Source organism: Macaca fascicularis, chromosome 7 (assembly GCF_037993035.2).
Source record: "Macaca fascicularis isolate 582-1 chromosome 7, T2T-MFA8v1.1".
NCBI lineage: Eukaryota > Metazoa > Chordata > Mammalia > Primates > Cercopithecidae > Macaca > Macaca fascicularis.
This window is the reverse complement of record NC_088381.1, coordinates 153,035,099-153,179,277: the sequence shown is the minus strand read 5'-3', so window position 1 is coordinate 153,179,277 and position 144,179 is coordinate 153,035,099.

Here is a 144,179-nt window from a genome sequence, read left to right as displayed (position 1 = left end):
CACACACACACACACACACACATACACCTCATTTAAACTTTAATAATAGAAATACAATTAGTTAACATTTGTTAGGCTCTTAAAATGGGACAATAAATACGTGAAACATTTAGTATGCATTATAAGTTTTAATCCTAGCAACAACTGCTTGGCTGTTATCTTTTGTACTTCATAGGTAAGGAAACTGAAGCTCAGAAAGTTTAAATTTGTCCAAATTTATGTAATTAATAAAGAACTACCTGTCTCATTCCTAACTAATAAAATTAGCCACTATAGGCCGGGTGCTGTGGCTCACGCTTATAATCCTAGCACTTTGGGAGGCCGAGGAGGGTGGATCACCTGAGGTCAGGAGTTTGAGACCAGCCTGGTCAACATGGCAAAACTCCATCTCTACTAAAAATACGAAAATTAGCCGGGCATGGTGGCTCATACCTGTAATATCAGCTACTCGGGAGGCTGAGGCAGGAGAATCGCTTGAACCTGGGAGGCGGAGGTTGCAGTGAGCTGCTGAGATCATGCCATTGCACTACGGCCTGGGCAACAAGAGAGAAACTCCATCTCAAAAAAAAAAGAAAAAAAAAATTAACCACTATTCTATGATTCCATGGTATTTCTCCATAGGAAAGCCCTGCACATTCTTGATATATTTAAATCTATAATAGAGTCTTTCATATCGACCCTGAAGGAAACTTCAGAATGAGGTTCTAGTACAATAGTTGGCTACTTTCCTTGGGGCAACAAGGAGATCAACAAACAAAAGTACTAAATGACAATAAAAACAAATGGATGTTCTCTCAATTGAGCTGTGAAATTCTATTCTACTTTGCGCTAAGCACTTTGGAGATGCAAATATTGCTTTGATGAGAATTCTGTGGTCAATGAGTTTCAGTTTTGCTCATGGGGTTGAAGATGTAACAGGTGTGGTCACGAGCCACCTATATTCTCTTTATGTGGGTATGTTCCAGTTTACCACGCTTGGAAATTCAGAGGATAGTGTTTATAGCTTAAGGCTCATGGAGATTTTTGTGTTTGTCAAGGTCATGCTGTTTCAGAAAACAGTAATTATAAATGCACTGAAATAAGTGCATTGTTTCATTTTTAGTATCTTTAATAACAAACATTTATCTTCAGACCAGTCTTTGGTTTTCATTTTTATGTCTTTAAACCCCACTGCACTTCCCTCATTTCCTTCCACATTCTTCTATGCATTTTACTGTGAGAAAGTTGAATCAGAGACAGGCAAGTTTAGCTTTACATGAAACTTCTCACTTAATAGAGGTCAGGACAAAACAAGACATTCTTCTCTAGGGTTTCAGGAGTGGACTGCAAGACTTTCTGGGGAATATCTCCTGAAATGCCAAACCAGATGTAGTAAAATGTCTTCTATCCAGAGCTAAAACCTTTTCTCCTAAAGCCTCTTAAAATTTAATAGCAGAAATATATCATATTAACACGCAAACTACTACATTAAAGTAACATTACGGTTCTTGACTTACATCCACCATGATTTAGTAAATTCTGGGAAGGAGTTTCTATTCTTGGTTTGAGCATCAGCTTTGTAATATGTAGGGTTTACTGAAGTGGACATTCCTCATGGTAAATAATTTATATTCACCAATAGGCACTGACAGGTTAGGTCCAACAAGGTTATGTATTATATATTTCAACAATTGTCAAAAATATTTATTGAGACCCCACTGTGTGCAGATCTGTGAACTTCATGCTCTGTGGGGGCACACAAAACAAAATAAATGATGGGGACCTTTACCCTCAACAAACTTTAGAGTCCTTAGAAGGGACTCATAAATCAAGTTGAAGATTATATTAGAGGACTTTTAACATTTTTTCCAGCCCCAAATCTCTAATAATCTTCTATAGTTTCCTCCATTTATGTTTTCTAATTTAATTTCACCTAGCCAAAAAAAAAAAAAAAATGCTTTGATATGGTTTGTCCTAAGAACTTAGTCTAGCAGACTAAAAAGTAGGTAATTGTAACAGGAAGTTGAACAAGATAGTTACCTCAATTGAGCATTACATTAGATGTACTTTTATTTATGGCAGCAATACCTGAAAGTCTTAACATTCTCTACACTGAGGGCAGGAGGAAGAAACAAAAAAGGAGCTTTCTGAGACTTTCTCACCAAAGTTCAACGTCGTTATTGTTTTGAGAAATACGGTTGAGAAACTTATGCCATTCTGTGCAATATGATTGTGACTTAAATCAGGAAAGAAAAATGTTTTCTCCAAGTACAAAAATTCCGTAAGCATGTTAATACTGGAGGCAAGAATAGGAACATGATTATATTGACTTGTGACCCTAGATTTTTGTCATTTGTGGGATAAGATGCAGAACTACAGTCGGGTTAAACAGCAAAGGTTAGACCGGAGAATATTTCTTTTTAAAAGTTTTAAAATTGGTATTATTTTTAATTATTATGGGTACATAATAGTTGTATATACTTAGGGTGTACCTGTAATATTTTGCTACAAGCATGCAATGTGTAAGGATCAAATTAGGGTAATTGGAGTATCCATAACCTCAAGCATTTGTCATTTCTTTGTGTTAGGAACATTTCAATTTCACTGTTTGAGCTATTTTGAAATATAAAATAAACTATATTGTTATAGATCTATAGATCGATAGATAGATAGAGAGATAGATAGATGGATAGACTTAACTCTTAACCATATAGTCACTCTATCGTGCTGCGAAAAACTAGATTTTTTTTTTTTTTTTTTAAGACAGAGTCTCACTGTTGCCACCCAGGCTGGAATGTAGAGTGTAGTGCACGATCTCAGCTCACTGCAACCTCCACCTCCAGGGTCCAAGTGATTCTCCTGTCTCAGCCTCTTGAGTAACTGGGATTACAGGTGCCCACCACCACACCCGGCTAATTTTTTTTTTTTTTTTTTTTTTGTACTTTTACTAGAGACTGGGTTTTGCCGTGTTGGCCGGGCTGATCTCGAACACCTGACCTCAGGTGATCTGCCTGCCTCAGCCTCCCAAAGTGCTGAGATTACAGGTGTGAGCCACTGTGCCTGGACAAGATTTCATTCTTTTTTTGTGGCTGAATAATGTTCCATTGTATATATGTATCATGTTTTATTTATCCATCTATCTAGGTGCTGCAATCAACATGGAAATGCGTGTGTCTCTTTGATATCCTGATTTTCTTTCTTTGTGTGTATACCTAGATGTAGAATTGCGGGATCTTTTGGTAGTTCTATTTTTAGTTATTTTAAGGAACCTCTATATTGTTCTCCATAGTGGCTGTTCTAATTCATATTCTCAACAACAGGGTATGAGGGTTCCCCTTTATCCACCTCTTTGCCAACATCCATTATTACATCTCTTGGATAAAATCCATCTTAAGTGGGGTGAGATTATATCTCGTTATGGCATTGATTTGCATTTCTTTGATGATTAGTGATGATAAACCTTTTTTTCATATACCTGTTGGACATTTGTGTGTCATCTTTTGAGGAGCACCTCTGGATATGCCAAACCAGAAGTAATAAAATGTCTTTTACCCAATGTTAAAACCTTGCCTTAGAAATTGCATTTGCCTAGGAAATACACTGCTTTACCTCAATTGTTTATTACACATCAATATGCTGAGCAAGATTTATAAAAGACACTTTTTTTAGTTTTTGACTAATGTTGAGAAAACAAACATTTTCCATATTAAGAACTATCATCATAATTTTTTTATGGAGTTGGTTTTCTGAGGGGAAGATAGAGGTTCTTGCAGGGGGAGTAGGAGGTAAAGATACTCACTGTCCACCCCTTGTGACATCATCTCCTTTAGGTCATTCTCTTGATAGATAAAGAGAAGTATTTCAATCCTTCACAGTAGACACTTTCTTGGCATTGAATTCTACACACATTAACTAAAGGTAATGATGGACATTAACTAAAGGTACTTCGAGAGACATAATAGAAAATGTCTTCAACAGAGATTTTGCAGAAGACGTAAATGTATTTTTCGTATGGTTGCTTTTGTGTTTTGGTGAGCCTCAAAAAGTGCTAAAGCTGAGATAGCAAATTGCAGTTCAGCTAAAGATTATCTGTGCATTGCTTTTAAGTCTGGAAGAAAGTTCAGAAAGCCCAGATAAATGATTCCTATTAAGTCCAATAATCTGCAAGCATATGTTCAGTCAATTTTTTTAATTGTAAAAGAAAGAAAAATACAGATTTTGCGAGCAGAGTACTGCTAGGTATCCTGGATAATGGGTAAGGTATTTTCTAATCCATCTTATTTGATGTCATTTCAACAACAGATCAATCTGAGGAAAGTTACACACTTTCCTTCTTTCAGACACAGTTACAGGTTCAGAGAAAATAAGTGACTCAGCCAAGATCATATCATGTATGATACCTATGTCAGAGTTTGAACTCAAATCCACATGACTTTAAAATCCAGATACTTCCTGCTACAGAGTGTTGATTTCATGATGACAAAGTTTTTTTTTTTTTTCTTTTAATTTCAGCTCTCCTATAATATCTGCCTTTAGACAAAATACGGGTTATATTTATTTTACTCCCTCATCATAAATTGTAATCCCCTTTGAGAATAGATTGTATGTTATTCTCGTGTTTCCTTCCTTTACAATTTCTGCCCCAGTAATGTGCATATATAATAAAGCCCCTCTTCATTTGAAGAATTTGCCTTCTTTGCCAACTTAAGAAAACCTAGATGTGATTTTTCCAAGATAGACTTGTTAACATTTATTTGTTGGAAGCAATTTTACACAGAAATTGTACAGGAGCAATTATAAATCAATATGTCAACTAGTTTAAATTTAAAGCAGTTGAAATTAGTTACTTTAGTGCTGAAGGAAGGACTTCATGAAATAAATACAGTACATGGCAGGTTTTGGATAAGTAGATGAGAATGAATTACTGGGGAATGTGGGAATTCAATGTGTTTACTTCAGATTCAACTCTGAAATTATGGGAGGACTGATTTATGTTTTTTAAAAAAGCAGGAACCATCTATGAAGCTCACTTTGACAATTAGGAGAGATGTACCACTATTAAAGATGGTAACAACAGTTACTACTTACTGAATAGAATACCTGCTGTGTTTCAGAGGCTATGGTGTGCCCTTTGAAAATCCATTTTCACTTATCCCTCAAGACAACACAAGAGGTTGATACTTCGTCCTCATTTACAGAAAAAAATTAGGGTTAAAGGTTACATTTTTTCTGTCAAGAGTGTACTCATTAATAAACGGCAGAACATAATTTAGAACTAGGTCTGTGTGACTTCAAGCTTTTATCTTAGAAGGCAATGAACGCTGTGAATGAGAATCCTGGTTCTGTAGCAGAGTGCCTGGAGTTGAATTTCAGCACCATTTGTACAAGAGATGTGACCTTGTCCAAGTTACTCCAACTGTCCAAGTTTTAGCTTTCTTGTTTTGGGAAGATAAAATGTGATTTAATGTATGTTACACGCTACTTAACACAAATTAAATGATCAATAAATACTACCTGTTTTAACAATGATGTCGACGATAAAATTGATGATGATTGTGGTGAATTTATAAGCTATATATTTGTATTTATTTTCCTAGCATAAAGTTCCCTTTGCATAGAACAAGGTTAAGTGCACGGTGTATACTCAATAGATGTTTTGCTAAATGAGTGCTGAGAAGGTTTAAGAAAGTTATGAATCTTATTTGTATTTTATTCTCACCTCTCTAGACAATCATGCCTGTAATCTGCTTATAAACTAATTTTGGGTAGAAGTCCCATAAATCCTATTGTCTGTGTTTTGAAGAAAACATATCCAGATAGTGTAAAATTTGGACAATTTCAAATCTTGAATATTGTGCCTCACTTTAGCTGGGAGCACAGAATTTTCTTTAATTTATATAAGAAAAAAATGAAAGTAGTTTATTAGGTTTTATGGATAAACTTTTCCTTCAGACGTTTAGTTGGAAAAAAGAGAAGGGTACTGGGGAGGTGAGATACAGAGAAAAGTGAAATCATTTATAGAATTTTGTCAGAAAGTTCATTTGGCACATCCATGCAGAAGAAATGTTGTCTTTTTTATTCATTCTTGAGCATTGGCAATAAGTTTTCTTAATTCATGTAACCTCATTAAAAACACCAGCTTCATAATTCTTTTCAGTAGACCTTGAATTTTGTTTTGACAAAAGCAATGAAGAAGTTCAAGGTAAAGTCAGAGCATTTTTGCCAAGTCCACTTACATGTTTAAGATTAAACATTCTCCTTCTAATGCTGAAGGGATTTTAAAAGGACCCCACAGACTGACCCTTGACTAATTGCAGTGCTAACAGGGAACTCTTATAAAGTAGATAACAACTGGCTGTTTGCTGGGAATAAGGACAGATTTTTAAATATGTGGGTTGCTCTTGGTATCATTCCTTGTTTCCCTGAAGAGTTCTCCAGATGTCTAAATGCTGTGTAAATTTGCTTAATGACAATTTTAGTAGACAAACCTATGTTTTTCTTATTTCCTTCTTTTCTTCCCCTATTATCTCCTCTCACTTTCTCATCTTACCCCTCCCATCTATCTCCCTTCTTCCCTCTTTCTAAAAATAATAAACACTAATGAGTCCTTACTTTTTCCAAGACATCACAGGTTTTGAGTAAATAAAGATGAAGATCGTGTCGTGCTGTTCTCATTGCCCTTATTCCCTGGACAAGAAGGCAGACAATTAAGCAAGAGGAAGAAAGGAAATACTCTTCTCTCCCTAAAAGAAGAGGAAAAAAAAGGTGATTCTAGAGGAAAACAGCATTCCAGGGAGAGACATGAGACAAGAAAAATCAGCTTACCTGTTGACAGAAATGCAAGACACTTTGCCATGGGAAATTGCAGAAACCTGAAAAGTCAAGCAAAATTACTATTTCTTTACATTGTGTTTTATAGTTTTATCTTGTTTCTGTGATCATGTGGTGACTCAAGTGGTACATCACACAACTGCAGTATGTTCTCGTTTTTAACCTCTGTCCTCCTAGTATTTAACCTCTCCATGTTTTTTTGACATAGAGATCACCACCTCCTTTAGATACTTTCAAAATTGACTTACAGGGCTGCACACTCTCCTGTTTCCATGCTACCTTACTGTGTTCATCAAGGTTCTCCAGGGAAACAAAACTAATATAGATTTATTCTAGGAATTGTTTCTGACAATTATGGAAACTGAGAAGTTGTGTGATCTGCCATCCACAAGCTGGAGAACCAGAAAAAGTTCAGTGGTATAAATTCAATCCAAGTTAGAAAACTTGAGATACTGGGGTGACATGTGATATAAGTCTTAGTCCATGTCCAGCATCCAAATGCCTGAGAATCACAGGCATTGAGGTGTGATGGCAGGAGAAGATGGATGTCCCACTCAAATAGAGATAGGAAATTCACTCTTTCTTCATCATTTTGTTATAATAGGGTCCTCAACAGATACAGTGATAATCACCCACACTGGAGAGGGTTGATCTTCTTTACTCAGTCTACTGATACAAATGCTAATCTCTTCCAAAGACAGCCTCACAACGGCAACCAGAATGTTTCACCAGCTATCTGGGCACCCCTTAGCCCAGTCAACTTGACATGAAAATTCAACCATCACTCTTACTCTTTTCCAATCTCTTTTGCTGGATCCTCCTTATGAATTTTACATCTTAAATTTTTAAAACCTTACAGAACATTTTTCAGGCCTTTTTGTCTATCTACCTTCCATTGCTTCTACACCTTCTTGGTGGTCTTATCCAGATTCAAGTTTAAAGATACTCTGATTGGTATACCCAGTACAGACTTTTTTCTAAAATCTCTCATACCTGTTTCATTTTTTCCACTAAACTTAATACTTTATAATACACTATAGAATAATTACTTTATTTCAATCTTCTCTTATTAAATGTAAACTTTATAGAAGTAATTACTTATGGCAACTACTCACTGCTTATCCTAAGACTTGGAATATTGTTTGTTCAGGGCCGATACTCAATAAAGGTTTTGTTTTGTTTTCAGCAGCACGGGAAGAGTCAGGACTCTGTAAAACACACAAAGACAATTTCATCATAGTCTCAGAAGTCCAAGAGTTATTCAAACACATTTCAAGGGCAGTCAGTATAATTCATATTCACAACTGCCACTAAGTCCATGATAAACTTGAAAGTCAATAACTTCCTTTCTTAGATTTTTAAAAAATGACTGTATTGTCTAATTCAAAGTTGCTTTTGGGGAGGGCTCCCTCTGCTCTTACAAGCATCTGCTAGAATTGAGAAACTGGTCCTCCATTTCCTTTTTGCATGTTCATTTATTTCACATTTAGGAGTCACCATATGTTTAATCCACGATAACATTCTAGAATGTGAACTAAGACAGCAGATGTGTAGGCACCTCGGAGTGGCAAAGCTTTATTTTTTTATCCTTTATGTTGCTTGGCTACTGTCATTGTATATGATGTATAAGGTGGCAATTTATATACAGACTCAGGATGGTATGTGTGAACATGAGTAATGCCCTCTCTAATTGATGCAGAATCCTTTCATTTGCTTTTGCTTTAAGGAGTGTTGTTAACTAGGAGGGAGCCCATTGTGTCCACAGTGAGTAGAGCAGAGCTGCCTCCAGCAGTTCAGAGTTTAGCCAGTAGGATTCCAGACTATTGATTCTCAACCAGCAGTCAAACGAGACAGAGTAGCTCCGTAGGACCAGATGTGTGAGCTGTGCTTGTTTTCCTGCTTATTTTTCTTTTTTCTTTCTCTTCCTTTTTACATGTATTGCTATCATGAGTCATTCACCTAAAGTCTAGAGAGAATTAGCAACCAGTTCTTATACTCAATAATAACAATAAGAAAATAAGACTGGTAAAGTGGTTCAAATACTCATACCCAGAATGCTTGGGTTTAAACTGTCACCTGAGTACCCACCCCTCCACATCACACCAAAAGCAAAAGCAGAAGAAACAAGAAAATAAATGGAAAACTTAAACGAATAAAGAGGTACATTACTCTTGTGGTGTTTTACTTTCTTGCTTATAATGACCAGTCTGTAACCCCTCATAGCATTTTCTATACCCTTTACTTAGAAGGAAATTATTTTTAATGTTGCATATTAAAAATAGTTGTAAATGTACTCCACTGTTGATAAGTTTTAAAACCACATTTCATACTAACTACCACAGAGTTATCTATTTGTAAATGATGGTTAAAAAAGCAAAACCTTGAATAATACTCTTTTGAAAACTAGAAATTAATTGTCACACTATTACTAGTTAAATGGAAATGAAGTAAATAAGAATAGAGAAATAATTGCTACCTTTGAGTGATTTCCTGCCAGCAACCCACCCTGAGACTAAACATTTTCTCTCAAATTGCCTTTTAAAGTTGTATCACATTGTGAAGTGTGTCTTTTAAAACAGCTAACAACATAACTTAATATGCAAAATCTTTGATCATATTCTCTTGTGTATATTTCAATGGATCCTTAGATTCTGTTTTACCAAGCATAATTACTCATCAAATTGTAATTTTTTTTATTGCTATTGAATACTTTTTTGGATACTCAAAATTTTGAGACAAGTGTCTCACTCTTAAAAAGACAGTTTGAATGTCTTTGGTTTACTGTTGAAGTGCTTTTGGGGGGTTATTACATTCAATCCTTGCTCAGCATCCTGTGTGTTACTTTGAGGATCTGACTTTAATTCCCTTGTAACAAAACCAACACCAACTGGGAATCACAATTGGAGCTATCTCTGTCAATTACAGCTCTGAGGCAAGGGAACAAAAAGCTTTCAAGAATAAAATACATCCATCCTCCTACTCAGGGAGACATTTCCTCAGCAGAGTTATACCACTTTTTGTTATTGTTGTTTGAGACAGAGTCTCACTCTGCCACCCAGGCTGGAGTGCAGTGGCGTGAACTTGGCTCACGGCAATCTCTGCCTCCCAGGTTCAAGTGATTCCCATGCCTCAGCCTCCTGAGTAGCTGGGGTTACAGGTGTGCACCACCATACCTGGTTAATTTTAGTATTTCTAGTGAAGACGGATTTCACCATGTTGGCCAGGCTGGTCTCAAACCCCTGACCTCAGGTGATCTGCCTGCCTTGGCCTCCCAAAGTGCTAGGATTACACGTGTGAGCCACCAAGCCCGGCCTATTTTTGGTGTTAGTTCCATTTAGAGGTTCTTTCTCTATCCTCCATCCCCCAGGTTGGGATTTATCACATTTACTTATTTGTTCAATGTTTCCTTCCTAGATTATAAGGTTCCTAGTTTAATGCCATGAGCTATTATAAATACTGAATTCAGCTTTTCAGGCTTATAAGACAAGCATTAATATTCCACCTGTTGCACTTGGTGGCCAAGTCTAGGGAAAAAAATAGAACTTACATACATCATTTTTTCTATATTAAGACACTGTCTATTAGTTATCTTCCTCTCAATAAGAAAAAATAAAATACTGGCTCATTTAAAGTACACATTGATTTAAGATGTATTCTGATTTCATAAATGTAAAGATAAAAAATGTATTCAATAAGAAAAAATATGATACTTGTTGATAAATCTTGATTCTTCATGCAACCTGGGGAGAGTTGATGAGATATATTTTTTCTTGCTTTCTCCTTTTTTCCTCACTATATGAATCATTCCTTCTTTCACTATAACTAAAACTCTGTCACTGGGTGTGGGGTGGGGGAAACCTAAAGGTATTTAGAAAGTAAAGCTTGGATAGAGCTCACTCTCCACAATGCTTCTATTTTAGAGAAAAATTGAAAATGGCAAGATTTGTTGCTCTCCATCAAATACAATTCTCCGACACTAAGAAATCATTTACGATGAAAAATAAAAGAAGAAAGATAAAATGAACTTTGAGAGCTTGAGGTGAAGGCTATCCACCTTAGAATTTACAGACTGGAACATACCTTAAGAAGAAACACTTTTATGGCCTCTAAGATTTATGATCTACTGGTACATTGAAAATAATCGGCCGTGAGAATTCACAGGAAGCTACTTGTATAGCACCCATTGGGTGAGCTAATTTTATTCAAACCATAAATTTCATTGAAAAAAATGAATGAAGGTTGATGAAAAACTTCATGCTCTCAAAGAAAAGCAAAATCAAATAAAACAAAATTTGCCCAGAAAACGCAGTCATCTCAGAGAAAGGTAATGTTTCAGGATCACACAGACAAATGCCCTCATGCAGATATCAAGAAACGGACACTGAAGGAACAACTGGTTTTTCAAAGTCAAATCTTCAAGCCCAGGAAATTGACATAGAAAAAATACAAAGGAGTCCAAAGAGATATAGGTTTATATGGGATTTCTTCAAGTGGATTTTGAAGTTCTTTGAAAAAAAAAAAATGGCGTAACTGCCAGGAAAAATACTTGTCTATCTGTACAGATTATACTTGCAATAACTCACTTTAAAGTATTCTATTACTAAATGATTGATTATTACTTGACTTTATTTCATGATAGGTATAGGTCAAAGTGCAGAGGTACATATAGATGCATGTGTAATGCTATAGAAACTGTTCTGTAAGCCTTTTGTTTGTTCCTCTGCGTCACAACGTATCCAAATTTCCCGTATTGTAAGGGGACATCATGCCCAGGGATACTTTGACTATGAATTAAGTATCAATCTTTTTAAACCTTGAAGATGAATGTCAATGTATATGTTTAGCAGCATACCTGTTTCTAGCCATTGAGAGCAGATCTCATAGGTGAATAAAAAGAAAAAAAAAAAAACAACTAGTTTTACCTTATCGTAGTCAAAATCTAAACCTGGTGTTTATGAAGATTCAGTTTGTGAAGGTTGCTGACTCTTAGGCATGGGTATTCCGCTTTAACTATATTTGTTAGTTTTAGGTCACTCGGCCTGGAAAAGGAATCTCCGGAAACATGTTTATTTCTTCATTTCTCTCTGCACTTCAGAAAACGTATCATTTGTGCCATTTCAGAGAGAGGGAAGAGAGTCAGACTCCTTATCTAATGAACTTTCTTACCCTGGTTACAAGCAATGAATAGGATCAGGTGATGTGTTCATAGCACAGAGTGTATGCTAATAGAAAATTTTGTATTATATCTACTGCGTTTTGTCTTCTCAAATTTAGTCGCCATTAGGATAAAAATAAGCTATACTGAATATTTAAAAAGAAATTAGATTTTTGAATGTTTAGGTAGCCTTTAAGCATCTTCTACAATAGAGATCCAGATCTATTCTAATTAAGAAGAAGTTTTAATAAATTTTTTTAAAGAGAGAAAAGGGTGGGGGAAGCATAGTTCCATGGGTTTTTAATGACTCTCCCTGCAAAGCAGTCTCTAAGTCTACCAAATGGCATGTCCTTGGGAAAGAGAAAGGAAACACTTAAAAAGAGAATGTGGTTAAAGAGCAATAGAAGTAAGCATCACATCAGAGGAAAAATGAACTGATGAAACCTTCAGGCAGGAACACTGAATGAGAACATGGACTGTTTATGCAGATGTGCTCTCCTTTATGGAAGTCTCCTGTGCCTCAGATGTGAATCCTCTTCCTTAGAAATAGCTTCTGGAGTTCAAAGATCATAAAGCACAGAACTGGTGTTTATAATCGGCATCTCTCTCCATTTCCTCCGTTTTTCTATGTAGACTAGCTAACAGATGGGACACTCTGCTGATCAAACAGACAGTGTTAACCTGAGTTAAAACCAGAGAGCAATACAATTTTTTTAAATAGCAAAATAATTCAAAAGAGAGCTTTATTTCAAAGTAGTTGACTTGCGATGTTCCAACTTACTCTACTGAGCAAAATACCTTTCCGAATTTCCATATATATGAACACTGTTTGCTGACTATTATCCTTGATACTGAATTATGCTAAAATTAAAGGAATGGAGACACAGTGTTTTACCTGGAGTTAATTGTCAATGTATTTAAGATGCTCTAATAATTACACATATGCCGGACATGGTGGCTCACTCCTGTAATCCCAGCACTTTGGGAGGCAGAGGTGAGTGGATCCCCTGAAGTCAGGAGTTCGAGACCAGCCTGGCAAACATGGTGAAAACCCATCTCTATGAAAAACACAAAAATTAGCGGGGTGTGGTGGCACGTGCCTGTAATCCCAGATACTTGGGAGGCTGAGGCAGGAGAATCACTTAAACCCAGGAGGCAGAGGTTGCAATGAGCCGAGATTGTGACACTGGACTCCAGCCTGGGTGACAGAGCAAGACTCCATCTAAAAAGATAAATAAATAAAATAAAAATAATTACACATGTAAAAACATAGGTTTAAATAAATGTTATGTTTTAATGAAAAAAGGATCAGGGTTTAGAGTTAGAAGGTCAGGGTGGGAAAAATATTTTTGTCACAGTAAGACCAATTACAGAGAGATGATACAGATAAGTTGTCGTGAACTATTTATTAACATGGTTGGTATTAGGATATGATGTTGGAGAAGCATATTGTCACCACATTGTGAAAGAACTTTTTATGTAATATTTTCTAATCTATAAAATGAAAGTATCACTTCTCTATCTGTACTTTATTAGAATATCTTGAGACCTTAAAGAAAAAAAATATGGGTAAATACTTTACAAAATTAGAGTTATACCAAGAGATCTAATACATGAAAAAAATGTAAAAACAATATGCAATCGATTGTAAAGAGAAATAGTCATAGAAATTCAATGTAGTGTAAGTTAAAGGCTTCATGAATGTGGGGAAGCTTGGATCAGGAGTTGGAAATGTGGAGGGGGGATGATTGTAGAAGCTGAACGAAGAGGATGGATTGGCTAGGATAGTGGTATGTGAGGAGCCTCCCAGGACCATGACACTTGTTCATTTACTTGAATATCTGTCAGCAGCTTGTGTGGTGTGGTGCAGATATGTTCTAGCAATTTTCCTCCTAGACACACATAAGCGTTGAAATGCTAATTTCCTCTCTAGTTTATACTGTAGAATGTAATTTCCTGTAACCTTTTAACCATTTGACTCTCAGTAGGGAAGTGTAAACCCTATGTACTCACTAATGGATCAGCTTTGCTCATAATTGGCCATTGACATCTATATTTTGGTCTATCATCATTTACCATCTATTTCAGAGTCTAAAAGAGGTACATAAGTTGCTTTGTCCAATGCATATTTGATTCTTACTGTGCTATTTGCCAGCTATTGAACCATAGACAGAATGAACTCCCTATGCCTTTTCTTTTCTGTGAAAAATGGAGTTAATGATAACTCCTTCCTTTTTAATTACTGTAAGGATTGAGACAATTCTTTTAAATTTCTTAGTATAGTGCCTAGATCATAGCAATCACTCAGAAAATGGTATCTGTTAGTACATATGATGGTAATTCTAGTGACATTTGCTCTAGCTCTACTGTAGGTAGTAATATTTTTTACAAACTCTCATATATAACTGGTACATGTGAATGTGATACTAATAAACCAAGTCTCCCTGAAGCAACATCTCATCGAAGATATTCTCAATAGGCTGTCATATTGAAGGTGGATTCTTGCCAGAATGAACAACTGGAAAATTGTGAAAGTGGCTAAAAATATTGTAGTGAATAGCATCTCACAGTGTCTTGTGGGTTTGTTGGACTATCAAGTTTCTATGCTTACTGACCTTTAAATTTGGACTGGCTACTGTCTACTCACTATCTATGACAAAATTAATTCTGATAAAATGATTCTGAGTGTGAAAAGTCAACCAGAGGCACTAACGAACTTTGTGTGATTTAACATAACTTTTCTTACCTTATTAATTGTGACTTCAAAGTAAAGATATTCAGGAAGAGAATATAAACAAATACAATTCATAATGTTGGAAAGGGAGAAAGTTTTTATAAGCAGGACAGGAAAAACAGAAATCTAATAGAAAATACTGACAGGTTATTACACCCGAAAATGAAACTTCAAATTATATATATAATTATTCTATGTAATATATAAATAGTTCCTGTAATTACATATATTTATTATATGTAATTATATATAAAATATATAATATGTATTAAAAATCAGTTATGTATATAATTATACATATATTATTAAAGAAAAAAAGACTAGTTTTACCTTACCTTGATCAAAATCTAAACCTAGTGTTTATGAAGATTCAGTTTGTGAAGGTTGCTGACTCTTATGCATGGGTATTCTGCTTTAATTATATTGATTTTTTTTTTTTTTTTTGAGACGGAGTCTCGCTCTGTCTCCCAGACTGGAGTGCGGTGGCCGGATCTCAGCTCACTGCAAGCTCCGCCTCCCGGGTTCACGCCATTCTCCTGCCTCAGCCTCCCGAGTAGCTGGGACTACAGGCGCCCGCCAACTCGCCCGGCTAGTTTTTTGTAGTTTTTAGTAGAGACGGGGTTTCACCGTGTTAGCCAGGATGGTCTCGATCTGCTGACCTCGTGATCCGCCCGTCTCGGCCTCCCAAAGTGCTGGGATTACAGGCTTGAGCCACTGCGCCCGGCCTATATTGATTATGTTTAGGTCGCTCAGCCTGGAAAAGGAATCTCCAGGAACATGTTTATTATATGACATATAATTATAAATTATATAATATATAAATTATAGAATTATTTATATAATTATAAATTATACATTATATATTATATAATTATAAATTATACATTATATATTATATAATTATAAATTATACATTATATATTATATAATTATAAATTATACATTATATATTATATAATTATAAATTATATAATATAATTAAATGCAAATTATACATTATACAATACATATAAATATATAAATATATTTATAGGAACTATTTATTTATTACATGAAATAATCCTGGCCTTGTGATATAAATATATATATATATATAAAACATAAAATAATCCTGGTTTTGAGATACATATATTTTATATAAATCAGGATTATTTTATGAAAATATATAGTTTCTATAAATGGGTAAAAAATACAAAAATGAACTATAGGTAATTCATAGAAAAAATTTAAAGTGATTAACATAAGAAAATACTTTTAATGTTACTAATAACAAAAACTCAAAATATGATGAGATACACTACTTTTTAAATTGGTAAGACTTAAAAAGAATAATACAATCCAGTGCTATAGGAAACGGCCTTTCACAATCTTGTCTGTTTTCCTCTATTCTTTCCTACGCTAAAGGTCTTGCATTTGCTACAGTGTAGCAGTAAGCGTAGGAATGGCACAATATAAAATAAACAAATTGTGTTATTTTTTAAAAGTAGTATCTGATTGAGGATTTTTTAAGCCTGATAAAGATGCTACCTCACAATGCTCTGAAGTCATAGACTGAGTAAAGGGATAATGGAAGTTATTAAAAACTTTCTAATAAAAATTTTTAAAAAGCATACTTTTTTGGGGGCAAATTGAACATTTTTTTTTCTCATTAAAAGGTTGTTTTTTATTTTGTTTTGTTTTTTGTTTTTTGTGTTTTTTTTTTTTAGATGGAGTTTCCCTCTGTCACCCAGGCTGTCTATTGTTTAACAAACAAAAATCAAACACTACAGAAAAATTTGGAGAAAAAAATCATCTTCACTCCCAACATCCAGAGATAAACTTCAATCTTTCTCACCTTTTATCTTTTCAAATATAACGTACTTATGTCTCTAAATAAATAAAATTAACTTGGCCCGGTGCAGTGACTCCCGCCTGTAATCCCAGCACTTTGGGAGGCCAAGGCGGGAGGATAATGAGGTCAGGAGATGGAGACAGTTTTGGTCAACATGGTGAAACCCCGTCACTACTAAAACACAAAAAATTAGCTAGGCATGGTGGCGCATGCCTGTAATCCCAGCTACTTGGGAGGCTGAGGCGAGGGAATCACTTGAACCCAGGAGGCAGAGGTTGCAGTGAGCTGAGATTATGCCACTGCACTCCAGCCTGGTGACAGAGCAAGACTTTGTCTCAAAAAAAAAAAATACTAATAATTTAAAAAATAAAATAAAATTAGCTCATTTCATATTATTTTATAACCAGTCTTTTATTTAACAATTCATCGTGATAGTTTTATATGTCAATAACTATGGGTCTTCATAATTTTTGATAGTTGAATAGCATCCCATTATATGATCATAGCTCAAACTATTTACCTAAACTCCTATTGATGGATATTTCAGTTTATTCTCTAAAAATTGGACCTGACACCCTTTCAAGGAAGTGAGCATGCCTTTATTGAAAGATATTCAAGGAAGTGAGCACGACTTTAATGAAAGATATTCAAGAGAGAACAAATGAAAGTAATGGTAAGACAGCAGTGTGACTTGTTCAACTCTGAGATTATTTTTGACCACAAGATTCTATATTCTATGTGTATCGGGTTAAAATAGTGTCCCACCCACCCACTACCACCACCACCACCACCACCACAAAAAAAAAAAAGAAAAAAGAAAAAAGAAAAAAATCATGCCCTAGAATCTGAGAATGTGACTACATTTGGAAATAGGAGTTTTGCAAAAGTAAATAGTTAAGATTTGATCATTCTGGCATAGGGGGAGTTCTTAATGCACCATGACTGATGTCCTTATAAGAAGAGGATAACACCCACACACAGACACATGAGGGCAGAACACCACATAAGGACAGAGGCAAACGGTAGAGCAACTCATCTACAAACCATGCAAAATCGGATTACCAGCGACACCAGAAATCAGGAGAAAGGCTTGGAACTGATTCCACCCCAGAGCCTTTGGAGAGAGCATGGCCTCGCCAAAACCTGGATTCAGGTGTCTATCCTCCAGAACTGAGCCAACAGATTCCTGTTGCTTTAGGTCATCTGTTTTGTGGTAAGCTATTACAGTAGCCTTAAGAAACCAGAACACTAAGTAAATTTTTTGTAGATTGACTATGAAATGTGTGTGTACAGATATCTCCCAGAATGACACACTTGGAAAATTCATGTCCGGGTGAGGTCAACTGTGGCAACTGAATTCTAAGCAGAAAGGAATAAAATAAGGTTTTAGCTATACAATTCTTTTATTTTATTTTATTTTATTTTATTTTATTTTTTTTTTTTTTAGACGGAGTCACGCTCCTTCGCCCAAGCTGTAGTGCAGTGGCGCTATCCCAGCTCACCACTGTCTCTGCTTCTGGGGTTCAAGAGATTCTCCTACCTCAGCCTCCCACGTAGCTGGGACTACAGGCACCTGCCACCATGCCCGGCTAATTTTTTGAATTTTTAATACAGATGAGGTTTCACCGTGTTAGCCAGGATGTTCTCAATCTCTGACCTCGTGATCCGCCCGCCTTGGCCTCCCAAAGTGTTGGGATTACAGCCGTGAGCCACGGTGCCTGGCCTTAGCTATACAATTCTATTTGTTTGTGGACATTGAAAATCTGGAGAAGAGTGGATAATGGAAAAGAGGAGTGCAAAATGGGGATAGGAGCTACAGCGTAGTCAATTCATGGGCATCCTTGACTTGAAGCGTCCTGGTAGGTATTTCACAAACTTTTCCTTCAGGTGGAACACTGAACCAGGTAAACACAATGTAGGATTACTCTTGTTTAAGCTCTTTAAAAATTACATTTTTCTCTTCTTTAAATTAATTAGGTTGGACCTCAGTTAGGGTATCATTCTAGTTGCTAGTTTCTTGGAACTGCTCGCTACAGAGGGGTGGAACTCTAAAAGCCAATAAGCCATGCCATTAGATGAAGTAGGGTCAGGTAAAACACTTTAGGCTAATCACATTAACTCTTAAAAAGATATACTTTATTGAGATATGATTGTCATGTAAAAAGTTATACATATTTAATGTATACAGCTTGAATTTGGGGATAAGTATACACCTGTGAAACCATCACCATCATTAAGGTCATAGACCTATCCATCACATCCCAAAGTTTTCCCTTACTCCCTTTATTACAATTATTATCATCATCATTGGTAAGAACACTTAACATAAGATCTATGTTCTTGGCAAATTTTAAGTATACAATACAGTATTGCCTTCCGTAACTGAAACTTTATACTCCTTGACCACCATCTCTCCATTTCCTCATGTCCCTGGAGCCTGGTTACCACTATTCTACTCTCTGCTTCTAAGAGTTAGAATATTTTAGATTTCATATATAAGTGAGATCACGCAGTATTTGTCTTTCTGTATCCGATTTATTTCATTTAGAGTAATATCCTTCAAGTCCATCCATGTGGTTGCAAATGGAAAGACTTCCTTCTTTTAGGGACTGAATAATATTTCATTGTGTGTATATACTACATTTCTTTACCATTCATCCACTGATAAACATTTAGGTTTTTTTCATATCCTGACTATTTGTGTCATGCTGCAATGAACATGGGAGTACTGGTATCTCTTTGAGATTCTGACTTCAATTCCTCTGGATAAATACTCAGAAGTGGGGTCACTGGATTGTATAGTAGTTCTATTTTTACTTTTTAAAAAAACTTAAAAAAAAATCTCCACACCTGCATTTATAACTTTTTGAGAAGGCTTTGTACTGTTTTTTGTAAAGACTGTGCCAATTAAAATGATCACTAACAGTGTGCCCGGGTTTCCTTTTCTCCACATTCTCACCAACACTTGTTACCTTTTGTTTTTTCAATCTTAGCCATTCCAACAGATGTGAGGTGATATGTCATAGTGACTTTGATTTGCATTTAACTGATGATTAATGTTGTTGAGAACCTGTTTATAAACCTATTGTCCATTTGTATGTCTTCTATGAAGAAACATCTATTCTGGTACTTTGTCCATTTTTTATTTAGATTTTTTTTTTTTGCTATTGAGATATAGGATTTCTTCACGTATTTTTGGATATGTTAAAATTTTATTAGATATATAAATTGGAAATATTTACTCTCAGTACGTCGGTTGCCTTTTGATTTTGTTGATTGTTTCATTTCATGTTTAGAAGATTTTTATTTTAATATAATCTCTCTTATTTATTTTTGTTTTTACTGCCTGTGCTTTTGACCTCATGTCCAAAAAATTCATTGTCAAAATCAAAGTCAAGGAGCTTTTTCTCTATGTCTTCTCCTAGGAGTTTTGTGGTTTCAGGTTTTACATTTAAGTCTTTAATCCATTTTAGGGTAATTTCTGTATTTGATGTAAGATAAGAGTCCATTTTCATTTCTTTACATGTAGATATCCAGTTCTCCCAGCATCATTTATTGAGGACTATATGTATCCATGTAGCATTTTTTGGTGCTCTTGTTGAAGATTAATTGACTGTTTATGTGTAGGTTTATTTCTGGATAGGCATTTCTATTCCATTGTTCTGTGTGTCTGTTTTCATGTCAATACCATACAATTTTGATTATTACAACTTTGTAATATAATTTGAAATATAGACGTGTGATGTCTCTAGCTAGCTTTGTTCTTTTTTCTCAAGACTGCTTTGGCTAGTTTGGGGCTTTTGTGGTCTCATACAAATTTTTTGTTTTTGTTTTCTATTTCTGTGGAAAATGCCATTGGACTTTTGGTAGAGATTGTACTGACTGTGTAGAGTACATTGGTTAGTATGTCTATTTTAACAATATCAATCCTTTTAATTCATTGTTGTAGGATATCTTTTCATATATTTATATCTTCAACTCTTTAGCCAATGTTTTACAGTTTTCAGTGTACAAATCTTAAATCTCGTTTGTTAAATTTATTCCTAAGTATTTTATTCTTCTTGATGCATTATAAATGGAATTGCTTTCTCAATTTTTTTAGATACTTTGTTGTTAGTGCATAGAAAGGCAACTGATTTTTCTATGTTGATTTTATATCTTACAACTTCCCTGAATTCATTTCTTAGTTCTAACAAGTTTTGTTCCTGTGGAGTTTTTAGAGTTTTCTGTGTATAAGACGATGCCACCTGCAAACAGATATAATTTTACTTATTTTTTTTATTTTAATGTTGATGTTTTAATTTTTTTCCTGACAATTGCTCTGACTAGGTATTTCAGTACTATGTTAAATAGAAGTGGCAAGAGTTGACATTCTTATCTTTTTTTTTTTTCTTTTTTGAGATGGAGTCTCACTTTGTCACCCAGGCTGGAGTGCAATGACACAACCTTGGCTCACTGCAACCTCTGCCTCCTGGGTTCAAGCGATTCTCCTGCTAAAGCCTCTCAAATAGCTGGAATTAGGCACCTGCCACCTTGCCTGGCAAATTTTTGTATTTTTAGTTTAGACTGGGTTTCACTATGTTGACCAGGCTGGTCTCAAACTCCTGACCTCAGGTGATCTGCCTGCCTTGGCCTCTGAAAGTGCTGGGTTTTCAGGCATGACTCACTGTGTCTGGTCTTATTCCTCAACTTAGAGGAAGAGTTTTCAACTTTTTAGCATTGAGTAAGATGTTAGCTGTAGGCTTTGGACATATGGTTTTTATTATATTGAGGTATATTTTCTCTATAAATACTTTGCTGAAAATACTTTTGTGAAATACTTTTTTCCCACCTGTTGGGATCATTATATAATTTTTATCCTTCATTCTGTTAATGTGGTACATCATAATGATGAATTTATATATGCTGAACCATCCTTGAATTCCAGGGATAATTCTCATTGATTATGTTATGGGATCCTTTTATTGTGCTATTGAGTTCAGTTTGCTAGAACAGTTGGCCATCCATATCCATGGGCTCATCATCCATGGATTCAACCAACCACAGATGAAAAAAGTTGGAAAAAAATTGCTTTTATACTAAACATGTTTAGACTTTCATTTCTCATCATTATTACCTAAACAATATAGTATAACAACTAATTAATGGCATTTACATTGTATTAGATATTATAAACGAGCCTCAGCTGACAAAATATACAGGAAGGTATACATATGTTTTTATGCAAATGCAGTTTTATGTCAGGGACTTGAGCATCGATGGATTATGATATTTGTGGGAGGTCCTGGAAAAAATACCCCAAGGATATTGATGAATGGCTGTATTTTGTTGAGGATTTTTGCATCTATGTTCATCAGGGATATTGGCCTGCAATGTTCTTTTCTTATGGTATCCTGGCCTGGCTTGGTATTAGGATAATGCTGGCTTCATGAAATGAGTTTGGAAGTATTCCCTCATCTCCAGTTTCTTGGAAGAGGTTAAGAAGAATTGACATTTATTCTTTCTAAAATGGTAGAATTCACCAGTGAAGCCATCTGACCTTGAGTTTTTCTTTGTTGGGAAATTTTTGGTGATTGATTAAATCTGCTTATTCATTATTAATTTGTTTATATATTTTATTATTTCATGGTTCAGTCTTGGTAGGTTGTATGTTTCTAGGACTGCATCCATTTTTTCTAGGTTATCCACTTTTGTGGCATACAATTGTTATAGTAGTTTCTGATGGTCCTTTTTTCTTTTTTTTTTTTTTTAACTGTGGTGTCACTTGTAATGTCCCCCCTTTCATTTACAATTTTATTCATTTGAATCTTCACTCGTTTTTTTTTCTTAATTAGTCTAACTAAGGCATTGTCAATTTTATCTTTACAAAAAACAATTCTCAGTTTTTTGGATCTTGTCTGTTTTTTTTACATTTTTATTTCATTTATTTCTGTTTTAATTTTTATTCGTTTTTCTCTTCTGGTAACTTTGGGCTTACTTTGCCCTATTTCTAGTTCCTTGTGATGTAATGTTAGGTTGTTTATTTGAGATCTTTCTTCTTTCTTAATGTAGGCATTTACTGCTTTAAACTATCCTCTTAAAACTGCTTTTGCTATATTCCATCAGTTTTGGTATGATGTGTTTCCATTTTCATTTGTTTCAAAATTAAAGAATATTGTTTATAAAAATTTTTCATTGACCCATTGGTTGTTTAGAACTATTTTATTTAATTTTCATATATTTGTAAATTTTCTAAAATTCTTTCTATTATTTATTTCTACATTGATAATACTGTTGGAGGAAAAATGCTTGATATAATTTTAATCTTAAATTTGTTAAGGCTTGTTTTGTGCCCTAACACATGATCTATCCTATAGGATGTTTTGCATGCACTCGAAAATAATGTGTATTCTGTTGAGATTGTATGGAATGTTCCATATTTATCCATTAGATCCATTTGGTCTAAAGTCCAATGTCTAAAGTACAATGTCTCCAGAGTGAATCAGCGTTTAATTACCTCGGAGTATGCAAGTTAGCCAAAGGTGAGATAATCTAAGTTGGACTTGACTATGGGGAGTTCATGTTTTTTCATGCTTCTTGATCCCCTCCTGGGCTGAGCAAGCTAGCCGGGGCATATTCTTCTCATGAAAAATGCAGAGGAACAAGAAAACAAATGGAATAAGCAAGGCTTCTTGAAGTTTAGGCTGTGAGCCAGCATGCTGGCACTTCCTAGTTTTATCAGCCAATGGAAGTCTCTATGAGCAATGCAGATGTAGGAAAGTACACCCTGTACATAGTAAGAGGTTGTTACTTTATTATATGACAGAGAACATAGATACTGTGAAGAATGAAGAATTGTGGTCAATAACACAATTAAAACAGTTAACTTCCTATTACTCCAACTAAAGGGTTTCTTAATTAATAGAGACACAAGTCACCTTCCGTTGTAACTTTGGCCTATTTTACAGTTCCAGCTATCCAATATCTAAATAAATCTTGAAAATTTTGAGAAAAACTATGGGGTTTTTACACCAATATATCTTGGTTGAGTGATGATTTGCCTTTCTCTCTTCTCCACTGAAATGAGGAGCTGAATCTTGTTTTTCTACAAGATGTTTATTTTTAATAAAAGAAAAAAGATTGTATTACCAGTTAATCTTAGTTCTTCCCATAATTTCTTTTCAAACATTTGGAATTGGTTTGGCTAAAAGGAAAAATGAAGTTTTAAAATGTTAGCTGGCAGTGTTCTAACATGTTGTAAAACAAACAAAACCAAAGTCCATGGCCACCCATGCTGGGAGTTACTGTTTAGCCTACGTGAGTGGTCAAACTCTTCTCCCAGGCATTCTGTATATTTCATTGGAAAATCTGAGCAGGGGACAGTAAAGAAGCTGCACGTTGATATTTGGGCTTTGGGCACATCTGTATGGTGACTTCTTGTATCTATACAAGCTTTAACTTTAGGATACTTATTATTATTATTATTATTATTATTATTATTTATCATTATTATTTTGAGATGGAGTCTTGTTCTGTTGACCAGGCTAGAGTACAGTGTCATGATCTTAGCTCACTGCAAACCTTCACCTCCGGGGTTCAAGCCTCCCAAGTCTGGAACAACAGGCATGTGCCACCTTGCCTAGCTGAGTTTTTTGTATTTTTTAGCAGAGACGGGGTTTCACCATGTTTTCCACGCTGCTCTTGAACTCCTGACCTCAGGTGATCTGCCCTTCTTGGCCTCCTAAAGTGCTGGAATTACAGGCATGAGCCACTGTGCCCAGCCAAGATATGTATTATTTTTTAAAACATTAACATTAAATGTTAGGGGAAAAGACTAATGCTTATGTCTGAGAATCAGATAACATTTGGATCAAATTTTGGTTCTGTAATTTTCTGGCTGTGTAGCTTTAGAAAACTTGACCTCCCTGAACTGAAGTTTCCTGGGAAATATAATTTATCATATCTACTTTATAGAGTTGTTGTGAAAATCAAGAAAATATTGTGAGCCAAACTCCTGGCGCATAGGAAGCATTCAAGAAATGAACTTATTAGTAGGAAGTTTTATGTAGTCTATTAGTCAACTTTTGCTGACAACTGTCAAGGTTTATTTCTTACTCACATTTCATGTTGTTCAAGGGCTAACATGGGCTGTGTTCCATATCTTTTTCATGCTGGCATCTAGGGGCAAAAGAGAAGCACGTATATTTTTGCCCATTGGCATTACTGTAGCCAGGGAAAAATGAGAGATGGTGAAACCACATCATAACCTTTAAAACTTGTGCTTGGAAATGACAAGAGTGACTCTCATCACTTCCATTCACATTACATTGTCCAAAGCTAGTTATGTGCCTGAACATACCTCCAGTTAAATAGGAAGTACAAGAATCTGCCATAGAGATAGGCTCAGTAGGGAGAAACTGGATGTGAATATTTTATAAATATGCAACATGCGTTTGTGGGTTTGTCTGTTTGTGAGATATCCAACATTTGTGTGTGAGTGGGAAAATGCACAAGAAATGGAGATTGGAAATCTGCCTTCCGATTGTGCCACTGAACTAACATTGTGTTCTTTGGAAATTAGTGTCTTCATCTCAAACATCAAGTTGTTTACTGCTCTAAAATGTAAATGTTAAAGTGAATTTATTTATTTTTGTGGATGGAAGATAGAATTAATTTTAACATATGAATATAGGGCATAAATTTCATTTAAAACTACATGTTATGGCAAGGCACTATCACTGAATGAGTTTGCGCATAAGGAGCAAACATAAAGAGTGTCTGCACTCTTTACGTGCAGTGTTATAGCCTGCTATACACCCAGGGCATATGGTATAGCCTATTGCTCCAAGGCTACAAAACTGTAAAAACCTGTACCATGTTATTGTACTGAATACTGTAGGCAATTGTAACACAATGGCAAGTATTTGTGTATCTAAGCATAGAAAAGATGCAGTAAAAATATGGTACATGGTACACCTGTATAGGAGGGCCTGTCCCTGAATGGAGTTTGCAAGAGAAGAAGTTGCTCTGGGTGAGTCAGTCAGTAGAGTAGAGAGTACACTGGGTACTACTCTTTGCTCCCTTGATGCATCAAATAATAAAGCTGGCCCAAATCCCTACCCTCCTAGAACTAACGTTCTAGTTGGAAACATAGACAATAAAGTCTAATAAGTAAATAGAGAGAATAACAAGCTTAGTGGTCTGGAGAAAAGAATTAGGGGCTCAGGAGTATAAGAATGGAGAGGCAAAGACCAAGGGCTTTCTATGTAACTAGAATGATCAGTCAGAGTGAGCTGCATTGTAAAAACAGCTTTTGAGCACAGATTTTAAGGAGATGAGGAGAGAGCACATTCCGCATAACAAGAATAGCCAGAGAAAACACTGTGTGCCTACTGTATTTGAAGAAAACCAGGAGGGCCAACATGGATTAAAGTAAATGCCCAACAGGACAAATATAGCCATGAACTACATAATACTATTTGATCAATGACAAGCCAGTCTACCATGGTGGTCGCATAAGATATAATGAAGCTGAAAAATTCCTATCTCTTGGTGACCTAGTAGCTGTTGTAACATCATGGTGCAATTATGATTTTGTAAAACAAATTTAGTGTATATCCATATACACTAGGCATGCAAATTTACTCTCTACTGACTGACTCACCCAGAGCAACTTCTTCTCTTGCAAACTCCATTCAGGGACAGGCCCTCCTATACAGGTGTACCATGTACCATATTTTTACTGCATCTTTTCTATGTTTAGATACACAAATTCTTACCATTGTGTTACAATTGCCTACAGTCTTCAGTACAACAACATGGTACAGGTTTTTACAGTTTTGTAGCCTTGGAACAATAGGCTATACCATATGCCCTGGGTGTATAGCAGGCTATAACATCTAGGATTGTGTAAGCACACTGGTTCCTCAGTGTGGGGGATTGCTTCCGGGACTTCCCATGTATACCAAAATCCACAGAAGTTCAAGTTCCTGATATAAAATGGTATAATATTTGCATTTAATTGCATGTAACGTATGCACATTGTCCTGTACACTTTAAATCATCTCTAGATTACTTATAATGCCTAATACAATGTCAATGCTATGCACATAGTTATATTGTATTGTTTAGAGAATAATTACAAGAAAAAAATTAGTACATGTTCAGTACAGAGATAACACTCTTTAAAAAAATTATGATCTATGATTTTTTGAATCCATGGGTATGGAATCAATGGTACAGAGGGCGGACTGTATGCACTGTGATGTTCGCACAAAGTCACCTAAAGACACGTTTCTCAGAATTATCCCCCCTTTGTTAAGCAATGCGTAACTGTAGGAGGAGATGAGTTCTGATAGATAAGGAGAGGAGGTGGTGTAGGCAAAAGGCCCAAAGGGCCATTAAAGGCATTTAGCTTTTACCTCAGTGAAGTAATACCTAAGTCTATGGAAGATGTTTGAAAAGACCAGTGATGTGATTTCACTTGCTCTTTAGATGGTCAGTTTAACTACTGTGATGGGAATATACTGTAGGCAGGACAACTGGGAGTAGAAATACCATTTATGACACTATTGTGTGTTCCATACAGTGGATAGTGGGAGCTTGGACCAGGGTACTAGCGGGAAAGGTGGTAAGAAATGGATGGAATCTGGAGGTATTTTCATGGTAAAGCCAGTAGTATTTGCTTCAAGAGTACTTTAGTAGGGTTGCTAGAAGACCAAAATTAGGGAGAAAGATGAAGAATGAAATTGTGGTCACCTAACATTTGAACTATTTATTGCACATGCAACTAGAAATTCTGAGTAGGCAGTTGGATTTCAGAAGAGAGTTCTGCCCCAAAGATACACATTTGGGAGTCATTCAAACATAGTTTAAAATGATGAGACTAGTTATGTTACCAAGGGAGTGATTGACAGAAAAGAAGAACAGAGTTTGAGTCCTAGGTCCTGTACAGATGATTCCCAACTTAAGGTAGTTCAACTCATAATTTCTTGACTATATGAGGGTGTGGAAGCAATATACATTCAATAAAAACCATACATCGAGTACCTATACAATCATTCTTTATTTTTTATGTTCAGTACACTATTCAATAAATTACATGAAATATTCAACATTTTAGTGTAAAATAGGCTTTGTGTTAGATGATTTCACTCAACCCTAGGCCAATATAAGTGCTCTGAGTGCATTTAAGATAGGCTAGGCTAAGTTATGTTGTTTTGTAGATTAGGTGGATTAAATGCATTCTTTTTCTTAAGATACTTTCAACTTACAAGGGTTGTAGTGAGAGGTAATCCCATTGTTAGTCAATACACATCTGCATTGATTTTTCAGGCTGCCATAACAATGTGCCACAAACTGGGTGACTTAAAACAACCGAAGTTTGTTATCACAGTTGTGGAAGCTGGAAGTCTAAAATCAAGGTATTGGCAGGACCACACTCCCTCTAAAACCTGTAGTGGTCCACATGGCATTTCTCCCTCTTGTGTCCCTCTGTGTCTTTTCTTTGCTTTAAGAGCACCAGTCATATTGGATTAAGGGAACTCCCTACCCCAGTATGACCTTATCTTAATTAATTACCTCTTCAGTGACCCTGTTTTCAAACGAGGTCACTTCACCGTATCTTTTTAGAGGACATAATTTAACCTATAACAGGGACTTTACATTTTAAGAGAAATAAGATGTGCACTATTTAAAAATTATAAAGATACAGACATCTTTACATAGTTCTTTATCCACATTTACTTTCTTTATTATTTTGACCAATACTCGAGTTTCATTGTGCTATACACGGTATCATATGCATAGTCGGCACTCAGTACATATTATTCATTTGACCTTTTAATATTTGTTTCATCTTCCAAAGGACTCCATAAATAGACCTTTGAATAGGAAAGGGAAAACAAAGTCCAAGTTTGTAACACTTGGAAGAAAAAAAAGAGAGAGAGAAAAGCCACATTGGAAAAACTGTTAGCCTGTGATTGGAAAACCACTGAACTTTCAAACAAGCCTTCAAACTGAAGAGATGAAGACATGTCATCTTAACAATGGATGAGCAGCTTAAGGATATTACACATGGCCTCCATGCTCCTCCAGGAAGATAAAAGAAGCAATTGCTCAAGTTGCCTCAGATAACTTTTCTGCATCTAATGAGCATCCCTCCTCCTCTTGAGTCAGTCTAGACAGCTGATGTGGAGTAATCAGGTCAGAGCCATGGTTTAGGGGGCACATCTTGTAGTAGACGCTACTTGCAGGCCTGGCATGATCTGCCTCTTGACTGGGAGTCCAACACATGGCTGTTCTCACATTTACATATTGCTAGTCCCTATTGTCACTTCACCCTGTCAGGATGAAGAAAAAAAGGACATTATGCTTTTTGTGGTTTTTTTGGTTTGTTTTTTCTGTTGCATATGCCTGAATCAGGATCTTTTTTTTTTAATCGAGGAACAGAAATTCTTAGAACATGAATATTTCTAAGTAGAGGTCAGTTTTAACAGGCTTTATCTGTGATCTGTACTTGTTTTTCCCTCCTCCTCTGCCTAGCTGGCCACACTGCTCTTTGTAAGAAAGGAGAATAGCTGTGGTTTGGGTTCTGGTGTCATGGCTCCAGTCTACGTGTTCAGCGATGTAGGCATGAACTGGCCTCTTTCTGTCTGAACTGGGATTTGTTGCCTTCTTTTTATTCCTCTTTCTGTGTGGGGGGTGTGTGTGTGTGTATGTTTGTGTGTGTGCCTGTGTGTGTGCACTGTTTAATGAGGTTTTGTCACCAAGGGAGGCATGTGATGTTTCCGTTCTGCAGCGCTGGCAGTTCTAATATCTGGAGCTTCTCATTTAGAAGCCTTAATAAGTTACTTCAATTACCTTGTCATGCTTAAGTCTGCAGCAAAGGGGGGAATTTTTTTTTCTTCTAAGGTGAGATTACATTTAAATGATAATAGTAAGTGCCAAAGTAATGTGAATGCACACACCAAAAGGGGTGATGCCCTTCTTGGCTCGCTGGGTTTCCAGTGGGTGCTTGTCATAACTTATCAGCTGTAATCCCCTCTGTGGATTAGAGCAAAAGGACTCCCAAGTCGATAAGAGAACTCAGGAGGCCTTCCTGAAGTAGGCCCTGGGTAATGAGCTGACTCGCATGTGTAGTTTTGAGGGCTTCATTCTGTTAGGTACTACTGAGGTCCAGTTCAGTCCCATCAGGTTTTTTGTAAATGGCATTAACTTCTGTCTATTTTTACCTTTCTTCTCTCTATGACCTCCCTTGTTTTCATTGTTTAAAGACTATTACCTCTTCAGGGCGGCTCCAAAGATGTTGAGATTCCTTCCCCTAAAAACAGGACGTCTGTTTTATATAAAATCCCTTTCCACATAGCCTCACCCACATTTGCTTGTTTTCTTTAGCAAAGGCCAGATCTTAAAATAATTAGTCTTGGATAAGAAAAAAGGAATGGCTAGGAATGTCAGGGAGACTGTAGGAAAAAAAAATCTCACCACTTGGTGTTAGTATTTCTCATGTTTTAAATTACAAAATGAGCTAAGAGTCAAAGGTAGTATACACACGATTCACTCCAATCTTACCTGCCTGCTATCTGCACATGCAGATATTTTTTTGAAATTCTTAGGTTATTTCATGTATGTACACATACTGAGATGTATATTTGGATGTTTAAAATATTGAAGTGGAACATCAGTTGTGAACACATTTTCTCCATTTCTGAGTATTGGAAAGGAACAGTGGAGATGTGTCTTGTGTATGCTAGCTTTAAAAGAAAGTCAAAGTGTATTTATTATTTTATATGGCCAATGTGTTTGCATTTTATTTTTAAAAACACTTTCCATTTACATCTTTATGAGCTTTAAAATTGTATTTTTTAATTGATCACTCTTAGTGAGTTCTAAAATTTCTCTCTTAGATGATATTAGAAACACCTCTTTGAATTGGACATCAAGGCAGCCTACAAATGGCAACATCGGGCTTCTCAGAAAAGGATGGGGCTGGGTGTGGTGGCTCATGCCCGTTTTTCCAACACTTTGGGAGGTTGAGGCAAGAGAGTTGCTTGATCCCAAGAATTCAAGGCTGCAGTGAGCTATGATCACACCATTGTATTCTGGCCTGGGCAGCAGAGCCAGACGCTGTCTCTAAAAAGGAAAAAAAGAGGATGAGCATCTGGCAATAGGTAAGGGTCGTGAAATGTGGGTACTCATCTTCTTTGCTTTTGAATTTAAAAGTACCTTACTTTTAGAAAGGTTGTATGTCTATGTGATTCCAGTAATGTCAGAGGAGTCAAATTTCTATTGGTCTAATTTGCAAGAGAAAATACAAAAATTAGCATTTTAGATCATCTTTAAAATCCAGTTTGAAACAGACTGTCTATCATACAAAGTGATACAATGACTGCAAACTTCTTTGCAGTACAATTGTTTATATTTTGTATCTTAAAGCAAAAACAAAACAAAACAAAAAACGCCTGTACAAAATTAGTTGAAACCTCATGACGAAAGCCATCAAAGTTCAAGATAGATCTTTGGGAGTAATTTAAGACTGTCATATTTGGGTTCAGCAAACAAGAAGAATCAGTCCATACTAGGAGTGTTTGCTTTCACCTTACTGATAAATAAACTCAGTCATAGAGCAAATAGATTCACTACTGGTTTTATGGAAATTGGATTAATGACGAGCAAGCATTAAAATTGTTTATATTTCAAACTTGCTTCAAATCATCTGGGATGTTTCCAGACCACATTTGAAACAAATGAGCAGAGTTATCCTATAAAATAATGCAACCTCTGGAGGTTTTTCTTTTCAAAAGCAACTGATACTTCTCATTCAGACCACCAATTTTTTTTCCTGTGGCATTTGATCTCTGTGGTTTTGCCTTCAGAAGCACATGAAAACCAGAAACTTTAGAGATAGTTCCAAATCCTCAAAGTTTCTGATCTGGTTGGCCAGGGAACAAGCTCAGAGCAAGAAATTTGTGTGTGGAAGATTTGTTGGATACTGCTCTTAGGAAAAGCACCTGTGAAAGGAAGAGAAGAGAGCAGGATTGGACAGCAGACCTGAGACGATCCTTCAAAATTGTCTAGAATTGAGGTAAGGAGTCTGGATGTTTGTATTCTGACAAAGGGGATCCCCAGTCATTAGAGGCTGGTTGGTCCCCAAGGAAGAGTTTCCTTAGACTGAGACAAGTCCCAGGGAAAAAGGAAGGGTTCACCAAGAGAGCCATTAACAGCTTAAGGAATAAGTGACTCAGTCATAATGGGTGATGTAAGGCATGTCACATCATACATTTCAGCCCTCTTTTCCAAAAAGAGTGAGGTTTCCTGAGATGTCAGATATTTAATTTAGAAAAGTCTAACCTTAGAAATTGAGGTGAGGAGAATTCAGGCAAAAAGGAAAACTTTAGGAGAAATTAAATTTTATTTTCACATTTTAGAAATAATATCTTCTCGTAAAAGCAAGAATTTTGGCTTGATAGAACTAGTATTCCTAGGTAAGATAAGGCGTAGCCTAAAGAATATAGACCAAGGAATCCTAATGGCCAAACTGGAATTAAATTAGACATCCTCTTCCCAAAATGCATCCATCCAAGTTGGCATCAATACAGGAAAAGTAAAATAGGTTTAAGGAAAAAGAGAAATAGTAGAAACCAAGCCAGAGTAAGAGGAAGGAAATGAAGTGGAAAATTTTATTTGAATAGATCTCCAAAGTCAAAAGAGATAAACATAATAATGACACTGACGTCTTATCTTATTTCCTTTGTTTTTCCTAAGGGCTTTTGTTTATTGCTTAGTTTGGTTTTTAACTTTCTCCCTTCTCTACTCAAATTCAGAAATAAGATAAAGTAGGGGACACAGAGAGTTTTTGGATGATTAATGATATTGTGGACACTGTATACGCTGGTATTGAATCAAGAGACACAGGAATGTATTTTTTAATCATCTTAATTTATAATCTTACAATCAGTTCACAAATGATAAATAATTTTAGCTGAATGGAAAGTAAGAGGTGATCTAATTTAATTCTATCATTTTCAAATGGAGAAACAAATTCTAGAGGGTTCATGTAAATCAACCATTATTGAGGTGATAATTAGTAATGGGCTAGATTGAGCTAATACAGATACAGTGCATTGTCTACTCTGTCAGCTTCTATGCAAGGGCTTATGCCAGTTACAAGCTGAGTGACTTTAAGCACCTTTCAGAAGGTAAATTTCCCTCCCTGAGAAGTGAAGATTTTAATAATATCTAACTCATAGGGTTGTTGTGAGGATTAGCTGAGTCCAGTGCAACTAATATGCAGGAAAAAGCACATAGTGAGCACACAATAAACATCTTTTACCCTCATCCAGTCTCTACCTTTTAATTCACAGATACCTAGACTTTCCTTCCAAGGACAACTAAGTATGCTCGGACCTTTTCTGATCACTTATATAAAGTGAAAGCAACGAACTGACTATCTCATTCTCCCAGAGCTTTTTCGATAACTAACTTTCTCCTTCATCACATAAAAATTGTAGGTTTGTGTCTACCACCTTTCTTCTCTCTTCACATTTTACACATTGTTCTCAGATGAATTTCTCTAACTTAAAGTGCTAATTATGAAATATCCCTGCTAAGAAATGTTTCAGGGACACCTGTACTATCTATAGATAAAATCTGCACTCTGTAGGCTGGCATTCAGAGCTTTTTACAACATGGTCCAATCTATTTTTCCTATCTTGTTATTTATTTATTCTTCCTTCCTTCATTAAATGAGTTATTCACAAGATACTATACGGCCAGGCACAAAGATACACTGAAAACCAGGATCTACTTTTCTAAAATTTTTCAAACTAGTGAAAGACCTAATCCTTCTCCAGAAACATATAATAATTGCTTACCTACCTACTTTAAATTATGTGACTTTCTCTGTCTAGAATGCCCTGCCTTCTATATACACGTGACTGAATCTTGTAATCTCGTCTACAATATATCTTTCAATTAGGATTCTGTGATTCCTTGCAGCTAGTGGACTTCCTTTTTACTTTTTCATATAGCACATAAAAATTATTTTTTAAAATTATAGTTAACCATGTGCATTTACTAGTCTTTGCTAAACCTTTGCTAAAGGTATGTGCCTGAATGATCTGTATGTATTCCATAATGCCTGCCATCATTGCTCTGCAAATAGAAGAACAAAAAAAGAGAAAAAGAAAGAAAAGACTGTTGAATGAGTATTTGCATGGATTGCCTCCATTATTGGTATTGCCATTCAAAGATATCTTACCAGAGAATTAACTTAATGGCATAAAGATAAAACAGGCCTGGTAAGTATTGGTGAGTGGGGAATGAAGTGGGAATTTTGAGAATGTGTATAGGAGTACTTTGTATTAACAAAAATTCTCTACTTGACCGAACTCTAGTCAGTCTTTCCTGATCTCTCTTCTCAACTAAACCCTGACTTGGACTTCTATGTTCATCTCTGCATTACTCTGTTTTTGCAAGAATCCTGCAGAGTCAGTTTAGTGAAAATCCCCCCCACCCCACCTTTGGTCTGACCACTCTTGATATCTGATCGCTCAGACCTGCCTTCAGCAAAAGTTTTACTAAGTCAGTTTAACAAAGAATTACTCTACCTCTTAGTAATTTTCCATCTACTAACTCCTCACCTTGCTCCTTGGCTACAAACTGCCTTTTCCTTACTGTACTTGGTGTTGAGCTCAACCTCTCTCTCTTACCATAAGACCCCATTGCAACAGCCCTCTTTGAATAAAATCTTCCTTACTATTTTTGACAAGTGCCATTAACAATTTTTCATTTAACAGTAAATTAAACTTTGTATTTGATCTGATAAATGTTCTATTGCAAGAATCTGAGTAAAATTTGATATCACCATTAACATAATAAATATACTATTTACACATTTTACAAATATTATTTAATATTATCTGTTCTCTCATTCAAAAACATCTCAAAAAATGACTTCCAATGCCTTTGCATTAGGGTAATATCTAGGAAGAATGACATGATTATGAGGTCAGAAAAAGAAAGTCTACTTCATAAATATAGTGTAGCCACCATATTTTGAAAATTAAAGCTAAACCATAAATCCAAAAGCACAAGTGATAAAAACCTAAGGGCAGCTGAAAATTCAACCTTGCCAACTCCTTATGAGATTAGTTATGCCACCACATACAATAGCCAAAGCCCTTAGTTGGCAAATAATTAATGAGAAAATCTTTCGGTTCAATAACAATCACGACGATAGACTTAAAAAGAATCAAGAGAAAAACCATGTTTATCTGACTTAACTGTAAACTCAATACTGTAAAATGGAATTTAGATAAAAACATATGACTGAATGTGTAATCATAACTTTAGGTGCTGTATATGTAGGTTTAAGATTGGAAGGAGTTGTTTTGGTTTTGATTAGATCTTAATTATTTTGAAGTTATTTTAAGTCATTTCAAATAATTTTATTTTTAAATTCTGTGCTTATTCTACCTTGTGTAGTTCCTGGGAACCACGTGAGACACTCTTAGCAGTTAATGGGAAAAACATCTGTGTTGCTTGAGTCTTTATTGTCTTTTTTTTTTCTTTCTTATCACTATTCAATAATTCTGTAGTAAATGTTTTTGCTTATCTTTAAAGCCAGAGACTTGTTGGTACTACCACACAGCTGCAAAGGCAAACACTATCGGATACTTGTCAAAGCATTTCAGTCTTAAACACAGTAAGAAAATTGTAAAGACAAGCCATTCCAAACACTAAAAAAATCAAACCTTTCCTTTAAAGGGTTTCTTAAGAGTGGGGAAAAAAGCAACTTTATAGTGTTTATAATTAATTAGCTGATTGCTTAAGAGACAATTGGATTTTTTAACTCTAGGAAATAGTTGGGTTACATTTTAAATTCCTCCAATATGCAACTTCACTATAAAAAAGTTTCTAAAGGAAACTAGAAAAAAAATGTGTTGGTCTAAATTCCAAGAACTATCTGAATTTGTGCAGAGAGAAGGTTTGGCCTTTTTTTTTTTTTTTTTTAAGGCCATGTGGTAATAGCATTACAGCTTGCAAAGGCAGACGTTGGGATGCTTGGAGAAAAAGAAAACATTTGCTGTATCATTAGAGGAAACCATGCAGTCTGCTGTGGACAGGAGGGTCAAAAGGCTTCTCCAGAATTGTTTGACCTTTAGAATGTCAATAAACTCCTCAGGATAAAAGGTGTACATAAACATAAGACTTACTATCGTGACTTCCAATTCCCAGTCTTCTATAGCTCAGAAGATTATTGTGAAAAGTGAAAGAACCAAGTGAAGGACAAAGCCTCTCTAAATTTCAAGACTCTGGAGAAGGGATGAATTTACTGTCAGAGATTTCAACATAACAAAGATTGTGTCTGACTACACTGAGGAAATGACACGAGAAAAGAGTATGGTGAACACAGATGGGTCTCCTTTAGTCGACTTTTGTATCAAGTGAATCTGTTGGATGTGCATTTTTTGACCCTCTAAACTTGGAAAAGTATGGTTTAGTGCCACTGTGCAAGTTCATTTTTTTCAAACCATTAATGTAGAAATTGAACTAAGAGAATCAAGTGACATTATTTCAACACTGATTGTTTTTCCCCAACACCATAAGGGAGCTTAGTTCAATTTAGAGAAGATGAAATTGAAGAGCACTTAAGGAAACTGCTAATAAATGGAGGTAGCAGAATTCAAACCAAGTTCACTTGACTTCAGACAGGGTACTTTTCAAAGAGCATTCTGGAGAGTGGATCTAGAAAAATACACTTCACTATAGATAAACAACTGACTGTGATAGAATATTTGTTGAAGTGTCAGAAATTCAACACAAACAAAGAAAAAGTGGGACTGTGTAAGAATTTTAGGGGTAAATTTGACTTTAGGTAAGTCTGGATCCAGGGGCTTCTATGATATTATTAAGGCGTTGCTTCTGTGTTTCTCACAGAGTCTGTGATTGTGCTGTTATTTTTTCAAGGAAGTTTTTTTCTGTATGGCAAGGAATATGCCATCTGGCAGACTAGATTCACATCCCCCAGTTACAGTACCACAAAGAAAAAAGAAATTTCTCTCCCCCAATGTCCGTACATCAATACAATACACAATGCTTCAATTCCACCAGCTCACTCCTTTGGCTCTGGAAGGAATGTGTAAGAAAACATCGTGGACAACCAGGCTAGATATCAATTTATCCAAATCCAACATATTTCATTACCTGCTCTTTGAAAATGGAGTTAGGCCCTTTCAATACATTTCCTTTGCCAGCTGGTTTTGTCAGTAGAGAGCATGGAATAAACAGTGCAGGTGAAGGAGGCTATCCTTTCTTGTTCTGTTGCTAGCTCAGCAGGCTTCCGCAGCGTGCAGCTTTTCTAGCACCCAGATCTTGCAACACATGTAGTTCCACCAGTCCTCAGCTCTTTCAGCACAGATAACTTTTCCAGCACCCAGCTCTGGAGTACTCAGTGGCTGGGCATTTCCATGAGTATTTTTCTTGGTAAATTTCTCTTTGTTTCTTTAGGCCTCAGATTCGCTAGTTGTAAAATGGTGTAATGATATGACCCATCTTGTAGCTTTGAGAGGATCAACTTAATTTACACAGGCAAAGGACTTAGAACACCTGGAAACCTTATTTGTGTTTGCTACTTTTGGAAAGTATTTCTCATAGAAGAGAAAGACTTGAACTAAAATGAGGATCAAAGTCATATTAATCTGATTATTAGAAGAGGTAACATTTTTCTTGTTGTTCCTCAAAGTGGTAAAATGAAATATATCAGTTATCACTTTATCTAAATAAAACATACTTCATTACCTGCTTATGTGTAAAATAATTTAGCCAAGTGGTGACCCACATAGAAGCCTCCGTTTGACTAAGGAAACACAGCCAAGAATTCAAAATACAAGCTAGAGGTAGTAGGAAATAAGTGAGAAAAGTGCCATTTCGTTCTTCTTCTGCCCATTGTGTCTAAGGTGATATTTGCTTTTCCTTTTGTGTGAAAAATGAATTCCAATATTTAAAACGAAAAGTCAATCAATATTTTATCATGTGTTTTACCAGAGAATATCTCTGTCTAAGTGTGTTTTAAATTTTGTCAGTGTTTGGTGTTTAGTTCAACTTCTAAGTAAATTTGTCATTCAACTTGTCATCTTGGAAAGAAGTAGCTCATTTATTTTCTGTAACTTAAGTCTTTTTTTTTTATTTTAATATCAGAGATTACTGCTGCCTAAAGACAAAAATGACAGGCTAAAATGATGAAAACTTAATGCTATTCAAAAGAAATAACTTCTGTTTTCTGAAGACAAAATAAATTTTCTTCCACAGCTTTGGCTGGAGAAGGTGTAAGAAGATTAAATCACCCTTTATGGACACAAGGAAGCCTTGCTAGATACATAGCTGTACAGTAATGTAACTTCATACCTCATAAATCATAATATAAAACATCCACTATTTTAAATTGCCCCATTAAATAATTAAGTTTGACTTAAGGAGCAAGTCACACCTCATCCTGGAGGAACTCCAGCATAGACAGGCTAAACGTTTGTTTAGTGAATACCTATCTTTACTGAGATAACAACTTTCAACAGTTAAGACTGTGTGCTAGTGAGTATTTTTATTCACTTGAAGTAGTTCAGACAATGATTTAAATAAAATTACTTAGGGGCTTATAATTTCCCTTAATTAATTACTACTTAAGAAGAAAGCATTTTTCCATAGAACTAAAAATTTACAAAAAGATTGGTCAAATGTTTTGCTGCTTCTCTTTGCAGATTCATCATCAAAATGACAGACTTAGATGACGATGAAAACTTAGAATCATCTAGGTTTGCAGACTTCATTTTTTTAAACTATAGAGATGTTTGTTTTTGCAAATAAAAAATCTTATTCACAGAAGATATTCATATATGACATAAAACTGTGGCTTTATTGCAAACTGCTGAGAAATCCATTGTGGAAACCATTGACATCCCACTACCTTACTCATTTTTAGTTCTGGACAACAGGGTTTGATGAGTTCCAGAGTTTTTCTCATTAATTTTCTTAAATATTTCATTTCATTTCATCCATCTTAACTGCTGATGTTGAAGCAAGGTAACTGCCTATCCAATGAACTCTCTAAGAGCTAAAAAAACAGGTTGACAACAGGCTTTTCTTGCAATTGAGGTTCAGTGTTTATGTTCATGACAAACATATGTGTTACTCACTGAATCTTAAAATGTGCAAAAGCTCTTGACCTTTCTTAGTCAACCTTTGCATTATCTTTCAAGGGAGGACCTGGATTTACTTTGGATGCACTTCTGTGGGAATCACCACACCAACATTGATGTCACCAACTGAAGCAACCACTTCAAATAATGGAGACCTTAATGCCTCCCTCTCTATTCCAATATTCAGGAGGACATTCCAGAGGGAGTGGTTAAAATGATATAACTTTTCACTCTTTCAATACTTTAATTAGTATTTGTTTCACCACTTATTTTTCATTGATCAGCAGGCATTTATAATACATCTTATTTGGTTGAGAATATTAAGCCAGCAGTTCTATGGATAAACTTGTATGCAAACTCCACAAGAAAGAGACCAGATCTATTTCTGACAACAACTATTTTATCAGGCACAGAGTCTGAAATGTGAGGAGCACTTAATAACTATTTATTAAACAAATAAACACATGTTTCAAGGAGGTAGAGCCTAGGGGAGTAGTAGCAAACACACACAAAAATTTATGGGTTTTTTTTTGTCCCAAAGGAAAGTTTGTGCATTCAAATCCTATGGAATCCCCCAGGAACCCTATGAACTTTATTAAACTTTATTACCACTTTACCCATGAAGGAACTAAAGTTCTTTACGTTTATGTGACTTATCCACATTCACATACTAGGACAAGAACCCAAGTGGGTCTGAGCAGAGAGATACGGTCCATCTTGCTTTAGCGCAGTTGTTCCTCAAATACTTTGAAGGAAATATACCATTTATAATTGAAACAAACCAATATGTAATAGGACATAAATTAACTAACCATTTTTAGCATACGGCAGAAGACTTTAAACATATTTGGTATGCATTAGTTTCCTCCAGGCTATATTCATAGTTCTCCACCACTTAGTTTCTTTCTGTGGAACAACCTGAGGAGCGCTGACCATACTTCATTGTCTCTTGCTAAGGTAAAATGTGAAAATGTACCCTCTCAGGATTAAAAGCAAGGTATTCAGATCATGGAGCTGAAGTGCTGCATATGTGCACAATTTGCACTCCCATCAATAGCTAGTCCTTCAGAGTCTCTTTAGGGAACACTTGGGGAAGATTAGCCAGAGATTATGCTTTCTACTCTCCAGGATCTCACATATTCAGGTCAGGGCATGAGGAAAGACGCTGAAATTAGGTTATCCCAATTCCTTCCTTCTAAACCTACTTTGGATCCTGTAGTTCTGGTTATGTTGACTGCTTCTACAACATTTTGTTTACCAGAGTTCCTAGGGACTAGAGGATGAGACATGTAAACAGAAACGAAAGGCCATTTGTAAAACTTATGCATAATGGTATGCAACACATACTTAGATGTTTCTATAACTACAATGATGGATTGAAGCCATTTCCGAACAGTGTTCCGTAATGAGTCATTTTTCTGTGAGAAAATCAACAACACAGTGAGAATGATACGGTTTGACTGTGTCCACACCCAAATCTCTTTTGAATTGCACCTCTCATAATTCCCATGTGTGGTGGGAGGGACCCAGTGGGATATAATTGAATCACAGGGGAGGTTTCCCCATACTGTTCTCATGGTAGTGAATAAGTCTCACGAGATCTGATGGTTTTATAAGGTGAATCCCCTTTCATTTTTTTCTCATTCTCTCTCTTGCTTGCTGCCAATGTAAGACGTGCCTTTCACCTTCTGCCATGATCGTGAGGCCTCCCTAGTCATGTGGAACTGTGAGTCCATTTACCCTCTTTTTCTTTATGAATTACCCAGTCTCAGGTATGTCTTTATCAGCAGTGTGAAAACAAACTAATACAGTAAATCAGTTATCAGTAAGGTGGGGTGCTGCTGTAAAGATACCTGAAAATGTGGAAGTGACTTTGGAACTGGGTAACAGGCAGAGGTTGGAACACTTTGGAGGGCTCAGAGAACAGGAAGATATGTGCAAGTTTAGAACTTCCTAGAGACTTTTTGAATGGCTTTGACAAAAATGGTGACAGTGATATGAACAATAAGGTCCAGGATGAGGTGGTCTCAGATGGAGATAAGGAACTTCTTGAGAACTAGAGTAAAGGTCACTCTTGCTATGCAAAGAGACTGGCAACATTTTGCCCCCGTCCTAAAGATCTGTGGAACTTTGAACTTGAGAAAGATGATTTTAGGTGTCTAAGGGAAGAAATTTCTAAGCAGAGAAGCATTTAAGAGAAAGAAAAGCATAAAAGTTTGAAAATGTTGCAGCTTGATGATTCAGTAGAAAGGAAAAGTCCATTTTCTGGGGAGAAATTCAAGCCAGCTGCAGAAACTTGCATAAGTGAAAAGGAGTCAAATGTTAATTGCCAAGACAATAAGAAAAATGTCTACAGGGAATGTTAGAGGTCTTTATGGCAGCCTCTCCCATCACAGGCCCAGAGGGAGAGGAGGAAAAAAATGTTTCATGGGCTAGGCCCAGGACCCTCCCTGCTGTGTGCAGCCTAGGGACTACACTGCATCCCAGCTGCTCCAGCCATGACTAAAAGGGGCCAAGGTACAGCTCAGGCTGTTGCTTCAATGGTGCAAGCCCCAAGCCTTGGCAGCTTCCATGTGGTGTCAAACCTGTGGGTACAGAGAAGTCAAGAATGGAGGATTGGGAACCTCTGCCTAGGTTTAAGAAGATGTAGGGAAATGCCTGGATGTCCAGGCAGAAGTTTGTTGCAGTGATGGGGACTTCATGGAGAAACTCTGCTAGGGCAGTGCAGAAGGGAGCTGTGGGGTGCAAGTCCCCACACTGAGTCCCCACTAGAGCACTGCCTAGTGCAGGTATGAGAAGAGGGTCACCATCATCCAGATCTCAGAACAGTAGATCCACTGACTGCTTGCACTGTGTACCTAGAAAAGCTATAGGCACTTAACACCAGCCCATGAAAGCAGCCAGGAGGGAGGATGTACCCTGCAAAGCCACAGAAGCAGAGCTGGCCAAGACCATGAGAACCCACCTCTTGCATCTGCGTGACCTGGTTGTGAGACATGGAGTCAAAGGAGATCATTTTGGAGCTTTAAGTTTTGATGGCCCTGCTGGATTTCAGACTTGCATGAGGCCTTTAGCCCCCTTTGTTTTGGCCAATTTCTCTCATTTGGAATGGGTATATTTGTCCAATACCTGTACTCTCATTTTACCTAGGAAGTAACTAGCTTAGTTTTGATTTTACAGGCGGATAGGCGGAAGGGACTTGCCTTGTCTCAAATGAGACTGGACTGTGGACTTTTGGGCTAATACTGAAATGAGTTAAGACTTTGGGGGATTGTTGGGACGGCATGATTGATTTTGAAATATGAGACATGAGATTTGGGAGGGACCACGGGCGAAATGATATGGCTTGTCTGTGCCCCCACCCAAATCTCTTCTTGAATTGTAGCTCCAATAATTCCCATGTGTGTGGGAGAAGGCCAGTGGGAGATAACTAAATCATGGGGGTGGGTCCCACACACGTTCTCATAGTAGAACAAGTCTCATGTGATCTGATGGTTTTATAGGGGAAACCCCTTTCACTTGGCTCTCATTCTCTCTCTTGCTTACCCCCAATGTAAGCTTTGCCTTTCACCTTCTGCCATGATTGTGAGGCCTCCCCAGCCACGTGGAACTGTGAGTCCATTAAGCCTCTTTTTCTAGATGAATTACCCAGTCTCAGGTATGTCTTTATCAACAGCATGAAAACAGACTAATACAGAGAAGATCCATGACCACTACTCTCAGTTTGTGAACCTCCATCAACTCAGCAGACCATCAAAGCCTCATCTACTTCAATGGCAAACAATGCGTATCTCATGTTGAACAGGATGGAAGCCTGCCTCATAAAAGAAGGCATTACATTAGGATCTGGTTTGTGCTGTAGGAGCTTATATAGAGCCTCAAAATGGAAACACACTGAACTCAGCCATGGAAAGCCTCGTGGAACAGGCTTTGTATCGGTTGAAGACAAGTGATAAGAGAAGATTAATGTTTCTACTCATGTGCAAAGGTACTTTTGTGTTGATATTGCTTATATACAGGTGGATGCCATGGCAGGAAAGCAAAGATTTTGACCTGTGCTTCCCAATATGGCAGCCATTAGCCACATATGTCTACTGAGCACCTGAAGTATGATTAGTACAACATATCAAAAAGGAAAATATATCAGATATACTAGGTTAAATACAACATATTACGGCAATTTATTTTACCTATTTCTTTTCACTTTTTAAACTGTGGTTTCTAGTGAATTTAAAATTGCACTGTGATTCACAGTATATCTCTAGTAAACAGGGATGCTCTAAATTATAAAGTATGTGTATGCAATTGTGGCATTTGCTAAGTTAGAAACTTAAGCCATCACTGGAGAACTGAGCCAGGCATGTAATATACTTTCCAAATTTTGAGCGTAAAAAGGGGACTATTAGAAACTATGACAGAAGAACAGGCATAAATTAGGATCTGGGGTTCCATTCTGTTCCACATAAGATAAAAATTTTGACATTCGAATCATTCAGACAGTCCCTAGCAATCTGGGGCATTTGCTTCCTGTCAATAAGTCAGGCTTACAATAAATGTTAACTTTCCCAACCAAGAGAACTAATTAACAACAGGGTATGATCAATTCTATTTTTTTCACCATTGTAAACTTAGCACACTGCTGAATGAATATTTGTTAACTGAATGAGTGATTGAATGGACACAATTACTTCATTTTCCAGGCATTTGATGATGCGAGTTTGTATTGTTATGTTCTCATTATTTTTGCATTTAGAACAGGTGATTCAAGGGTTTACTTCATTTTTAAAATTATTATGTGACTTAACATAGCTTTTTTTTAAAGAAGAGTTCTTTCTAAAATGTTTATGTTCAGTTTAATTTTTTGTTTTGCATTTTATTTCTCAGTCTAACGAGTAATAGCAATTACTTGGAAAAAAAATCTAAACCTTATTAATTTGTAAATATTGTGATTCTTATATGCTTTTAAATGTTTTAATATTGGGCATGAAATTAACGCAATGATGTCAAGCCTGAATTAATTTTTTAACTAAAATCATAAGGCTGTCTTTGAACTCTCACAGGTGAAATTCTCTTGAATATTATACATATTTAAATTATCCAGTATGCAAGTTGCTTTACTTTTTCATCATCTTAGAAATTTCTGTACTTGTTTCTAATCTTCCCAGGCCTGAAAGTTACTTACTGTTAGGGAAATTATTATGTCATTGTAAAGGATTTTGAGGAATACCTTTTCAAACTGATTTTGTAATGAAGATATCAGCTGGGTTGCTGACTGATTTCTTTCAATCAGCATTGATGGGACACATCAGCCTTATGAAGAGTCAGTGCAGTGAATCCTTCTGTGCCAATGGGTGTTGATACCATTGTCTTTATAGCTGTGTAGTTCATTCTTAGGATTGGTTACAAAATTGTGAAACCCAGTCCAAAATAAAAATATAGGATTTCTTTTCAAAACTTCTTAAAAATGTCAAGACCATGACAACAGAACGTTATCTTATTTTATGTATGTATGTATGTATGTATGTATGTATGTATGAATGTATGTATGTATGTATGTATTTTGAGATGGAGTATTACACCCAGGTCTGAGTGTTGTGGCACTATCTAAACTCCCTGCAACCTCTACCTCCCAGGCTCAAGCGATCCTGTCTCCTCAGCCTCCCGAGTAGCTGGGACCACAAGCACATGCCACCATGACTGGCTACACTTTTGTACTTTTGGTAGAGATGGGGTTTTGCCATGTTCCCCAGGCTAGTCTTGAGCTCCTGAGCTCAAGCAATCAGCCTGCCTCGGCATCCCAAAGTTTTGGGATTACAGATGTGAGCCATGGTGCCTAGCCAACAGCAGAACTTTAAATCAATGCAATGCCCTACCAAGTATGGGGCAATGCTCTACTAAATGAGGGATCTTGCGTACATGCATAGGTTGCAGGTTCTGTTCATGTTCTTGTCCAGATTAAAATTCTGCAGCTAACACGTTAGCTGCTTGATTAAGTTTCTTATTTAATTGCCTCCTAAGTGACTCAAGTGTATTTTCACTGATCTCTAAAATCCTCTGATTATGAGAGAATATTGATTTTGTTTGGGTAACCTTGTCTGTGGTTGACCACACATGATTTCCAACTATAAAGCTGTCTAACTATTATGTGTTTTTGTATTTTTTTTTTCTCACTATATGGTCACAGTTTTAATGCCATTCTTTTCATAGGACTGACATCTCTCCTTGTTTCAGGCTTTCATTGTGGCAAACGTTCTGAAGAAAGTCTGAGAATGGTTGATCTAGTTCCTGGCTTTAATGGCCTCTTTTCTTCACCTCCTTCCCTTATTGTCTCTGTTCTTTTCCTGTTTTCCTTCATGCCTTTCTGCAAATGTGCGTTGAATATACCCTACCTTACAAGTACCATGCAAGGTACTCAACGGAAATTCTTACTTTTGAGAGCTGATTCAAATATTTAGTACATGAAATTTTAAGGCTATTTCTTTACATTTTAACTATAACATATATAAAATTCTCAATTAAAAAAAAAAAAAACACCTTTCTAATCCCCCAAAGTGGAATTTAGAATACATTGTATTCTCTCTTGATGAGTCGAACTTAATACAAAAACCTAGACATGAAAAATATTTAAAAAAATAAGTAAATGTTTTAATGCTACCTCCTATGTTTGCAAAACTAACTTTGGGAGAAATGGGCTACCATTTTTTAAAGAATGGAGTTGGACACTGTGGTATCTCCCAAGTCCAGGGAAGGAATAGCATCTCATGGTTGGGAAGAAGAAATGATAGAAGAGAATCACGAATATCTTACTGATAGTCTGCAGCAACTTGTGGAACTTTGCAACAGTCACATCAGGTAAGGAGATAGACAGTCATTTTACAAATATCAAGACAACAAACTAGAGTCAAATCAAATTCTCCAGAGCAGGAGTCTTCAAGCCATCCAACAGGGCTGGTAGGTGGTATCTGACCTAACTGGAGAGATTGTGTTCTTAAATACTTTGATGTGCATCAGGAAAATAACTAGCTTCCTAGGAAAAAAAAAATGTAGAGCTAAAAGCCAGACACTTTCTTCCATTCCAAATATAGCACTGGGACCTACAGTATCATCAGATATTAGAATCACCTAGCTTTCACTGAAAAGCTTTAATTTCAAGTGGCCAAAGAAAGAAATTCTTATTTCATTGTAATATTTGCTAGGAGAGACCTAAGCCCTATCCCAACTTGATTTTACAGGGATTTTTCCAGAGAACTTTTATTTTCTAACACATTTTATGTACACATGGTATGTGATTTGGACATTGAACTTAAAACCAAGTAATGGAATTAGATCTGTTTTTCTGTCATTGTTATGTTTATTATTATTTATATGACGATGAACTCTTGGCATTGATTTTTTTTTTTTTTATTTGAAACAGAGTCTCACTCTGTTACCTAGGCTGGAGTGCAATGGTGCAATCTCGGCTCACTGTAACCTCCATCTCCTGGATTCAAGCTATTCTCCTGCCTCAGCCTCCTTAGTAGCTGGGATTACAGGTGTGTGCCACCACACCCAGTTAATTTTTGTATTTTTAGTAGAGACTGGGTTTTGCCATGTTGGCCAGGCTGGTCTCGAACTCCTAACCTCAGTGATCTGCTGCCTCGGCCTGCCAAAGTGCTGGGATTACAGGTATGAGTCACCACTCCTGGACAGTATTGATATTTTTAACTTTCAAATTCTACTACAATAGGATACTATCAGGCAAGTTTATGCAGCATATCTAGGTTAATTCCTAATTCTTCTTAGTAATTAGTAAATAACTATTGTCACATGCATAATTATAGAGAGATAAAGGGCTCGTTATACTATGCAAGGAGGTGAAGTGAATTGACAATCTCTATTCTTTATATATAATCTTAATCCTCATTGGAGTTTTTAATTTTGCTATTAAACTGAGAATACACCTATTATTACTTAAAGAACAGTTACTTGAATTAAAAACAAAACTAAAATAATGATTACTTTTTAAAAGTCAATTTTAAAAATTAGACTCAAACATCTCCAAAGCTTTACCATTCTCACATTTAACTTGTGACAGAATTACTACCAGATGACTTATGGTATCAGGTGGTTTCTTCAGTAGAATCTCATCCAAGCACTGGTGTGATTCAAGGGATGGGATCAGATTTGATCTACAAGATCATTTTAGTGACCTCAGTAACCGAGAAGAATGTACAAATTCATATGCAAAATGTTGGTGGGAAATGGTGATGAGAGTTGTTACAGTTATATGCGTTTACCAATATTTTGTCCCATATAGTCCCACTGATCTGCTCTCACATTGTTTTTAAAACATGAAAGAATTTGGATTATTAGTTAAATAATGTAATTAATCATACTGGTCTGCATCATCCTGTAAGGTTGGAAGTATAATTTATCGTATCTTTCACTAATTTGAAATTAAATATTTTTTCTAACTCATGTTTATGTTAAAAACCAATTTAGGGAAGACATGGTGCTTTCCAAATATGTCATCAGGCTGTAGCATGGTAAGTTGAGTCCACCTGTCACAGATTGTCTGGAATACAATTGGGTGAGATCTTGTAGCAAGAATGAAATTCATCTTGTCGCCATTGGAGAAGTCTATCAAAGTCTCCATTTGTTTCACTATATCCTCGTCTGATCAAATCTACTTAAATCTAAAATTTTCTAATTCCAAGGAATGACATGATGACAGGAAACAGCTGGTAAGGCCCCAAGACACCTTATGCTCTTTCATGTAATTACAGGCAGTTTTCTAAGAATATTCAAAGGGATTACTTACAATTATAGTTCATTATGATATCATAGATTTTCCTCCCAGAGTGGATAGTCAAAATTTATAACATTCTTATTGTGGAGATATTAATACTAAATTTTTCTGCAGAAACAAATTACAAAAACATCTAAAGCAGCATAAATTTAACTCTTAGACACATTTTTTCATGTATTCAGTAAAAAATTATTATAAAGCTGAGATTGCATGTATGAAAATTGAAAAACTCAGAGCCAACCACCATAACACACACCCAATCAGTCAAAAGTATTTTTCTTTTCTACAAATGGCCTTGCATGTTACGTATTACCTCCGGTGATTTTTACATCGTCCATATAAGGTGGCACTGATTGATATTTTACTTGATAAAACTCAAACATAGCCTTTTAAATTTATTTTCCCATGGTAACAGGTATAGTCAGTAGAAATGAAGCCAGATTTTCTCAAATGAAATTCAATTTCTTATTTTCTTGTCCTTTAATAAGGAATAGAAAAATAACAGTTTTTTCAAAAGTCATCTTTGTAGTAATAGAATGCCCTTTAGTGCTCTGCATGGAATGGCTTAGTAGGTGTTTCTATTGAATGGATTTTGTAAATAATTTTATTAAAATGTAGTCTTATTGTTATCTTTACAAACCATGACAACCTTATATAAAATTCAGTGAGGAAGAAAAGGCTTATCTTAATTCAATTTTATCTAAGACTAAATGTAGATGGACCAAATAGAATAGACCTTTGCCTAATTGTTGTTAAGTATTTCATACTCTAATAAGATTCAATGTTGCTTTCTGAAGGCAAAACTATATCTTCTATTGATATACAAGTTGCATTTTGTAGTATCATAAACTCATTGAGCATTGCCTGTCACTAAATGGATATATGTAGCATCATGAGAAAAGACAGAAATGTATTATGTTTCAGTACAATGTTCAATATTTGGGTGACAAGTATTCTAGAAGCTTAGCCCCCATTATCATGTAATATACCCATGTAACGAATATGCATATGTACCCCTGAATCTAATATTTAAAAAAATTAAATTTTGAGCTACCAAAAGGAATGAATTATGTATACTTTAATTAAGAAAAAATTCACATAAAAAACAAATGGTGAGATTGTATAATGCTTAAATTTTATCAATCACCTTAGAAGAGAATATTTTGGTAATTTGAGAAATAGCTGTCAATCAAAGACATTTAGTTCAAAGTAACGAAGTGACTCCAACTAGCTTATGCTAAAAAGGGAGAAAATATTAGAATGCATGGAGCTTGTCTTATACAATCATAGGTCAGGAAACATACTGTCATTTTTGAAAAGGCAAAATTCCTGACTATCATCATCTTTTTATATTTGCTGGCTTTCCCTTACTGATGACCAGTTTGTCTCTGCTTCTCTGTAGCCATGACTACAAAAGAGCCACTGACATTAAGCAACCAGAAAAGAATAACTGGCATTTCTGATTCTCATTTTAAAAGTACTTGAAGAAATAATATTACTGAACAAATTTAGTAGTGTTTTCTTTCCCCCATTATCTAACAGGAAATTTCAGAATTGCATATGAAGAACATGATAACTGACCAGGCGTTGTTCCCATGGTATAGAGCAAAAAGAAGATCTCCAAAGGTATTTATGGAATAGGTAGACATCTCCGAAAGTATCTATTATTACGTAGTATTCTCCAAATTGCAAAATTACTCTGGGTCAGTTGTCTTTCCTGCTTTCAAGGAAAGTATTTTTTTACTCAAGCTCAAATTTAATGCCACCCAAAAGAGAAAGTGTTTCATTTCTGTTTTTTGTTTTTGTTTTTGTTTCATTTATTTATTTATTTAGTACTCTTCACCTGAGAATACTAATCTGTACTACATTTTAAAAACTATATAAAAGTTAATTAGCATTTGGCTCATTTAGTAAAATATAATATCCTAATGCATATGCAAGGAATTACAGGGAATTTTTAAAAAAAGATTCAGGCAAGAATTTTTTTTCCTTCAAATATTTGTTCATTCTAAGTGATGTTCTCTTATAAGTATACTAGATGTGATTGATTCAGTGCTCGCTATCATCATTTACACCCTGTGGATGGTAGGTCAATTGCAGACAGCTAGTTAGCTCTCCAATATTCAATCTTCCCTTCATCTTGAGGAACAGGATTTCATATTGTTGGAGGTGCCAATGAGTCTGCCTGAAATATTGCTTTCTGAGCCTGCTTTGCAGACAGGGATGGCCAATGTAATGGGAACACAGGTTGGGGGTGGTATTTCTGGGAAGAATTTTTCACAAGAGGCCTCACTGAGGCTGCCATTTTGGCCACGCCTAACTAACTGATTCTGAACTTTCCCTCTTGCTATCCAAGACTATGAAACTCACCACCCCAAACTGATAGCATTACAAAAATGTGTCAGGCAGCTTTTATAAATTATTGGACACTAGGGGAAATAGGCCTGTGGGGTTTTGAGAGAGAAGACAAAGGAAGTGCTTGCTGCATTTCCCCAAGCTCTCTGAATGGGGACACTTTTGGTTTGTTTTTTTTTTTTTTTTTTTTGAGACGGCATCTTGCTCTGTCACCCAGCCTGGAGTGCAGTGGCATGATCTCGGCTCACTGCACCTCCATCTCGCAGGTTCTAGCAATTCTCTGCCTCAGCCTCCCAAGTAGTTAGGATTACAAGCACCCACCACCACACCTGGCTAATTTTTTTTTTTTTTTTTTTTTTTTTTTGTAGAGATGGGGTTTTACCATCTTGGCCAGGCTGGTCTTGAACTCCTGACCTCGTGATCCACCAGCTTCAGCCTCCCAAACTGCTGGGATTATAGGTGTGAGCAACTGTGCCCAGCCATGGGGACACTTTTTTACTGTGGTGCAGAGAGTTGGAGCTCAAGTAGCATGGTAGTATCCCTGACTTGAGGAGGCAGAGACAGGAATTTCAGCCTCATCTAGTGCTCAATTTGGAGGGGCGGGATATCAGATAGGAGAGAGCTACAAAGAGGAGAGGGCCTTCATGTCTTTATGGAAGTTCAGTATAGGTCCATGGCCCAGGTCTTGGTCTTACGTCTACAAATCCTAACAGAGAATAGGATCTACGGAACTGTGAGCAGATAGGAGACACTAGAGACAGCATAGGACTCAGAGGTTTTAGAATTCTGGCCCGCCAGAGTCCAGAGGGCTTGCTGAGACCTTGGGCATTCAAAGAGGACATGCATTTGAATTAAGAAACATTGTCTAGAGCCATGTCCTGGAACTAAGAACAAAACCAAGTTAAGACAGAGCAGCTTTACAGAACAAACCAGGCCTGACCGGACTAAAGGTGCCCTGAAGCAATTTAACTGCCTGTAAAGAATAAACGAACAAACAAAAACAAAAGCAAAGCCTTTTAAAGATTATCAGCATAATCCCAACTCCCTACAAACATATTATCCATAGTGTTCAGTACAAAATAAAAAAGTTCTAAACTTACGAAGAAACAGGAAAATGTGCCCCATAATGACAAAATAAAAAAAAATTGAGGATATAGAAAATAAATAATTAAGAAAAGACAAAATTTATTTTTTTAATGGTTAGTATAATTACTAAACCCCAGCAAGATAGATAAATGAGAGAGAAAGAGAGAACAAATTACCAACACTATGGATGAAAGATATTGTTACAGACTCTACAGACATTAAAATGGCAATAAGGAACTATGAAGAACTTTATGGCAAACAACTCAACAACATAGGTGAAATGAACACAATTCTTGAAGATTTAAAACCTATTGAAATTGATAAAAACAAAAATAAAAAGTATAAATATACTTAGAATTAATATATATAATTATATATTACATAAGATATAATTATATATTAATTATATAATTAATAACTAAATATACTTATAATTATTAAGTACATTTAATTTGTAATTAAAAGACTTCCAGCAAAATCCTCCAGGCTAATGGCTTCAATGATAAATTTCAGCAAACATTTAAGAAAAAATAATACCAGTCGTAAACATACTTGATATGGTTTGGCTCTGTGTCCCCACCCAAATCTCATCTTGAACTGTAGTCCCATAATTCCTACATGTTATGGGAGGGACCCGGTGTGAGATAACTTGAATCATGGGGGCAGTTTCTCCCATACTGTTCTTGTGGTGGTGAAAAAAGTCTCATGAGATCTGATGATTTTATCAGGCGTTTCTGCTTTTGCATCTTCCTCATTTTCTCTTGGAACTACCATGTAAGAAGGGCCTTTTGCCTCCCACCATGATTCTGAGGCCTTCTCAGCCATGTGGAACTGTAAGTCCAATTAAACCTCTTTTCCTTCCCAGTCTCAGGTATGCCTTTATCACCAGCATGAAAACGGACTAATACAACACTCTTTAAGGAAATTAAGGCAGAAAAATATATTTCCAGCATTTCAACAAAACTACAAAATCAATATCCTTCATGAATATCCACACATTTGACAAAATATATACACAATTTCCCTACATGGAAAAACTACACATATTGCTGAGAGAAATTGCAAAAGCGTTTAAAAAACCGAGACACGTGCTATATTAGTAGATTGGAAAATTTAATATGTTAAAAGGTCAGCACCTCCCAAATTGATATCCAGCTTCAGCTAAATCTCAATAAAATTCTGGCAGGCTTAAAAAAAAAAATGAACTTGACGAATTAATTTCAAAATAGAAAAATGCAAAGAGCCTAAAGTTTGATAGAAAACCTGGAATAATTTAATGACTTTGTGATGAGCAAAGATTGCTTAAGAGAAACATACTAGCCTTAAAAAAATAACTTAGGGTCGGCTGTAGTGGCTCACGTCTGTAATCCCAGCACTTTAGGAGGCCCAGATGGGTGGATCACGAGGTTAGGAGATTGAGACCATCTTGGCTAAGATGATGAAACCCTGTCTCTACTAAAAATACAAAAACAAAATTAGCCAGGCGTGGTGGTGGGCGCCTGTAGTCCCAGCTACTCGGGAGGCTGAGGCGGGAGAATGGCGTGAACCGGGAAGGCAGAAGTTGCAATGAGCTGAGATCACACCACTGCACTTCAGAGCCTGGGTGACAGAGCGAGACTGTCTCAAAAAAAAAAAAAAAAAAATTAACCTATTAACTTGAACATTATCAAAATTAAAAGATATCATTAAAAAATAAATGGACAAAGGACTTGTGAAAATATTTGAAACTCTCATATCTAAGACTTCTCTCTAGACTATATAAATAGCTAAGACAAATCCACAAATCCATACATAAATATACAATTGCCCAATTAGTAAAAAATGGGGAAAAAACTAAAAAGCACCTCACAAAAAGTATATGGCTGTTTATTATTACTCCTCACTAGAGAAAGACAAATATAAATCGCAGTGTGATACACCAGAATAAATAAAATTTTAAACTTGCCATACCGAATGTTAGGAAGGATGTGGCACAACTGGAATATTGTGGGTGGGAGTACAAAGTAATGCTGCCACTTTGGAAAACTCTGGCAGTTTTTATAAAGTTAAACATGCTGCATGTAGCAATTTCACTCTTAGGTATTTACCCAAATGTCCAGAAAAAGATTTGTTGATGAATGCTTGTAACACCTTTATTCATAATATCCCCAAACAGGAAATAATCCCAATATCTATTATTATAATAGATTAATAGATTAAGATTGTAACACGCTTATGTAATGTAAAACTACTCAGTGATTTAAAAGCAATGTATTGATAATAAATGTGACAACATACATATCAAACACATTATATGTATTGTATGATTTAATTTACATGAAGTTCCAAAAACAGATGAAATAAATTATAGCATAAGAAGAAGAGTGTGGTCTATCTCACGTAAGGATTGATAGAGATCATGAAGGAACTTTCTGGAGTGAAAAAATAGTCTTTTATTTAATTGGAGGTCATGGTTTCACATGTGTATGCATGTTTCAAAATTCATAATTGTACATTTGAAATCTATGCATTTCATTTCAAGTAATTTTAACGTTTAATTAAAAAGAAATTAGGTGGTGGGAACTTTTATTTTGTTTCCACTTTCTCCTTCTTTCTTCCTGGAATACAGACCTTCCTGGATTGCTGGAGGTCCAGCAACTATCTTGGACCTTAAGGTAAGGTTGAATATGTGAGCACTAAGGATAATTTAGTAGAAAGATACATAGAGTTTAGGTCTCTATTAACCATGCTTTTTTTTATTAGAGTGGTTATTTCAAACATTTTTTAAATAAAATTTTTGTTTGTTATTTGGATTTTTCCTTACGTGCAGCTGAACATATTCTTAATACTAGACAACGAAAGAGGAAATAATATTATATACAGTTGACCTTTGAACAACACAGATTTCAACAGTGTGGGTCCACTTCTGCATAAATATTCTTCCACCTCTGCTACTCTTGAGACAGCAAGACCAACTTCCCTCTTCCTCCTCGTCAGCCTCCTTCAATGTTAAGACAATGAGGATGAAGACCTTTATGGTAATCCACTCCACTTAATGAACAGTAAAATATTTTCTCTTTCTTATCATTTTCTTAATAAAATTTTCTTTTCTCTAGCTCATTTTATTGTAAGAATATAGTATATAATATATATAGCACCCAAAATATGTGTTAATGGACTGTTTATGTTACCAGTAAGGCTTGGGGTCAATAGCTGACTATTCATAGTTAAGTTTAGGGAGAGTCAAAAGTTATATGCAAATTTTTGACTGCTTGGGGAATCAATACCCCAAAACTTTGTGTTGTTTGAGGACCAACACACACACACACACACACACACATATATGTATATATACACATACATATGTGTGTATATATGTAAATGAGGATCAACATATATATCTGAGATAGGATATATAAATGTATATATACACATATATAGAGAGAGAGATACACATCTCAAACATCAGTCATACTATATCTATTTATAGATTGGACAAAAATATACATTAGTTCATCTCATCTGTCCACCTCTATTTGGGCAAGACTACATATCAAGTGTTGCAGAATGACAATCTTCTTAAACCATCAATAAACATAAAAATCCACACTCAATCAGTTATGTGTTTTAATATCTTCCATTAGAATGGTCACGATCTCACCTGCTGTAATTTAAGGTCATATTGGGAGGTGGGACATAGCATTCTTGGTGGAAATACAGAACTCGTATGAGTCCATATTTAGTATAAAAATTTTAAATGATATTTCCATTCCATAGGAAAAGCACCAAGAAATATTCAAAGTATGTTTAATAAACATTTTCCCTTCCTTTCTCTTCCTTTCTCTTTCCTTTCTTTCCCTTCCCCTCTATTTTCCTTTCTCATTCTCCTTTCCACTCCCTTTCCATTCTCTTGTCCTCCATCTTTCCCCTCTCTTCTCTTTTCTTCTCCCTTCTCTTCTTCCTTAATCTTATTCCTCTTCTGCCATAATATGTATTTTACTGTAATACTAAATATCCTATCTTAAGTAGGTGATTTAACATAAATATTGAGAGCACACAGAATTGAGCTATTCTGTGGGCTTGTATCCTGGTCTTCAAACAGTACAAGCCGGCGACCCCTGTATGTGAGGTTAGATTGCTGCAGAAGCCACCACTGGAATGTCCCTTCACCTGCGTAAGCAGCACAAGTTTAGAAAATATTATTTGGCATTTAGTACAACATGATGCTGCCTGCGATTGTTTATATTGAACTCCCTTTAAATCAAAGGAATAACCACTGTGAAGATGTCACTGTTTGCGTTTAGGATCCATGGTGTATTGTATGAAGAATTGGCTGTTTGTGATTACAGATCAGTATTTAATACTTGATTACAAAGAAAAAGTTGTTCATAAACACTTCAGCCTTTATATTTTGTCACTCTTTTGTGTAAATTTACTCACTGATTATTCTATCTATTTCTATTAAACACTCCCAAGGCCTTGGCTTGTGGCACAGAAGGTTCTTGAACTGTTTGAAATCCCTCATTGTGACTGGGTCTGACAGAGTAAAAGAAATAGAGGTAATAAATGCAAGGCTTTTCCCTGGGGGTGATGGAAAGCCTGTTATAATAAATGGAGACCATCTTTTTTTTCTCCCTCTCATGTTCACCTATAGTGTAAAAATAAAGCAAAAGTATTGCAGTGTGCTCCATGACAAATATGTGAAAAATTAAAGAATTAAACCTTATTTTAATAAATAATCTATGTGATCCACTGAGTAACTTCTTCTTACTGAGTCCTTAATTTTATTAGAACATTTCATTTAGAGATTTTAAATTAAATTGAACTTGCTAGTCAAGTGGAACCTGGTTCAAAAAGATTTAGTATTGTTTTTCTTGTGCTAAAATTATCTTCATTACTTAATATAAGTAACTATAAGAGATTACAACAATAGAGAAAAATTCTCAATCATGTGAATAAGTGATAGAGATGCTTCAAATGGTGGGATGGAAGTTTCCATGAATACTTCAGAATTTCCCCATCAATTTAACTACAAATTTCACATCCATTTTTGAGGGATTTTTAAAAGGAAATTTAAATTAGTTAATGTAATGAGTTTATGTATTCATTCACTAAGTATATTTGGAGTACATACTATTATGCTAAAGTAACTATTAGAAAGAATATATTAAAACAAAAACATGTGTGGAGAAGTTATTAAAGACATCTAAATTCTCTGAATGAATTCAACTCACTGAGTGCATTCAAATGACAATCTGTAGTGGGGGGAAAATTTGCACATATAACCTTGTATCCTTACTGATTCTTTAGTGATCATGGAAAACTAGAGGGGCATTAGCAAGCTAAAAAGATGCAAATATATTAGTGGTACTTGTGATACACAAACTAGTTATATGTAAAGCTATGTGCCAGAGACTCTCATATTGATATCTTGAGATATATTAGAAAGATATATATGTATATTATTAAAAGACTAATTGTAAACACATAGTGAAGACAGCTATGGATTTAGGGACCAGCAGGGATTTACTGGGAATAAAACAGTCCAAAACAAATTCATTTTAAAAATGTTTGCTAGAACAATACAGCAAAAGAATTCTGCAGTTATAAGGTACCTCTTTTCCTAAAGTCATTTACTAATTTTTACAAAATACTCCCATGGATGTGTAAAAGAAGTGAGGTCTGCAGAAAAACAACTAGAGAAATGTATAGGTTTGTCTAGACATGCCAAATAGTGTAACTGGTCAATATCTATTGAAAGGGAAATTTAATTATATCATAAGTCTCCTTCATCACCTGAGTCCGAGCCCTACTTATAATTTTGTCGTTTACTTTGATGAAGTTCATAAAACTATACTGATGTCCTGAACATCAAAGTGAAAGGTAACATTGTGTGAGATACTTACAATAATTTAAAGAAGATATTGCAGGCTATAAATCAGAATCAAATATAATAAAAAGCCCTGCCAGAGAGCTTCACAATAGCTCACAAGGTGCAGAACAGCTTGAAGAAGAACCTGAAGAAGGTGTGAAGTTGTTATTTGCTGGCAAGCTCAACTTGAACCTTTGACATCATGCCTACTAATGGTTAACATGGAACTAGAGTAAACTGATATAATGCGGCTCATATGACAACGTGGCTAATAATCCCAATATTCTTTCTGTTAGTCAATGTATCTTGTAAATATTCAGTTCGATTTGATATCCAAACTTAATTGTATATTTTAAAATTCAAGCACTATCATCTGACAAGATATGACAGGAATAGATGAAAGACAAAAGCCTACATAATATAAAGAAAATTGAAAAAATAGGTATGTTTGCCATAGAAAATGAGGGGGGTTGGAAGCGATACAAATGACAGTCTTTACTAATTCAAATGCTGTAATATAAAATAAATTAGAATGTTTTTTATATATAGCATCAATGGGGAGAAAAAAAGTGAATGGATATAAGAAATGCAAAGTTATTGAATTAAATAATAATTAAAACAAAAACAAGGACTTACAGATGAATAGAGCTATGTAATAATTAGGTATATTCCCTCACATGCAAGAAAATTCTTGATCTATAATGGACTTATGCAAATGTATTTGTTTTATTGTTCATTATTTAACTCCATATATTTCTAGCTCTTTTTCTACAAGGCACTGTGCTAAATTGTGGAGATTCACAGATTCACCTAATGTTAATATCTATGTCTTCCCTTAAATATAGATGCATTCATTTATTACTGTTTAACACTTATCCTAACCTTAGTGACTTAAAACAATGATAATAATTTATTATGTCTCATGTGTCAGGAACTCAGCCAGAACACTGTAGGGATGCTTTTCTATATTCAACATCGTCTGGGGTTTCAGCTGGAGGATTGAAAGGCCAAGGGCTGGGCTTATATGAAAGCTTACTTAATTCACATGTTTGGCTGTTAGCTGAGACTTAGGTTGGCACTATCTGGATTATCCATACATACCCTGTCTACGTACCCTGGGCTTTCTTTCAACACAGTAACTGGTGTATAAGGAAAGCATCACAAGAAGGAGAGAGAATCTTAAAGTTCTACTTTGTAAATTACTTAGAATTGGATGAAGTTACATAGTTTCATTTATTCCTTTTTTCATTGGTTGGAGCAGTTACAAACACTAGCTGAAATATTCCAGAGGAGGTTAAATTGTAATAAGAGTATGTGGAATGATATATATACCGTATACTATGTCACGGTAGACCTTGAAAATTAATTTTTTCAGTATCTATTTTTCTTCATTTTGTAAAAATCATTCACCCATTAAGGATAAATTTACCGTGACTAACAATTATGTGGCAGTCTCTAAGCTGTGAAAATACAAAAATAAGAGAAAGCTAATTCTAATGAAGTTCCTCATTATGTGGAAGAATAAAAATATAGGTGAAAAATTAACTATAGTTTGATGTAATCACTGACATTTAAATGTACTAATAAAGTAAAAAATAATATAATGACAAAATAGACATATAAGGTTTTACTAACGAGAACTTTCAGAGCTGGTTTTACCAAATCATAACGCTTTTTCTCTGAAAAGTATCTGCATCACCAGAAGGAATTCAGAATGTGGTGGTAAAATATATTACGGGGTTGAGCAATTGGCACCCTGTTAATATGAGATTCTGCTCCTTTAGTCAAAGGTGGTTGGAGCAGAGATAAACCTTGACTAAGAAAGAAGAATCAATGGGTTGGTCAGTTGTCGATCAGATCGTCTCTGGCTTATGAGAATTTGCACACAGAGACAGAAGGAATTGCAAGGTGGGGCAAGATCCTAAAGAGAATGTTCACAAATTTTTGCTGAGAATGTACTCAGAGTTTCCCTGATTTCCATCTTTTCTGAAACCAAGGTATTCACATTTTCTTCGAGATACCCCAATTTGTGTGTGTGTGCGTATGAGAGAGAGAGAGAGAGAGAGAGATGGCTGAATGTGTGTATATTTATGTGTGTGTTTGCCTCTGTCAGTTTTGTGTTTCTTGAAAGAAAAAAATTGCCTTTGATCATCACTAACAAAAGTTCTTCTAGCCCATTAAAAAAAAAAACTGTCTTTAGTCCTTTAGCACTTACATTTAAGCTCACTAATATTTAAATTTTAAAATTATGAACTATATTTTGCATTTATTATTATTGTAATATTAAAAATACTTGCTTTAATGTGTTTAAATGGCTGTTCACCAAATTCATTTTTTAAAATAAAAAGAGTTGTTTTGTATGTAGAACTGTAGGATCATGGTTATTCCAGAAACTAAAGTAGTTGTCTTTGACATTTACAGGAATAGCTCAGTGTTTGTATATTAAGATATATACTCAATTTCTTTGGATAGAATACTATGCAAGTGTTGACTTTGTTCAGAATGAAATTTCATTCATCAGTTTGTTAAATTGAGGATGGGAAGAGACAAGGAGGAAAAAAGATGATTATTTTAATATTTCCAATCTGTTACTTATGGTTTAAACTTTTATGCCTTCATCCCTTTAAAATTTAGAATTTTGAATGTCAAATACTGTGTCTTGAAGATCACAAGTTTTTCCTTATGAATAATATCTCTGCTTTGAGTATTTTGGAATGTAGACCTAAAAATATTACAGTTTTCTTTCTTTTTTTTTTTTTTTTTTTTTGGTCTTCTTAAAAGAAATTCCAAGGATGAAGGTCACATGAGTATAAATAGAGCAGGCAATAAGAAAATGCTAAGGGAAAACCTGGTTAATTCTAAATTTTGATTCACTGCAACAATACATATCTCCACATAGGATATTTCAAAAAATATATTTCTTTTTTTTCCATGTCCATGAGATTAATTAACAATGACCTACTCCAAGTGATGAATTCACTCAGATTTTGCTTACAGGATGGAGGACAAGACCCGTTAACACTCACACATGATGCTATGCCTCTTTGGCCTCATCACTATAGCACATATTAACTAAGACCAATTAAATTTGCTGAATTATTTGTAGTTTCTGCTAATAAAGTATGATTTCAGAGGTCCATGACCTGTAATAATTTATAACTGAACTATGGCACACATTTAAACCAAGTATTTTGAAAGGCTGGTGAGTAATGCAGCTAATGAGTGAGCCTGGCCGACTATATTGCAACCACACCTCAAGGAGGTATTGCTATTCCCTATTTTACTTTACGTAATACTTTGTACAAAATAAGAAAACAAAGCCTTATTTTTCTGAAAATGTCTTCTAAAAGAAAGCCATTGTTAGTGCTTATTAAATAAATGATGAGTAAGAAATCAAAGAAAATGATGGTTCTTAGCAAAAAAGGAGATATCTTGCATTAGGAATATTCCTCTGCCCTTGGGATTTCCTATAAATTGGTTGATGAGTCTCAAGGCGTGATCATATTGAGGTTTGATTTTTTTGGCAAGACTGTTTCGTAGATGGCATTGCATCTCTCATCAGGTGGCACGTAATGTCTGGTTATCTCTCCTGTGGAATGTTAGAACCACTGATATTCAAAACAAGGGATTGCAAATGGTATTATTTCTTCTTCCCATATGTGAGCAATTAGTAAATTTAGAACTAATTAGTACATGTGAGGAAGTTTCTATTTATAACTGATAGAAACTTCTTCACATTCACGAATTGGTCATGAATTGTGTACTTTGTATAGAAAAGATATGAAAAATGCTAGCTTCTTTTCATTCATTTATCCTTTCATCATAAAGAGTGGATTCCATAGCATCATCCAAAGGGATTCACTAGATTTTGTCAGGCAGGGGTGGGTATTATTGTGAATAAATGGAGTTTAAACAGAATTGATGAGTTCAAATATATTAAAATTATTATCTCTACTGATACTCATTTAATTCCCTCTTTGACCAGTGGGAGCTCCTTTAAGATGACTCCAAAGTCATTTTGACACGACTCTAATAGTATCTGATAGCTTCCTTGTAATCTTGTAATCAAAGATAACCCAAGATCATCTTGCATATTTCATGACCCTGATCTAACATTACTCATTATTCTATAAAATCCTGGCTTCTTTTAGTTTAAAATGATTTTCCAAGATAATCACTTGTTTGCCAGTAAGGTTATCTCTTGCTACTGGCTTGATCATTATTTCTAGGTCTTTTCTGGGACTGTGCTATAGTTCACCTCAGAAATAAAATAAGCAAAATCCAAATCATGCCAACTCTGTAAGAAAAACAATATGATTTTTTTCAGCAAATATATTGCAAGGTAAAAGAATATCATATGTAGTAAAAGCGATTTAAAGTATATATTTAAAGAATAGGCAAAACCAAAACATAAAGATTCATGCTTGGTGACAAAACTGTGAAAAGAAGCAAAAAAGTGATTGCTATAAAAGTCAGAAAAGTGACTTATCTTAGGAGGAAAGCATTTTTTTTTTTTTTTTTTTGCAAGGTGGCATGAGGAAGGCATGCAGGATGGCTGCCGAGGTTCTGTCTCCTGACGTGTAATGGTAGAAAGAAGGTTTCTTCCATTTAAATTACTCATAAAGCAAAAAATGTATCTCGTGTGTGCACTAGTTAGGATTTTCCAACACAACCAATATGATACACACACACACACACACGTATATGTATATATGCACATATATATGCACACACATAAATACGTCTATATATATGACTTATTATAAGTTATTGGCTCATGTGATTATGGAAACCAAGAAATCCCACCATCTGCCATCTGCAAGCTGAAGACCCAGGAAAACTGGTGATGTAGTTACAAGGTCTGAGCGCCAAAAAGCCATGATGTAGATAACAGCTCTTGTCAGAAGCCCTGTGCACCAGGAACATAGAAGCAAGAGATCAATGCCTCAGCTCAAGCAGTCAGGCAGAGAGGAAATTCAACCTCTCTCCAACTTTTTTTCCATTCAGACCCTCAACAAATAGAATGATGACAGCTCACATTGGGAAGAGCAATGTGCCTTACTCAGTCTCAATGCCAACTCAAATGCCAATCTCTTTCTGAATCACCATCATAGACACACCCATAAAAGACGTTTAGCCAGATACCAGCATCCCATGGCCGAGTCAAATCGAGACATAAAATTAACTATCACCATGTAGTTTTTCTGTTTTGTGAAATATTTAACAAAATACCCAGATAATTTTAAAAGTGAAGAATGAGTCAGATAAAACAAGACTGGAAAAATATTGCTATCTGTTAGAGCTAAACATATGAGAGGAAATTATAGTCTGGCAAACTACACCTTTATATATGATTTTAAAATTACAAAACAAAAAATTTAAAAATAATGAAAATTGTGACAGGGCTTAAGGCAAATATATACCAGCTATTCAGAAATTTAAAATCTTGAAATTGGTTGAAATGTGGGTCTACAAACTTCTCAATACTCCTACATAGCATGTAGAGAACTAAGGAAAAAACACGTATGAAATTGCTTCAGTGACATTTCTACTAGTGGAAAAATTATAATTACAGATAAATAATATAATTAGTAACATAGTTCATTGCATACAAATTAGTTTTCTTATCTATTTTTTCTCTATTTGGCATGACTGCTTCACATTCCCATTTATAATTATAATTCTGAAAAACATACTTTTTCAGAGAATCTCAAGAGTGCACCATGCAACATGTTATATGGAAGATTTAATTATGTGTTTTTATTATTTCTTTTAAAACTTCTACTCCACTTTTATCCCTATGTATGAAGAAGGAAATATTTGAGGGGGATCTTTTTATGTTCTTGTGCTAATTCTCCCTCTGGTAGACTCTTCCATGGGATATTTCATATCTTAATGATATAGTCAAGTTTTTTTTTTACCTTAATGGGAGCTCTGCAATGGAGGATTCCCTCAAAGAAGGTTATTATGATTGCACACAAGCTTTAGACCAATCTTCAGAATCATATGAAATTAAGAATTTTTCAGATTTGCCTATTTATTATTTGTGATTCCAGTTCTTATTAAAACTTATTCTTTAATTTTAATCTTTGCATTGACAAAACATTGGCCCACTTTTTCTGACATATGATGTTTTATTTCACAGATTTTATTTATAGAATGCTTGCAAAATGTACTTTTTTTCTTTAACCGCGTCTTTATGTCAAAATCCTCATTGTTGAAGTGGGTGTTAGTCATCTGAGAATCAGCCTTTCTTCCCCTGACTTTCAAGACTTCGTTTGATTCAGTATTTGTTTTCCCCCCTTAACTATAATCTGAGCCTAATTTTCAAACTGTAGATCTATAATGGAATGTCTGTGCAATGTGATTACTCAAGGTTTTCTGTCCATGGTATTCCACTGACATTATCTCACAGAGTAACTGTAACATGTTACGTGCCACGTTGAATACAATGCTCTCAATAGGTCCTCAGGCTGTGTGACCCTACAGAATACACATTACTGAAGGAGGTCACGTCTGACACTCCCTAAGAGCCACAGCGAAGCCACAGCAGCAGTCACCCTTCTGAGCACAAAGCCTCATCTCCTTTCTGTCTATTTGTGCGGTTTTCCTTCTTTCTGTGGGAGAACCAAAACAACCACTCCCATTGGTTATGCAATTCTGGGAATTTAAAAATCACTCTTATGAGTTATGCAATTACCACAAAAGGTCTTGTGACTTGAGTACACATTCTTCTTTGCTCAGATCCTTACTAGACTGCACTAGACTGTTGTTCTGAAGAAATTGATCAATATAAAATCTTATCTCCTTCTGAGGTCACATACAAACATCCTTCGAGTCCAAACCATAAAGTCATAAATATTGTACACTCATTTCCCCAATGATATCCCACTTCAAAGCTATCTATGTAGTGTTTTCTCTTGATGCTATAAGTAAATTAAACTCTGTTTGCTTACCTTATATAGCTTTTGTTTAATTATTATTTCGGGAGGTACTTTATATGCCAATCTAAATTCTTCACCAAATCTTTGTTGCAAAATTCTTGCCTCAGTATCTGCTTTTGGGGAAACTAAAAGTAAAAAAAGTACATTGAAAAATATATCAATTAAACATTACATGTCAATTACTCTTGTACACTATATTTTTTTAGTGCTCGTGGAATACATTCTTATTTGACCGTACCTATGATAACACACATTTTTACAGGAGCTCGTTGAAGGAAGTTATAAAATCCGTGACTTAATAATGGACATACTATTTTTTTGAACATAAAAAATCTCAATGTTTGCCATTTGTCATGGACTGAATTATGTCTCTCCCAAATTGATGTGTTGAAGCTCTAACTCCCAAAGTGACTCTATCTAAGGACAGGCTCTTTAAAAGGTAATTAAGATTAAATGAGATCATAAGGATGGGCCCTAATCTGATAGAACTGTGGCCTTATTAGAAAAGAAAGATCTTTCTTTCTTTGTTTATCAGACCTCAACACACTGTCATTCTGATTTCAGACTTCCAGCCATCCAAACTGTGAGAAAATAAATTCCTGTTATTTAAGACATCCAGGGTATTGTATGTTGTTATAGCTGACAAATACCAAGCCGAATAATCCTGAGCTGAATAATACTCAACTTCTAGGCCTAGTTCATAAAAGCATGAGTAAATACTCAACTTCTAGGCCAACTTCTAGGCCTAGTTCATAAAAGCATAAATAAACACTCAACTTCTAAGCCAATTTCTAGGCCTAGTTCATAAAAGTATGAATAAATACTCAACTTCTAGGGCAACTTCTAGGCCTAGTTCATAAAAGCATAAATAAATACTCAACTTCTAGGCCTAGTTCACAAAAGCATGCCATGCCTAATTGTCTGTGTTTTTTCCGTGGAATGTGTGTCTGGAAACTAATAGAATCCTGGAATCACTATCTGAAGGAGAAACACATATTGTTCATAGTCACCTGTTTTGGAATTTAGGAGATGCATTGACTTCCACTTATTTATCCGCTTAGATTTTGGGGTGTATCTATTATAGTACCTAGGGTACTTCACAGAGAAATTAGTACCTAGAAGTAGTGGAATATTGCCAAACTAAAAACCTGAAATTGTGTCCCTGACTTAGTGGTTAGGTAACAGAAAGCGAGGACCTTGGTTTTGGAGCCTGAAAAGATGAACAGCCATGGCACGTGGTGTCAAAACACAAGAAATTAACATCTGTAAGAAAAATTATTTTTCTATGAGTCTATGTTCTTAGACATGGGATTGGAAGGTGCCTGTGTCATATTGTTTTTATTTTATTTTTACTTATAGCAAGGCATTATTAGAAATGCAAATCCAAAAAAGAATTGACCAGCTGGTAGGCAGAGGTAAAGAGTACAGAGTGAGTCTAGAAGTTTAGGGCCTCAAGATTGGAAAAACAAATTACTTCTAGATCCCAAACAGTAGGATATAAAGACATTGACAAATGCCTTCGATAACTTCTCAGATTTTTTTCCCTTAGAAAAACTCAAATTAAATGCATAGGCCTGCTATCTGTTATTTCAGGTAGTCTCCAGCGATCTATATTACACCCCAGAAGATGTTCATGAAGATAAAAGAAAGAAATAAAGGAAAGAAGGAGGGAAATAAGGAATGAAAAAAGGAGGGAAGAAAAAAGGGAAGAAAGAAGTGGAGGGAAGAAAGGAAAGGAGGAAGGGAGGAAGGGAGGGAGGAAGGAAGGGAGGGAGGGAGGGAAAGAAAGAAGGAAGGAGGGAAGTAAAGAAGGGAGGAAGGAAGGAAGGAAGGAAGGAAGGAAGGAAGGAAGGAAGGAAGGAAGGAAGGAGGGAGCTCTCAGAAAAATTTAGGTTTACTCACTGGCATAAAGTACCAAGTAGAAACAAATAGATAGAAAATCTGTTTTTTAAAGGTATTTCCAAAAGCTCCATGAACCTGAGTTAAAGAATTAGAGAAACTATTGACTGATTCATCATTAACATAACTTTTACATTCCCAGACATACAGTATCAAGAAGTCAACTGTGAAAGCTACAGATCCCCAAAAGGAGAAACACTTATAAACAACCACTTCAGGTATGGGCATAGACAAGAAGGGAGGAAAAAGAGCTTTCTGGAGAGTGAGATCATGGGCCACAAAGAAAAAAAGACAAGAGAGTTATTTCCAGAGAGCAGGATCACGATCTAATCAGGACCTTCCTCCACCATTAGGGCACAGGCACCTCATGATGCCTGCCTGGCACAGGTTCGTCTTGCTGTGGACTAATGGCCACTATGTGCCTTCCATAATTCTGTTTTTCAGATGAATGTATCAATCATAGTTATCCCATCTTTTTTCTACCATTTGCCATTATAGAGTGGGAAGGTCTGCGTACTGTGTCATGAGGAGTCATATCTGAGCTTGATGAAGATGTGTGCTTACTCAGCGGTTCTGGACTTTGAGTAGAAAGTAGTGACTGTATAGGAATTTGATTTATCTCACTTGGGGAAAAAGTGTGCTTTCTATGCACGGGAGAAGGGTAAAGATATTTGGTACCTAAGAGGGCAGACTATGCCAGCAATTGGGTTGATATTCACCAAATCCATTTCCTCATTCACCTGGGAACTCAGGCATCTTATATTTTCTAGCTTGCAATTCATCTGCAAGCAATTGCTTGCAATTAGTTCCTTTTTTTGAGTGGGTTCTGGTCAGTAGAGTATGTAAGATCAGGCCTAGGACAAGACATGCTTCTCAGACAGGATTCTGTATCATTTAATTTCATTTTCTGTACCTCACTTTAACCCCTAACTAAAACCTGCTACAAGAAGAATAGAAGATTAAGCTATAACAAGCACTCAAAGTTCTATTTTGCACATTTGAACTGTGGTATATTAATTTAATCCCACGGTATCTAAATGTTGTGAGATATCTTGCATTAGAGAGATCTGTTTAACCCATCAACTCAGTTTCCTGACCATCAAATTCTGTTTTCATGCAATACTTATTAGCATCCCACAGAATTAATTTGCTGTGTAAGTATAGTTCAGAAACTGGTCTATGGGTTAAGAGTACTTATGATTCCATTTGGAGAGAGTAACACCTCCTTCATTAGAAGACTCTCTTAGTAAGTACGAGCGTACCAAGTCTTCCCTGCATCATGCTATTCTTCTCTGAATTTGCATTTAGCTCAGGTCCAGATGGTTCAAAGCATTCTTCTAATATGAAACCAAATTCTCAACTCTTAAAAATAGGAAAGATCGGCCGGGTGCAGTGGCTCATGCCTGTAATCCGAGCACTTTGGGAGGCTGAGGCGGGCAGATCATGAGGTCAGGAGTTCGAGACCAGTCTGACCAACATGGTGAAACCCTGTCTCTACTAAAAACACAAAAATTAGCCAGGCATTGTGGCACCTGCCTATAGTCCCAGCTATTCAGGAGGCTGAGGCAGAAGAATTGCTTGAACCCTGGAGGCGGAAGTTGCAATGAGCTGGGATCACACCACTGCACTCCAGCCTGGGTGACAGAGCAAGACTTCATCTCAGAAAAAAAAAAAAAAAAAAAGAAAAAGAAAAAAATAGAAAGGATCTTATTTTGTCACTGCTATTAACTGAATGTTTGCATCTCCCCACATTTCATATGTTGAAATCTAATCCCCAATATGATGGTATTTGGAAATGTGTCCTTTGGGAAACAATGGTCCCACGAGGGTGGAGCCCTGTTGATGAGATGGGTGTCTTTATAAGAGACAGGAAAGAGCTTGCTTGCTCTCTTTCTCTCTCTGCTCTCTGCCACGGGAGGAGGCAAAGAAAGAGATGACCATTTCTCAACTATGATGAAAGTCCTCACCAGACATCAATCTGCTGACAGCTTGATCTTGGATTTCCCCACTCCCAGAATTGAGAAGTAGATGTTTGTTGTTTAAGCTGTCCAGTCTATTGTATTTTTTTTTTATTGCAGCCCAAACAGACTAAGACAGTTACCTACATCCCTTAAGCCCCTCCCCTCCTCAGCATTCCACTTAACTTTCACGTCCCTTGCATTAACTCCGACAAAATCCAAATTGCTTGTCACAGGTAGACTATTTAATGCTGTTATCATATGAGTGTCTTCTCTTTGGGTATTTGAGAAAAACTCCAAGTTGCAAGTGAGGAAATGTCTAGCTTGACTCTCAAGGCATCTGGAGGCTTCTTCGGGACAGGATTATGCTGGAGAGATTCAGAAGCAGTATTAAGAGTAGGGTCAAGTATGTATATATGTAGGTATGGACACAAGACATAGGCAGGATAATGGTTTCTTCCACTTAAAAGTGCAACTTTCTCAGGGGAGTCACGCCTAGTACTTGCTCAAGATGATTTCGTTTATCACACTTCCTGGTGACACAAAGAGTGTCCCACAAATGCAGCCCCTTTTTTTATTCCCTTCCCTGGGGCATTTGTGGTTACAAGTTGACAGTAGGCTCACTCTGGGGCCTAGACATCTGAATCCTGACACACCCCTTCAATTCTCCTTCTCTATCTCTATTTCAATTATTTCCCTCTATACCTTAATTAACAAAAAGTTTAATGTTCTTTTTTTCTCACACAAAAATACTTATAAAGAGGTTCAGAATCTCCCAGAAAGAGATTCTAGTATTTGTAACATGAACACTTATTCACACTGCCTCTGGGAAATAATATTTTACTCTTAAGAGTTAGTACTCTTAAGAGAAAGTACTGTGTTTGGAAACTGTTTTAGTCAGGGCTCTCTAAAGTGACAGAGCTAATAAAATATATATATAGAGAGAGAGATATATGTGTATATATGTGTGTATATATATACACACACACATATATAATAGCAGTTTTTTATATATAGCAGATATATATACTATATATGATAGATAGATAGATAGATAGATAGATAGATAGATAGATAGCAGTTTATTAAGTAGTATTAACTCACACAGTCACAAGGTGCCACAACAGGCCATCTGCAAGCTGAGGAGCAAGGAAGCCAGTCCGAGTCTGAAAGCTGAAGAACTTGGAGTCTGATGTTCCAGGGCAGGAAGCAACCAGCATGGGAGAAAGATGTAGGCTGGGAGGCTAAGCCAGCATAGCCTTGTCATGTTTTTCTGCCTGCTTTATATTCTGGCTGCACTGGCAGCTGATTAGATGGTGCCTACCCAGATTAAGGGTGGATCTGCCTTTCCAGGCCCACTGTCTCAAATGTTAATCTCCTTTGGCAACACTCTCACAGACACACCCAGGATCAATACTTTGCATCTGTCAATCTAATCAAGTTGACACTCAGTATTAATCATCACAGAAACGAAGAGAAGAAAGAGCTCCTCTATTTGGAAACCAAGAGAAGCAAGTAGAAGAAACACTTTCATTCCCACTGGGTGGCTTATTCTCTGTTTTGCGTTGAATTGCACCCCCTCCTCCCAGCACCAATTCTTGTGTTGAAGTCTTAGGCCCCAGCACTCCAGAAGGTGACTATATTTGGAGATAGATTCTTTATAGAGGTAGTCAAATTAAAATGTCATTAGGGCGGGCCTTCATTGATTCAATATGGTGTGCTTGTAAAAAGGGGGAAAACTACAGATAGAAAAGTACGCAGGGAGAACATCGTGTGAAGATAAAGGCACACCTGGGGTAATGTTTCTACAAGGCAAGGACCACCAATGACTGCCAGCAAGCCACCAGAAGCTAGAGGAGAGGCATGACACAGATTCTTTCTCACAGTTCTCAGGAAACATCTTGATCTGAAACTTCCAGCCTTCAGAACTGTGAGACAGTACATGTATGTTGTTCTAACCACACAGTTTGTGTTTCTTATGACAGTCTTAGGAAACAAATAAGTGTTCCTTCAAGGACAGACTAAAGAACTTCTTGTTGACCCGAAAAATCATCAATACCCACCCGGCACACACTGAGTTCTCATGTTCTGCTGCCCAGAGCTCCTGCTCTTGCATCCTACCAACCTTTCTTTCTGGGTTTATTAGTTCTCTCTCACCTTTTCTTTTGATCAACATGGCTTCTTGCTCCGTAACTGTGATGGTGGAGAGCTACAGGTGGTGGGGAGGGTGGGTGTTGGGGGAGGTCCGGGAAAGGTGGACAATTTGGGGTAGAGGGATCATTGTCCCATGTCGGCAGGGAGACTTCCTTTCCCTGTCTGCAGATTAGCTCACACTGAACTCTTACCAAGGCCACAGTATTTCGAAGACAAAGAAAATGAGTTTCACTTAGAGATGTCAGTTTGGAGCTTATAGTGCAGGTTTGGAAACAGAAGACAGGATGTAAGATAGAGCTATTGACCTGAGAATCAGTGAAATCCTGCAAGTGGGTGAGAATTTATAGGTATTCTCTGTATTCAATAAGAAAGACAGCTGAGGGAGGAACTCAATAAACCAAGATAGGGCAAGAAGGAGAACAAAATACAAATATAAGCTGACACTTATTACCCTTCTATTAAGTGATAGGCACCATAACAATAATAAGATCTAACACATTCAGTGCTTACTAGATATCAGGCACCATTTAAACACTTTTGAAATATTATCTAACCATCTAGCAAAAACTATAATCGTACAAGTGCTATTATTATTCCCATTTCTCCAATGAGGATACTGAGGGTCTTAGAGTTTACCAGTTAGGCAGTAGAGAGCTCCTATGCTCTTCCTAACCACAAAACAATACTGGCAAGTCAATAGCTATAGGCTATAACCTACAATAGGTTAAGTGTACATGAATTTATGTTTGGAGCCTCCTATAATCTTCAGAGATAGAGTATGAGGTGGGTGCTGATAAATGATTTCTATTTTGAAGACCGAGGTTCAGACAGGTTAAGTATATTGTCTATAGGTACCAAAGCAGTTAATGGCAGTGTTTGGAATGCATGTAAAAACTGGTGGAATACGAATGAGCTGTGTAGTTGTGTTGATGTCAATTTCCTGGTTTTGAGTATTGTATTATGGTTTTGTAAAATATCATCTTTGGAGAAAGCTGGATAAAGAGTAGATGGGACTTCTTTGTATTCTTTTAGCAACTTCTTGGGAGTCTTCAATTATTTCAAAAAGGATGTTAAAATAATTTTCAAAAAGTAGTGCTTTATTGAAACCCAGTTGTTTCTAGTTCTGAAGTGCACAACTTGTCCTGGATGATACACTTTTTTTGTTGTTGTCGTTTTGTTTTGTTTTGTTTTGAGACAGAGTCTCACTCTGTCGCTCAGGCTGGAGTGCAGTGGCCGGATCTCAGCTCACTGCAAGCTCCGCCTCCCGGGTTTACGCCATTCTCCTGCCTCAGCCTCTCCAGTAGCTGGGACTACAGGCGCCCGCCACCTCGCCCGGCTAGTTTTTTGTATTTTTTTTTAGTGGAGACGGGATTTCACCGCGTTAGCCAGTATGGTCTCGATCTCCTGACCTTGTGATCCACCCGTCTCGGCCTCCCAAAGTGCTGGGATTACAGGCTTGAGCCACCGCACCCGGCCACACTTATTTTTCAAGATAGGAATAAGCAACAGAGCAGGACAATAAAAAGTGAAGAGAGAGAGAGAGAAACAGAGAGCGAAAGAGAGACAGAGAGACAGAGGATAAATAATAAATAAAACACATGCAAACCTATAGACCATGTCACTGTGCAATTAGTCATTTTAAATGCATTCTCAGTGCATTCACAGTGACTCTCCAAGGGCGGTATCAAAAATGATTTCACACTTTCGGAAAATTCAGGCTTAGCAAAGTTAAGTCACACCACAGGTCATTAGTGCCAGTACCAAGAATAACCTTTAGGGCTCTTAAAACTCTGACTCCACAGCTTCTATCATTTCTATTACACAAAGCTGCCTGGCAGAATCTAAAGAGAGAACTAGCTCAGGAGTCATGGAAGTAGATATTTCAGGGTTAGAATAGATAAGTAACATAGGCAGGGAAATGGTGCCCTTGGCTGGAATTTAACAGCTCTCATAGGGAAAACACTTTCATAGCAGGAGAGAGGCTAACGGTAATTCTGCAGTTTGAAAGGTCAAAAAGTGGTGAAGGTATGGGAACAGCCATTGTAATCCCCTTTTCAATAAATTTGAAAGGCAAAAACTAGTGGATAGAGTTGAACGAAGGGTCAAGGAAGATTGGTAAGGTAGGAGACAGCAGAAAAGACTTGAACATGCGTCTGTCCTGTAAAAGGGAGCTTATTCCTAGTCAGAGTTGCAGCAGCCTAGACTCTAAGCTGCTTACAGGCATGATTGCTGTTCAATTTCCCTTGGCATGGAGAGCCTACCCCAGTACCAGGCACATAGACATACTAGGGACAAATACATGAATTTGGGTTGACTCTTTTAACTGCTCTACATGTCATCACCCAGACCTAATTAATATAGCCTCACCATAACCATAAATCTTGCACAAAAAGAACGCTGCCTTGAAGAAGCCTGTAGAAATTCAGCAGGGAGGGCTTCAATCTGAGTGCTGATCAGACTCAGCTTTGCGAGCGCTGGCAGGACCTGAAGAGAGAGCCGCACACAGCCGTTGAAGCTTCAGGTTGCCTGCTGTTTCTTCTAGACAGCTGTCAAGGCTGATAAAACCTGTCATGCTTTCCCTGGCTGTGCAGCCATTTAATAGCAAAAAGACATCACCATAGGAAGCACAGTCAAGAGGCATAACGTTTTTGGAGATGGATGGATGGATGCTTTGTTGTGTGTCTCCTTACAACAACTTAAATGTTGATCCATTCCTTGGGGGCATCCTCATCTACCACCCAGGAATTACTTTGGAGCTCACTTCCTAAAACAAGTCCAGAGTGTTTGATGGTCATTGTGCCCTTGGCACACAGAGAGGTAAAAAAGCCAGGAGGTCAGGTGTGGAAATGTAAGGCAGTGTATTAGGTAAGATTTAACAGCAGGGCAGTTCAGAATGCTCAAACGTACTTAAGTTTCTGGACTTGTCACAAGAAGAGTTTTATTTCCTTTCAAATGTCAAAAATAATAATAATTTTTAAAACAGCTTGAACTACAGAGCCAATGGCTGGTTTGATTAAGGTGCCTGGAACAGGATGGAGTGAAATCAGACAATGCTGTGTTGCCAACTAGTTCATATGGCTTTGGAATGAGAAAAATCTTGTTTATCAAAAAAGTTGCGCAATTGTTATTTTTCAAGTTTTTATTTTTCAAAAAGGACAAGGCACAAGAAATTAATTTAATGAACTCTCATGGGAAACATCTAATATGAAAGAAGACATCTAACTAACCTTTAATTATCTTTAAGTTTATTCCACTTATGAAAAATCTAATATGTTTCAGAAATGGGATAAGCTAATTAAAATTTTCAAAGTTACAAAAATAGATGTTTGGATAGTTTTGTAGCCAGACACCTATTGCCAGACTGCTCTTCTACTATTCAACATGTTCATATAGTCTTTCTCTCTCTCTCTCTCAGTTGATCTGTGTATATACATTTATGCTTTCCCAACTCTTTAACTCTTCCTCAGCTTTACCATTACATAAATAGATGTAGATTGATAGTCTTTTATTTATATTGCTTAGGATTTATTGTGCTTCCTGAATCTAAGGATTCATGGCTTTTGTGAATTCTGAGAAATCATTTGCCATTATCTTCTTAAATGTTATGTTTTCTATGTTCCCGCTCTTCTCTCCACGTGGAATTCTGATTAGATACGCATAGTTTTCCTATCTCTTCACTTTCATCTTTTTTATTTCTTTAACTCTCTCTAAAGCATACCACATTATTTTTTCCAAACTTGATCTTACAGTTCACTAACTTTTTTTTTAACTGTTTAATCTCAACTCCACAAAACTTATTTTCCTATTTGTATTATACTTTAGCCATGTGAACTCATGTTTGGTGGGGCTTAACATGGGAATCTTGTGAGACAAACACTGAGATTTCTTCCTCTAGGTAGAACTTGCTTTTGCTTTTCCAAGAGTGCCTTAAATTTTGTTATTCTGAGATTTTGAATATTCACGAAGATTTTTTGTCATCCAGATCACAGGTTGTGGCAGAAACACTAATTTTCTTCAGTAGCTCATTTTGCATATAAAAGAATGTTTTTTAGTCTACTCTTTCACTCCTGGTTTAGTATTTCAAGGACCCTGGCTTTGTGTGTGTGTGTTGTAGAGGAATGGGATATACTAGCTCTAATTCTATATTTTGTTTAGATCCAAGGCTTCTATTATATCCTTTATATGAACATTAAAACCCAATCTCAATTTGCCAAAATTGACAGGTATCCTCAGGAAACTCATAACTTCAGCCTTTCCTTGTTGTGTGTGTGTGTGTGTGTGTGTGTGTATTCTTCATTTTTGACAACCTGAGGATTTTCTTTTTTTCATGAGAGCTCCTGTATGATTTAAAGAAAAAACATGTTTACTTGTGAACCAAACAGTACTTTAAAAATAAAGTCTATTAAAAAATGTTTGTCCAGTGTGGTACTGGTAAAAAAAAAAAAAAAAAAAAACAAAACAAAACAAAAAAAACAGATGCATAGACTAATGGAACAGAATAGAGAACTCAGAAATAAAACCACACACTTACAACCCTCTTAGCTTCAACAAACCTGAAAAAAACAAACAAGCAATGGAGAAAGGATTCCCTATCTAATAGACGGTCCTAGGAGAACTGGCTAGCCACATGCAGAAAATTGAAACTGGACCCCTTCCTTACACTTGATACAAAAATGAACTCAGGATGGATTGAAGACTTAGTTATAAAACCGAAAACTGTAAAAAAAAACCCTATAAGAAAATTTAGTTAATACCATGCAGGACATATGCCCAGGCAAAGATTTCATGATTAAAATGTCAAAAGCAATTGCAACAACAGCAAAAATTGACAAATGGGATCAAATTAAACTAAACAGCTTCTACACAGCAAAAGAAACTATCATCAGAGTGGACAACCTATAGAATGGGAGAAAATTTTTGCAATCTATCCATCTGACAAAAATCTAATATCCAGAATCTACAAGGAACTTAAACATACTTGCAAGAAAAAAAACAAACAACCCCATTAAAAAGTGGCCAAAGGACCTGAACAGACATTTCTCTAGATAAAACATTCATGAGGCCAACAAACATGTGAAAAAAAAGCTCAACATCACTAATCATTACAGAAATGCAAATCAAAACCACACCAAGATATCATCTCATGGCAGTCAGAATGGTGATTATTAAAAAGTCAAGAAACAACAGATGCTGGTGAGGTTGTGGAGAAAAAGGAACACTTTTACACTGTTGGTGGGAGTGTAAATTAGCTCAACCATTGCTGAAGACAGTGTGCGATTTATCTGAGATCTACAAGCAGAAATACCATTTGACTGAGCAATCCCATTACCAGGTATTGATCCAAAGAAATAGAAATCATTCTAATATAAAGATACAAGCACACGTATGTTCATTGCAGCACTGTTCACAATAGCAAAGACATGGAATCAACCCAAATCCCATCAACTGGATAAAGAAAATGTGGTACATCTATACTATGGAATACTATGCAGCCATAAAAAGAACAAGATCACGTCCTTTGTAGGGACATGGATGGAGCTGGAAGCTATTATCCTCAGCAAACTAACACCAGAACAGAAAACCAAATATTGCATGTTCTCATTTATAAATGGGAGCTGAATGATGAGAACACATGTACACACAGGTGATGGGTTGATCTGTGCAGCAAACCACCATGGCACACTTTAACCTATGAAACAAACCTGCATATCCTGCACATGTACCCTGGTACTTAAAATAAAAGTTGAAGAAAAAAAAGTTTGTCTACATTTTATCCAGAATATTACGATTATGTGTATATGTGTGAAATAGAATTTGTTGTAGAATGCTATTTCTCACAATAATAAGTTAGACATATTACTAGAAATAGAATTCCTTCAAATGTTTTGAAGGAAAAACAGAAATTTCCAAACAAGATATAAAAGGAGAACTAGAATGGCTGGGCAAGGTGGCTCATGCCTGTAATCCCAGCACTTTGGGAGGCCAAGGCAGGTAGATCACTTGAGGTCAGGAGCTCAAGACCAGCCTGGCCAACAGGGTGAAACCCTGTCTCTGCACAAATACAAAAATTAGCCAGGTGTGTTGGTGCACACCTGTAATCTCAGCTACTTGGGAGGCTGAGGCAGCAGAGTCACTTGAACTCAGGAGACAGAGGTTGCCGTGAGCTGAGACTGAACCACTGCACTCCAGCCTGGGCAGTGAGTGCAAAACTCCATCTAAAAAAAAAAAAAAAAAAAAACCTAGAATGAGTAAGAAATCCATCAATTTTTTTTTTTTTTTAATCAAGAATTGACAATTGCCGGAGTAGAGTTTAAACCAAAAGAATGCATGTATATTACAATTATTGGATGATTTGTTGACATCAGAATGATAATCACAAATTTATCTAAACTATCCACATTTTTACATTTATCTTTCTGTTTTAAGTTAAATATTAAAATGGGCTGTGAGATAGGTGAACTACTTTTGACCATCTTAGTGTTTATAGTAAAAACCTGTCCTAGTTTTTATCTTTCCTTAGTATAAAACATCCCATTTTGAGTTCAGGAAAGTGTTGATTTTCTTCCCCTCTCAAATAAGATTTCAGGGGGAAAAAACAGAAAAACAAGCCTGAAGCCTTGTTAGGTTCTACATATATCTTTCTTTCAAATATCTTCTTTGTTAAAAAATAAAACAATTATACCAGAAATACTAATTATCTGTCTAATATCCATTTTGTAAACTGTGACTAATCTTAGATAAACTGTGTTGTAAGAGATAAAGTATGAGGAAAATTTCCCTTGAGACACTGAGTTAATTACCATAATTCATTGGTTGGGCGTGACTTCTACCACGTCAAAAAAGGCTTTTGAACCAAAGCCATATTGAGGAATTACCTTATTTTAATTTCTTTTCACCATATTGTAACATCTGTGTTTACTACGTTTAGTGGGGGAACAACAGCTCTTTTGTAAATCATTCTCCTCCAAATCCAGGAGTATATGGTATTCTAGAGATTATTTGATTCTAATAATAATGAGTGAAAATTTTAGGATAGACTACATTACCCTTAACATTCCTCTTTTATCTAACCACTCATTTATATATTCATCTAAAAACTTTGGATACTTTCTATAGATAAGCAACTGTTCAAAAAACAGAAGAAACAGTGTAAGAATTATTTCATTCATGGGAGTGAATGAATTTTGAATTCACAGTGGAATGTTTCATACAACATATGGGAGCATTTATATATGTCTGAGTGTTGCTCTGGCACTTTACGTAATTACCCTATGATTTTGAGTTCAGAATAGGGGTTTTTTCCCCCTTATAAGAAGATGTTATTTTCTGTGTATTAATCAAATTGGGGTAGGCTAAGTCACATGGAAAATCACCCAACTAGCATAAACTTTGCATGATCATTAATATAACTTACTGTGTTAAGGCAGTGAGTTTGGGAGACTGTTTAGAAAGGGCTTGTGCTTCTTCAGCAGCCACAGTACCTACCTCACCTTCCCACTTCACAGTGTTATGTACTCTAGTGATCAAGCATGTGGATCCTGGAGGAGGCCTCTCTGGGTTCAAATCCTGCCTCTTCCACTTCAGCAAATTACTGAACCTCTCTGTGCTTCAGTTTATTTTTAAACAGTATAAAAATATTCTCGAGCACATAGAATTGGGGTGAGGCTAAAAGAGTTAATCGATTCCAATATCTGGAATGCACTAAAAGTTAAACAAACGTTAACTGTTATAACACCACCCTGTTCCATTTTATTTTCATGATTTTCTGACCCATTTGGCATTCAAATATGGGATACATATCTTTAGAATTAAGAAATTTAAACAGACATAACATAGTGAGAACAGGCAAGATGGCAAACACAAAAGTGACAATGAAAGTTGTAAACAGAATATTACAAGCACACAAAAGAGGCCCTTTCACTCCCTGCTGAGAAATCATGATGTGTTTGATACAAGAAGTGACAAGAAGACACACTTCAAAGTACGGAAGGAATATTCTAGATCTGGGAAACATTTAAAATAAAAAAGAACATGGCGTAATAATATAATTCTTGGTTTCTTTTCTCTGGAAAACAATTCTTAAATACCTTTAACATGCTGCACATTTGGGAATATAAAGTTGAATTAGAAAGTCTCTCCACCATTTTGCAGTTCACAGCACAGGGGCTGGGGGAGAGATGGATTATACATAAATGAAGAATCACAAGTAATATGTAAAGGAGAACCAGGAAAAGAGTACTCAAGTCTGACTAGGAGAAGAGAGGCCCAGGCTTAGAGGTTTCTCAAATGGAGTTAATAGGAGACCTGGGTCTTCGGAGATAAGTAAGAATTACATAGATAAAAAACATGGAGAAAGGTTGAGTAAGAATAATCCAAACAGAGAAAAGAGCATTCAAAGCAGTTTTAGATTTATAAAAACTGTGGTAAATTCTGCAATGAAAGTAGTTATGTAAATTATGTGAATCAGAGATAATTCCTTACATTCATATATGGTAAATTTAGACTTTATACATTATTTTACTGCTTTATCGTTTTTATTTTTGTAAGTCTTTATAGCAGCCTAATGTGGAAGTAGAAATATTATCCTATTGTTCAGATTAGGACAATGAGGTTCAGAGAGTTACAAATAATGGTTGACATTATTTATAAACAATAGAAAGATTCAGATTTATTGTAAAAAATATAGGAAGTATACACAATATGAAGAGGCTGATTTGGTCCAGATTAAATGTCATGTTAACAAAGTTGGGTAAGAATATGAAAGAAATTTTCCCAGGGTGAGATCAATGTAAATGAAATAGGAAGACAGGCCATTTGCTTAAGGTACCAGAGATGCTTTGAACAGCTAATCAATTTCACTGCCTCAGGCATCTTTTGGACCTATCTTCTCAATGTTTTCCAAAAGTCTGTGGACCTTGGAAGAATACCCATTCTGTCCAAGGCTCAATGTTAAAGGGAAAGAGGTAGAATTCACTACAAACGCATATTGTTTTATAAATTCCTGCTAATGAAAACTAATGAATGTGCAGAATACCTTCAGAAGGCTGAATAGATCCTTTCCTTTCAATCTTCTCTCCCCTATATATCTTAATGCAAATACTTATTTTAATTTTTCCACAAAGTTAAAAATATACTTTAACAGTTAACACAGTTCCATTGCCTAAAAATTATCCACTCTGACTTTAACTTATTTGAGGATAGTTTTCAAAGCAGATTAAATGTGCTTTATAAAATTTAGTTACAATATATTAAAAACATTTTAAAACATTTGGAAAAATAGTTGGATTTGGATAAACGTCCGTCACCCCCTCCCCATATCTAGTAAAACAGAACTCTGCCTTAACTCTTTTTCTCACATATCATTTTATGTACTTAGAAGAAATCTCTGTTAACTTAAATGAATTTGACAAATGGATTTAGCAGATGAACAGATGCATTTAAAATATAACAGATGGGCCTCCATTTTCTTAGGTGAGGTGATCTATATCCATTTTATCAAATTACAAGGAAGCAAGAATATGAGGCTCAAATGATACACAAAGAATTAGAAAATATTGATGGCTTCATGCCATATATTAAACAGACCTTAACATTTTATTAAATTGGAAATACATATTGGGGATATCTGAAAAGCTTTATTTTATTAATAAGAGTCATATTAAATAGGAAAGAATAAGCAAGCATTCCAAAGCACTTGGCATTTTCCAAAAATTTCTTAAATTATGAGCAGAAAAATGTAGATTCTATAGCCTGCTTTAAGGATGTGTGACCTTTATAGGGTTAGGAGAGAATTGTTTTTGAAGCATAAGATTATGAAGTCTTACTTATTAGAAAATTGAGGTCAAATGACGAAGTAATCTGCTGAAAAGAAAACAATGGCAGAGCTAGGACTATAACCAACAACTTGTGAATTACTTTTGAATGTTAACCCTTTCTTGATTTCATTCTTTCTACAGAATTAGTTCCAGTAAAAAGGACTATTGATAGCTTAAGTAGGAACGAACAGTAGATATGGAACTTTACTTATGGTACCTATGATACTGATAATCCAGTTCTCCATACGCCTTCCTTCTTTCAACATTGCTTGTCAGATCATGAAATTAATACTTTTTTACTTTTTATTTTTATTTTTATGTTATTTTGAGAATTTTTAAGTATCTTTAAGTAATAATGTCACTATCTAAAATATAATACTAATTTGAGTTCTTGAAACTCAGTTCCAAAAGTATGCCAAGCACTGATCAATACATGGGACAATACATGAGCCACCGCGTTCGGCCCTGAAAGTATAGTTTTTACCATCACCTTAAATAAAATAAAAATGTTCCTTGGATTATAATGGGACTATATGCTAATAAACCCATCATAAGTCAAAAATATCATAAGTCAAAAATGCATTAGCACCCCATTAAACCCATCATAAAGTCAAAAAATATAAGTTGAATCATGGTGAGTTGGGAACGATTTGTATTTAAAATTTGTGAAATACTTCCGCTGGGCACAGTGTCTCATGCCTGTAGTCCCAGCTTTCTATGAGGCTGAGACAGGTGGATCACGTGAGGTCAGGAGTTCAAGACCAGCTTGGCCAACATGGTGAAACTCTGTCTCTACTAAAAATACAAAAATTAGCCAGCTGTGGTGGTACATGCCTGTAATACCAGCTACTTGGGTGCTGAGGCAGGAGCATTGCTTGAATCCAGGAGGCGAAGGTTGCAGGGAGCTGAGATCATTCCACTGCACTCCAGCATGACCAACAGAGTGAGACTCTGTCTCAAAAAATAATAAAAAATAAAATGAATAAAATATATGAATATTACTATCTATGTTACATAATTATCTTATTTATTAAAAAAAAAAACTTCATTTTGGAGGATTTCTTGACTGACCTTTCCATGAGTTAGGAAAATGCTAGACACTAAGAAACAAATCAAAAATCTCAGTAGGTTAACAAGTAAAAATGTTCTGGTTATCTATTACTGAGTAAAAAACAACTCATTGACTTCGTGGCTTAAGATAACAACCATTGAATTGCTCACTATCGTTTAGGTCAAGAAGATAACCACTATTGAACTGCTCACTATCGTTTGGGTCAAGAATTCCGGCAGGTTCCAGATGGCAAGCCTCACTTCTGCTCTAAATGGTGTTGCCTGGGATAGCTTGGCTGCAGCTCCAGGATCTAAATTGTTAACTTAGTCCATTTGGATTGTCATGACAAGTGCCATAAACTAAGAATAAACAACAGGAATTTATTTCTCACAGTTTCAGGGTCTAGGAAGTCCAAGATCAAGTGCTGACAAATTTGGTGTCTGCTGAGGTTCAGCTTCCTACTTCAGAAAGAGCTAACTTTGTGCTATGTCCTCACATGAGAGAAAGAGCAAGAGAGCTGTCTAGGATTTCTTTTACAAGGGTGCTAATCCCATTCATAAGGCCTCTGCCCTCATGATATAATTACTTCTCAAAGACTCACCTCCTAAGATAGGTTTTAATATATAAATTTTGGGGTGACACAAACAGATGACTGATTCATATTTTGGGTTCCTGGTTTTAGTTACCACTTTGTGGTACCCTATTTCTCCCCCTGGTGGCTTTTCTCTCCACCTGGTCTCTCATTATTCTGTGGTCTAGCGCATGTTTCTTTGTATGGTGCCTGGCTTCCATGACAGTAAAAACAAAGCTGATAGTCTTTATAAGGCTTAGTCCCAAAAGGCACAGAACTTCACTTTTGCTGCTTTCCATTGGCCCAAGAAAGTCACAGAACCAATTGAGAGTTGAGACTTAGGTGGAGAGAAATTAGACTCCTATTCTTGATGGTAGAAATGATAAAACTACATTAAAAAAGGACATAATGGGGCATAAGAAATGAAGAAATTTCTCAATTCAATTTTTTATGTTCCTATGAGAAACTAGAAAAAAGAAGAGCACAACACAAGCAGAAGGAAGGAAATGGTAAAGATCAGAGAAGAGAGAATGAAATGGAATATAAAAAAAGCAATAGAGAATTTCAGTAAAACAAAAAGGGCATTCTTTGAAAACATCAGTAAAACTAGCAAACATCTAGTAAGACTGAATTAAAAAAAGAAACAAATAATCAATATTATAAAAAGTAAAGGGAAAGCACTACATTCCATAGCCATTAAAAAGATAAAAAGGGAATATTGTAAATAATTTTACAATTATAAATTTGACAACTTAGAGAAAAATAAACCAATTCACTGAAACCCACAAAGTACTAGTACTTAATCAACATGAATTAGATAATTGCAATAGCCCTAGAATTAGTAAAAAAAAAAATTGAAAATTATTTAAAAGCTCACAAAAATTATTCTCTAGGACCAGATTTTTTTCATGGGCAATTCTACCAAATATTTTTACAGAATTATCACAAATTTTGCACGATCTCTTTCAGAAAATATAAAAGTAGCGAACACTCCCCAACTTGTTTTACGAGGGTATTATCACTCTAATACAAAAAAACAGAGAAAATACAGGAAAAAAAAAAAAAATGAAAACTACAGATCAATATCTCCCATAAATTTAGAGACAAAAATCCTTTAAAAAATTAACAAACCAAATCTAACAATGTATAAGAATTACACACTATGACCAAGTGGGATTTATTCTAGGCATACAAGGCCAGTTGGATCTCTAAAACCTAATCAATGCAATAAATCATGTCAATGAGCTAATGGAGAAAACTCATGAAGTCTTAACCATTAACAATTTCCAACACCCAAACATAAAAAAAAACACTCAGCAAGTTAGTAATGGAAGGATATTACTTCAACTTGATGAAGAGCACGTACAAAAAAATCTAGAGCTAACATAATGGTGAGACAGATGCTGAATGTTTTTTTCTAAGATAAGGCACAAATGGTTTTTTCCTAAGATAAGGCACCACTCTTATCCAAAATAGTACTGAAAGTTCCAACCACTTTCATAATGTAAAATAAATAAATAAATAAATAAATAATGAATATATTGAAAAGAAAGAAATAAAACTGCCTCTATTTGCACATGGAATTATTATCTCTCTAGAAATTCCTAGGAAATCTACAAAAATACTTCCAAGAACAAATACACGAGTTCAGCAAGGTTGTAAGATAGAAGATCCATGTGCAAATATCAATCACATTTATGTATACCATCAATGTACATATAAGAACCAAAATTGAAAACATAATAGCATATTCAAGCTCTCCAAAGAAAATGTTTAGGTATTCACTTAATAAAAAAACGTATAGGATCTATATGATTAAAATTATGAAACTACTGTTGAAAGAAATCAAAGAAGACCTAAAAAAATAGAGAAGCATATTGTGTTTATGAAGTGGAAGCCTCAAAATATTTACAATGTCAATTCTTACCTTCTTTATGCATAGGTTTAACACAGTTGTTACCAAAATTCTAGCAAGAATTTTTGTAGACATAGACAAGCTGACTCTAAAATACATATGGAAAAGCACAGGCTGTATACTAGCAAAAGCAATCTTGGTAAAGAAGAATAAAGTTTGAAGAATCACACTACCTAATAATCGGGCTTACTCTACAGCTACAGTAATTGAAGCAATGTATTATTGTCAGAGGGATAGTCATATAGACAAGTGGAAAAGAATAAAGAACTCAGAAATAGCCACTCACGAATATGCTCAACTGATTTTTGACAACGGTAAAAAAGTAATTCAATGTAGGAAGGACAGCTTTTTCAACAAATGATGCTGAAATAACTGGACATTCATAAGATAAAAAATAAACCTTGATCTAAATCTCATGCCTTATACAAAAATCAGCTCAAAGTGAATCAGACACTTAAATATAAAATACAAAGCTATAAAATATTTAGGAAAAAAAAGAGAACATCTTTAAAAACAAAAGTTAGGAAAAAGGTTTTTAGACTTGATACCAAAAGTATGATTTATGAAATAAAAATGTTATAAATTGGATCTCATTAAAATTAAAAACATTTGGTTTGCAAAAGCCTGAAGAGAAAGAAAAGACAATCTAGAGACTGGGAGAAAACATTTGCAAATCATCTATCTATCAAAGGTCTAGTGTCTAGAATATATAAAGAACGATCCAAACAGATATTTTTCTGAAGAGGATGTACAGATGGCAAAGAAGCGCTTGAAAAGTGTTCACTATCATTAGCCATCAGGGAAATGCAAACTGAAGCCACAAAGAAACATCACTACATATCTATCACAATGATTAAAATAAAAAAAATAGTGACAACATCAAATCCTGGAAAAAATGCAGAGAATCTGCCTCACTCATAAACCGCTGATGGGAAGGTAAAATGGTGCTGCCATTCTAAAAAAGTATTGCATATTCTTTAGAGAACTAAACATGAAATTACTGTATTCCTCAGCTATTGCACACAAGGGTATTCATTTCAGAGAAATGAAAACTTACATTCACACAAAAATCTGTACAAGAATGTTCATAGCAGCTTTATTAGAATAACTAAAAAATTGAAAACAAATCAGATGTCCTTCAGCAGATGACTGGCCAAACTCTATCCACACCATAGAATACTACTCAGTAATAAAAGGAAGGATTTATTGACGTGTACACCAACTCGGATTTATCTCCAGGGAATTATACTGAGTGAAAAAGCCACTGCTAAAATGTGACTTCCTGTACAATTCCATTGGCAAAACAGCCTTAAAATGACAAAATATAGAAATAGGGAACAGATTAATGGTTTCCAGAGGCCAGGGATAAAGTTGAGAGAGGGGAGGTGGTTGTGTCATAAAAGGGCAACACGAGGCAATACCTGTTGTGATGAAACTGTTCTGAACGTCAACCGTGGTGGTGGACACATGGGTCTATAATGTGATAAGATTGCATACAACTAAACACACACACACACACAGAGGAATAGATGCAAAACTGATGAAATCTGAATAATATTTTTGTTTATATTGATGTTAATGTGATATACCATAATCTTATAAAATGTTGCCATTGAGAGAAATGGTAAAATGTACAAGGAATTTTTTTGTGTAGTTTCTTACGAATGCATGTGTATCTATACATGGGAAGAGTTGGGAAGGGATTAGGGAGCAATCTAGGACCGAAAGTTTCTTTCCTAGTTTTGTGCAGTTCACAATTCTCATGGATACATGTAATGGGGAGAATCTCTTCCAATGGTAACTTAGGCTTTTTTCTTCTTGAAATTCCATCATTTTCCTATATCGCTTCAGCATGAGTCAACAGAAATCCTGCATCTTTAGAAATATAATGTGTATGATAGTGGTTTGGATGTTTTCATGGGCCAGTCCAACAAACGCTCAAATTGCTTTCCATTTTTTCCTACTATTTACAGAAAGTTTCATTTTGTTTTAAGATTATAATAACACTGTCTGATGAATAATAATTTTAACATCCAAAACCCAATTCCAAATGTGTGCCAAGATTTGTCAAAACGTAAAGCTGAAATATTTGACACAGTAAGTTTTCTGAGAATCAATGTTTAATTTAGGATTAAAACATTTGATTTTATAAAGTATAGTTTTCACTATTCTATTGAATGAAATTCCCCTTCCATTGAAAAGAATATCATCTTGCCACTTCTTAACTGAAAAAGAGACATGGCAATGTAATCTTGCTGTGCCCAAGAAACTGCATATGTCGGAAGTTGTAGCAATCAGGGAATAGTCTCTCTCACTACAGTTTTGGATATAGATCATGTAGAAGTCTGGGTCTAGGGTCATTCTGTGTCTTCATCTTCTGTTTTGTTTTCTTTTGTTTTGTTGGGTTTTGGTTTTGTTGTGTATATGTGTGTGTGTGTGTGTGTGTGTGTGTCTGTGTGTGTGTGTGTGGTAATTAGAGTATAGAAACTATGAGTGGGCCAGTAACCTAGTTGCCCCTAGGAATACCTATCATTTGAAAGGCACAAGGTGCACCTCAACAATTTTGAATGCCCACAACAGTGTCCTGAATTACTGCTATTCCCCAGAGCCAAATATCAAATAAGAAAGCCCACTGAAAAATCATCTTCATCTTCATATATTTGAATAAAAACTGTAAACCTAGATAGGAATTATAAAATTTTAGTGTACTATTGCTTTAGAGCATTGAAAAAAATAGACTGTAAACTTGCTAATAAGTAAGAGAAGCTTGATTTTCTAAAGCAAAGAGAACAGTTAGCTACAGTTTCACAAACTCATAATCATTGCCTGCTAAAATGTGCCAGAATCTAATACAACAGAAATATTCTATTTGTAAAATACATAGTCAAGATTGCATTTATATTTTGGGCCCAATTTACATATTGAAATAATATCTATGTTTTGAGTGCTTAGATATAATTACATGAGTGCTTTAATAATCCTTCATCATTATAAACAAATATGAAATGTTTACATCATTCGAAACTAAAATAAATCTCAACCAAAATGCTATTTGGTAAAAGCTGTAATAATTTTATGAAGTTTTAATAAATCTTATTGATGTAGAATGGCTTTGCATTTCTGAAAGCTGTACTTTTTATGTCAAAGATTCAGAAAATATTTCAAGACCCCAAATAAAGACTCCTAGTTAAACACATAAGGCAACAGTTCAAGAAAAAAATTAATATATATCTAATATGTATAATAACTTACAGTAAAACAGAATGAAAGAGAAAATTTCACCCCAAATATTAACTTGGTAGTACTAAATTTTTAATTGTAAGATACTTCCATTACTAATTTATAATGCCACAATGAAATATACACAAAGCAAAAATAAGTAGACTTGTGAAAAAATAAACAATACTCTGTTAATGCCCATATTTTCAGTATGTACTTCACAGAACTGAATTTTACATTTCATCTTGTAAGTGAATTTCTGCTTCCAAAGTGTCCCATTTCACATGTGTCTCCAGGTTTCATAATTAGGACTGTCCCAAAAAATAAGCTAAGTAGTCATATATTTAATATAATTTGAGATCTGATATTGAAAGGCACTACCCTTAAAATAAATATTCCATCTGCCTCCCAGAGTCTCTAAAATTGCATTATTTCAGGTCTCTTCTTGACTTACAGTCATCAGTCATCATGTTTCAAAAATCACTATTAAAATGCAATTAATACTACAAGGAATTTTGTATAATATTACTATATCTCTTTAGGTTAGTGCTACAACTTACACCATTAAGATTGACCAAAATCTTTGAAATACCACTAAGAGATTACATTTGGACATAAAAATTCATAAAGCAAAACTTTTAGAAATGTGAGGTGCATACGAAATAATCTTAAACATGTTAAAGAGTTTTATATAGCTTTCTTAGCCCTTATGGATAAAATATATAAAGTTAATTTAGAGAATTTAAATATCATATTAATATATTTTATTTAATACATAGGCATACCTTGGAGATATTGAGGGTTTAGTTCCAGACCGCTGTAATAAAGCAAGTCATACACAGTTTTTTTTTGGTTTCCTAGTGCATGTAAAAGTTATATTTACACTATACTGTAGTCTATTTGGTGTGCAGTAATATTGTCTATAAAAGCAATGGACATACTTTAATTAAAGTGCTACCAATCACGTGAGCCTTCAGCAAGGAGTTGGAATCTTTTTGCTGGTGGAGAGTCTTTCCTTGATGTTGTTGGCTGCTGACTGATTAGAATGATCAGGGTTCTCCCTGTCTCTCTTTTTTATTTATTTATTTTTTATTTATTTATTTATTTATTTATTGAGACTGTATCTCTGTGTCATCCAGGCTGGAGTGCAGTGTCACTATTATAAAGCCCTATTGAGTAGAGGGGACTACAGGCATGTGCCACCACACCCAGCTAATTAAAAAAAAAAAAAAATCTAGGGATTATGCGGTCTCACTTTGTTGTCCAGGCTGGTCTCAAATTACTGGCCTCAAGTGGTTCTGCTGTCTCAGCCTCTCAAAACACTGGGATTACAAGCATGTGCCACTGCACCCACATGGTAATTTCTTAAAATAAGACAAAAGTGAAGTTTGCCACATCGATCAACTTTTCCTTTGAGTAAGATTTTCCCATTGGGTGCAATATGCTGTTTGATAGCATTTTCCCCATGGTAGAACTTCCTTCAAATTGGAGTTAATCCTCTTAAACTCTGGTACTGCCTTATTAACTAAGTTTATGTAATATTCTAAATTCTTTGTTGTAATTTTGGCGATGTGCACATTATCTTCACCTGTAGATGCCATCTCAAGAAAACACCTTCTTTGTTCATACATAAGAATCAACTCAACCATCCAAGTTTTATCACGAGATGATAACAATTCAGTTCCATCTTCAGGCTCAACTTTTAATTCTAGTTCTCTCGATATTTCCACCACTTCTGAAGTGACTTCCACCACTGGAGTGTTGAACCCCTCAAAGTCATCCACGAGGGTTGAAATTAATTTCTTTCAAACTCTTGCTAATGTTCATTTCCAAGTGAAATTGGAAACTCCTGCTAATGTTTAATTTCCAACTCTCAAATAGAACAGATACTTATGGATTTTTTGGTTAAATATAGAAACTGAGTATCCTAGTCTTAAAGCTTGAAGCTTACATTTGTCTTATCTGAGTTCCTTTCTCAGGAAACCAATCATCATGTCTCTCTTCAAGGAACTGCAACTTACCAGGACGCTGCATTTGGACAGAAACACCAGAACTTTCACCTATCATGATTGCTTCACTACTCCCCTGCTGCCTGTGACCAACTTCTCTTTCACACCCACCACTAATTCCTGTTCCCCCATACTTAGTTACAACTTTTTCCCTGCTATAAACAGCCCTCATTTTTATTGGTTGGGGAGACATATTTGAGACTGATCTCCTATGCTCAGCAACCTGTTATCTCAGTGATTGGCATTCTGTGTGGTGAGCTGTGAGACCCAGATTGAATCTCTGCCATTTCAGTAACTTTATGTATGACGAGTGTTCTTAATGGTATCTAGAATGATGAATCCTTTCCAGAAGATTTTCCATTTACTTTGCCCAGAGCCCTTGGAGGAATCACTCTTTATGGCAGTACAGCCTTTTGAATTTTAATTATTGATCTTATAACCATATGAAATTACTCTTCGATCCATGTGCTATAGAATAGAAGTTGTGTTAGCAATCATAAAAACAACACTGATATCCTTTGACATCTCCATCAGACCTCCTGGGTGACCAGGTGCATTGCCAATGGACAGTAATATTTTAGAAGGAATCTTTTTTGGAGCAGTAGATCTCAACAGTGAAGTGAAAATATTCAGTAAACCATGCTATAAACAGATGTGCTGTCATCCAGGATTTGTTGTTCCATATATAGAGCACAGACAAAGTAGATTTAATATATCTTTAGGGGCTCTAGCATTTTCAGAATGGCGAGTGAGTATGAGCTTCAACTTAAAGTCACCAGCAGCATTAGCGCCTAAGAGAGTCAGCCTGTTTTTTAAAGCTTTTAAGCCAAGCATTGACTTTTCTTCTTTAATTATGAAAGCTTTGGATGGCATCTTCTGACAATAAAATGCTGTTTTATTTACAATGAAAATCTGTTGTTTAATGTAGCCACCTTCGTCAATGATCTTAGCTAGATCTTCCGGATAATTTGCTGCAGCTTCAACATCAACACTGGCTGCTTCACCTTGCACTTTTGTGTTATGAATATAGCTTCTTTCTTTAAGCTTCATAAACCGACCTCTGCTAGCTTTAAACATTTTTACTACAGCTTCCGCATCTCTAGACTTTATAGAATTTAAGAGAGTTAGAGCCTTGGTAAGGATTAGGCTTTGGTTTAAGGGAATATTGTAGCTGGCTTGATCTTCAACCCGGATCACCGAAACTTTATATTAGCAATATGTCTGTTTTGCTTTCTTATCATTCATGTATTCACTGGAGTGGCATCTTTAATTTCCTGCAATAACTTTTGCTTTGCATTCACAACTTGGCTAACTGTTTTGTGCAAGAGACCTAGCTTTCTTTCAGGTATCTCAGTGTTCAACATGCCTCCCTTGTGGAGCTTAATCATTTCTAACTTTTGATTTAAAATGAGAGACATGTTACTCTTGCTTTCACTTGAACACATAAAGGCCATTGTAGGATTATTAACTGGCCGAATTTCAATATTGCTATGTCTTAGGGAATAGAGGGACCTGAGGAAAGGGAGAGAGATGAGGAAAGAACAGTAAGAACATATACATTTAATTTCAATAGTAACATCAAAGATCCCTGATCACAGATCATAACAGATATAATAATAATTATAAAGTTTGAAATGTAATTACCAAATTGTAATTACCAAAATGTGACACAGAGACATGAAGTACACAAGCACATACTGTTAGAAAAGTGGCACTAATAGACTTGCTCAATGCAGGGTTGCCAGAAACCTCAATTTTTAGAAAATGCAGTATCTATGAAATGCAATAAAGTACAATAAAACAAGGCATGCCTGTATGTAAACAACCTCTCTACCCCACAAACAGAGCATTGCAGCACTCTATCAGTAAGCTACTGCTGCCTAATAACCAGGACAAAATTTCAGTGTCATTAAACTATGCTGTTATTTCCTAGGTCTCTTTAGACCACTTGGGCCCATTGTGCTAATCTCAGCTGTACCGATGTTATGCACCAGTTAGGTTGACAAATTTAGACTGAGCTTGACTGAACTTGGCAACTTGAAACAGTCAGGTTTCAAACAATGGGGTCTGTTTCATAAATCTTTCCTTCTCCTTGGCCCCACAAACCAGTCAGCACATCTTCTTCTCATGGCAATGGTAGTAGCACAAGCAGCAAATGGGAACACACGATGAAACTAGCTCGCTGCCACTTCCATCTGATTTCCACTAGCCGAGTCAGACAAGGGTGAGTCCAAATGCAAAAGGACTGGCAAGCACGCACTACCCACTTTGCCCAAAGCAAGTCACATGACCAAGCTCAACACTGATGAAGTAGGAAAGTAAACTCCTCCAATGGAAGTGAGTTCGAGATAAGAGGAGTGGATATTTTTGAACATTACTATACTACAAACACCATTTTAAGTAGATAGAGTGTTCACACGCACATACACACACACACACACACACTCACACATACAAATAATCATGCTCTTGGCATTCAAATGAACCTCAAAAAACATGTCAAGGGAAAATTTTCACAGGTGACCTTCTCTGACCACAAAGCAATAGTACTGGATACGATTCACAAAATTTATTCAAAATGTTAGTTCTAACAGACTCTATAACTGATTACCTGTAGTAAGACAGGAAAAGGGACAATCTCGGAGGATCACTAGGTTTCCAGCAAGTTGTTAGGTGGCCAATAATATAATTTGTTGAGATTGAACAGCTCTTCACCTACAGTTAAACTATACAGATTACTATAGAGAATAACTATCAGATAACTATACAAAAAAGCATAACTGAATTGTCTAAAAATACAGTATACTTCTGGGAAGATTATGTTGTACTTGTCATAGGAGAATCTCTACAAGGTTGACTCAAATGGCAAATTCTGGAGCTATAATTTTCCAATTTAGGACTGGACACTGGGGGATGTCTATGATAAAGTGTCACTGGCCCACAAGAAACTGAACAAAGTAGCTTTTTCATAAAGTTGAATTTACTCAATTTCAAGGACCACATCTTACGATGCAGCTCTATTTTTCAAATACTCAATTGTTAAAATGCCCCCTTTATTTTCTAAAATATTTGTAAGTCCAGGGAGCACTATTCCTTTGAACTTGTCAAATTTTGTATTTTACTTGTCCCTGAAACCCAAACGTCTGAGAGCATTTGTGAAGGATTTTTACATTTTTTGTTGTTGTTGAGCTCTCTGGTGAGAAAAGAACTGGCTGGTTTTTCTCAGTGTTGGATCTTTGGCATCAGCAGCCTGTACTAGATACCCGGTGATTATTTTTAATAAAAGAAATGACAGAACACCATGCTGGCAGAGACTGACTGGAAGCTCACCAAATCTGTTTTCCCTTCTCCTAACAAATAGCCATCCTACCTATTCCAGTCTCCCTGGTGTGGCCTTAGAAAGTGCGAGCAGTAGAATGTGGTTGAAAGTGACGTTTAACACTTTCAAAACTAGTCCTTTAAGTTCTCCCATGCAAGACTCTTTATCTGTCTTTCTCCTTGTGTCTGTTGGCCAGATCTGGTCAACTTATTGTTGCACACTTTTATTTCTTCATTATAAAGTGGGCAGAGCCATAGGAGCCTGTCACTGAATATCCTTGTTCCAGAGAATATGAAGACATTGACTCAGGGCGGGTGCGGTGGCTCACGCCTGTAATCCTAGCACTTTGGGAGGTCAAGGCGGGCGGATCATGAGGTCAGGAGATCGAGACCAGCCTGGCTAACATGGTGAAACACCGTCTCTACTAAAAATACAAAAAATTAGCCGGGCGCGGTGGCGGGCGCCTGTAGTCCCAGCTACTCGGGAGGCTGAGGCAGGAGAATGGCGTGAATCCAGGGGGCGGAGCTTGCAGTGAGCCGAGATCGCGCCACTGCACTCCAGCCTGGGCGACAGAGCGAGACGCCGTCTCAAAAAAAAAAAAAAAGACATTGACTCTGGTACTGATTGAGAAACTCTCTGGTTGCTAGGACAATGAAATAAGATTTTAGTTTACATTGAGAGAGATTTACTTGAGCATATATTGAGTATCTCTCAGAACTGAAGCACGATTACTCTTTCTTCCTCTCCTCAGAACAATAGAGCCTCCTAAGAACATCACTTTGAAATTCTTCTTAAGGAAGAAAATCTTATGTAGCTTCAAAAATTATGGCGTTACTTGTTAACGTATTTATTGCCTAATAATTGAGGCAAAGATTAATTTCTCTTTTGTCAATGTGCTAGAGGTAGTAGTGAAAATAATTTTACACACTATTTTAAATTAATTATTACAGGTGATATATCTGCATAACTGAAAATTCTAAGTACAAATGACAACCTAATGATTTCTTATTTCTAGCAGACGAATTAGACTCAACAAATTGCCCATTCCACCGAGATGGTGCTGAACAAAGGGCATAGCGTTCCTTCGGCCACTTGCCTCTGAGTTTATATGATAGTCATAAGCTTCAAGCACGAATTATTAATAAATTCCATAGTCGTATGGATTTTACCCATTGTTAGCTATCTTTTTCTCTCTCTCCCTTTCTTTTTCTTCTGGACATTGAAGATAGTTCCCCATTTTTATATACCATCACAGTCAATGCAAAGGAAGCATTCATGAAAATTCCAACCTGAGAAAATACTGCATGTAATTTATCATGTAATCTCTCTCCTTCCTCTTTCACTCTTTTCTTTCTGTTGTTGGCTGGCTATAATGGTACAGGAATTTGGTTAAATCGTTGTATTCACTTTTCTCTCAAATAACTTACCAACCTGAGTTCCATTATCCTTAGGTTGAAAGATTATCTTTGCATTTATCAGATGCTAAAAATTCTGTCTTACACATTAAATAAAATGAAATGTTGAAAACAATAAAAAATAAATTGTACAAGGAAATTACCGGATGATTTTTATAGTCCAATATTCTGAAGTCAGAGACACAAAAAAGAATTTCTGATGTACCAGATGATCGCTTAATAACGCTGAAAAAAATCACCTGACATGCCAGGTACTTTTTGATAACTCTTTCGTGGCCCTGAAGAATAAAACTATGCCATGGGCCATAATTTAGTAAATGGACTGCATGCAACATTTTTCTAGCCATATCAGAGACTTAGAGTGACAATAATAGCTATCATTTATTGAGGGTTTGCTATTTCAAAGTCATCTTTAACTATATGTGCTGTAATAATTCCTGATAGATAGATGAAAATATATGAGAATAAGTAACTTCCTCAAGGTCACAGAGACAGTACATTGTTCAGCCAGGATTCAAACTCAATTTCTGCTTTTTCCCATACTACCCTGTAGAATAATTGACAAAACCATGCGATGATAAGGTAGGCAAAGTGCTTCGTTGGAGCAGGGCTGATGTTTATTTGACTGTACATAGACTTCTTTCATAGCAGCATGTGCAAAGTATATTTTTCTTTTAAAAAGCTTCAATTATCCTTTATTGTAGGTTTAAGTCTAGCTGGCATATGAAGTGACCTGCATTTTCATTTTCTATAAACATTTAGGTTTTGACTGAATGTGTAAGTTTACTCATTCAGCTGCTACTCTAAGCAGTGGCAGCCCTGAAGCAGAGATCATGAGGCCTCAGCACTCTCCTGGTAAGTTGCTCATTAGCTGTTAACAGGAACCAGAAAGATGGGCAGAGGATTGAGTTGGAGGCACACATAACTGTAAGTTAGTATCACAGAATACGAGACTTGGAAAAAAATATTGAAGATCCCTTTATTCAATTTTCTTATTTGGGGAAGAAAACTCAGTCACTGAAAGGTAATGCACTTTTCTCAAAACCACATCATAAGCTAGTGGTCCAGTTCAGAGCACTTGACTCCTAGTGAATTTCCACTCTCTATGGAAATATGTACTATACTGATGCTGAGAAAAAGTCTGGTTTTTCAACTTGAATTTCATGCTCAGCGTGAGTCATGTGTGCCAGAGAAAAGAGATACCACAACTGTACGTACAATGAGCAGCTTGTTCATAGTATGTGTGTTTTAGTTATTATTTTTATCACAAGTTTTGGCACATTTTTTCATCAGTAAATCATGAACATCTTTACTGATGGTATTTTAGTGTCCAAATCTTAGGAAGTCTTGATATAACATCACTTGGAGACTTGAACAAGAGTTTCTTCTGACAGGATGTTCTGCTTTGTGATGTGGCAATGATGAAGGTGATTTTAATACAGCGGTTGGCAGATTCAACCCTTAGTGTGTCAGTGTAATTCTTAATAACACTGTATCCTGTGAGGTCTGCATGAGTTCATTTCGTTGAACGAACCAAAACGTTTACTTCATATTGGTTTTTATCCCTCAGATAATCCAGATAGTTAGAGTTGTGTTAACATTAATATATTGCCTTTTTATCTTTTTTCTTCAAAGACGTGCACACAAACTCACACTCTCATGTAGCTTTTGAGGATTAATTAAAGGTATGTCAGGTCAAGCAGCTGCAAAGGTACACTGTGGGTTGATGAAACATACCTTGCATATTATTTCCTGTGCTTTTTCCCACATGCAAATCCTTCTTCTGTCGAACCCCATATCCTTACAAATGAAGCAAATTTATTTTACCTTTGCTTACATCCATTAATAAAACAGGTCTCATAATGATTATTTTTACATCACCACTTTGTATTCATAAGAAGCATAAAATCTGAAAAACAAGAAGAAAGAAAAACAGAGGAGCCAGGGCCATGCATTAAATAGATTTTAGTAGAATTCACTAACATTACTGATCATTTTTCTCTTCCTGTGAGACATAAGAGGGGAAATGTTGAACGGATGAGCTGCAGCCGGCAGCCGCCTCTCATGAAATTGTTTGTCAGTGTCAGCGCATGTAACTGACAAAAGCGTCTGGATGAAAGATTGAGTAATTATTTTTCCGTGTTAATGGTCCTTTATTTGTGTTTTTATGCCTATGTTTGTTAACAGTAATTGCCTCTTCTCTAGTGTTCATTTTTAATGAGTCCCTTAAAAAATGGAGCACTGACTACTGTAGGATTTATTCTCTTTTGTTTGCCATAGTAAGAACAGTGGACAAAACAGGACTTCATTTCCTTAAAGGGAAAGCTAAAACTATGCATCAGTGAGTGCAAGAAAAGGAAAAAGAACAAACTAATACTTTTGGAAGGATGTGCGTGGGATTTTGAAAATAGAAAAGCAATCAATGCTCTATCCTATTCGTGTGTGGAATCTCACTGATTCAAGATGATTCAGCCTGATAAATTTTTTTTTTTTTTTTTTTTTTTTTTTTTTGCTGTGTCATTGTTAAAATCTTGGTGTTGGGTTATCCACAAAAGAGTGCAAAATAAGTTGCTTATAGGGTTAAATAAATTGCATTTCTTTATAGACTGCAATATTCAGAATTTTTCCCCTTCCACTCTGTTATACTAACACACAATGTTTTAGTCATCTTTGCATCATCAGTACTTTATATATATTTTTGTAGGAAATACATACTCAGTATGTATTTATAGAATAACTAACTACTATTAGCTTTTGTACTGAGCAAGGAGAATGATTCCAGCTCCCAAATCAACAAAGCATATTTGACAAAACATGTCTAAAATATAAGCAATTAAATTTATCCTGAGTATTTTTATAACATAGAGAATGCTTATTTGTCTTCTGTACACACATGTTTTAATTTCCGGGGGCTGTTGTAACAAATCCCACAAACCAGTTGGCTTAAAATAACAGGAACCCAGAAATCTGAAATCAAAATGTTGGCAGGGCCTCTCTGAAGGCTCTAGGGCAGAATCCTTTCTGGCCGTTTCCTAGTTTCTGGTGTTGCTGGCAATCCTGGGTGTTTCTTGACTTGCAGCTGCAGCACTCCAATTCCCGCCTCTGTCTTCACACAGCTGTCTTCCCTCTGTTTGTGTCCCCCCGTCTCTGTTTTCTATTATATGGATACCAGTCATTGGATTAGGAACAACCCAGTATGACATCATATTAGCTGATTACATCTTCTAAGATCCTCTTTCCAAATAATCTATCACATTCTGAGGTTCCTAGTGGACATTAATTTTGAAGGGACAGGCATCATTCAACCCAGTACACCCTGGATGAATTTACATCCTGGCCATATCACTTATTGTGAGATGCTGGGCAAGACACTTGATACCTCTAAACATCGGTTCCCTTATATGTAAAAGAAGGACAGTGATGTTACTATGTAACTCATAGACCTGTAGTGAGACTACTTGAACTAATACAAGTAAAGCTCTTAGCACAGCTCCTGGCTTATCAAGTGTGCTCTGATAAACAACACTCTGAAATGGATACAGTAGAGAGTTTAATAGGATTTTTAATAATAATGTCCCTCAGTTCAGGACAGTGACAAAATGCTAAAGCAAAAATTCCTACACACGGTTTTATGAAAACCTCCCAAAATGTAGAGCAGTTACGCAGATCTCTGAAAAGGTTTCAGGATACCACAAACTATGTAAAATCATTTTTCATAAAGTTTCCCTTGAGGTAATACATAGTTCTAATAGAATTATACCAAAAGTCTGGTTATATAAATTAACAACAACAACAACAACAACAGCAACACCTGAAAAAACGAGAGTATTGGTGTTGGGGACTGGGGTGAGGAGACGATGTGGTGAACACTGACTTACAGCATTCCAAAGGGTGCAATTTAAAAAGAATGAAACCTGGAAAAAGATTGACTGTATCTTCTTCGAGAAGCACCTTCAAGGTATAGTTTCCTACAATCTGATTTGTGATAACAATTGGTAGTAATAGAATGGGAGGCTAAGAGTATCTAGTAGATGAGAGAAGAGAATGCACTTTAAATTCCTCAGAGAGTAAAGTAGCCATAGCAGCAGCAACAACAATAACGATATGGTTTGGCTATGTCTCCACCTAAATCTCATCTTGAATTGTAGCTCCCACAGTCCCCATGTGTTGTTGGAGGGACCCACTGGGAGGTAATTGAATCATGGGGGCATTTACCCCCATGCTGCTATTCTTGTGATAGTGAGTTCTCACGAGATCTGATGGTTTTATAAGTGACTTTTTTTTCCCTTTTGCTGGGAATTTTCTCCTTGCTGCCACCAGGTGAAGAAGGACGTGTTTGCTTCCCCTTCCTTCATGATTGTAAGTTTCCTAAAGCCTCCCAAGGCCCGCTGAAATGTAGGTCACTTAAACCTCTTTCCTTTGTAAACTACCTAGTCTCAAGTATGTCTTTATTAGCAGTGTGGGAACAGACTAATACAGTAAATTGGTACCAGTAGAGTGGGGTGCTACTATCAGGATATCCCGAAATGTGGAAACAACTTTGGAACGGGGTAACAGGTAAAGGATGGAACAGTTTGGAGGACTCAGAAGAAGACAGGAAAATAGGGAAAACTTTGGAATTTCCTAGAGACTTGGAGGACTCAGAAGACAGGAAGATGTGGGAAGGTTTGGAACTTCCTAGAGACTTGTTGAATGGCTTTGACCACAATGCTAACAGTGATATGGATAATAAAGTCCAGGCTGAGGTGATGTCAGATGGAGATAAGAAACTTGTTGGGAACTAGAGCAAAGGTGACCCTTGTTATGCTTTAGCAAAGAGATTGGTGGCATTTTGCCCCTGCCCTAGAAGTTTGTGGAACTTTGAACTTGAGAGAGATGATTTAGGGTATCTGGCAAAAGAGATTTCTAAGTGGCAAAGCTTTCAAAATGAAACAGAGCACAAAAGTTTGGAAAATCTGTAGCCTGATGATGCAATAGAAAAGAAAAACTCATTTCTTAAGAGAAAGTCAAGCCTGCTGCAGAAATTCATGTAAGTAACAAGAAGCTGAATGTTAATTAACAAGACAATGAGGAAATGTCTCCAGGGCATGTCAGAGACCTTCATGGAAGTCCCCTTCCTTAACAGGACTGGATGCCTAGGAGGAAAAAATGGTTTCTGGGCTAGGCCCAGGGTTCTTCTATTGTGTGCAGCCTAAGGATTTGATGCCTTGAGTCCAGCCTGCTCCAGCCATGCCTAAAAAGGGCCAAAGTACACCTCAGGCCACAGCTTCAGAGGCTGCAAACCTTAAGCCTTGGCAGCTTCCACATGGTGTTGGTTCTGTTGGTGCACAGAAGTCAAGAATTGAGGTTTGGAAACCTCTGCCCAGGTTTCAGAGGATGTATGGAAACATCTAAATATCCAGGCAGAAGTCTGCTGCAGGGGTAGAACTCTCATGGAGAACCTCTGCTAGAGCAGTGCAGAAGGAAAATGTGGGGTTGGTGGCCCCACACAGAGTCCCCACTGGGGCACTGCCTACTGGAACTGTGAGAAGAGGATCATGATCCTCCAGAGCCCAGAGTGGTAGATCCACCTACAGCTTGCACCCATTTGCCTGAAAAAGCCACCAGCACTTAACACCACCCTGTGAAAGCAGCCTAGAGCAGGGGTTTACCCTGCAAAGCCACAGGTGCAGAGCTGTCCAAGGCTGTGGGAGCCCACCTCTTGCATCAGCGTGATCTGGATGTGAGATACAGAGTCAAAGGAGATCATTTTGGAACTCTAAGGTTTAAATGACTGCCTTGTTGAATTTCTGACTTGCATGGGGCCTGTAGTCCCTTCATTTTGGCCAATTTCTTCCATTTGGAACAGGTGTATTTACCTAATAACTGTACCTCCATTGTATCTGGGAAGTAACTAACTTACTTTTGATTTTACAAGCTCATAAGTAAAAGGGACATGACTTGTCTGAGATGAGGCTTTGGACTTGGGCTTTTGGGTTAATGCTGGCATGAGCTAAGTCTTTGGGGCACTGTTGAAAAGGCATGATTGTGTTTTGAAATGTGAGGACATGAGATTTTGGAGGGGCCAAAATCCCATGGGAGGGACCTCATGGGGGATAATTGAATCATGGGGCCAGTTACTGCCATGCTGCTATTCTCATGATAGCGAGAATTTCTATAGGAAAAAACATCAGTTCTCACAAGATCTGATGGTTTTATAAGGGATTTTCCCCCCTTTTGCTCAGTTCGTCTCCTTGCTGCTGCCATGTGAAGAAGAAAGTGTTTGCTTCCCCTTCTGCCATCATTGTAAGTTTCCTGAGGCCTATCGAGCCATGCTGAAGTGTGAGTCAGTTAAACCTCTTTCCTTTATAAATTATCCACTCTTGCTTATGTCTTTATTAGCAGCATGAGAATGGACTAATTCAGATAATCTCAACAATTTTGTGAGAGATTACTTTGTACATGATTCTAAACATGTTCTAAACATTTCACTTAATCATTATAACCCTCTTATAGGATTAATTTCCCTATGTTTCCTAAAGATAAAATTGAGGCAAAGGGAAATGGAATAAGTTGATGATCTGCCAATTAGTGGGTGGTAGAAAAACACATTGGCATTAAGCAGTCTGACACTCTTGCCCGTGATTTTACCCTGCAATATTCTTAATTTGTTAGTAAAATAACAATATTTTTGTACTTTCTGGATTGTGGGGGTATCCAGTCACTCCCCTCATTAGTGAGTGCTATAACTAAGGAACAGATGGCATTCAGTCAGAAGTGAACAAGAGGGCCTTAGACAACTGGCTTAAATTCTTCTGTCAACACCATTTCTGGAATGCTTATTTTGTGTCTATTTTGCATCAGGCATTCAGTAAACACAGCTTTTCTGAGCCTGATTTTTCAAGATGGCTAGGTGGTTTAGGAGAACACCATGTCTTCCAGACCTACCCCATGACTGAAAACAAGATGGCATTCTCTGCATAGAGACATGCTAAAACCTAGAAAGCAAGCAAAGTCCTTGAAGTGATGCAAATAACAAAAAATCTTTAAAATTATTTGTAGGAATTAAAAATTGAACTGGATATCAAATAATCAAATAATCTGGTTGTTTTGAAGTTATGGATTGAACATTTGGTGGCATATTCTACTTTTATGGACTGGGTTAAAAAATGGTCATGACTGTCAGCAATTTTTTTTTTTTTTTTTTTTTTTGAGGCGGAGTCTTCACTCTGTCGCCCAGGCTGGAGTGCAGTGGCACCATCTCGGCTCACTGCAAGCTCCGCCTCCCGGGTTCGCGCCATTCTCCTGCCTCAGCCTCCGGAGTAGCTGGGACTACAGGCGCCCGCCACCGCGCCCGGCTAATTTAGCAATTTTTTTTCCCATAGAAATTTTTACATTCCTTTGTCTCCCTACTCACCTTTAAACTTACTGATTGATAAAATCTAAGATGAAACTAATAGTCAGTGTTCATATAGTTAATATGTTTTGACTCAGGCTATATTATGAATCAAAAAATAATTTTTAACTGATGAAAATTACTCATCTGGAATAGTGTGATTTAATAAATGTGTCTCCCTATTTAAGTAAAAATATTTCAGCTAAAATTAGCAGCACCTCTTGTTATTTTACTATGTCTTAGAATGAAATAAACCACAGGAGAGATACGTTTTCTTTGTCTGATTCAATTGCTTTTGGGGAGATGGAGCAGTGTAAAGCTACCTAACTCCAGTGGACAAGCTGTATAGCTAGGAGTGAATGTAGCATGAAAGGAAGAAATTAACACTAATGCTGTAAACAACTTGCAGTCCCAAGAATACCCCAAAAAGCATTTTTACCCCTTGCAAGTTTCCCCTAGAAATAAACCAAGCAACTAAAAATGGATATCCATCCATCATGTTCTTAATATTAATAAGTTCATTAATATCACCGTTTTTGCTTGTATCAACCTTTTTTTAGAAAACTATGCCTAGAAGGATATTATTCTGTGTTATTGAGAGAGGGGAAAAATGTGTGATATTTTAATTTGTTTTTTTTCCTCTATATCTAATAAGTGGGATTCTATGTGTGTATGTTTAATTGCTTTAGTAATATGAAGAATAAAGATACGTTAGAAGAGGTTCTCTGAAAATTTAGTTATCCTGGAAGCAATTGTCTAAGCACTTGGATGAGGAAGAGAGAATAAGGAAAATCTTTAATTGAAAAACAGTCACTGAATGCCTTCTATGAGCTACTCCCTTTTCAGTGTTCTGGGTAGACAAGGATAAAGAAGACTTAGTCTTTGTCCTCAAGAATTCTTTCAGAATAAGGAATTGAAGACATAAGCAAAACATTTATAGCAAGTTTGTGTGGTAGTAAGTAGCCAGGATGTGATGGAACATGAGATATGGAAGACAAGAGGTTGGAAAAATATATTGGAGCCAACTTCTAGAATGACTTATTAAAAAACTAAGATGTTAATGCTCTTTCTTTTTGATTCTTTTCTATAACCAAAAAAGTAACAAAGTCATAAATCTATATGAAAAGGATTTACTTTTCTTACATTTCATATATATGAAATAGAAGTATATAATTCATATATAAATAAATGTATTTCTATACATAAATTTATATAATATTTACATATAAAGACAAATATATATTTAGAAAAAGAGGATAGAAGAAAGAAATTTTGTAGAGATTGTGAAATGTAAATTCATTACACTTGCAAATTGATTTACATTTTTTTCACCTTAATGAAAATGATACATTTTAAATTGTGTTTTTGCTTTTATGCTTTTGGGAGTGTTTTTAGACTTGCTATTTTCTACTGTCTTTAACTTTATTTTAGGGTTTAAGCAAGAGAATTCTAATCTGTGAGTGATAATGAGAAATTAGGCTGATGCAGGAGCACTTTGTGGGAATTCTGGGTCTCTGTAACTTACATATGTTTAATTGGTGGTGGAATGAGTCAACAGAGGATGGATTGAAGGCTGTGATACGGTCCTGAAACTAAGGCACATATTGGTAGTGTCTTCCTTTAGTAAGCAGCCAGCTCTGGGGATTTTCTTTCCGCAGTGCTATTTTAATGTGTAAAACCACCACACAAAACCTGTGCGACAATCACAACCCTGCTAATCTGAATTTTTCCCTTCCTCTTGTAATTTTCAGAATATGTCCCAAGTTAAGCATAATTGGCCAGCCACTGAGCACATTCCCTGGAACAGAGATAGGACAACGGTACTCTTCTTTCAGTGTGCAACTCAAGAATGTTGTGCAGAGATTTGTTTTGTGTTTGTTAACATTTGTAAAACAACAATTGCCTTTTAATTGTGGTTGTGGTCACAGTTGAAACTTTGCTAGAAAAAATTTCATAGCATTTGCATTACATAGCAAAAATGAAAGGTGGGAAGAGGGGCTTAGATTTTTGCTTCTATCTGCGGTGAATAACTAGTTGTTTTCTTTTTTAAAAGAATCCAATATAACTAGGACCATTACTTTTATAAAATATAATAAAGGTTACAGGAAAAATTAACAAGACATGCAAACCATAAGACTCCAATTTTTATTCTCAGTTCAACAGGCATATTTTTGTCTGTCAAGCACTATACAGGTTCCTAAATGCTTACTCACAATTTCTGTACTTATCTCTCTATATTTCAGAGGAAGACTCTAGTGATTGGACCAACCATATTTGGAGTAGCACCAGCTTAGAGGATTCTGAAAGCAGTCAGGAAATCCCAGAGCAAATGACACAGCTTTAAATAAATCTATATATAACACCTTGCTTAGTCAGGGCTACCACTGTTTCTCTGCATTAACACAAGTTGCTTTCTGATTTATCTAAAAGAAGAGAATTGTCCTCTAGGCAGTAAGGTAGTAGCTGTTGATGGAATTTAGAAGTGAAAAAGTGCTTTATATGTGTGTGTGTGTGTGTGTGTGTGTGTGTGAGCAGAACTATATTGAACAGTAGCCCATAGTCTGGGGGAAACGGATCTGCATGAAATTTTCAAAAGTAACATCAAAAGATACATACATGTACCCTGAAATGTTGGCAATTACATCTGTTTGTTTCCAAATTCATCTTTGTGAAACCTACAAATATAAAATGGAAGCCATCTTAGGGAATTAAACTGAGTGATATTATTTCATCTTTAGAATGTTTTCTTTCTTTTTCAGCAGCCAGCCTTTCCCCTGATACACTCTTTCTCTGCCTCTTTTAAGTTTATTTTCTTTTTAGTAAGTGATGAAGAACAGGCTGATGATCATTTCAACCTGCATTTTCCCTTCCTTCCATAGCAATAAAATCACTAATTTTATTTTTTTCTGAACAAATGGCTGCACATTCCCAATTGCCCTTTGCAGTCACATGTAATCTTGAGACTAATTGTAGACAGCATAATGTGAGCAGGTGTCAAGATCAGGTTCTGAGAACCAGGGAATGAGATTTAAAAGACTGATGGAAATAACAATGTGCCTTGTTTTTTTCTTTTTAAAAATCTCTACCTAATTTCTAGCTGGTACAAGGAATTCCATACATCTTGGGTTATAAAATAGTCCTAGGAGTAGGGATCACATAGGGGTGGAACCAAATGTAAGATGGAGTAAGGATTGCTAACATCTCTGAAATATCATTTCCTATTCCTTTCATTTTAGACAGATTTCCACTAAAAATTTTTGATCTTGAAAGAAGTAAACTCCCATCTCGTTTAATCAACTATTTCACAGAACCAAACTTTATCTTAACTGATAAGAGTGATAATAATACAAGCATGTTAGAAGTACATGTCTGTGCTTTCCAGCATGATAGCCACTAGCCATATGTGGCTCTTCAAATTTAAATGAACTAAAGATAAATATAATGTAAAATATAATTTCTGAGCTACTCTAGCCACATGTTCTGTGCTCCATAACCCCTGTGGCTACTTTGTTGGACACTGAAGAAATTGTAGAACATTTCATTGCAGAAATTTCTATTGAATAACACTGATCTAGAGGCCAAGGCCTAGGTTAGCCTTCATTGTAACCAAATATACACTAAAAGTTTTTCATTTCTTTATCTTAAAATACCCTGCATATTGAGTTAACTATATAAATCAAATAAGCACATGAAAAGAATAAAATATGTGTAATAAATTTGGAAAAAAAAATAAATGTTTGAAAGATATCACAGGAAATAACATAACTGTTCCTGGCATGGATAGAAACTTATTTCAGGGGTTAATCCAGGACCTGGAATAAACAATTCGGAACTCTTCCATGCCCCACAATTTTCACACTGATTATTTCAGGTGAAAGGGAATTTAAAGGATGCCCACAGGGAAAAGGTGAAGAAGTGGAGATGAAGCATAAAATATATCTTGGTCAACTCTTCAATAGTAAAATAAAGTTGTGAAGGGCAAATGCATTCAGTTATCTTTGGTACAATAAGAGACATAAAAACTTACCATATTTATGGTAATATTTTCCTTATCTTTCTTTTTAATTTTCCTTTTATTTCTAGCCATATGCCTTATTTCCCACAATAAGACTTAGAGCACCTGAACTTTACAACATGGTGGAACTTCCAGAAGTTTTGACAACCACATACGTTCCATTTGCAAGAGTGTAGTACTTTTTCACAAAGAGCAAATGTAATATAACAACAAAACACTATGAAATTATTTATTTTTAAGTCAAAATATAGCATGCTGGTGAAGTGGTGGAGTAAAGGGAACACTTATACACTGTTGGTAAGAGTGAAAATTAGTTCAACTATTGTGGAATGCAATGTACCTATTCCTCAAAGAAGTAAAACAGAACTACCATTTGACCCAGCAATCTCATTACTGGCTATGTACCCAAAGGAATATGTATTAGTTCGTTTTCCGACTGCTCATACAGACATACCCGAGACTGGGCAATTCACAAAAGAAAGAGGTTTAATGAACTAACAGTATCACATGGTTGGGGAGGCCGCACAATCATGGTGGAAGGTGAAAGGCACCTCTCACGTGGTGGCAGACAAGAAGAGAGCTTGTGCAGGGATACTCCTGTTTTTAAAACCATCAAATCTGGTGAGACTTACTCACTATCATGAGAACAGCATGGGAAAGACCTGCCCCCATGATTCAATTACCTCCCACCAACTCCCTCCCACAACATGTGGGAATTCAAGATGAGATTTGGGTGGGAACACAGAAAAACCATATCATTCCGCCCCTCACCCCTCCCAAATCTCATGTCCTCACATTTCAAAATGAATGATGCCTTCCCAGTAGTCTCCCAATGTCTTAACTCATTTCAGCATTAACTCAAAAGTCCACAGTGCAACATCTCATCTGAGAGAATGCAAGTCCCTTCGACTTATGAGCCTGTAAAATCGCAAGCAAGTTAGTTACTTTCTGGATACAATGGGGATACAGGCATTGGGTAAATACAGCTATGCCAAATGGGAGAAATTGGCCAAAACAAAGGGGCTGCAGGCCCCATGCAAGTCCAAAATCCAGCGGAGCAGTCAAATCTTAAAACTCCAAAATGATCTCCTTTGACTCCATGTCTCACATCCAGGTCTCACTGATACAAGAGGTAGGCTCCCACAGCCTTGGCCAGAATGTAAATCATTCTACCATAAAGACACATGGAGACATACGTTTGTTGCAGCATTACTCACAATAGCAAAGACATGGAATGAACCATGCCTATCAATGACAAATTGGATTAAAAAATGTGGTATATATCCACCATAGAATACTATGCAACCATAAAAAAGAAAGAGATCATGTCCTTTGCAGGAACATAGAGGGAGCTGAAGGCCATCATGTTTAGGAAACTAATGTAGGAAGTGAAAATCAAATGTTCTCACTTATAAGTGGAAGCTAAATAATGAGAACACATGGTCACAAAGAGGAGAACAATAAACACTGGGATTTACTTGAAGGTGAAGGGTGGAAGAAAGGAGAGGATCAGAAAAAAAAATAACTATTGGGTACCAGGCTAAGTACCTGAGTGACAAATTAATCTGTATAAACATTTGGGACATTAATTTACCTATATAACAAAGCTGCACTTGTATCCCAGAACTCAAATAATTTTTTTTAAAGAGAAATTATTTAATTTTTAAAAAGCGATCAGCATGCTACTTTTGTTCGTTTTTTGTTTTTTGTTTTTTTTTCTCAGAAAACACATCTTGGATACTGCTCCTTTCTTTGTGTTGAGTAGTAGACTTGCTATTCTGAAATGTATAAGCATATTCCTTCCCGTGAGGCCTAAATTAAAAAAATTAAAAACATTACAGGTTATTTTATTGTACAATGAAATTTTGAAAATTGAAGACTTGTCTATTTAGTGAACTAATTTTTCCCACTCTTTCCTTCTTATTACAAGGGCAATCATGCCTAACCTCATTCATATAGAAATGTGTTTAAAACGCATTAAAATAGTATTAGCTACATAGTGGAATTTAGTATGCAGAAAATTCTTACCAAGGCATATATTTGTGATTCAAGAGTTCAAAATATTCTTTATGCCCTCTTCCCTAGTAAAGGGTAATGATTTAATTAGCTGTGTGTGCTCTTTGCTGCTATATCTGAGCATTAGACCACACTAACTTTTATCCTAGAAAGCCATCAGCCATGGAATGGAAATCACACAGATTTGGGAAGACTTGACTTTGACAACTGGCTTCTAGTAATGGTGGGACATGTTTAAGTGAATTAATCTTCATGAGACTCCATAAAATGAAGTCTCAATTATTTATCTCCTAGTGGCATTGTGAAAATTAAGTTAAATATCTTAAGGACTACATCTGGTACACAAGAGTGCAAACACAAAACGAAACATGAATTGTCATGCAGAGATGGATAGGAGCTGAAGAGGGAAAATAAGTTACGATTAAAGGCATGTGTTTGAGATTTTTCCTCCTAGTGTGAACTTCTAGCCCAGAGTTAACCTGGAGGGTCTTTTGAAAAATAAGAGACCTAGAATAACTTATAAGGGAGAAAAGAGATTCCATGTTCCACAGCACTTTGAAAATTTTGAAATAAACTTTAAAACATTATTTAAAACCAAATATTGTGGATTTATTTGACTGAGTGATCCTTTCAAGACCTAATACATCTAATAAAATAAAAGTTTATTAATAATAAGAGTTTTATAAAACATGATTGGGAAACACTTCTATTTACCAGATTCTTATAAATGAAGTTCTAACACTTATTTGAAAGACTGTGCAATTAGAAATTAAAGAGATGGTAATTTGTTAATTCAAGATACACTTCTCCCTATAATTAATCTTAAAGCAGGACCGGAGAATATAAGTTTTAAAGGTTTGTTGAGACTACCTTATATATATGTGAGGGATACATGAATTATTCACACCTACATACACATAAAAATATGTGTATATATATATATATACACAAACACATACACACACACACTATTACTTCACTATTCAAGGTAGCTCAAACTTGCTTTACAATGGTTCATTTATCTTCTGCACAATATACTCATTGAAAAGTAATAACTAACACATTCTAAGAATGTGTTGTAATTGTGCTAAGTGCTCTAAATATAAGCTTTTATTTAATCCTCAAACAATCCTAGGAGGCAGGTTCATCTGTTCTCTTTTACAGATTCGAAAAGGGGAGCCTCAGAGCCGTTCAACAGCTTGTACAAAACTGAGTGTCTTAGAGGTGATTGATGCAGATACACTCTAAAGTTACCCCAATGAGTCATTCCATTGTACAATTTTGTATCCTAGAGTATGGGTAGAACCTGTGCCTTGCTTCCAACCAATGGCATATGGCAATAGTGAAGGGGTTTTGCCAATTTAATACAGGTCTTTAATAAGTTTATTTTGAGTTAATTAAAAAGGCAGTTTTTCTTGGAGGGGGGCCCCAGTCTAATCAAGTGAAAGCGTTTAAACAAGAGACCGGAAAGTTTCCTTTAGCAAACAGTTTGCCTGCTGAACTTGAAGAAGCAAGCGATGAACTCTGTAGCCACAAAGGTTGAACCTGCCAACAACCTAAATGACCTCGGAAGAGGACACTGAGCTTCAGGTGACAATGCATCTATCTTATGCTTTATTGTAGCCTTGTGAAACCATGAGCAGAGAATTCAGCTATGCTGTGCCTGGACTCCAGAACCACAGAAACGGGGAGACAATGAATGTCTCCCAGTTTAAATTCCACCACTAAGTTAGTGGTATTTTATTACATAGCAGCAGAAGACCAATACAGGGATGAAGATGAGTTTTGAACTCAGGAAGTCTGGCTTTCAAGTTTGCATTCATAGTGACATCCAGCCTCTCAGAGCTGCAGCTTGGTATCTGGTATCCTATAGATACACAGCTGTACAGCTGTGTACTCTGTGGTCCAGGTGTGATATGGTTTGGCTCTTTGTCCCCACCCAAATCTCATGTTGAATTCATCATGTTGAAATCTCATGTGGAATCTAACATTTCCCAAGTGTTGGAGACGGGGCCTGGTGGGAGGTGACTGCATCAGTGGGTGGGGCTTCTAATGGTTTAGCACCATCTCTCAAGTGCTGTTTCATGATAGAGCTCTCATGAGATCTGGTTGTTTGAAAGTATGTACCACCCCTCCCTTTGCTCTCTCCTCCTCCTGCTCCAGCCATATAGGACATGCCAGCTTCCCCTGCATCTTCCCCCATGATTGTAAGTTTCCTGAGGCCTCCCCAACCATGCCTCCTGTGCAGCCTGTGGGACAATGAGCCAATTAAACCTCTTTTCTTTACAAATTACCCAGTCTCGGGGAGTTCTTTATAGTGATGTGAGAACAGACTAACACGAGGTGTCTTTGAGGTTAGTAATGACAAAAAGGCTAGTTGTTTTCCTCTACTTCATATTTAGAAATATTTAGTGTAATTGGTGGATAGGATCAGATGTAGGTTGGAAGTAGCAACATTTATTTTTTGGAAGTGGTACTGTTCTTATTTGAATGAACTTAGAAAATTCACATGTTGCCTTCTGCCTCAGTTTTCTTTGTTACATTGGCAATATTTTATTAAATTTCCAACTTGAAAAGAAATCTATTGATTGTACCACACAATGATGACTGTAAAAGCTATTTTTTTCTCAAAAGATAAGCATTTATAAAATATTAGCTTACACATCTAAATTACATTTCAAAACTCATTTAATGAGGGCCTACTCAGTACCGAGTGTTATTAATCTTCACAGATTCCTTAAAAATTGATTTATTCTCTCCTTTAACAAGCTGGAATTTTAGTGAGTTGTATGACTTGCCTCTCTGACTATAAGACAAAAACAAAGAAGTCCTGATTTATTGGGCTGTTAGATAAAATCTGGTTTCTTCCAGATCTTTAAATCTGTATTCATAAGCTACACATATTCAATATGCTAAGGAACAAAGAAAAATGTCAGATGATTTCAACTGTGTGTTTTTGTATCCTACTAGATGATTCCATTTCAAATACAACTATCAGAAAAACCAAGGCAGTGGGTATTTGTGTTTATTCTTGGTTCTCATTTAGGGAGCTGTGTTTTTAAATGAAACATAATTTTAAATTTATCTCTTCAATCCTCCACTCCTTATAAACGTATTGCTGCATCTACTAAGAATTTAGGAACATGAATCCTCTTTTGTCAGCCTTCCTTTCTAAGCACACATTACAAAGAACTGCTAATTTCATTTTCTTTCTGTTTAGTTTCATTTCTTCCTTCTTAGGATTTCTGTTTAAAAAAGCTTTTAGCAGTCTTTGCTCGCATATGGTGCATATGCTTGTGAAATAGGCAAACCAGCTTGAGTAAAGCATGAATAAAAATAAACCACACAGAACCAAACTACAAACTTTTTGGGAGGTCCTCAGTTCTGTTGCTTTTTTTTTTGCATATGTCAATGATTCCTGTTTGGAACCAGGAATGGAATCCTCTGAAATACCCAAATACAGTAAGAAAGATGGCATTGTTCTCTAGATCAAAGAATTAAATGAGATCTATGAGTTCTGAAAAGTTCTTCATCCTATGAGATTTGCAGGCTCTTTTCCTGAACAAAACCTTCGGTAAAAGATGAAAATTACCGGATATGCTTACTTTAGGATGAACTTGACAGCTTCTTTTTGACATTATTTTATAAAAAGACAGACACTAAACATAGCAGGCCACAGAGTTAAGAGTAAAGCCTCCAAACCCAAATATTTAAAACCTAGCTACTCAAGAAGCCACAGAAATAAAGTGTAGTTTTCTAGTGAAATCCCTTTGGCATTATCTTCCTGCTGAATGTTTTCAAAACACACTGAGCAGTCTGTATCCCTAAGGATTACTTTTCTCTAGTTGATTTATATGTTTACACATGTTTAACTACTCACTGTATTGTCTATTAAAGAGAAAATTCATACCATGCATATGGGTCTGGGTCCAGGTGGCTTACCAGACTGGTTCAAGATGTGGGTGCGGGGCTTTAGTGTCCGGATGGTATTTCAGCCTGTGTTCAAAGAGGGAGGGAAATGAACAAAAGAAAGGAGGAGATAATTTATGCTGAGTGACTTCCCTGCTCTAAACTTGCCAATGCAGTTTTGGAGGTCTTACAACATCTTTGCTCTTTGCTGCTTGGATAAGAATCAATCAGGAAGCCAATGGAAGAATATTAGGTATGTACAAAACAGGTAGGAAACACAGGGCAACTGGAGCTTGTTGTCTGTTTACCATTTTGATGGTGTGATAAGACAAGAATTTAATAATACAAAAGTTATCCACATGAGTGTAAGAGCACCTAAAGCTGGACAGTTTATAAAGAAAATACAATTATGTCTTACTGTTTTGGAGACTGGGAAGTCCAAAGTTCAGAGGTGCATCTTGTGACAGCCTTCGTGCTGGTGGAAACTCATTGCAAAGTCCCAAGGTAATGCCTGGCAGCACATGGTGAGGAAACTGAGCATACTAACATGCCAATTCAGATCGCTTCCCCTCTTTCTATAAAGCCCCTATTTTCCCTCTCATGCTAACCTATTAATTTATTAGCCCGTTAATTCATGAAAGGATTAGCTCATTCATGAGGACAGAAACCTCACCACCTAACTGCCTCTCAACACTGCCACATTGGGGGATGAAATTTCAACGTGAGTTTTTGAGGGGATATTTGAAGCATAGCAATGAGAGATGTCACCTTGTTAACTATTGCTTTACAATTATGGGCATGATAGAGCCTTCAAAGAGGAAATGGGATATTACCTGTCAGTGAAGGGGCTTTCAATTTAAGAGGATGAGGGGCAAGGAAGTCATGCCAAGGCCTGAGAACAGTGTAAATAATTGGGGGGAAAACACAAGTTGCACGCTGAGTATGGCAGGATGACAGCTATCACTTGAATTCTGGTTGATCTAGTACAGGAAATTCAAACTCAGATTCCTCATAGGGTGAAAACGCAACAGAAATGAGAAGAGCAAGCTGCAGAGTATACTTTACCACTTTTTTAAAATTTTGCTTATTCTTAAAGAAGGTGAAATGTTCTTCACTTCCACAAGAAAAACACCTCTTTCCTTTTCTTTCTCTGCTTCCTGTCCTCTCTGCAACGTAGGCTTACAGGATCATTTCTCCCTTAAAACAAACAAATGAAGAAACAAAGCCAAAAGCAGCAGGGCAGACATATAGATAGATTATAATTGATACCTGACCTCCCATCATGAGGCAATATTAAGCCCAAGGAACCAGCCTGCCTGGGCTCCTTCTCTGTCTATGTGGAGCAGCTGTTAGTGTTTTTGAAACACTGTGCAAGCCAAACAATGCACATCTATAGGCAAGAATGGCCTCATCCGCCACCGGGGCGCAACTTCTGATGTAGAAGAGAAGGGTGCCATATGATTGCAAAGATAAGAACTTTTAGGAAGTTAAAGGAATTAGACTTCAGGTTCAGTATGTGGTTCAAGATCCAGGCTCCTACAGAGCCCAGATTTGATTCATTTGGTAAATGCTAAATCCATTCCATTTGCATAGCATGTTCTCTAAAGCATTTTCAATTGGAACTGATTTTGTATTCGAGACTGAAAGAAGAATGTAATTCTGGCAAGCTGATGTTTCCGTCCGCGTGGAGCTGCCTTTCCAAGGGGCTGACAAACACCCATCGTGGCCCTTCAGCATTTTTCTATGTGCTGAATGGGCTTCAGGAGCATAGATCACTTTTATTGCAGCATGCAATATGTTTGATAATAAACTTTTAAGCTCTATTTATTGGGCTACACATACAAAACCATTACTTTCTTGGCTAACACCCATACCTTATCTAATGGGAAAGATAAAGAGTGATTTCAGTAAGAAACTTTAAAGAGCATTTGATACTTGGAAGAAAAGAGTAATCAAATCACCTAATATTTATTTTCTCCTGTGTGCCTGGCATTATAATATTGATTGATGCTACCTTCTACCCATCTCATACATAAGCATGTTGTCTCTTAGTGTGTGTGGTGAGCTTTAAATAATTGTTTCCTTGGCATTAGAGAAACACATTTTACTGCCTGAGTAGAAAATATCTGATATTGCAGGAGATTTCAGAAGGACAGTGAAAGGAGGAAAAAAAAAAAACAAAAAACAAAAAACCTTTGATATTGCAACATTGGAAGCTGACTGATGATTACTAGATAATTTATGAGCAATTGGCCTCATTTAAATATAGATCTGGCAAATAGGGAATAAATTTTAATGCTAGATGGGAGGTAAAATGCGTATAATGCCTCATCATTTTCAATATATTTTTACCTTCACTAGGTTATTTGATATATGAAATATCACTGAGAACCCTGGTGAGAAACTGGTGTGTATGTGTGTCTGTGCGTGTGTGTGTGTGTGTGTGTGTGTGTGTGTGTGTGTGTGTCTGTGTGTGTATACAAAGATAGATTCAGGAATTATTATCTCCATCTCACAAATGGGGTCATTTAGCTGAGTTTGAATGATGAATGTGCAATTCAACAGCCAGTTAGTAGCAGAAATGAGCCTCCTGACTTCCCAGTGATTTCTATCACACTAATACATATTTGTGCTTCTCCAGTACTCATTAGCTACATGTTGCATTGTGTCATTATGTATCTGCCAATGGTTTACATGGAATTATACACATTTCCTTGCCAATCTAAAATGATCTTTACAGATTAATACCCTTGTCAAAGTGATGGGTTCAAGATGTACAGAGACAACGAAGTGAAGACTAAGGTTTTTGTTGTTTGATTGTAGTGGCAGTCATGCTCTCTCTCATTCAGAAAATGAGAAATGAGAGAGCATCGTTCCTGGTAGCTATTTGCTGCCATCTTGAAGCCACACATAGTCTGCTTTGCAATGAAACTGCACCCTTGCAGGCTGAAAAAACATTGCCATTGAGAACAACAGGCTAAGTACATATGTAAACCGGATCAAGCTTTGCATGGCCTTTTTTTTTGTTCCTTTTTAATTCAATCTGTTAAGAAGGGAAATTAATTCTTTTTTAACATAAGCCAACTTGGGTTGTGGTTTCTATTATTCATGACCAAAATAACCCTAAGTGTTGCACAAAAGCTACATCTGCAGAAACCAAATTTCACACCCTTGCTTTGTTTAGAGAAAACCTTTAGACTGAATAAGATATAGCTGCAACCCTTATGGGTAACTTTAGTTAGGAAATTCCCAAATATTTTTGAAACCTCAATGCAGAAAGAAGAAACACATGCGTGTGAAAGTGTTTTTGGGCTGGGCACGTTGCCTCATGCTTCTAATCCCAGCACTTTGGGAGGCCGAGGCAGGTGGATCATCTGAGGTCAGGAGTTCGAGACCAACCTGACCAACATGGTGAAACTCCGCCTCTACTAAAAATACAAAAAATTAGCCGGGCGTGGTGATGGGTGCCTATAATCCCAGCTATTTGGGAGATTGAGGCAGGAGAATTGCTTGAACCTGGGAGGCGGAGGTTGCAGTGAGCCAAGATTGTACCACTGCACTCCAGCCTGGTGACAGAGCAAGACTCTGTCTCAAAAAAAATGGATTCTAGGTTAAAGAAGTAGTTTGGGTTCATGTATCAGATTGCGTGGAACATCAAATTGGAGAGGGAGACGTTTTCTTTGCTGCTTCTCATAGCCAGCACTGGTCTCACTCCAAGAGTCTGAGTTTTGTGAGCAATGAGACTCAGTGCCCTTGGCACAGACACTGGCTCACTATGTGGCATCATATGCCAGGGCAAAGGTGAGACTCTTACAAGTGGCTTTGAGAGTAGGTGCCATCAGTGCAGGGAGGTGGGCGGGGCGACTGGCAGTTGAACATAAATTATATTAAAACTTTGACATGGGAGAGTAGTAGACATATTTTGTTGTGAGCATTAATTTTTTTTGGTGAGTTTTTTGTGAGGGGTTGTCAGAACTGTGAAGGACTTGAGATCTTACTTTGCTTGCAAGCTAAGAAGTCAGTATAGCACAGCTTTTTGAAAGCTTGCAGAAGTCATTAGACTGCAGAGTAAAAGACAAAGGAGTTTACTACTAACAGCAAAACAATCATGAGTACCAATTCACTTTGCTCCCAAATCCCATAAGGACAATGTAGAGGAGTCTATAGAGACACCACCCACACAATGGGTTAGCATCATTTATGAGTAATTCTGACCTTAGGGGACCCAAGTGTTTTATACAGAGCAGTAAACACAATGGCCTTCTGCCCTGGAGGTACACAGTACTTCTATCATGTAAGGCTGTTTGGTATCCAAACATCCCTGAAAATTTAGTCCAAAGCAAAAACGGAGTTAGTGTCTTTGATGCTTAATTTGAAGTGGATTAAAAGATACCTGATAACTGGTAAAGTATTCCTGGGTGTGTCTGTGAGGGCATTTCTGGAGGAGACTGGCCTATGAGTGGATGGACTTAGTATGAAAGATCAGCCCTCAATGTGGGGGGCACTATCCAATCAGCAGGGGTCCTGGAGAGAATAAAAAGCAGAGGAAAGGCAAATTTGCTCTTTATTCTGAAGCTGGGTCACCCTTCTTCTCCTGCCCATGGACACTAGGACTCCAGATTCTCTAGTCTTTGGACTCTGAAACCTGCACCAGCAATTGCCAAGAGGTCTTGGGCCTTGGCCTCAGACTGAGAGTTACACAATTGGCTTCCTTGGTTGTGAGGCATTTGGAGTTGGAATTTGGTCACTGGATTCTCTGGGTTCCCCAGCTTACAGACAGTTTATGATGGGATTCCTTAACCTCCATAATCACATGAGCCAATTCCTTTAATAAATCCCCTTTATCCTCTATCTATCTATCTATCTATCTATCTATCTATCTATCTATCATCTATCCATCTATCTATCAATCATCTATCTATCTATCTATCTATCTATCTATCTATCTATCTATCTGTCTGTCTATCTTTCTCTCTATCTATCAATCTATCCATCCATTCTATTAGTTCTGTGTCTTTGAAGAATCCTGACTAATACAGTGTCTCTGCCTGACATATATGTAGAGTTTCGTGGGGAGACTCACAGAGCACTGTCTCCCAGAAGGACATCACAGTATTGTTTGGGAATTCCACATTGAGTTGGTGGATATTAAATTCTTACAGTATGGACATTAATCAATAACATGCTCATTATAATTCAAAGTATAAATTAAATATTTATAAGTCCATACTGATATAAATGAATGAGTAAATTTATACATGGAGGAAAGGAAACAAATCTCCCATATAGAAGAATTCCAAATAATTTATGTAAATACTCTGTCTTCAAAGAGTGGGAGAGTAATTCTGTTCTCTGTAAGTGTGGGTTAAACACAGTGACTTCCTTCCAAAGTATACAAAAATTAGAGTGGGGTAGGAGAAGAAAAGAAAATTTACAGTGGAGAAAAAGGACAAACCCTACATAATTTAGGTGATAAAGTCCAACAACAGTCATATCACGTTGCTAGTATGTATTCTGAATATGATATGATGGCAATGGCATTTTATCTCTGAGGTGTTTCTCCAAATAACCCACAATCTCAGTCTTATCATGAGAAAAACATGAGAAAAATTCCAGTGTGGAGTATTGTACAAAATACTTGCCACTACTCCTCAAAACACTCAAAATCCTTAATGTGGTTTGGCTCTGTGTCCTCACCCAAATCTCATGTCAAATTGTAATTCCCATGTGTTGGAGGAGGGGCCTGGTAGGAGGTGATTTAATCATGGGGCCGACATCCACCCTTGCTGTTCTCTTGATAGTGAGTGAGTTCTCATGAGAACTGTTTGTTCGAAAAGTGTGTGGCATGTCCCCCTTCTCTCTCTCTCTCCTGCTGCCAAGAGAAGGTGCTTACTTTCCCTTCACCCTTCTACCACGATAGTAAGTTTCCTGAGGCCTCCCCAGCCATACCTCCTGTACAGCCTACAGAACTGTGAGTCAAACCTTTTTTCTTTATAAACTACTCAGTCTCAGGTAGTTCTTTATAACAATGTGAGAACATACTAATATAGTCCTCAAAAACAACAACAAAAAAAGTCTGTGAAATTGCCATAGCCAAGAAGAACTTAAGTAGACATGACTACAAAATATAATCTGATATTTTGGCTGAGAACCTGGAACAGAAAAAATATATTAGGTTACTATTCACAATAGCAAAGACTTGGAATCAACCCAAATGTCCATCAGTGACAGACTGGATTAAGAAAATGTGGCACATATACACCATGGAATACTATGCAGCCATAAAAAAGGATGAGTTTGTGTCCTTTGTAGGGACATGGATGCAGCTGGAAACTATCATTCTCAGCAAGCTATCGCAAGAACAGAAAACCAAACACCGCATGTTCTCACTCATAGGTGGGAACTGAACAATGAGATCACTCGGACTCAGGAAGGGGAACATCACACACCGGGGCCTATCATGGGGAGGGGGGAGGGGGGAGGGATTGCACTGGGAGTTATACCTGATGTAAATGACGAGTTGATGGGTGTAGCACACCAGCATGGCACAAGTATACATATGTAACAAACCTGCACGTTATGCACATGTACCCTAGAACTTAAAGTATAATAATAAAAAAAAAATACATTAAGTTAAAGAAAATTACAAAACAAAAACAAACAAAAAACAAAAAACAAAAGATGCTCCTTGACTTTCAATAGGTTATTTTCTGATAAACTCATCTTTGTTGAAAATGTCCTAAGTCTAAAATGTATTTAATACATCTAACCTACCAAACACTTTAGCTTAGCTTAGGCTACCTTAAACATGCTCAAAACACTTACATTAGCTTACTATTAGGCAAAATCATCTCACACAAAGCCTATTTTATATTGGATTTTTTGTATATCTCATGTGATTTATTAAATACTGCACTGAAAGTAAAAAATAGAATGGTTATATAGGCACTCAAAGTATGATTTGTACTGAATGTGAATCACTTTTGCACCATCATAAAGTGAAAAACATCTAGGACAAACCATAGCAAGTCAGGAACCATCCACATGAAAGTTTGTTAATACATGAATACCACTTATTAATTGTAACAAATGTAGTATAACAAAATGTTAATCATGTGGGAAATTGGATGCAGAGTATATGGAAACTCTCTGTAGTAGTTTCTCAATTTTTCTAAAAACCTAAAACTGTTTGAAAAATGAAATATATTGAAAAATAATGAGCCCTCCTATGTCTCAGCAATTCTATTTCTAGGTATATAATAAATAGAAATATGTACATATATTCATATAATAAATGTACAGCAATGTTTATAGCATTACTGTTCTTAAAAGCTTCAAATTGGAAATAATCCTAAAATCTTTAAATTGTATAATGAATATATATGCACTGTATTATAGTTACAGTGAAACTCTATGCACCAAAAGAATGAATAGACTACAGTTACACACAACATAGATAAACCTAACAAACTATGCAAAGAAAACTTCTTTTTAAAGTGCATACTATGATTTTATTTATATGAAATTGAAACTACTACAACTACCCTGTAGCATTGTAAGACAGCAGAGTGTGCTTACCCTTGCGGGGAGGTGACTGGGTCAGGTCATAGGGATCTTGTGTCTTCAGGTGCTGGTAATGTTTCCTTCTTTGATCCGGGTGCTGGTTACAAGAGTGTTCACTTTATGAATTTCAATAGAAGTTTGTTTTAAAAAATGTTTGTGCCTGTAATCCCAGCACTTTGGGAGGGCAAGGCGGGCGGATCATGAGGTCAGGAGATCGAGACCATCCTAGCTAATACGGTGAAACCCCGTCTCTACTAAAAATACAAAAAATTAGCTGGGCATTGTGGCAGGCACCTGTAGTCCCAGCTACTTGGGAGGTTAAGGCAGAAGAATCACTTGAACCCGGGAGACGGAGGATGCAGTGAGCCAAGATCGTGCCACTGCACTCCAGCCTGGGCAACAGAGTGAGACTCTGTCTCAAAAAAAAAAAAAAAAAAAAATTGCATAACATTCACAGGATGTTGAAGCATTGTTACACCCAGTACATGATGAATACTGAAGTATTCATGAATGCCCTGGCATGAGATGCTTTTAGACCAGGTGTCTCTAACTCTGGCCACAGACCTGTTTGGAACTGTTAGCAACCGGGTCTCATAGCATAAGATGAGTGGTGGGCAAGTGATAGAAGCTTTATCTGTATTTATGGCAACTCCCCAGCACTCGCGTTACCACCTGAACTCCACCTCCCGTCAGATCAGCGATGGCATTAGATCTCATAGGAATTCAAACCCTATTGTTAACCATGCATGTGAGGGATCTAGGTTGTGTGCTCCTTATGGGACTTAATGCTCCTGTCACTGTCTCTCATCACCCTTAGATAAGACTGTATTAGTCTGTTCTCATGCTGCTAATAAAGACATACCGGAGACTGGGTAATTTACAAAGGAAAGAGATGTATTTAATTGACTCGCAGTTCAGCATGGATGGGGAGGCCTCAGGAAACCTATAGTCATGGTGGAAGGGGAAACAAATACGTCCTTCTTCACGAGGCAGCAGCAAAAAGAAGTGCAGAGCAAAGGTGGGGAGAAGCCCCTTATAACGCCATCAGATTTTGTGAGAACTCATTCACTATCACAAGAACAGCATGGAGGTAGCTGCCCCCATGATTCAGTTACCTCCTACCAGGTCCCTCCCATGACACGTTTGGATTATGGGAACTACAATTCAGGAAAAGATTTGGGTGGGGACACAGCCAAACAATATCAGGGACCACATCGTTGCAGGTAAACAAGCTCAGGGCTCCCACCGATTCCACATTGTGGTGAGCTGTATAATTATTTCACCATATAGTACAATGTCATAATGATAGAAATTAAGTGCAAAGTAAATGTAATGTGCTTGAATCATCCTGAAACACTCCCCTTGCCCCTCTGGTCTGTGGAAAAATTGTCTTCCATGAAACTGGTCCCTGGTGCCAAGAAGGCTGGGTACCACTGTCTTAGACAACTAAGTTTTCCAATGACATGTCATAAAGTAAAAGATCACAGATTAAGAAAATAAAACACAAACAAAAGAAGGTAAGCCTTGGCAATAACATGGGGTGTGTTACTGTGTTTTTGGAATTGAAATCCTATTTTTAGCTTTAATTCTCTAAAATAAGGGGTGGAATATGAAAGCAAATACAATAACAGAAAGAAGTGACAAATAATTATAGCTACTGACACAGGGTTGAATAGGCTTAGATAGCGAATGAATATGTTATGTCTTCCTTACAAGAGAAAAACAACAGCATAGGACTATCTCCTCTCAAAAATGTAAGAAGATCCCCTTGTAACAACCACCAACTGGTATATTGCCATCAATCAATCCATGTGCCTTTATTTTTAGCATACTTGTAATAAGAGAACAAGTATTTATTCAGAGAAGCAGTTTGAAACATAAACTGTAGGGCAAGATTGCCTGAAAGATTGCCTTAAATCCTGGCCCCATTATTTAGTAGCTGTGTGGCCTTGGGCACGTGCCTTACTTCTTCCTAAAGAATTAATAATACCTTTTCAATAATGTGTTTATGAGGATTAAATGTAAGCTTTTTTTATATTAGCCAAGATCATATATCAAGCCCTGCAAATTAATTCATTAAATCATAGAACAAACATACAAGGAAGTCATTTTTACCTCTAACTTATAGCAGAAGAAACTGAGACTTAGAGTCCTTAAGTGATTTGCCTAAGGTTACTCAGCTTTTAAATAGTGGAACAGAATTTCAAATTCAAATGCATACCCTTCCCCTTCCCAGGCTTCCCAACCCACCCAAAATGCTTTCATCCACTAAATTAGGTTCTTTCATTAAGGATATAAATCAGTCTGTCGTTTTAAAGATCTCTGAAACCATCATTAGGTTGTTCTTTTGAGAACATATCTCCTATTATTTTTGAGAGGTCGTATATGTTAGCTCATTTAATTCCTTATTCAAGTAAATGAAATCTATTATTTTTCATCTTCTCCTCGTTGTAGTGATGAGAACCAATGACCATTATGTACAATATAAAAGGCTTTTTATTATGTGAAAAGCAGTTATTAATTTTAGAGAAGATAACAAACTAACTCTAAAATTTCACATACACTAGAGCAAATTAAAGGGCTTTGGCCATACAATCTCATTCTCCATGAATGGTGTCTGACATCTCTGCATCTCATTTTGTAAATCTTCCAAATAATTAGTCACCTTATTATATTTACCCAGGGATAATCTTGAAGAAACACCAATTACATGTTTATAAAATACATTCTGACTATTGGGTGAATTCGCTTTGACAGCGTAGTGCCTTTTTTCCCTGAATCTTTTTATTCTAGTTGCCACAGACATATGGAACTTTAAGAAGTATGCTGAAATTTTGATTTTTGTTTTACTTGCTGATTTTGACAAAAAAAGAGCAAGCAAACAAACAAAAAAAAAAATGAAAAGAACAAGAAACCCCTTGTGCCTTTCATTTAAGGAAAAAAGAGAGGTTGAAATTACAAAATGCCATGATCCAAGTCAATTTTTAAGTTTCTACAAGCTCAGATTTTGACACAATAATTTTACAGAAAAATCACTCGAGTGCATGAATTTCCATTGTTATATATTTAGAACTAATCAAGAAAAATTTAATCTTTTTTTTTTTTGCACATATATAAGTAAATTCCGTACATTGATATCAATATACCAGAGTCTTTTTTGTTGCTGTTAATTTACCTTATAAGATAACTCACATTTCTATCATTATGTTGATGGTACAATATGGAATTAAACTTAACTACTGACCCTTTGTTTCAGAATGTTTATACTGCTATTGTTATTTAAATATTAGAGGTCTGGAATGTTTGTAATAAATCCCGAATATCTCCAGTCAGGAGGGGTGCTTGCTACTGCTACATGGAAAGTAGTTCAGGACTCAGCCTATTAACAATGCAGGCTCTCAGTTGGAACCCTTACACTTAGGAGTAGCGGAGAATCAGAGGCAGATCTGGTCTTAAAAAACTGCAAAACAGCTTAGAGTCAGTTCTGACCTTGAGCTAATTAAGGTTATCTGCCCTTATTCCAACTGATCTACAAGAAAAAAGATGAATCCTCACAGAAGGTAACAACATTCTGAGATTCTACAAGTAATATTATATGTAATATTTGGCATTCAATAAAAAATTCCTAGGGATATAAAAGATAAGGCCAAGAGGGGGGAAAAAAAAAAAGACAGATGACCCAGTTATTGGAGTTATCAAATACAGACTTTAAAGTCACTTAATTAATATCTTCAAGAAAGTAAATACACAATGGATATGTTGTCCGTAGAGAATTAAAACCAGTGAAACAGAATCATATTAGATGTCTAAATCTGAAAGAATTGAGTGATTAACACTCAAAATTTAATACATGAGTTGAATGATAACTTTCAGATACTAGTAGACAAACAGAAGATGAGGCAGTTGAATATTTATAGCCTGAAGCATAGAGAGCAGAAAAGGTAATAGCTATGTAAAAGGACACAATAGATAATATGGGGTTAGCAAAAAATATGTAATATATTTGTAATTGCAGTTCCAGATGTGTAGGAGAGAAAAAATGACAAGCAGAAGCAATATTTGAAAAAAAAGATTTTCCAAAACTAAAGACATTAACTTGCAAATTTATTAATTTATAAATTTTGTTTTAAAACCCAACCAGATTAAATATGAAAATATTCACACCCAAAGGCATTAGAGGAATACTGCTGACTTCCAATGTCAAGTAACCATTGCCTCAAATCAGTACCAATCTGACATCTAACATTTCAGTAGAAACAGTAAAGAGAAGAGAGTAGAATTAATCTTATTAAACAAGTCAGTGGGATTATCAGTATTATTAATCTCTAAGATGATGCAATAAAATAATTTTAAAGCAGCAACAAAATAAATATATTTTTAGGTGTAAAAAATAAAATAATTTGTCATCAGTGTACTTACACTAATGCAAATACTAATTTTTTTTTTTATTCAGGCAAATAAAAATGATCTGAGATAGAAAAATAGTAAGGCATGAGGGAATAAAAAAGCAATGATAAAGGTAAATGTGTGAGCATATATGAATATCCCTATACAGGACAACAACAGCAGAATAATAACATTGGTAATAATTATAATAATTATGAGGTGGTGAAGGAGGATGTCTTATAAACTATATATTGTGGGCATTTGTGTGCGGAAATTAATAAACTGATTTTAACGTATACATGGAAATGAAAAGGACCAAAATGACCAATATAATCTTAAAGAATAACAACGTTGAAAGACTTTTCAGATATTGAGACTTACTATAGTGCCATGGAAATTAAGAACATGTGGTATTGGAGCAAAGACAGATATATAGATCAATGGAAAAAGAATAGAGTCAAGAAACAGATTCAGATGCATATAATCACCTGATTTATGAAAAAGGCTCTACTGAAGTGCTCCAGGGAAGGGCTTTTTTTTTCTTTTAAATAAACAGGACTGAGTCAATCAGAAAATTAGAAGTTCATGTGGGAAAAAGTGAATCTTGACCTTTGATTTATACTAAAGGAAGAAAACTCTTGGCTGCTACTTTGCACTTAAGAAGAAAACATAAAAGAACATCCTCATGACTCTGGGTAGCAAACATTTCTTAAATAGGACATTGAGAAGTACCAACCATAAAGAAATAGTGATAAAAATGGACTACATTATGATGAAGAAGTCTTGCTTATCAAAAGATACTGTTATGACAATAAAAGTCAGGCATGGGGAAGCTGTTATACATGTATCCTACAAGGACCTCTACTATATATATAAAGAACTTCTACTTATTAATAAACAGATAACCAACCACCTCCCCTCACCATAAAAAAGAGTTAAATATATTAAAGCCAGTTCACAAAAGATGATACTTAAATGCCAACAGGCATATGAAAAAATACTCAATATCATTATCATCAAAGGAATGCAAATTAAATTCACAATGAGCTATCACCACAAAACCCATAGAACAGCCTACATGAGAAAAGATTGACCAGACCAAGTATTCACAGAAGGTGGATAACTAGAACTTTCATAAACTGTTGTTGGCCTGTCAGTTAGTAAAAACACTTTGGAAAATTGTTTGGCAGAATCTTCTCAAGCTAAAAATACATATGCTCACTTTTCTACTATTTCCATTCCTAATTATATACTCAACAAAACTGCACACACATGGTTAAACAAAGTCATGCATAAGAAGGTTCATGATAACATTATTTGTAATAGCCTCCAACTGAAAGCTACTCAAAATTACCACTAGCAGTCAAATGGATAGATACATTCCAGTACATTCCTGCAATGGAAAGTTGGTATATTCCTACAATATTTAACAGTGAGAGCGAACACCCTAACTGCTACACAAGAGAAATAAATGAATTTCACAAACGCAATATAGAACAAAGGAAACAATATACAAAAAATGACATACAGTATTATTTTGTTTGTATAAAGGTAAAAATAGCTACAATGATCTATGAATTTAGAAGTAAGGACAGTGATTACCATAAATGTAGTCACTGGGAGGAAACATTAGGAATGCTTCCAGCATGCAGGTAATATTTTCTTTCTTGGCCCTGGTGGTGGTTACATAGTGTCTATTAATTTGATGATAGGAAGAGTTGTGTAATATTCTACATGTATGTTAAATTTCAATCAAAAGCTTGTTAAAAATGATATTCAATTATTTGCCATTGAATCCCTTGCAGTAGACTTCATATTTCTGCCAATTTCAGTAATTAAAGAGGGGAAAGTGTATGTCTTAAGATCAAATAATGACAAACAAGTTTAGAAATAAGGCCTCTGTGAGTGAGAATCCGTTTGAGGCAGCGAACGGTGCTAATTGCTCCTTGGAGCCTTAGGAAACATAAAGGCCACTGAAAAGGCTGTAATTAATGTGACAGGAGTCACACTGGTGGAAGGATTAGGGCACCAGCCAGGAGAGCTCAGAGATAGAACTCAAGCTTTCTTCCAGATGACAGTTTACCTAGACATTTACAGGAAGCAGAGGACGGTGGGAAGGGAGTCATTTTCTTTACCAAGGAGACTATCTCTGTGGAAATCTTAGCACAGGGCCTTCCATGCCCTCGAATGCTGACAATAAATGAGCTTGTTCTGACACACATGCTTTGCCACCTGGAAGTGTGCCTGAAGCACTCTTATAAGTAACAGACTCAGACAGATAGGAAGCTGAGGGTCATTTCATCAGCCTCACTAGATGGACTGCCACCTTGGTTGGGAACATGGCAGCAATTTAATGGATGCGCAGAAACAAAAATGTAATTACCACTGTTGGGATCTGTCCTGACATATGGTTAACACTCCCATTCTTGTGCAAAGTGACAGAGGAGAATGTTTCTTGCTCTAGACAGGAGAGGGAAACTGGCCAATGTTTTAGAAAACCTAGAATAGATAAGCCTTTAACACCAACATAGGCAGGCTCAAATTTGGATGAATCCATCCACTGTATTTATCGTATCTCTTTATTTTCTCATTCTCACAAGCAGATCTTTTCTTTCTTTTCTTTGAGGTGGAGCAGCATGTTGAATTAGGATAAATTAATAGACTAAAACAAAATATAACAAAAGCCTAGTTTCAACCCCTTACTGAATCTCTTAATTTGAATCATAATTGTTTTCGTCTATGAAATGGCAAAAATAATTTCATCTATAAAAGATGATATATAAATGAACCCATCTTATAATGCTTGTGAGTACAAATGAGATAGTAAATATGGAAACATCTTTAAACTGTGAACAACTATTAAAACACTAGTAATTAATAACATATAAAAGCTGATTTCTTATTTCATATCTACTTAAGGTCTGATTGTGCTGTTCATCTTGTACAGTAGATATCTGTGAAATGTCCTATACTCTAAAGGAAAAAATAATTCCCATATATTTCTCATATTACTTCAGGACACTCTCTCTTGAATTTGTCACATAGCACTTTTTATGGTTATCTAGTACGTAAGTAATTCTCAGTAGATTTTAGGTGTCAGTATTTGTTGAATTAAAGTCAAAATTAAACTTTTTTATTAGACTGTAGTTTGTTGGGTTGTAATATTAAAAAAGAATATTAAAATTAAATATCAACTTTGGAAATAAGTGCTATGAGAAATGAGATTCATGGAATGTATTTTATCTGTTCATAGGCTTGAATTCACTGATTGAGTTATTGCAGAGACTATATTTTTGAAGGTTTTGTGTTTTATCAAATAGAAATTTTTTTCAACAAAGGTTATTATGTGATTATAAAGTAATTATTTTTGTATTCAACTATTATGGGGAATTGGATGGATTTTAAAATTACAGTATTAAAATTACTTTAAAATTACAGTATTGTTGTAGTGGGCTTTAACATGATTGTGACAATGAATCTATCTAATTACTACTTTTCTGTTTTCCTTTTCTTAAGTATGAAATGACCCTGCTCACCACCCATTACTGAAAGACAAATTCTGGCTATCTAGCTAAATGATAAAAATTTGAAGCCAAGGGATAGAAAAGTTCTGTGTCGTTTGAAAAAGGTTAAAAATAGCAATTTCTGTTTTTTAGCACCATGAATCTCATCAGCTCAGAGAAGTTGACTGACATCTGACCTTGGCTTATGATTAAATGCCATCCACATCACAAGAACCTTCCCTCCCTCCCCCCGTCCCTCCCTTCCTTCTTCCTTCATCCCTTCCTTCCTTCCCTCCCTCCCTCCTTCCTTCCTTCCTTCCTTCCTTCCTTCCTTCCTTCCTTCCTTCCTTCCTTCCTTCCTTTCTTCCTTCCTTCCTTCCCTCCTTCTTCTAACAGTCCAGTATATGTGTCTTGATTATATTGGATATTATTCATTTCCCCATCCAGTCTTACTCCCTACCCTTATCCATCCTGTACTGTGTTCCTTGAAGTAGTATTTTTTTTCATTTATTCACTCATTTAATCATTATGGGTGTTGTCAACTTGATTTCCTGTCTTCTAGCTTGCAGTTGGGAATGGTCAATTGAAAGCACTGGTAGTAAATTGAAAAGTGGGAGGGGAATGAAGTAATACAGTTGGGGATATTGTCCCATGTCCACAACCTGCTGTGTCATAGGTTGGCATGGACTGTGTTTCCAGTCAATGATGACCAGGGTACCTCTTAGTTACCTATCCTATAGCTCCATCTTTCTGTCAGGGTTTCAAGTATCATTCCTCTTTTCTCCGTCAAACCTGGATGTGGTAACAGTTCCCAGTTCTTGTTAATTCTGGAATGCTATACAACTATTTTTGAAAAATTATTTTATTATACATATTTTCCTCTATAATACCAAATGAGCATACCATCTCATTCCTCTTGAAACTCTAACCTATCAGAGTGATACTGTAAACAACTGTTAAAACACTAGTAATTAATAAAATATAAAAGCTGATTTCTTAATTCATATCAAGCATTATGGGAGATGAAGAATATGGAAAAGAATAGGAATTAAGAGACTTCCCTAGGTAACTTGCAATTCATACATAAAATGTCGAGGAAAAGTGCTGTGAGTATTATTGAACTCAAATAGATTAGGAGTTCAGAGAAAGGGGAGTTAATGAATGCAGAATCAAAAAAAAAAAAAACAAAAAAAACTTTATCCTTCAGCTCTCAGAATAATAATCTTTTCTCAAGAAAATCTTTCCTGACCTTTAAATGGGAAATCCAACTATCACATATTCTCATGACACAGATCATTTGTAATTTGTATCAGCAGTTGAGATTTTACATGTGTCTATTTGATTATTCAATTGGCATTGGTTTTATCATTGGATAATAAGCTCTTTGAAGGCGGAGACCATGCTTGCTCTTTTTCATAAAATTCTAACTTTAGCACCTAGCACTACACATACGACATAGCAGGTACACAATATTTTACTTGTTGATTAAATGAGTGAACAGATGCAAAAAATAAAAGAGATGTGGTGAACAATTTTAGCAACTCTAAACTGGGTTTAATGACTGTTTATCACATATCTGGAATGCATGTGCACACTGTAACATTAAATGTCTCTTTGGGAATCTTTCTCCGAAGAAACAGAGGAAGGGATATCTTTTTTATGAAGTTCTTCTAAGGAGTAGACCGATCAATATTTAGTGACTTTTGGTCCTTATCCAAAATATAATTACAGAATCATTAAATGATAAGACTTTCAGGTCAAATGTTGAGTCACATGATCGATTTCACTGTGGAGTCCTAATGCCAACCAGAGATCTCTGCTTTAGCTGATGACAAGTGACATTCTCTAGGGATGATTCAGTTTTACATACTTGCTGCCAGAAGCCTGAGCTCCCTGGGGATGTGGTTGTTTATGGTCTAAACAGGCAATGATTCTCAAATGTTTGTGCATCAGAATCACCTGTTGGGTTGTTAAACGCAAATTGCTTGTCCTCCCCTCCGGAGTGCCTGATTCAGCAGATCCAGGGTTGAAGGGCACAGCAAGAATTGGCATTCCTAATATGTTCCCATGTGATGCTACTGGTGCTGCTGATCTGGGGACTGAAATATGAGAAACACTGCATTTAAGGATGCCTTTATTCCCAGACATCCAAAGTTTGTATTTCTGTACAAATCCTGTCACTACTACTAATTTTTCTTTTTCACAGTTTCTATATTTTTACCTTAATCTGCTATTTCTACCTTGAATATTCAAGTTCAGCAAATATTTATGGCAAGGCTACTATATGGTGGCATCATTCCAGGAGCTAGAGATTTATTAATTAATGAAGCCAGCAAACACAAGAAAAAATTTCCTACCCTCACAGGGATTATATGTAGTGTTTATAGTCAGAAATGTTAAATGTATGCTTCGTGCCTAACTTAAAAAGCATTCCCAAGAAAGATATTGTAGTTATAGCATCTTATTCCACACAATTAATATAGTTTTAACTAATGTTTATTAGAAAAAGGAGCACAGGTCAGAGGATCCAAGATGGCTGAATAGGAACAACTCCAGTCTACAGTTCCCAGCATGAGCAACGCAAAAGACAGGTGATTTCTCCATTTCCAACTACGGTGTCAGGTTCATCTCACTGGGGTTTGTCAGACAGTGGGTTCAGCAAACTGAGTGTGAGCTGAAGCAGGGTGGGGCATCACCTCACCCGGGAAGAGCAAGGAGTCAGGGAATTCCCTTTCCTAGCAAAGGGAAGCCGTGATGGAGAGTACCTTGAAAATCGGGACACTCCCACCCTAATACTGTGCTTTTCCAATGGTCTTAGCAAATGGCACACCAGGAGATTATATCCCGTGCTGGCTTGGAAGGTCCCATGCCCGCGGAGCCTCATTCACTGCTAGCACAGCAATCTGAGATCGAACTGCAAGGTGGCAGCAAGGCTGGGGGAGGGACGTCTGCCATTGCTGAGGCTTGACTAGGTAAACAAAGCATCCAGGAAGCTCGAACTGGGTGGAGCCCACCTCAGCTCAAGAAGTCCTGCCTGCCTCTGTAGACTCCACCTCTGGGGACAGGGCATAGCTGAACAAAAGACAGCACAAAATTCTGCAGGCTTAAACGTCCCTGTCTGACAGCTTTGAAGAGAGTAGTGGTTCTCCTAGCATGGAGTTTGAGATCTGAGAATGGACAGACTGCCTCCTCAAGTGGGTCCCTGACCCCCAAGTAGCCTAACTGGGAGACACCTCCCAGAAGAGTCCAACTGACACCTCATACAGCCAGATGCCCCTCTGAGACGGAGCTTCCAGAGGAAGGATTAGGCAGCAACATTTGCCATTCTGCAGTATTTGCTGTTCTGCAGCCTCCGCTGGTGATACCCAGGCAAACAGGATCTGGAGTGGACCTCTAGCAAACTCTAACAGACCTGCAGCTGAGGATCCTGATCGTTAGAAGGAAAGCTAACAAACAGAAAGGACATCCACACGAAAATCCCATCTGTAAGTCACCATCATCAAAGACCAAAGGTAGATAAAACCAAAAAGATGAGGAGAAACCAGAGCAGAAAAGCTGAAAATTTCAAAAATCAGAGAGCCTCTTCTCCAAAGGAATGCAGCTCCTTGCCAGCAACAGAGCAAAGCTGGATGGAGAATGACTTTGACAAGTTGAGAGAAGGCTTCAGACAATCAGTAGTAACAAACTTCTCTGAGCTAAAGGAGGATGTTTGAACCCATTGCAAAGAAGCTAAAAACCTTGAAAAAAGATTAGACGAATGGCTAACTAGAATAAACAGTGTAGAGAAGACCTTAAATGACCTGATGGAGCTGAAAACCATAGCACAAGAACTATATGACTCATGCACAAGCTTCAGTAGCTGATTCAATCAAGTGGAAGAAAGGGTATCAGTGATTGAAGATCAAATGAATGAAATGAAGTGAGAAGAGAAGTCTAGAGCAAAAAGAGTAAAAAGAAATGAACAAAGCCTCCAAGAAATATGGGACTATGTGAAAATACTAATTCTATGTCTGACTGGTGTATCTGAAAGTGACGGTGAGAATGGAACCAAGTGTGAAAACACTCTTCAGGATATTATCCAGGAGAACTTCCCCAACCTAGCAAGGCAGGCCAACATTCAAATTCAGGAAATACAGAGAATGCCACAAAGATATTCCTCGAGAAGAGCAACTTCAAGACACATAATTGTCAGATTCACCGAAGTTGAAATGAAGGAAAAAATGTTAATGGCAGCCAGACAGAAAGGTCAGGTTACCCTTCAAAAAGTCAGTGAATCCAGGAGCTGTTTTTTTAAAAAGATCAACAAAATTGATAGACTACTAGCAAGAGTAATAAAGAAGAAAAGAGAGAAGAATCAAATAAACACAATAAAAAATGATAAGGGGCATATCACCACCAATCCCACAGAAATGCAAACTACCATCAGAGAATACTATAAACACCTATACACAAATAAACTAGAAAATCTAGAAGAAATGGATAAATTCCTGGACACATACACCCTCCCAAGACTAAACCCTGAATAGATCAATATTAGGCTCTGAAATTGAAGGAAAAATTAAGAGCCTACCAACCAAAAAATGTCCAGGTCCAGACGGATTCACAGCCGAATTCTATTAGAGGTACACAGAGGAGCTGGTACCATTCCTTCTGAAACTATTCCAATCAATAGAAAAAGAGGGAATCCTCCCTAACTCATTTTATGAGGCCAGCATCATCCTGATACCAAAGCCTGGCAGAGACACAACAAAAAAGAAGATAATTTTAGACCAATATCCCTGATGAATATAGATGCAAAAATTCTCAATAAAATACTGGCAAACCGAATTCAGCAGCACATCAAAAAGTTTATCCACCACAATCAAGTTGGCTTCATCCCTGTGATGCAAGACTGGTTTAACATGCACAAATCAATAAATGTAATCCATAATATAAAAAGAACCAAAGAAAAAACCACATGATTATCTCAATATATGCAGAAAAGGCCTTTGACAAAATTCAACAACCCTTCTTGCTAAAAATTCTCAATAAACTATGTATTGATGGGATGTATCTCAAAATAATAAGAGCTATTTATAACAAACCCACAGCCAATATCATACTGAATGGGCAAAAACTGGAAGCATTCCCTCTGAAAACTGACACAAGACACAGATGCCCTCTCTCACCACTCATATTCAACATAGTGTTGGAAGTTCTGGTCAGGGCAATCAGGCAGGAGAAAGAAATAAAGGGTATTCATTTAGGAAAAGAGGATATAAAATTGTCCCTGTTTGCAGATGACAAGATTGTATATTTAGAAAACCCCATTGTCTCAGCCCAAAATCTCCTTCAGCTGATAAGCAACTTCAGCAAAGTCTCAGGATACAAAATCAATATGCAAAAATCACAAGCATGCTTATACACCAATAACAGACAAGCAGAGAGCCAAATCATGAGTGAACTCCCATTCACAATTGCTTCAAAGAGAATAAAATACCTAGGAATCTAACTTACAAGGAATGAGAAGGACCTCTTCAAGGAGAACTACAAACCACTGCTCAATGAAATAAAAGAGGACACAAACAAATGGAAGAACATTCCATGCTCATGGATAGGAAGAATCAATATTGTGAAAATGGCCATACTGCCCAAGGTAATTTATAGATTCAGTGCCATCCTCATCAAGCTACCAATGTCATTCTTCACAGAATTTGAAAAAACAACTTTAAAGTTCATATGCAACCAAAAAAGAGCCTGCATTGCCAAGACAATCCTATGCCGAAAGAATAAAGCTGGAGGCATCACACTACCTGACTTTGAACTACACTACAAGGCTACAGTAACTAAAACAGCATGGTACTGGTACCAAAGCAGAGATATAGACCAATGGAACAGAACAGAGTACTCAGAAATAATACCACACATCTGCAATCATCTGATCTTTGACAAACCTGAGAAAAACAAGAAATGAGGAAAGGATTCCCTATTTAATAAATGATGCTGGGGAAACTGGCTAGCCATAAGTAGAAAGCTGAAACTGGATCCTGTCCTTACACCCTACACAAAAATTAATTCAAGATGGAGTAAAGACCTAAATGTTAGACCTAAAACCATTAAAACCCTAGAAGAAAACCTAGGCAATACCATTCTGGACATAGGCATGGGCAAGGACTTCATGACAAAACACCAAAAGCAATGGCAACAAAAGCCAAAATAGACAAATGGGATCTAATTAAAGTAAAGAGCTTTTGCACAGCAAAAGCAACTACCATCAGAATGAACAGGCAACCTACAGAATGGGAGAAAATTTTTACAATCTACCCATCTGACAAAGGGCTAATATCCAGAATCTACAAAGAACTTAAACAAATTTACAAGAAAAAATCAAACACCACCATCAAGAAGTGGGCAAAGGATGTGAACAGACACCTCTCAAAAGAAGACATTTATGCAGCCAACAGACACATGAAAAAAATGTTCATCATCACTGGCCGTCAGAGAAATGCAAATAAAAACCACAATGAGATACCATCTCACACCAGTGAGAATGGCAATCATTAAAAAAATCAGAAAACAACAGGTGCTGGAGAGGATGTGGAGAAATAGAAAGACTTTTACACTGTTGGTGGGACTGTAAACTAGTTCAACCATTGTGGAAGACAGTGTGGCGATTCCTCAAGGATCTAGAACAAGAAATACCATTTGACCTAGCCATCCCATTACTGGGTATATATCTAAAGGAGTAGAAATCATGCTGCTATAAAGACACATGCACACATATGTTTACTACAGCACTATTCACAATAGCAAAGACTTGGAACCAACCCAAATGTCCACCAGTGACAGACTGGATTAAGAAAATGTGGCACATATACACCATGGAATACTATGCAGCCATCAAAAAGAGATGAATTCATGTCCTTTGTAGGGACATGGATAAAACTGGAAGCCATCATTCTGAGCAAAGTATCACAAGGACAGAAAACCAAACACTGCATATTCTCACTCATAGGTGGGAACTGAACAACGAGAACACTTGGGCAAAGGGTGGGGAACATCACACAGGGTGGGGGGTGGGTGGGATAGCATTAGCAGATATACCTAATGTAAATGATGAGTTTCATGGGTGCAGCACACCAACATGGCACATGTATACATATCTAATAAACCTGCATGTTATGCACATGTACCCTAGAATTTAAAATATATTTAAAAAAAGAAAAAGAAAAAGGAGGACACACATTTAAACCAAATAAATGTACTTCCTGTTTTGAAAAAAAATCTCATGACAGACTAAGACATATAATGCATTTGTTAAATATTTCTTTGAATTACATTCAAATGCCTCTTTCTTGGTAGATATTAAGCAATATCACAGATAATGGTTGTAGTTTCTCTGTCTCATATAAAAAATGTTATCCCAAACTGAAATATTTGATATTTTAAAATCAGGTATTTTTAAATACCTGAGGGTTTTAAACTGACATGGGAAATACATGACTAGAAATGTTGCCATTTGTTTTATTGAAAACTTGGATTAAACAGTAATTTCTCCATTTGTTTCCAATGTAGTTAAAGCTGATGAGATCAAGAAAATGATCTTGATGTTTTCGTTCACACCTTTTTTTGCTATTTTTTCTACAGGTAGACAAATCCTTACATTTCTGCATATACATTCAGTTTGTAGGGTATTATATTAACATTATTATAAAATATCAGTAAAATATTTTTAGGAGTATTGATTATCCAGATGACTTTAAAAACTCCTAGTTTTTTTTTTATTTATTAAAGTGTAAACTTGCTTATCTTATAGTAGTATCAAATTTAGTAACATGGTTTTAAAAAGCTTATAAATTGTTCCATTACCATGTAATTCATAGAGGGAATATAATAAAAAGGCTGGGTGGTATAGTATTAGAAAGAAAAGCAACAGTGTTTGAGACATGAAGGCCTTTCTTTACATCCTTTGCTAAAACGTTTGAACTGTAACATTAGAATCTGATAGCCTGAGTTCCTACCTCTGTTCTACCATTAAATAGCCAAGTGACTTTGGGCACTTCCCATACCCTCTCAGATTTTCATTTTTCTTATCTGTAAAATTGGCTTCACAAGAACACTTCAAAGGATTGCTTTGAGTTAAATCAAGTAAAGCTTCTTAGGCAGACTCCATCACATAAGTATGTATGTAATAAGTGTACATGTATTGATGCATGTTAATATCAGACAGATAACTACATCTGTTGACAGTTAGAAAAAGAATGAACAGGAGGCAGAAATAGTATACTGAAATGTTTCCTATTGGTGTGTCCCCCCGTGTGTAATGAACCACTAGTTTAGAGACACGCTTCGAGGAACAGTGTTTCTGGATCAAACATATTGAGGAAACGTTGCATTTTCTATCTTCTTTCTGAACCTATTTGCGTATCAATATCCTTGAGAAGTTCTGCAAAATATTTCAAAACATCTCCCGGTCCTTTTAAAACTTCCTAAATATAGATCTCATGTAATATCAATTATATCCTATAGAACTTTTATAGAAAACACTTTGCAGAATGCTGGCCATACTTTACTGGGTTACTATGCTGGTAATAGGAAAAGAAAGACAAGCTGGTAGTCAAAGGAAATTAGAGAAAGAATACACAGGAATTTTACAAGCGGAAGGACCATCCTGAAATGGTAAGCATTACATCAGTGTTACTTTGATTTAAACAGCAATGGCAGCTTAAAACAATGTAAAAACTGAAGAACAGACAATTTTATAAGCAATGGCATGTGTCTGATATGGTGGGAAATAATAGTGTCAGCACATTCCACATGGGTAATTGGTTTTCATTGTGCATATTTCCAGCAAATTGGGCCTTTTGCTCCTAATTTAAACACCCATTTTTGCCTAATTATGTTGTGTATTTACATCTCACATTATCTTTGTTAACACGTGGAAATTCAGCTGGTGACCTAGCAGGAAGTCCCTTGAAGCCATAACTCTTAATTACCTTCCCTGGAGCAAGAGTGCTTTGAATTGAGAGGTAGTCAGAACTGGTTATAGGAAAAGTGCTGCAAAAAACACACACATGTACAAGCCCTGATGGTTTTGATCTATACGTTTTTGCTCAGCGTTTTTTAGTAGTCAGTAGCATAGGCTTTTAATTCAAATAAGCTAGGTTCAAGTACACACTGTACTATTAACTAGGTGGTATGAGCTTAAGTTACTTGATTGTTCTGTGCCTTAGTTTGCTGAATGTTAAAACGGAGAAATAATAATAATACTTAAACCCATAGGAATTGAGACAAACAGACGTGAGAATATGTGTAAAGCATCTGAAATATAGAGCATGCTCACTAAAAATGACACTAGCTTTATAACTGTTCATTCTAATTATTTCCTTGTGTGTAGTGAGACGTGATTAAATATTTGCTGCCCCCAAATTATATTTATAATGAAGAGTATTCATTAATAATGAGCAAGCCATTAATTTCTGTCCTTATTTGAATTATTTTTCTATTTGATGTTTTATATTCTCATTAAAAATACTAATGCATCAGCTTTTTGTTCCATATTTAATGTTAAAATATTAATTTGCTTTTTGGTGTGCTAATTATATATATTTATATATGTATATATTTTGAGATGGAGTCTCACTCTGTCACCCAGGCTGGAGTGCAGTGGCACAATCTCGGCTCACTATAACCTCCAGGTTTAAGCGATTCTCATGCCTCGGCCTCTTGAGTAGCTGGGATTACAGGCATGTGCCACCATGCCCGGCTAATTTTTTGTATTTTTAGTAGAGACAGGGTTTTACCATGTTGGCCAGGCCAGTCTTGGACTCCTGACCTCAGGTGATCTGCTCGCCCCAGCCAAAGTGCTGGGATTACAGGCGTGAGTCACCTCACCTGGCCGCTAACTGCATTCTTAAAGAAATATTTGTTCAATGTGTTAATGATTTTAAACATTATTAAATAAAATCATTGGAATAAAAACTAAAATCAACTATTTCATGATGCTTGAGAAAGCCTATATGTATTAAAAGCAAATGAATTTGAGACAGAGAAAAGAGAGAAATAGATGCTGTGAAGCCCTGGAATTATGTCCTTTCTAAATTCAGCTTAAACGCTGCAGTTTTGTGTTTCTGTCATGTGAACCACTATGTTTTGTTTTTTATTTGCAAGGTAATTAAGTCAGGTTTCTGCAATTTGCAATTAGAAGAGTTGCTCCTATTTAAATCAAGGAGGGTAGGTATGTTATCCAAACTAACACGGCTGATTAGTCGTAGAAGTAAGAATCAAACCTAGGTCAGTTAGTGCAAAAGCCCGTTCTTTGAACACTGGAGACAAACATAGTTTGACAAATAAAAAAATCCAGCAATCAGTTTTTAAATTGGGTTATTTGTTTTCTTGCTACTGAGTTGTTTGAGTTTCTCATGTATTTTGGATATTTACTCATTATCAGATACAAGGTTTGCAAATATTTTCTCTTAATCTATAGGCTGTTTCTTCACTCTCATTTCCTTTACCATGCAGAAGCTTTTATTTTTTTTCTAAATGTTCATTAACTTAAAAACAGATACTCCATTAATTTACTCATACTAATCTTATTTGATCTAAACTTTTCAAGGGATTCTTTTTTTTTTTTTTTGTATTTTCATTGGTATATTATAGTTGTGCATAATTTGGAAGTATTTGTGACATTTTGATACATTTACACAATGTGTAATTATCAAGACAGGGTAACTGGGATCTCTGTCACCTCAAACATTTATCTTTTCTTGTGTTGGCAACATTAAAATTCTTCTAAATATTCTGAATTATATAATAAATAAGTATTAAGCATAATTGACTTACAGTACTATTGAATACTAGAACTTAATATGAGCTACGTATTTATTTATTTTTATTTTATTTTTCCATAAGTTATTTGGGTACAGGTGGTATTTGGTTAATGAGTAAGTTCTTTAGTGGTGATTTGTGAGATTTTGTTCACCCATCACTGAAGCAGTATACACTGAACCATGTTTGTTGCCTTTTATCCCTTGCCACCCACACTCTTCCCCCAAAGTCCCCCAAATCTATTTTATCATTCTTATGTCTTTGTGTCCTCATAGCTTAGCTCCCACATATCAGTGAGAGCATACGATATTTGCTTTTCCATTCCTGAGTCACTTCACTTAGAATTATAGTCTCCAATCTCATCCAGGTCACAGAAAATGCTGTTAATTCATTCCTTTATATGGCTAAGTAGTATTCCAGTAGATGTTAGCATGAATGCAGTGATCAGGGAACACTTGTACACTGTTGGAAACTAGTGCAGCCACTATGGAAAACAGTATGGAGATTCCTTAAAGAGCTAAAAGTAGAACTATCATTTGATCCAGCATTCCCACTTCTGGGTATTTACCTAGAGGAAAATAAGTCATTATATGAAAAAGATACTTGCATATGCATGTTTATAGCAGAACAATTCACAATTGCAAAATCGAGGAACCAACCCAAATGCCCATCAGTCAACAAGTGGATAAAGAAACTGTGGTGTGTATATATATATATATATATATGTGTATATATATATGATGGAATACAATTGATTCTACTTCTAGGTATCCACTCAGAGGACTTGAAATCAGTATGTTGAAGAGATATGTGCACCCATGTTCATCGCAGCATTATTCACAATTACCAAGATGTAGAATCAACCTAAGTGTTCATCAGTGGATGAATGGATAAATAAAATGTACATATATGAAATGGAACATCATTCAGCCTTTAAAAAGAAGGAAATTCTGTCATTTGTAACAATGTGAATAAACCCAGCTGACATTGTACTAAATTAAATAAGTCAGCCACAGAAAGACGAATACTTATATGTAGAATCCAAAACAATCAAACTCAAAGAATCAGAAAGTAGGATGGCATTTATCAGAGACTAGAGGATGACAGGGCAATAGAGAGACGTTGGTCAAAGGGCATCGAGTAGTTAGATAGGATGAATACAGTGGTTGTGCTCTACTCACAGCATGGTGACTATAGTTAATAGTAATGTATCATGTGTTTCAAAATTGCTGAGCATAAATTTCAAATATTCTTATTACAAAAAATAAGTACGCAATGTATTAATTAGCTTGATTTAACCATTCCCCATCATATACATATATCATAACATGACATTGTACTCTGTAAATATATACAATTATAATTTGTCAATTAACAACAAAAATGGATTTTAAAATATCAGTAATTAGTGTGAGAGTGAGATGAATACCTTTTAATAATTCTTGGACTTTTTCTAATTCCTTAACTAACATACTAAAAAGTGGATGAAATGTTAAAATGTAGTCCTAAATTCTCATTATCAGTAACTACTTTCACGTGAAGTCCTTTTAAAACAATTAAAATTGATTTTAATAGCTGATTATTGAATAAAAAGCCCAAAAAGGCAACTTTTCCTAACCAGGTCATCAATTGTGATGCTAAAACAGTGATATCATGTTCACATACTGTTAAATCAGATTTTTAGAGACTGTTGTCCTATACTGGTGGCATCCAGGAGCACATTGCCCAAACAGAAGCTAAACACTTGGTATGGTCCAAGGTAGACAGACAAAGAGCTGAAGCTTCTCTAAGCTGTTGAAAATAATGCACCAACAACTCAACTGAGAAGCTGATGATAATGCAATAATGGAACTGGAGAGCCTGTAATAATATTTTGATTTTGTGGGAAATGTCTTTTCTTGATGGGAACTGATAATAAGCTGTGACTATTGACATAGAGATGTAGAAGTTTCCCTGGCATTTGGGCTCCGAATGCTCTTTATATTACTAAGTCTGGTAATTCATATGAACAAGGATGCCCCATTCTGACCACCCTCATAAGAACCTCAAATGAATGACATTTGGTAAGTAAAATCATCATTTTTTTTTTTTTAAGTCGCCGAAAGCACACGCAGTCTGCAGTGGCTAGAGTTGACTATTTCCCCAGGGGTAGGTGTTATGATTCCCCACACTGTCTTACAAGGTCCACCGCTGCCAGAATGTTTCATGGGGTGCTCTTACACATCATCCAACATGAGCTAATATATCATTTTAACTGCAGTTCTGGGAAACACAAATGGAGATGTTGGGTTGGAAATATACGAGGTGTATTGAACAGGGGGTGTTTTGATTGTGAATGCAGAGAATCTCAAGAAAATACGTACTCCTCTGAAACTGTTTCCGTATGTTTCCTGATCCACAGATTTCGCTACAGGAGACATGGTGTTATCTTGATTAATGCCTTCATCGTAAATACATGAGAAATGAGACCTTACGTCCATTCTGGCCCTTTCTCACTGTAACAAGATCAAAGGAAATAGATTTCATTCTGCTATGAAGGTATTTTTTTTTTATGTTGCGTAATGTGAAAAGGTGACCCACTCTTATAGCAGCTCTACTTTTATGCATGCCTGTAAAGACAGAAGAAGATAATTTCTAAGGTTAAGATCTCTTTTTTATTCTCTAAGAGATAATTTTATTTTATTTTTTTTTACACCACATTAGGGTGTTACAGAAGATAACAGTGTTTTCCTTTTTAGTACTCATTCTTGTCATATCTTGGAAAAAGAAAATAAAGGTGATGTTTGTCAGTTGTATCCAACAAAATGTTTACTAAATTTTTGTTCTTTGGGGTTATTTAAAGGTTTTTTTGGTGTTTAATTATGACAGAAATTTGTCATAATTTTCTATTTAAAGCAGTTTTCATTGAGCATCCTATATATTTGTTTACCTGTAGGTTAAATTCTTAGCAGCAAAGATGTTAATGGCTAAAAGTAATTAGCTAATTCATTACATTCTGATGTTTTGAAGGAAATATTTTATACGCACATAAAACTGAAAATTTTTATAAAATTTAACCGGTTTTATTCCTTTAGACAATTTGGCATTTATTTTTGCTTAGTAAGGCTAATCCTAAACAATGATTACAAAAAAAAAAAAAAAAAAAAAAAAAAACCACCCAACACTATTATTTCCATTTGTAGCATTGTTTTTACATGTGCATTTTTAATTCATAGAAAATCGATTTCTGCCTAAGAAAGGCAGAAAAGGAAGCAAGTTTAATTTTTTTCTCCAAAGGTTTAGCTTGATTTCCCAACGCCATTTCATTCTCTGGAGAAGGGAAGTGTTAAATTGAGAAGAGTTTCTTAAGCACCCGGAGCATCAGTTATCTTATCAATAAAGTTATTGTTGCCTCTTCAGCGGGTAGTACTAAATAGCTAACAAAATAGCCCATGTGAAAACAACCCATAACCACAAACAACGATTTAACATTTTAAAGATTGAAAACTACTGTTTCAACTTGTCAGGACTTTTGTATCGTGTATGCTAATTAAACTCCTAAGATGAAAATTTATTTCAGTGAAAGCTATAGTTTTCCTTAAAGGAAAAAATTTGCATACACAAATTTTTTATGTTATATCCTAAAGGATGATTTTCTTTGCAACAATTATTGACAAATTACTGGGTACTCCAGTCACGGGAATACTAAGATGAGGCTATTGACACATCAGGTGATAGGCATGGGCTTTGACTTCATTTGTTATGTGATGGAAAAGGATTTTCTTGGAGTCATTTTCCCTTGTGACACATACCTTGCAATTGAAAGCCAGAACACAGTAGATGTTCAAGGCATTCTAGTTGATTGAATTCGCATGGCTGGGTTTGGCAATTCAATCCCTGACTATAACAAAGAAAATGGCTAAATAATCCCCGTTGTGACACAGTCCAATATCCTGAGGTCAGACACCAGGCCTCAATTTTATTAGAGCTACACCTTAATTAACAATATTTAGCCAGCAATAGGCAATTTATGAATTTTATTCTATTAGGTATTGATGTTAGTTCATTTGGATTTAAAAATGTTAAAATGCAGCAGATTTTTTTTTTTTTTTTTTTTTTAAAGACAGAATCTTGCTCTGTCGCCCAGGCTGGAGTACAGTGGTGCCACCTCAGCTCACTGCAGACTCCGCCTCACAGGTTCAAGTGAATCTTCTGCCTCGGTCTCCTGAGTAGCTGTGACCACAGATGCGTGCCACCATGCCCGGCTAATTTTTGTATTTTTAGTAGAGATGAGGTTTCACCATAGGAACTCCTGACCTCGTGATCCACTAGCCTCGGCTTCCCACAGGGCCAGAACCACCGGCATGAGCCACCGCCCCGGGCCAAATGCAGCTGATTCAGAGGCATTCACAATCTGTGTATGCACCTAGAGTTGGCTGCCAAACAGGAGCATTCTTTGCAAAGTCTTAGGGGAATAAGGGAGAGAAATTCTGCAGAACTAAACAGGCAGGCGGTCCATTGGGACACATGTTTCCTGTAACGGGTATTGTGCCAGTGCACAGTGTTGAAGGGCATAAATAAAACGTGATGGAAATAGAAAGGAAAGAGAGACTCTATTTCCACAGGGACATATAAAGTCTAGTGATAATATTCTAACAACAAGTTATATAACTTTTTGCCCAAATCTATTTTTAAAGTGGAAGATTAGAGTTGAATTTTGTTCAAAAACGAAGGTTATGTTCCCTATCAGTTAGTTTTTGAAATAGATGACAGATTAATAGCTAAAGGCCTCTCATTTTAAATATGCAACCAAAACTTTAGGATGATAAACTAAGTGTAATATGGCATGTTAAGAAACATCACTTTGGTCTGGCAACATAAAACTGGAATATAGATGAGCTATGGTTTACAAGCTGTGTCCCACCCAGAATTCATGTGTTGAAACATAATGCAAAATGTGAGAGTACTAAGAGGTGGGGCTTTTGGGGCTATGCCCTCATGACTTAATGAAATTAGAATAGAGGCTTCAGACAGTTGCCTCACTTTATCTTGCTCTCTTTCCCCTCTGCCTTTTACAATGTAAAGATGCAGTAACGGTGTACTATCAATGAGCAATGGTGCCTCACTGGACACTGAACCTGCTGGTGCCTTGATCTTGGACTTCTCAGCATCCAGCTGTTACGGTAGGTAGATAAGTATGGCAGGAGATAGCTCCCCCTACCAGCACACACTATCCTCACCATCAGGTGATGATCAAGCAGATGTTAACTGTCTCTCTAAAAGCATAATTGGTCATAGCCAGTGCTGGAGAAAGGCAGTCTCTAAATAGACAGAAACACCTGAAACTGGTGATCAGAGGCTTCCTGATAAGATCTCAGGAGTTGGGTGAGTGGGCTCACACGTGTGCACTGAGACAAAATGGTGGAGTTAAACTGGTATATGACCTTGTAGGAGCATTTGACTGGTAAAGGAAGAACGACTTCAGTGAGCATGAGCACAACTCCAGTAAACAGACTGTGCATGCTCCCCTCCCAAGTGCTAGCAGGCCACTGCACATACAGACAACTCACCCCAAGGGAAGAATCAGGGGAGAAAAGATACAAGACCCCAGAGTATGCCAACTGCAATTAGTCCATTCTTATGCTGCAATTAGTCCATTCTCATGCTGCAGATAAATTTATAAAGATAAAGAGGTTTAATAAACTCACAGTTCCACCTGGCTAAGGAGGTCTCACAATCATGGTGGAAGGCAAAAGGCACGTCTTACATGGTGGCAGACAAGAGAGAATGAGAGCCAAGTGAAAGGATAAGCCCCTTATAAAACCATCAGCTCTTGTGAGACTTACTTGCTACCACCAGAACAGTATGGGGGAACTGCCTTCATGATTCAGTCATCTCCCATCGGGTTCCTTCCACAACCCATGGGAATTATGGGAGCTACAATTCAAGATGAGATTTTGGGGGGGACACAGCCAAGCCATATCATCAACATATAAAACCATAAATCAATGGGTAAGCCAGGCACTTCATCTCTCAGGTCACCAGCTTGTCCGTCTCCCAAATGTACTATGCTTCTTTTCATTCCTGTTCTAAAACTTTTTAATAAACTTTTGCTCTTGCTGTAAAACTTGCCTCAGTCTCTCAATCTACCTTATGCCCCTCAGTGAAATTCTTTCTTCTGAGAAGGCAATAATTAGGTTGCTGTAGACCTATACAGATTTACTGCTGGTAATACAGACAGTGAGAAAATACATTTTTAATATTTATAAATTATCTTGTCTCAAATATTCTGTTATAGCAGCACAAATAGTTAAGACAATGTGTTATGGGCTGAATTGTATCTCCCCAGTGTTTACATGTTGAAGTATGAGCCCCTAATACCTCAGAAGGTGGCTATATTCAGGGATACCGTGTTTGAAGAGATAGTTAAGGTAAAATGATTTACTATGAGTGGGCACTAATTCAATATGACTGGTGACCTTATAAGAGGAGATTAGGACACAGGCACACAGAGAAGAAAGACCATGTAAAGACACAGGGAGAAGACAGCCATCTACAAGACAAGAAGAGAGGATTCATGATAAATCAACCCTGTAAGCACCTTATTCATGGACATCTAGCCTCCAGAACTGTGAGAAAATAAATTTCTGTTGTGTAAGCCAGCCAGTCTGTGGGACTTTGTTCTAGAAACCCTAGCAAATTAATACAATGAGATTCATGCATAATTTTCTTCAGTATTTTTGCATTCTACAAAATATGTTTTCTCTCAAATTCAGTTTTGTATAGGGAATTCTACAAAGGTGAATTTGTAGAAAGGTGATTTTTTATTGATTGACTAAGATTATCTCTCTCTTTTGACCAGATCAGCACTGTTCTTATAGTTTTGACAAAAGAAGATAGCTTAGAGCAGTCTGAGATATGTGAGGTACACAGGTCCAGAGACATATGAGTATGGGCCTTGTCATGTACTTCCCCATCCACACTTGAGGCAATTGTTTAAGGTCAGTTTCCTCCCGACTTGCTGCCTCACCCATTATGTTCATGTTCCTGGAATTTGTGATACAAAAAGCAATATATAATCAATAGCTTATGTTATTTTAATGTAATTGTTGGTAAGCAAAACAGAAACTGCCTCTCCTTTGCCTTTAAAAATCCACCTGGATCTGCCTCTAATGGAAACATATATTCAGGGCAACTTGAATCTATGCACCTGGGTTGCAATCCTCAATATTGGACCCAGTAAACTCCTGACTTACATTAATTTTACCCAGGCTTTTTCCTTTCAGGTCAAGATATCTTATTATTTGCTTCTTATGACAACTTTGTAATTCATGTATTATTAATTCATGAATTTATGATGAAAAGAGGCAAAGACAGCTTAAGCAATTTGCCATGTTCACACAGCTTATAAATCACTGAGCCAAAGATCAAAACTAGATATTTCTGACTCTCAAACATTTTTTTAATCACTATGCAATCTTTACTTGTGCCTATCTTTTACAAAAAGACTGGCAATGAGCAGTTCAAATGGCAGACTCTCAAAGGCTCTACTAGAAATAACATTATTTCAGTT